The sequence below is a fragment of the Panthera onca genome, chromosome B3 (genome assembly GCF_046562875.1).
Source record: "Panthera onca isolate mPanOnc1 chromosome B3, mPanOnc1 haplotype 2, whole genome shotgun sequence".
NCBI lineage: Eukaryota > Metazoa > Chordata > Mammalia > Carnivora > Felidae > Panthera > Panthera onca.
Genome location: NC_138344.1, coordinates 35,686,742 through 35,828,925, shown reverse-complemented (window position 1 = coordinate 35,828,925; position 142,184 = coordinate 35,686,742). Strand labels below are relative to the sequence as shown.

The 142,184-nt window shown below is 51.4% G+C and overlaps 2 long non-coding RNA genes and 1 other non-coding gene across 5 annotated transcripts; 2 read left to right on the top strand and 1 right to left on the bottom strand.

The window, feature by feature from the left end:
* Positions 1-3,009: 3,009 nt before the first annotated feature.
* Positions 3,010-3,082, top strand: TRNAK-CUU (transfer RNA lysine (anticodon CUU)). The gene has a single exon. It is a non-coding gene; the product is annotated as a tRNA-Lys (tRNA).
* A 73,125-nt stretch (positions 3,083-76,207) lies between these two features.
* Positions 76,208-111,452, top strand: LOC132668937 (uncharacterized). Of its 3 annotated transcripts, XR_013556356.2 has the most exons (6): positions 76,210-76,442; positions 83,710-86,079; positions 87,088-87,233; positions 88,901-89,066; positions 108,344-108,591; positions 111,365-111,452. It is a non-coding gene; the product is annotated as an uncharacterized LOC132668937 (long non-coding RNA). The 3 variants fall into 3 exon arrangements; XR_013556355.2 differs by lacking the exons at positions 108,344-108,591; positions 111,365-111,452 and adding an exon at positions 89,680-95,036 and having other exon boundaries at positions 76,211-76,442; XR_013556354.2 differs by lacking the exons at positions 108,344-108,591; positions 111,365-111,452 and having other exon boundaries at positions 76,208-76,442; positions 88,901-95,036.
* Positions 111,105-116,763, bottom strand: LOC132668938 (uncharacterized). The gene is made up of 2 exons (XR_009605880.3): positions 116,532-116,763; positions 111,105-111,668 (listed from the first exon to the last, which is right to left on the bottom strand). It is a non-coding gene; the product is annotated as an uncharacterized LOC132668938 (long non-coding RNA).
* Positions 116,764-142,184: the final 25,421 nt, after the last annotated feature.

Below are 142,184 nucleotides of genomic sequence, written 5' to 3'. Positions count from 1 at the left end.
GGACCGGCCCCAAGACGGAGGCTGTTTTTCTAGGTCTTCATCCTGAAAACATGGTGGCCACATTAGCCGGTCCACAAAGGCCCTCCCAGTTCTCAGCTTCTGGTTCTAAGGGGCGCAACATCTGGCACCTGCATTGAGCCCTCGGTTATCGGGGGCTCGGTTGTTGGAACGATTCACTGCTTGGTCACCCAGAGCCAACGAACCCCAGTCCTTGGAGACCTTTCCCTGCGGATCCCAATGTAGGGTTTGGCCGATGGCCTGGGGCTGCCTCGCCATCATTATTCGCTGGTCCCGCCCCGGGGGGGACGGCCTCCCGCATGTAACCTTTTTCAATTGCTCAGGCTTCCCCGGAGTGTTGACTTAGCCAGAGAGCAGGCTCCCTCTCTAACCTCGGTGTGTTTGCTCAGTGGAGGGGTGGGCATTAGGTCCGCTGGACTCCAGGAGCACATTCGTTCCTCTGTCTCTGCAGGAGCGTCCCACGGAGGGGGTGCGGCTGGGGGAAGGGGAGGGGTGCCTAGGAGGGAGGCGCAGCTTCCTGTTCTGCTGCCGGTTATCACAGGCTGTTCTAATGCTGCTCAAACAATATTGAGAATAACCCCGGCTCAATAGCACCAGTGTTAGGCTGCAGAGTCAATATTGGCTGAGCAAACACGGCAAATAAGGAGTTGCTATTTGCGTAGCTATGAGTACTTGTGTGCTCTGGGTGCCTCAACAGGGCCCTTGGAAATGAAGGGGAAAAGAGGTGGGGTCTGGAGGTGGAGGGGACGCGGGAGAGGGCCAGGCCCGGGTTGCTCACCTCAGCCCTAGTCACAACTGGGGCCCGGCAATCTTCTGTCGTGGGCGGCTGTCCTCTGCGTTGGGGAGCGTTAAGCGGCATCCCTGGCCTCCAACCACGAGATGCCAGGAGCTCCCCGCCCCCCCCCCCCCCACCCCGGCCGGGTGTGCCAAATGTCTCTAGACCTGGCCAAATACTCCCTGGGGGGCATCTCCCTCCCCTGCCGTGCGCTGGCACAGCCCCGGGCCAGGCCGGGGAGCCGGAGGGGGCGAAGGGACGGGGGTCGGAAGGGCCTCCTCGCCCCTCCTGACCCTCTCGCTCTCCAGATTGCTTGGCCAGTCTGGTGAGCGCCAAGAGAAGCCAGCCTCCTTAAGAAATCAGTGCAATATGAAAGTGTCCCTTTCATCGAAAAGCCTTTTCGGGACCTGGCCAGGGGTCCGCGGCCACCTTCTCTCCCTTCTCGCCCCATCTTAGAACCCGCTCTTGTTCTCTGCCCTGAGACAGAGAGGTTGTGAGATGCTCAGATGAGCTTCATCTGTCTCTCTCTTGTAGAATTTCTGGCATGTTTCACTCTGGCTGGTGACCTTCTCAGTCACACATGCCTATTTATAACAATCTGTCCCTGGCTGTCCGTCCTCCTCTTTGTCACCCAGGGTTGTCCTGTGCTCGCTCAAGTCCTGTAGTCAGCCAAGGCTGGGCCCCGTGGGAGGGCATGTGCCGGGGAGGACAGCAGGGCGTGCCGGCCACAGAGGCCTCCCTGGGGACAGGCTTAGAGCCACTTAGAGCTCTGCAGGGTCCCATCCAAGCTCACTTTGGGTCCCTCCTCAGGAGGGCAGGAGACAGCCTGGGGCAGGGACAGGTTGTGGGGGGCGTTGTCTGGGTCACAACTACATCTGGGCTGTTGGGCCTGATGCTGGGGCCAGAGGCGATGGTCAGAGAGCCCACACTGAACAGCTCTGGCCGCGTGCTATCGCCTGGAACCTTCCTCTCCAGTCTGGGCTCTCAAGATGCCCCGGCTGGGGTGGATTAGCGACAAAGATAACGACATCCAGAGCAAAGGGGCGCGGAGTGCAATTCCTTTCCTACATGTTGATCTCTTTTGCTGTGATGGGACCGGGAGCGGGGTCGTCTGAGCAGCTGTGTCGGCATGGGGTCCTGACCACCACAGCCATCGGCTTGGGCCCCAGGAGGTAGCATCTTAGGAGGCAGGGAGGCTCCTGGGTGCCTAGACGCGGAGAAAGAAGGAAGTGTGTTTATCGTCGGGGAGCAGGGACACGGGCAGGCAGTGGTGGGCAGCTGCTGTGTATTTAAGCAGCTGCAGAAAGGCAGCAAGCTTTTGTTTTGTTTTTTTTCTTTTCGGAAGCAGACACGCACTTCTCCATGCCCACACCACTTGGCCTCCCTGCCACCTGCTTCCCTCCTTCCTCACGCCTCTGTTCTTTAGATAGAGTTGAAAGAAGGTATTCGAGAAACCTGCCACACATATTCCTTCCCAAAGGCCTTCCTTACAAAGCCACCCTGTTTGTGGGGTCTCATGGGGAAATGGGGTCTGTATTTGGAGCACCTGGGGAGAGAGTCCTGGGGCATGGCTCACCCCAGTCAGAGCCTCCCTGTTGCCTGATCCTGGCTGTCCCCTTCGCGGCTCCCCGCAGGTGTATTTCTCTTCCTGCTGGGGAGGCCACGCGTGTGCCATGAGCGGCTGTGACTGGTGACAAGAAGCCTCAGGGGCAGCCCTGGGGTTGGAAAGGGCGGCTCTGGGTCCTGCAGTGGGCCCCAGCCCGAGGCTCTCCCTCTCACTCTTGCATCTTGAGAGCCTGTGTCAGGTTTCATTTGAAGAGAGGCTTTTGCTGTTGCAAGACAAGGTTGCAAGGTTCCCCAACCCCTCCCCCCGCCTCCCCCCCCCCCCCCCCCCCCCCGCCGGCCTGCACCCCCCAGGTAGTCTCGACGGCCCCGCCTCTTGAGCTGCCAATCACATCCTCCCTCCTAGACAGAGGAGAGTAACTGAAAGAACATCAGTGGCAGTGGAATCGAAGGACTTGGCTTTGAACCCCGACTCAGCAGCTTAGCGGCTGCAAGACCTCGGGCCAGGGACTTAGCCTCGCTGAGCTCTGGTTTCCTCGTCTGTATAATGGGCCTGATGATACTTTCTTCAGAGGTGACAGGAAGGTGTGGGAAATGTTGGAATAGTGATGAGGCCCCCTTTGGAACTTGTTTACAGTACAGATTTCAGAGGGGCCTGGCTGGCTCAGTGGGTAGAGCGCGTGACTCTTGATCTCAGGGTCGTGAGTTCGAGCCCCATGTCGGGCGTGGAGCCTACTTAAAAAACGCCGCTTTCTTGGCATCACTACCAGAGTTTCCGATACAGTTGGTCTGGGGTGGAGCCCAGGAAGCTGCATTTTTAGATCGGCGGGCAGGTGATCGTGATGTACAGTGTGTATGTGATCCCGGTGTCCTGGGGCCTCACCATGTACCTGGGAGGGCACCACTTTGCACACACGCACTCTTGCCTCCAGCTTCTCGGGCAGGGCTACCGGCTAAGTTTCCCTGAGTACTTCTGAGACTCCCCCCAAAGTGCCCCATCACATTGCCATCACCACGTCGTGCCTGCCCAGTTCTTTCTGTCCTGCCCCGTTCCCCACCCATCCGTGCCCTTCTTTCCCAAGGCTGCTCAAGTGGTCCTCCCAGTCTGTGACGAGGGCACTGTCCCCAGATGCGTCCAAAAGTGCCCATGACGCGGTGTCAGATGGGGGGCAGGTCCAGGGCAGAGAATCAGCCCCCGAGACTGCACGAAACTCTACAAAGTGCCTTATACTAAAAGCTCCTCGAGGCCTCCGGCCAGGACTGTTACTGGAGCGGAAAACAGTCCCAGGGCTGGGCAGGGGACGGATACCAGCCCTTCTGTGCCGGATGCTGAGGTCCAGACGCGGCAGACGTGGTTCTCCCCTCTTTCCCCCCTTTTGTACTCTTTTGTGCGGAGTACAAGCCCCAAAGTGCTGGCGGACTGGCGGGTAGCTCCGGGCAGGCTCCGGAGGCTGCTCCGTGGGCTGGTCTTTGCTCTTTCCTCCGCTCCATTCTTTGCCACCGGTGGTGCTGCCCGGGGATGCCTGAGGCTCCGACCTTTAGTACACCTCCCCGTGGCCACCACCCCTATGAGATCACACCCCCACAGTCATCCCGGGTTTGGCACCTGATCAGTCTTCCTCCTCCCAAAGGCCTGCCACCGTCCCAGGGGACATTGGGGGCCTCGTGAATGACACTGCTGTCACCCACGCGTTATATGCATCCCACACCTTTCAGATCCGATGGCCGTCACTGCCACTCCCTGCTAGTGCCATGCCCTCAGTTCCTCCCTGTTAGGGATTCCTGGTTCTGGATGATCGTCAGTGCCATTTGGGGAGCTTTAAAAACGAGATTCCCAGGTCCCAGAGATTCTAGAAATGAGACCCAGGAACCGGATTTGGCTTTCTGATGATCAGCCAGGGTGGGGACCCCTGGGACTTGACATCCTCTCTTGAGGTTCCCTTTGGAATTCAACCCGACAGCAGCACCCCCCCCTCCGGCAACTCCACCACAACTGGTCACCTCCAGGCCGCCCCTGCCTCCCCCCATACCTGAGTTTCCTCCTCAAGTCACGGAGGCTTCCAACCCTCTCTTTTCCTCCTGTCCACCGGTGTCCTCCTGTCCAGGCAGCAGGAGCCACACTTTGACACTTGTGCCCATACCCCTGTCTCTTGTCCCTGTTGCCTCCCAGTACTCCTGTCTGATAAAACCAGAGGTCTGCCTTCTTCACCCCGGACATGAGGTTGTCCCCGACACCGCCTGGCGTCACTGCCACGTGCCCATGCAGGAAATCCACACTCCTGGCAGGAAATCCACACTCCCGGCAGTCCACGGGGCACCTGGCCATCCTCTCGTGAGCTGGCGGCCCCGTCTCCCATCCCCTCCACAACCATTTCAAGCTTCCCCTGTTTCCTCCGCCCCCCTTCTCAGCACCCATCACCTTGTGCACCTGCTAAATGCTGAGCAAGACAGACAGGGCCCCTGCCTCCCCGAGGCACGCAGCCTAACCTGGGAAACAGACAAGCAACCATCGCCAGGGCTCCTGAAGAAGGCCAAGTGCAATGCCCGACCTCCTGCCCCACAGGGAAAATGGGGCCCTTAAGTGGCCCCTGCACCGTCTGCACACCTGCGGTCCCCACAACCATCTGGTCTCTGCCCCTGTGCTTGCGGGCTGGGCGTCCCCTGTGCTCCGCCCCCCCCGCCCCGGACATTGGGACCAGCTCCCACACATTCAACCTCTTTTCTCTGTTGCCTCATCCCTTCCGGCTCCATCGCTTCCCTTTTATCATCAGTAATAGCATTAACTGTTCGCTGGGCTTCATGCAAGTAGGTCTTATTGACAGGATTGCTCACAAAGAACCAGCCGTAAAATAAAATGGCCTTTTGAAGGTGGGCGATGGCATGTCAGAGGGCAGAGAAACCGGGGACTGGGCGGGGCGCTTGCCTGGAGTTCTCTGTTTAGTCCTCCCGAGGACTTCCTGGGACAGGTGTTAATCACCCCATTTTGCCTTTGAAGAGGGAAGGTGGTTTGCCTGAGGTTTGCTTGTCAGAACGGATTCTGTGTGTTCTAAGTACAAAGGGTGTTAATTCAGAGAATTAGCACCTTCACAGCTGCTGGAAGGGTAGAGAGTGAGTGAAGGTCACGAAGTCATTGCTGAAGGTGACCCTGCAGGCTCCAGAATGGGTGGTTCCCTGAAACTCCCCTGGAAGCTGTGCAGAACCTCCTAGAAGGCTCATGGCTGTGAGCAGCGGCTGCAAATCTCCCATCTGCTGGGAGGGTCTGCTTCCAACTGCCTCTGGAGGAGAATGGACTCTTTCCTTAGCCTTCCAGATATCTCGTGAGTGTCTCCCGGGCAGAATCTAGCCTGGGACCCTGTGCAGAAGAGGAGCCTGAGAACCCCAGTTCCTGGACGAGTCTGTAGGACAGCAAGGTGGCAGGATGCCAAGGTGGACCGACAGACCAGTCCAGCATGGCTGTTGCTGGGCAAAGCTGGGGTCTGAACTCAGGTCTGCAGACCTTCCAACCCTCCGCTCCATTTCCCAAACCACACTGACTCTCATCACACTTCCTTATAAGGGACTTTTGTCCTTCCTGCCCCTGGCACTCTCTAGAATTGTCCGAAACCCCTTCAAGCATCAGTGGCCGTGGAGGGGACGAACTACAGACTACACATTTTAGGCACCTCCCTTCTGAAATAATACTTCTTGCTTCAGAATTAAATGCTTGGGGTGTCAGTTTCCATCCTGTGGTCTTTTTTGAATGTTTTATTTATTTTTGGAAGAGAGTGCTTGAGTGGGGGAGGGGCAGAGAGAGAGAGAGGGAGACAGAGGACCTGAATTGGGCTCGGCACTGAGAGCAGTGAGCGCAGTGCGGGGCTCAGACTCACAAACCCGGAGATCATGACCTGAGCTGAAGTCAGACGCTTAACTGACTGAGCCACCCAGGCGCCCCGATGACTAGTCTTCTTTAGGCCGAGTGTGGCCTTAAGTAAGGTTCATTATGTAGGAATGGAGCTAAAGACTGTCCCTTCCATGACAGTTTTCCACGGTCCTCATCATGTTTTTTCTGAGTAGCTTTGGCTGGCGGGACTGGGGACACCTTGTTGACAAGGAGCAGTGCCCTGGTCTGGGTGGGGCTTCTGCAGAGAGTCTGAATCCACAGTTTTGTTCTATCTTCCTTCCCTAGTTCCTGCTAGTATTTGTGTGTGTGTGTATGTGTGTGTGTGTGTGTGTGTGTGTGTATTCATTTAAGTGAGAGAGACAACACTGGGTCCTAAATTTTTCTCAGCAAATTGCAAATATTATGAGATGTATTAACACTCTGGGCCAAGACAAATGTAATTTTGGATTATTAAATCCACATGACAAATGAGTGCCTATTAATTTTTATTTATCTTGACTGAATTAACAGGAACTAGCAATGGAAAAGAAAAATAATTGTCTTTCTGCTTCTTTGTAGAGAACAGCGGATTTAGAGAGAGCCCTAAGAAACAGCAGCATAAAATCATAAAATGCTGGAACTTAGAGAAACCTTTCTTTGCCCCCATTTAACAAACACGTATGGATTATCTCTGAGGTCTTGGGGATTCAAAAGCCCACAAGAAACTGTTCCTGTCTTCAAGGGCTCAGAGTCTGGTAGGGGCACCGACACATCCCCACTCCCCTGCAACAGTGGGAACTTGGTCAAGGAATAAAGGTTGTACGAGGTTAGAGTGGGGTCTCGTGAACTCTTTTGAGATGGAGAGACAGCCAGGGAAGGCTTTCTGGAGGAAGTTATACCTGAGTTGGGTTTTGTTGTATGAATAGGAGTTTGGTCAAAAAAAAAAAAAAGTTAGGGAAAGGCATTCCTGTCAGAAAGAAGGACAAGGGGGGAGCCTGGGTGGCTCCGTCGGTTAAGCGTCCGACTTCGGCTCAGGTCATGATCTCGCGGTTCGTGGGTTCGAGCCCCGCGTCGGGCTCTGTGCTGACAGCTCAGAGCCTGGAGCCTGCTTCGGATTCTGTGTCTCCCTCTCTCTCTCTCTCTCTCCGCCCCTCTCCTGCTCACACTCTGTCTCTGTCTCTCAAAAATAAATAAATGTTAAGAAAATTAAAAGAAAAAGACAGAAGAACAAGGGCTTCTGAAACCAGCAGCCAGCAGTCTGAAGGAATACAGTGAAGGGAGGGGAGGCGGGAGAGAGACCTCTTTGGTGGTGCCGTGGAGGAAGCAAGCCCGGAAGCAGAAGACCCACGTGAGGAGTCTGCAGCAGATGGGGGACAGAAGCCAGGCAGGGATGTGTGAAAGGAGAAGAGTTGATGGATTGTATTCGTTTCTTTTCGCTGCCGTAACCCCTGGCCACAGATTTAGTGGCTTCACGCGACACAAATTTATCTTACAGTTCTGGAGGCCAGAAGTCCAAAATCTGCTTCACTGGGCTTACATCAGGGTACTGGCAGGACTGCCTCCTTCCGGAGGCCCCAGGGACAATCTGTTTCCAGGCTGCCTTTTCTAGCTTCGAGAGGCTGCCTCGGTCCTTGGCTCGTGGCCCCTTCCTCCATCTTTAATACACATCGCACCAGTCTCTGCTTCTATCATTACTTCTCCTTCTGTCTGGCTCTGAGCCTCCTCCGTCCCTCTTATAAGGATGGTCGTGGAAGTCCAAGCCTCCCCCCTCCCGTCCCCCCCGGCCCTGGGTAATCCAGGATACTCTCCCAACTCAAGGCCATTAACTTAATCACATCTGCAAACTCCCTTTACCATAGAAGTTACCACTCCCCAGTTCCAGGGACTGGGATGTGAACCTATCTGGAAGGCTGGTATTCAGGCCACCACACGGATGCCGGGGGCCCTGGGCAACACAGCCAGCCCAATCCAGGGACTGACGAGGGGGTGATGGGGAGGAAGGAGTGTTGGGATAGCCCCCCTGGGCAACAAGGGGATGGTGGGGCTACCAGCTGAGAAAGGGAAAGGAAGAAGAGCCGGTTTGGAGAGCAGTGCGGGACGTGGCGGTGAACAGTGAGCTCTATTTTGAACACATCAAATGTGAGATGTCCGGTGGCCCACCATTTCTGGACCTTGGGGGAGAGGTCTGGGCGAGAAAGAAGTCTGAGCCACTAAGGTGTAGTTGCTAATTAAAATTAGGGGCATGGATAAAATAACTTGGGGAGAGTATATGAAAAGATCCTTGAATTTTACGGTACATCAGAATCACCTGGGGATAAACAAGGAATATTTTAGTATAAGTATGTCTCAAATATGGTGCACCTCTGTGCGTCTGACTTTTGTCTACCAGCCTTACCTTGGGCGCTGGTTAAAAGGCACATCTGTGGGCTCCATTTCCAGAGAGGCTGGTTCGTAGGTCTGGGGGCAAAGCCTGGGACTCGGGGTTTCGCGCAGTCAGACCCGTAGCATATGCTGCAAGGTGGGGGCGAGGTCAGTGCCCCAGCGTCCCAGCCTCAGGGAGCTCTGTAGGCTCAGTTCCTCAGAGGGGACCCCGACGGGTGGCTCTCAGTTGCCCACAGTGGGGACCTCTCAGTAAGTGCACAGGGACAGCTTTTCCCCGCCAGCCCTCGCCCCATCCTCACTTCCTGGGGTCACCTGCCAGTTATACTGTACGTACCCAGGTCCTTGTTCACACCCTGCTTCTTGGGGGGACCCAAACCGACACTTTGGAGATGGCTGTTCCCACGGAACACGGGGAATGAGCTGACAGCAATGCGGGAGCAGGGAATGTTGTCCCCAGTGAAGCCCAGAGGCTCCCTGGTGTGCCTTTCCACACTGGTTGCATCCGTTCGAGGTCTTCTGTCATGACCCTGGTTCCCTGAGTCCCTTCTGCGGAACCACCTTCTGGGGCCCTTGACCCCTGGTGAGCCAGTTCCCTGGGGTCCGCGCTCCCGCCTGGCCAACACGCTAATGGGTGCCTGTGGCTCCCCTCCTCCCCTCCCCCCACAGTTTGTGCCTTTGAGAGCAGGCCTTCGATGTCTCAGAGGAGGAAGGAGTAGGCTCTATTGAGCACTGCCCTCTGTCCAGCTCTGCCATCGCATTTAATTTTCATATCCGCACCCTTATTCCCATTTTTCGGATGAGAAAACCGAGGCCCGGGAGAATTCAGTAACCTGCAGTGTTCCCCAGCTCGGGACGTGGTGGGGCCGGCCCTCGGATGTGGGTCTGCTGACCGTCTAGGCTCACTCAGGCCCTCGACAGGTATTTGAAGATGGTGCCCACGCCCAGCCACGCCTTTCCTTGCCCTGGTCGGGACCGTGATCCAGTTATCCAATTTTCTTTAGATAATTCTTCAAGGGGTGTGGCTCTTCGACCTCCCACCCCTCGGGGGACATTCTCGGTCTACGTTCCTAGTGAATGTGGCCCCCAGGGCTGGAACCTTTCCAAATGAAGCCCGAGCCTTGTGCCTGTTCCCTCTGCTGGCCTGAACCTCACGCCTGTGTCTCCGGTCCCGGGATCGCGTTCGCTTCTGAAGCAGTCACAGCTCTGTGTGGGCTCACGTGAAGCTCTGGGGCCACCTAAAGCCCCTGGGCCCTGTTCCCACGGGCTGCGGCCAGATCAAGACGCTCCTGGCGCGGTTAATCATTCCGAACCCCAGGGCAGGCCTGGACATCTGTAACGACTGTGGTCTTCGCGATTTGGGCTGGTATTACAACAGTGGGGATTGATTTCTTTACATCGCTGTTGTGAATTGGCAATTGACAGATTCAGATGTGTGTCTCAGATATCGGAGCAGATTGCTAGTTCCTTGAGGGCAGAGGATATGCTTTATTGCCCACAGGGCCCGGCACGAAGGTTTGCAGGCAGTAAGTGCTCCACGAGGATTCCTCGGCCCGACTGAGAGTCTGAGTTTCCACCGCTGCTTCTCTTAGCCCCAGCTCTAGCTGTGGTCGACGCCCCCTGGCCACAGCGCCGCCAGCAGCTGGCTCTGGTGCCCAGAACGCCCCCTATTAGAACCACTCCCATAGACTGGCTTCCTAGTGGCGTCACAAGCGACCAAGCAAATAGGGGGGAGGGAAGAGATCTGGCCCCAGAGCCAAGAGATCCGGGCCTGAAGCCCAACCCCAGTGCGTGATCACGTGCCGCTTCCCCACCTGTACAACGGGACGCTACAAATAGATAGTATGTGCTGAGCCTGTGCCATAAACCGTGTGCTAAAAACCCCAGTGCATTAAGGATCATTAATATCACCATGTTTTAGATTAAAAAAAAAAAAAAAAACAACAACCAAACAAACAGATTCAGAATGGTGAAGAAATTTGCTCAGGATCACGGGGGTGGAGAGTGGCAACGGAGACCACAGTCTGTCCTGCCCCCAGCCGTTAGGTGTGATACATCTATCACTTCAGAGATTATCGCGAGAGTGGATGAAAACTCAGGGGCGCCTGGCTGGCTCCGTCGATTAAGCGCCCGACTCTTGGTGTCAGCTCAGGTCGTGATCTCCACGGTTCAATGAGTTCGAGCCCCTCGTCGGGCTCCGCGCTGACAGCGTGGAGCCTGCTGGGGATTCTCTTTCTCTCCCTCTCTCTCTGCCTCTCCCCTGCTCATGCCTCTCTGTCAAAATAAATAACCTAAAATAAAAAAGAGTGGCTGAACGTTCAGAGCTAAAGTACCGCTTACCATGCCTGGCACATGCGTTTGTTGGGAGGTGTTCAATCAGGGCCGGTTCTCTCCCCTTGCTGCTTCTCCCCGCTCACTTCCCCTGCGCTAGGACAGGAAGAACGTTCTGCCAGTTGGGACCCCTGGTAGCAATGTCTGCTCTTGGCAGAGGAAGACAGAGCCTAGCTGACAGGTGGCTGGGTTTGACCTCTTGTCTTGATTCGGGGAAGAAAGAGGGCACCACGGGAGACTTGGCTGGGAGCCCTTGGACCTTGGGGCAAAGGATTCACTCATGCACAGGGCTGTTGACCTCTCTCTCTCTCCCTTGGGTCCCACACACAATCCATCACCAAACTGTGTTGACTCTGCCCGAAATACCCCCGCATCCATCCGTTTCTGTCCATCTTCGTTGCCACCCCCTGTTCCTGCATTTCTTCCATGGACCTTGGCATTGGCCAAACAACCAGGAGTGTGGCATTTCCTGACCCTCTTGTCCATCCACATAGCACTCGGCGGCGTCTTTCTGATGCGGTGTAATCGTGTCCCAGTTCAGTTCAGGACTCCCCAGGGCCCGTCCATCCGCATAAGAAAAGATCCAGAGACACCTTCAGAAGTCCCTTAGCTACACTTGCCCACAACCTCTCAGGGGCCATCAAAGCCTCCCCCGGGCCTTTGCACATGCTTCCCCCCTGCCGCCCACTGCTTGGGAAAGCTTTTCCCACCTTCTCTGTCTAGCTAATTTTTTCTCCTCTTTGCAGTCTTAGCTTGTACATTTCCTCCTCTTGACAACTGTCCTTGACACCCTCATTCTTCCACCCTCACCCCCCCTTGATGGGATGAGTTCACTTATCCCACGTTGCCAGAGCCCCCGCCTCTTGTCTCAGCTCTTGGGCTTAGACTTGAGCCACCCACCGCAGCCTTTCTGGAGTCTTCCAAGTACTAGGCCCTTGGCTAGAAACCTGAGGGCAGAGGTAAGTGTGCCAGGTTCCTAGGCCTGGATGAGCTCACCACGAGAAGGAGGCAGGTCCAGGCCAGATGGGACAGTGTGGGGCCAAGGTAAGCCCAGGTGCTCTGGGAAGGAGCAGGGTGGGGTGGGTAGGCAGGTAACCCAGCCTGACGGGACAAGGGAGGGCTTCCTGGAGGAAGTGCTGAACTAGAGTTTTAAGGTCTCAGGAGGCTATCTGAGGCCAAAAAGGGAAGGAGGGAAGTGAATGCCCAGCTAGAGTCCGGGAGGCGCAAAGCAGGCTGGGACCTGCAGGAGGGCTGAGCCAAGACTGGTGTGACCTTGCAGACAGCAGCCATGCTGGGTGAGCAGAAAGGGGGACCCATGGGGCCCCCCCCCGGTTTCTACAAGAGCACTATTGGGATGGAGTTTTCACCGAAACACACAGGAAGACTAGGTTTGGGGGCACAGTGGGGTGCAGAGGATTGATCAGGAGCCTGTTCGATTTGGGAATTTGGTGCATGTTACTGTGTGGAGATCCCTTGGTGGGAAGGGCACCGGAGGTGGGGAGAACGGCGCGGATAAAGGCCAAGAGGCCAGAGCAAATGGGGCAGAGGCAGGTGGGACAAAGAGGACACTTGGCTGGGGCTTGGGAAAGGGGAGAGGGGAGCTAGAGATAAAGCCAGAAGATCAGAGGGAGGAGGTGCCCGAGGGGACATATCAGAGAATCTGGTCACCAGCCAGGCCCTTGTGTAGGGCTTCTCACATCACTTTTTACCTCCCCGGCAATCCGGCACCAGCCCATTTCACAGATGAGAACGTGGAGGCCCTCAGGCACATAGTACCAGCCAGAGCCTGCTTGTTCAGCACACATGTGTGAAAGGGCCGAATGAATGAGTGAATGAGTGAATGAGTTCGAGCCCAAGCATGGCTGGCCCATCCCTCTAAACCAGGAGGCCGCCCAAGTGCTTCCCACTTCTGGAATCTTCCCTACCTGCTCCTGGGGCAGCTCCATACCAACTTCGCCCGCTGCCCTTTTGAAGATGCTGTTTGCTTTTCCTGCCTCGGGTTTTATCATTTTCTCCGAGAAAACATTTGTCTTCCCATCACCTGAATTATGCCTCTCAGGTCCAGTGAGGAGGCCTTGGAGAAGAATTTGTCCTGTTTTTTTTTTTTTTGTTTGCTGTACTGGGAGAACAAATAGCCTTGTTTGACTTACCTGCGTCTTCCCAGTAGGTGGACCCCTCGGAGCAAACACAGTGAGGACCTGCCTTCTGCCCCTTGGGCGTGGAGTTGACTGAGGAGCTTTTAAACCGAAAGGGCCTCCAGCCAGGCCGGGATGGGCCAGACCAGCCTCTCTGCTTTACCTCAAAGCATGCTGGGCCCGGCACCTTCTAGAGTCCAGGGAATATTCTGTCTTCCTCCCATAGCAGCCCAGCCCTGTAATGCTTAAATGGCTTGATCCAAGAGGGAGACTTCAAAAGGAAAGGGTTCTGGAGAATGACGGGTGGGGTGAGGTGAGGGGCTGTGACCAGGAAGAAACTTGACTTTGTTGTCTGCGAGGGGCCCGGGTTTGGAGCCGCGCGGGGCCGGTTCACCGTCCGTTATGGGCCGGCTGTGTGTGTGTGTGTTACTGGGGGCCGAGCTGGTACCTGACGCTGCAAATAAATGTTTAGTGAATGCTTCCTAGCTCCCAGCCCCGTCTCAGGTGTTAGGGACGCCTCGGTGAACAAAAGAGGTATTAGACTCTGCCCTTTGGAATTTACATCTCCGTGAGAGACAGACAGACGTAATACACGGGAAGAACGTGTAGCAAGTTAGAAAGGGGAATGGGGAGAAATGAGCAGGATGAGGGTGACAGGGAAGGTGTTGCGGGTGAGGGCACAGGAGAGATGGCAGTCGCGGTGGGCCTCGTGGAGAGGCCGCTATCTGAGTAGACATCAAGGAAGGGAGGGGCTTCATTCCGGGCACGTCTGGTTCCAGCACCCCGATGCAAGCCTACACCCCCTCTTTCCCGGCTGCGTGAGAGCAGAGAGCTGAGCACATAACAGTGTTGTGTTGGCTTCTTTCCACCTTCTTCCTTTCAGGGTCTCTTTGGGCGTTCACGCGCCGGGAGGGCAGACACAAGGGTGGGGGTCCCGGCAGGGCAGCGTTGCTGGAGCAGGGCGTGGGCCTCGAGGGGTGACCCTGGGGAGCAGATGGTCCGCAAGATGGCCATGACTGACCTTGAGGATGGAGTTGACTCTGGTTGGGGAGGGCAGTTACCCTGGAAGGATGGGTCTAGGGAGACAAGCTCAGCTCATGGAGCGATGGCCACTGTGCTCCCTAAACTGGCCCTGAGGACAAATGAATGAGCCATTTCCTGAGGGTCGACGAGCAGCCCGGTGCTTCAGGTGCCTCCCTGTCCATGCCATTCCCACAATGCATTGTGTCCACTGCCTCTGAGGTAGGCAGGAGTATCTCCGTCTCACAGCCAGGGACGCAGGCTCAAAGGTTGAAAAGCTTATATGTCTCTGACTGGCTGGGATATAGCTCTGGATCTGCCTGATTCCACAGACCAATGTCTACATCACAGTCATGATCAAACTTCCCCATCTGCACGACCACTAACAGCATCACCGTCACCACCACCATCATCATCTCCATCACCACCAGCAGCAATATCAACATCGCCGTTGACATCCACCGGTGTCACCATCAACCACGTCTGCAACACCCTTTGGGACCCCATGATCACAGGCAGTAGGGTCACGGTCTAACAGGTGTCTAGGCTTTGGGTAAGTCAGGTTACCTCTCTCTGCTTCAGCGTCCTCTTCTACAAAGTGGAGATAAACGTATCTACCTCCGAAGGTTCTGGTTCCTCCATGCCACTGCCAGTACTCTTGTCCGGATCATTGATGATGACCTCCGTAACTGTCCCTTGGTACTTGCTTCCCCCAGGAGCATCAGAGGTATTTGGCCACTTCCTCTGCCTTGGTTCCTTCTGGCTTTTGTGACGCTCACTTTCTGGGTTTCACAGATTCCCCCCTCCTTTGCTGGCTCTGTCTCTTTTACTGGACATCTAAATGTTAGAGTGTTCCAGAGCTTGGAGATAACCCCCTCTTTTCTTCATCCATGCAACCACCGTGCCTCCCTTGGAACACGGCAATCACCCGGACATCACCAGGGGATGGTCAGGGAAGTGGACCTCGAGGAAGGACCTTTCTAGCCACGTTTGGTGCTAAAAACAATCTCGTCAAGGAGGAGATATAGGGCCCATCCTTAACAGAAGTTTTTGCAGGAGTTTGAGTGGTCTCTGTCCTTGAATCTGCCACCCTTTAACCTTTCTGTTGCTTACTGGGTCTGCACTGTCTCGGGTGATCAGAACCCCTGGACTCCTTCCACCCGCTGAGATGTCAGTGACAGAGAACCTTCTAGAGAGTGACCCTCACCACCTGGGGCGGGGGGTTCTATTTAGCAAAGAACTAAGCAGAGAGCTAAAGAGAGATCTCCAGTTGGTGGCTGGGGATATTCACAGGATGCTTTCCTGGAAACCAAAATAGCACCCCTTTGGGGGCTACTGTTTCTGCCCCCACATTGGGCCCATCCTGAAACAGATGGTCCCCCGTTGGGCTGTTCTTGCACACACGAGCAGAGGTATTCTTTTAGGTCCTCTTGGCCTCGGGAGCATTTTGAATCAGATGCCAGGAGAAGCAGATTGCCAACCCCTTATTCTGGGGGTTGTGGGCGGACGGCTTTGAGAGGAGATCTCTTCCAAGAATGTGTTTTCTCTTACATCTTCAGGATGCGGTGCATTTCACTCTCTGCTCTTTTGAGGCTGGCAGGAATGTGAGATTGCTTCGGGGGTATCGCCCGCACTGCCTGCCCCTCCCCCACTCCTGCTAGGAGAAGTAGGGGGTGGGTGAGTCACACTTGGCCTCACCCTCTGTGCCCCTCCCGCAGGGCTGCCCCACCGGTGACACTACAGTCTGCTCCCCACTGCTAGATTAGCGTTCCTAAAATGGCTTTGTGCGATTGGGCCATTCCCCTGCTCCAGAACCATCCGAAGTCTCTCATTGCCCCTAGAAATAAAGCCCCAGGCTTCAGTCTCACCTTCAAGATCCCTGCAACTGAGGCTTCATTGGCTTTTCCAACCGTGACCCTCGTTCCGGTTCCTTCTTTACCAAATTCTTCCCTCCAGACAGACAGACATCATGGCGGCCTGCTCACCACTCTCTTGGCTCAAAGGCCTTCTCCCACCCTCTCGTTGCCTATCTAAACTTCTTGTCCTTCCAGACAGGCTTCAGCCCAACCTTGCAAACCTTGCCTCTTCCCTGGGAGGTCTTCCCGATCCTTCTCCTCATTCACCCCAAGCCCTGTAGGACCACCTGTTCATTCTTCCATGACCGACCACCCACGATGTCCCCCACTGAGGAGGGTTTGTTGACAAAGGACCGCTTGCTGAGGTGTTGTCTGGGAGTAATAGAACCACGAGGGATAACATAGTCACCGTAGGGCTGTTCCCACCCTGGGGCCTGGAGAAACAAGGGGAAGAGACGGTAAGAAAATCTGCGAGGAGAGAGTCTGAAGAGAAGACCCAGGCACTGTGACCTTCCACGGGGAAGCAGAGTGAGGGAGCAGAGCAGAGAGGAGTCTGGAAGGGCAGAGGAAGGGGAAAGACGTGACACCGCATACCTTAGATTTCCAGTGTGTAAACGGTGAGAATTTCAAGTCACAAGTAGAAAGGGTCTTAGGATCAAGCCGTTCAACTTGATGTCACGGATAGGAAGACAAAAGCCCCAAGCAGCTTCGTGCTGGTCTGAGGCCACACAGCAAGGTAGTTTCAGAGGTGAGACCGGGGCACGTGCGAACCCATCGTTCATCAGCAAATGGGTTCTTTGGAACAGACCACCTGATACATTATTCCACAGCGAGAATGAGCTGAAGGCCTATTGACCATGCTTGTCCCCTAATGGGGGTCAGTTTGCAAGGGGTAGTTGACAGTCCTCCAGGGAAGGGATTCATCCTGAAGGGAAAGGCTGCTACCAGTGCGTTAACCCGAGTGTCAAGTGAATAGAGGTTCAGAACACAGCGTGGTGAGGGTTTTTCGAGCCTGTTCCTCACCTGGCTCCCTGGACAAGCGCTTGAGTCCCACAGAAAACAGTGTGTGTGTGTGTGTGTGTGTGTGTGTGTGTGTGTGTGTGTGCGCGCGCGCGCGTGCGGACGCACACACGCTATCGGAGGGGGTTCTGTAGCAGAATCTGAAAGAGCCCTTTTAATAAACTCGGAAACACACCGGATTCCAGGCGACACCACTGTGGGACCCCTATAACAGACTGTGACACAGAAAACCGGAGAAGGGTCCGCCCTCACCCCACCTCAGACCTCACCTTGTCTCTACGCTCTTTCACTCAATTTCCCTCTGCTCTTTGATGACAAATTAAGGCAATCGTACAGCGTGTTATAGTTTTGAGACCTTTCTGTTTCTTACTCTGAATCTCACAGCAAGCCCGTGACAGAGCCAGGCTCCAAATATCAGATGGGGGAATGAATTCAGGGAGGTCCCCAAATGGTCCAAGGTCCTACAGGTAGAAAGTCACGGCACCAGAGGGCTTGGGTCTGAAGACCACGCCCTTGCGACTGTACCATATTCGGCCCCCTCCCTGTCCAGACACCGCCTTCCTCTGAATCTTCAATTCTTTTTCTCTCTCCTTCTTTCAGCCCACCTCCTCCTCCTTTCTGCCTTCCCTTCTTCATCTCCTGACTTCCCGTCCTCTCCTCTCTATCTCCTTTTTCCTTCTCTCCCTCTACAAAGCTAAGGCTTCTCTCCAGCCTGATAGGTCCAAAGCGGGAGTTTCAGGAACTTTCTTGCCTGCTTCCTGATATCAAGCATGTCCGTATAGAGATGGCTTTGCTAGGAGAGCCTTTGTGCCCCTGGGAGCAAAGCCTTCTGCTCAGGATTGACCTTGAAAATCCTGCTTTTCTGCCTCCTCTACCAACCAAAGTGTTGTTTGAGGACAGTCCCTAAAAATCACAAGCACTGTAAGTCATTGGGCAGTCTTTCCTTGAACCAATTTGATTCTGACATCTGCTTACTGTTTAATTATCTTCCGACTGAGGAAATGGAAAAGTTGACAAGTAGCTTTGACCCGACAAGAATCGGGTTCCTTATCCCAACCTCCACCCCCCTTTGTGAGCATGTTTGTAGAGCACATCTGCTCCTACCTCCGAGTCTCTCTGGGGCCCTGGCAAAAAAATACAGACAAATATTTATATTCCATAAACTCAAGATGGTTTTCATACTGTTTTCATGTTTAACTGATTTCGAGTGAACGACAATGGCCCTTAATGTAGTTACAAGAATTTGCCATTAATTTTCACTTAAAATTGGGTCCAGCCTGTAGATATGCCTCCATGGTATCCCCGTTCTCAATGATTTGCCTTCCAGAAATGTGGGCTGCTTCCCGCTGGCTAATTGGCCCAGTGGCTTGGTGGGGGCATCGGTCTCCTATTACATACATGTGAACAAAAATTAAGTTCGGGATATCACTCCTAGTTTGGAACTGTTTGCACATAGCGTTTGAGGCAGGCCGCTGGGAAACGGGGTGAGGGCCACAGGAGGGAGGCTGGCTCAGCGTGCAGGAGACAGGGCCGGGTTGCCAGGGCACATAGGAGTGCGGTGCAAAGTCCTAGAACACCGTAAAAGCTTTCTAGTGTGTTTCTACCTTGGCTTTTGAGTGCATCCCGGGAACGTCCTGGGTTCTTAGTGGGGTTTTGAGTCTTCCTTTCCTTGGTCTAAGACGCCGATGGTGGAACGGAGTGGGGCCGTGACAAAAAGACAAGAGGAGTTGAGGCAGAGGAGTGGGATTCTCCACTTTGGGGGACATCGTTTTACCTTGATGGCATTCAGTTTCTGCTTAATCAGTGTAACCATGTAATTTATTCAACACTTCTGTAGGGGAGAATATGAAATGGGATGGAATGTTGGGGAAACAGGCGTAAACCGGAGATAGGGTCCACCTCTGAACAAAGAGGGCTTAGACCACATGGCAAGCGGTGGGCGCCGTAAGTAGATTTCACACCCGTATTAACTCTAAGAAAAACAGCACACTCCTGGAGTGTGATGCTACTTACTACTTCTTAGCTTGGTGAAACAGCTCCCTGATTGATTATGATTGATTATTAATGTCTGCCCCGGTCACCGGGAAGGGAAGGGCAGCACGCACCCATGTCATGCATTGATCATTCCGGGATCGGAGGACTTTCAAGGGCCCTTTGGATTCTACTTTTTGATAAGGAACAATGGAGGAGTGAACCATGCTAACTTCCTTGTCTGACGGTGGAGACCTAGAGAGCCAGACCAGGAGGTCTAAGGCAGTGCTTCTCAAACTGGAACCTTGTTGCAAATGCAGATTCTAAATCCGGAGGCCTGGGGTACCGCCCGTTTCCTGCATTTCTAACAATCTCCCGGTGAGGCCGATGCTGTTGGTCTATGACCCGCACTTTGAACAGCAGGGGGATCTAAGACAGTGCTCTGAACCTAGGGCAGGGCCCCTTTACTGCAGGCTTGATTTCAATGCAGCCCCCATTCGTTAAGCACCTTCTGTGTCTATGCTTTTTTCCCAAGGGTTTTTCACGGATCATGTAATTTATTCCTCTCGCCAGCTTTTTGATGTTGGATAGATTATTTGCAACCCCCACCACCCACTTTACAACATTTTTTTGCAGGTGCAGTGGGTTTTGGTGCTTAGCCCAAGGTCTACGTATGACAGAGCTGAGACTCACGCCCAAGTCTCTCCTTTGAGCGCCTACTTTGCTGCCCTAATGGGGTGAGCTAATGTTGTAAGCGCCCTCAACTCAAATGGGGCCGTGCTTGGAGCTATGCCAGGGGATTGGACTGATGCCAAATGTGCCCTCAGATCATGTCAGAAGGCCAAGTTCTGCCTCAGTGACCCCCGGCTCCACCATTTCAGACAGTCATTAGGCAGGCAGGAAACATCCCGTGATCTGGGTTCGTGGGAAAAGGCCCTCTTTGACCTTATGAAGGTTTTGGAGCCGGACAGACGCAGGTTGGCGTCTGGCCACGTTATGTGACCTTGAGCAGGTTACTTCACCTCCTTGAGTGAAGGCCCCCTCGCTTGTAAGAAGAAAGGTGGTAAACATTCTGGCCTTTCAAAGTTGTTGAGAAGAGAAAAATTAATAATGTAGTAAAATGCATGGTCCAGTGCACAGGACAGATAGAGCCCTCAATTTCCCCCTTCTGCCCTTCTGAACAACCATAATGGCCAAGTTTTTGCTCTTTGCCACACAGATATAACCATTGTAGATTCTCTTCCGGTGTGATGGCGTCATCGGACAAAACCGGTAAAATAAGAAACTGTATTAATTACTAAACACGATCTTTCCTGATACAACCAAAAAAAAAAAAAAAAAAACTATTGAAATAAACTTCAAAACTTATCCTCTAAAGTAAGACATGTCACCACCAAGACACTCAGTCAACACAGACAGATTTGGAAATTAGGAGCAAACTAATGCCTCCGTTGTGATTTGGCTTGAGCGAAAGCATCGGCAAGTTTCACAACTTTTGCTGCCTTGTTTCTACAGTGAGTGGTGTTAATTCTGTTAAACGTTGTTGTCACAGAGGGTTCCTTAGATAGTTTTTAATTGGTTTGAATTTGGAGGAAGACTGTTCTGCTTAAGATACCGGGGCAGCAATTGTCAAAAATAAAATGAACAGATAACAGTCTGCAGAAAAACATGTAGACATGTTGTACCATTCCATGCAAATATACGGATACTTTGGATTTTGTCAATGTCATTTGTTAATGATTCTCACAGAGCAGTGGTTTAATTGGTAATGCTTCTAATGGGTCACTGGAACCTTCTGGGTGTTCTTCACGGTGGACTTTCTAGCCACGTGGATTAACTGGGATGGCGGAAAAAAATGCAAACAAGTCAGCAATCGAGCTTAACCCTGAAGTTTTAGTTCTACTTAGGTAATTAATGTTATCAATGACCTGTGAAAAAAGGATAATATGACATCCTTAAAAAAAAAAAAAACAAAACTCCTGCAGATCAAAGTACGGTCATCCTGACACTCAGAAAATAAACAGGGGCAAGCAAATGATGCCACAATCTTTTTCTTCTTGTGGTATCTTGGCAAAATTTCAGCCCAACCACTTTTCCTTTCTCCCCCTCCCTCCCTCCCTCTCTTCCTTCCTTCCTTCCTCTGAGAAATATAGTCAGAATTTGTTCACCTATCTTTTTTTTTTTAAGCTTTGTTTAAATGTTTATTTTTGAGAGAGAGAGGCAGACAGAGCATGGGCTGACAGGTCCATCTTTGTAAAGCCAGGCAAGGGGCCCACGTTCTCTCAGCTATGAAGGTGGCAGAGGTCAATATACTTTCCTGGGAGTTGCCAAATAATGTCAAAGAATGGCCGCCATCTCACTGCGTATAGCATTCAAGGCATGCCATACTTTGTTCAAATGGCATCTGGCGTCAAATATGTATTAGAAACATTTCCCCCCCCCCCCCCCCCCCCCCGGGGCACCTGGGTGGCTCAGTCGGTTGAGCGTCTGACTTCGGCTCAGGTCGTGATCTCACGGCTCATGAGTTCGAGCCCCGCGTTGGGCTCTTGTGCTGACGGCTCCGAGCCTGGAGCCTGCTTCTGATTCTGGGTCTCCCTCTCTCTCTGCCCCTCCCCTGGTTGCTCTCTGTCTCTCTGTCTCTCTCTCAAAAAAAAAAAAAAAAAAAAAAAAAAAACATTAAAAAATAAATAAATACATAAATATGTATTAGTCCCCAAGCTCCCGTGCAACAACAATGATAGTAAGTAGCGTTTATTAAGAGCTTGTTCCGCTAAACAGTTTATTGTGATGGCCTCATGTAATCCTCACGGTGACTGTAAGAAGACAGCGTCACTGTCCCCATTTTGCAGATGAGGAAGTGAGGCCCCAGAAAGATTAAAACCCTTGCCTGATATCATGTAGCGGCGAGGCTATGTTTCTGTGTACTTGATTAAAAACTGTCACTGGGTGTTCTCTTCTGTTTCCTATCTTGTCCAACCCACCCAGGCTGGTTGCCCGGCGTGGGCCCCGGGCTGATGCTTGGTGGCTAACTGGCACCTCAATGCTGATAAACTTTAACAAATACATTGAACATTTCTTCCTCCCTGATGATTGACTTTAACCTTTGCTCCCCAATGGGGTCGTGAAAACAAATCCGGGAGCACTCAGCCTCTATGTTGAATTAAGTGCAGAGCTGGCTGAGGACTTTGGATCCAGGAAATTTTAGGAGCACCATGATCTTGGGCGGAGAGCCAGGAGATTGGTTCTATTTTGGTGGGGAAAATCCAGAACGAGAGTAATCCAGAACGAGGCCCGGCTTTCATCAGAAACAACCTTACGCGGGAATCTGGCGTGCCTTTGGGCAAGCCGTTTATACTCTTGGAGTTTCAGTTTTGTCACCCGCAAGAGACTAAGTCCTGCCTCTCCTGTGGGTGGTTTGAGGTCGAATGGACCTGAAGACCCAATGCCTGGGACATGGAGACCCTGCAGCAAACATACTGTCACCCCCCACCCCAGGAAGCTTCCAGATCACGCTGATCTCTTTGTTTAGTGAAGGGAAAAGAGTCCTGCTTGTCTTCTGGACCACACATTTAGAAGTAACTGAAGTTGTGTCTTGGGAATTATACAAGTTATGTTAATCTCTACCTCGGTTGGGAAACTTCTCATTCCCTCGTGCGTGTCTTCAGATAAGCTACCGCTGCAGAGGGACAGACCCCAAAGCCCGATGCTACCTCCCAGCCTAGCAGGTGACCGCAGGGTCCGCTTGCCAGCTGCTGGCTGACGGTAAGAGGGAGGCCTGGGGGCTCCTGTGCTGGCACTGAGGTTTCAAGGAGAGAGAAAACCATGTGGGACCTGGCATGTACCTGGGGTGGGGCAGGTGAGGACGGCTGGGCCGCTTCTGTGGCCTGCTGTTCTTAGGTAGCATCACCCTGAAGAGAAACCTGGGCCTCGCAGGGTCCTCCCCCCACCCCCCCCGACTCTTCCTCCCATCTTTCCCCAGGTCATTTCCTCTGGTGAGTCCCCTACAAGAGCTGGTTTTTCCCTGGGTTATTATTTGGGGTCTGTGGGGGATTCTGAGCACCCCGAGGTGGAAGTCACCGAGGCGTCTGGAAAGACCATGTGACTAAGTCCTAGGCTCGGTGACATTATCTCCAGGAAGGTTAGGGCGCAGCAGTTTGGTGTGCCAAGTGCTGACTTTGGACTCTGACTCCCCTGAGCTCCAATCTTGGCTCTGCCTGTTACGAGCGGTGGGTCCCCGTCAGTTCCCTCCTTTCTTTGATGTTCTGGAGTCTCAGAATACCAGCTTTGTATGGGGGTTTTCACAGAAGTTATGCTTTCCACTCTCACAGGCCTGACGTAGGGTGACAGTATTCTCACTTTGCAGGTGACGAAACTGAGCCTTCGGGCAACGAAAGGGCTCCCTCTCCCCCTCCCCCTGCCTCTCTCCCCCCACTCCCTCCTTCCACCCCTCCTCCTCCCTCTTCCTTTTCTCTCCTCTCCCCTCCTTCTTCTTCCCCCTTCCCTCTCTCCCCCTCTCCTCTTTCGTCCCCTCCCCCCTCTCTCCTTGACCTTCTCTCCTCACAGCCAGCTGAGTTCTGGACCACCTACCTCTGGACCCCTGGTCCCAAACTCTACATTTACCACACGGGAGAGACCTTGCTGTAAATCACTCGTGGAGGTGCGGCCCCACTGGCTTGACAGGTCGTCACCACCAGGCTTGGCCGTCACCCAGACCCCCTCTGAGCAGGAGATCAAGGCTTTGCGCTCTGGAAGGGACATAACACGAGGCAAAGGAGAGACGTTTCAAAAGCAAGCATTCCTGACCTTTGTCCAGACTCTGGGAACGTTCTGTTTTGAGAAAAGTCTAATTCACACAATGGCTTTGGGGCTGAGGACACGGGTCCACAGGCTCAGTAAATGTCAGTGAGCGCTGAATGCTGGGCAGAGGCAGTGAGCCCGTGGGGGGAAGGCTCTGCTCCACTAGCTGTAAATGACCCTGGGGAACCCCCCAAAGGAGTTTTACTTAAGGTGCCTACTGGCAAAGAGGCATAGAGGAAGTCCAGGACCCTCCCTCTTCCCCCGTCCCAAACTGAAGGCGACCTGGATATATGTTTATATGATATATGATATATACGCCTTTATGATATAAGCTGGATATAAGCATATATACGGATACAGGGTCCTGCCCTGATCTTCCCTCCTTCAGCGACTCCCAGGGCACTTGGGAGGCCCTCTCAGCTCACAGGCTGTGTTGGCAGGCGCGAGAAAGCCAGCTCTGCCCCCAGACTTAATGAAATGCACCCGCCACCCCACGCAGTTCGTTTCGAGAACCACCCTTGGACCTTCCTCCTGTCACAGGGCCATTTTCTAACAGCCTCTGGTTCCGTTGGCAAAATTTCAGGATCTGCTCCTGGAAACTCCTCTGCCTGCAGCCCCAGCATTCGTCTACCCCTTCCCCTGTTACTTCTTTCAAAAGTAACAATTCTTCTTTAAAAGTAAAAGTAATACTTTCTTACAGAGTTATGGGCGCTGGCCCGGTATGGGGAGGAAAGTGGCCAACTGAGGAGCAGGCCCAGAGAGGGGAAGGGACTTGCCCGAGGTCACACAGCCTGCTGGAACAGAGCGGGAGTCGGGGGGGGGCAGACTTCCTGACTCCCAGGTGAGGGCACTTTCCTCCGAAGCTCCGTGCCCCACCCACAAGTTGTTCTTCAGGTTCCTGGCTTCCTTCTTGCCTGCCTTCCAGGTATCACGCATCACCATCTAGAACCGCCCCCTTGACTTTTCAGACCTCACTGACAATAGCATCAAAAAGATGGGCGACAAGACCAGAAAGTAATAAAACCATCCAGGATTCCCCGGCCCTGACCTGAGAAGCCTTCACTGCATGAATCCGAGAGAGGGGTTTCCCCACGGCCCGCTCAGACCAGGGTCATTTTGCAGGGGAACGTAGTACCCTTTGGGATCACACCCTGCCTTGCCTCTGGAGGGGCTTTGCATTTGTACACGTGGGTCATCATGTCTTCAAGAGCACCGCCCTGCTGTTTGTCTTTCTTGGGCTGTTTGCCTTAAGGCTCTGCCTCCTTCAGGGGGAGCCAGGGACTTCATTGCAGCACAGGGAGGTCATCTCCCCTCAGCTAAGTTTCATCTCTTACCAGGCGGCGAGGGCCTCCCTGCCCTAGTTCTCCTGTCCGTTGGCTGGGAGGTGAGGCCGCCTGGGTCTGCTGGGTAACCCACGCTGACCGCCTGTAATGCTTTGTGAGGGGAGGCGGTTGTCATGTGGCTCCCTTGCCGCTTTCTAGAATGATAATATCAGTTCCGGCAATTGAGGGCAGAGATTGCTTTCTTCACCTTAAGTCCCCAGCACCTGGCCCGGGCCTGGCTCCGAGCATAGGAAAGATAGGTCGAATTAGAACATATTTCCATAAACTTCTATTCTACCCAGGTCGATCAACCCACTGGCTCTTGAGCAAATGGAACCTTCCATTTGCTTGCACGCTTTCGCTCGAGCTGTTCGCCCTGCCTGGAATGCCTTTCTATCAACTTTCGATACTCAGAATCTTATCAGCCTTCAAGGACCCCTTCCATCCCCTGCTAGATGGTATGGTCCTTAAGAAAAAGGCTGAGCTCATTGATGCTTCTATCTCTATACAGAAGGGCCTCAGCACATGCCTGTTGCATGAATGAATGAGTGAATGAATGAACAAATGGAACTCTGACTCCCTTTCCTTTTTTTTTTTTTCTCCATCATGATTCCATTTTATATCCTTCTCAGAAGCTTGCCCCCACCCCGGCCTACAGAACCCTCTTCCTTTCATTGGGCTGACTTCCTGGGTGGACGCTTCTGACACTTTGGTCCCCGTCTGGCTCCAGCGTCCCGGATGATGCTTGGCTATGTGAAAGAAATCCTTCTCGCTGCCTTCCGACATTCTTTGCCTTACGGCCCGCAACTAAACCGCGTTCGAAGGAAGTCCTGGAAGCAGGTCTGTAAGGCAAGCTAGCCGGGGTTATTCCAAAGGGGCCGGCTGAGGCAGAGAAAGACAGGTGGGATCACTGGTCCAGGCAGGGAAGGAGTCAAGTCTTGGAAACAGGCCTGGACACTGAGGACATGAGACCAGGTGTGTACCATGGGTCGTAGAGCTCAAGTCTATGGTTTTCCGTCTAGAAGGGACAGCATTCCTGAGGGCTAGCATTGGCAGAGAAGAGCAGCTATGCCAGAAGACACAAAGACCTGTGGCTCTCGGTTGAGACTGGCTGCTCTCTGATGGGTCTGGGGACTCAGGGGCCCATAGGAACTGTCAGTGGCCAGAGGAAGGCCAGAAGCCTGGAGGTGAATCCCGTTACTAAAGTCATCAGTGACATCGTAGACTCCTTGAGGGCTGGCTCGTGTCACCACCATGCCCCAGGGTCTGTCAAAGTCCTACCGAATCGAAGAAGTCTGTGGCATTAAGCCTGGGAACCTCCATCTTTAACAAGCTCCCAGGGTCCTGATCAGACACAGTAAAATGTAATCATCACTACCTCCCGCTTCTGGGAGTTCCCACAGCCCGGAGCTCATGGTCGGACACGTACTAGGTACAACATAAATATTTCATATGATCGAAATCAGCTTACATGTTATGGGGGGGCTTCTCTGCCTCTTGAGATCCAGGTTAAGATCGACTTAGACCCCCAAAGTTCCTTCTCCGTGGAGCCGCAGCCGTGAGTCCCCTGAGGTCTCTGAGACTCTCTAGGGGACACAGAGTCTCCTGGCTCCTGCTGCCTCAGGCTCCTCCCGTCTTCATCTCACAGCACATGGACCCAGACAGCGAGCTCAGCCACTTCTCATTTTCCATGGAACAGCTCGCTGGCACAAAGCATTCGTGGGTGAGGCAGATTTATTTGAAGATACAGGGTGGGACGGGGGTGGGAACGAAGGAAGGATTTACATCACGGCGGTGCAAACAACTTCAAGTTGAACATCAGGTGTTTCCATTCTTAAAATGCCCCTCTGGCCACCCCACTACTCCAGGTAGCTACAGCTTCTAACCCTACCTTCTGCTCCCCAAGCCCCTCCCCCCCCACCCCGCCCTTCTCTGATTCCCTCCGCTTTCCTTTCCTCTTTTTAAGCACTCCCCAGTTTCCTTCCTCATTTCCTGCAGGGTGGGTCAGCCTTTGCCTTAGAGACCTTGGAATGGGCACACCCCCATGCCTTCAGACCTCCCCATCCGCTCCTTAAGGTATCTCCCCAAACAGAGACCTTTTGCTCTGTAGAGGGGTTCCCGTATCAGCGGTAGGTAATAAAGCTTCATTCATTGCCTGTATGCGGAGTACAGAAGCTGGAAGGGATCCCGGAGATCATGAGTCAAACTCAAGTCAGACAGTCATTGGCCCAAGGTCCCTGGCAAGCGACAGGAAGGTCAGATGCTGGAACCCCGGGCCCTGGCTCTCCTTCTCCCATGGATTAATTGATTCCATGAGTCACTCAGGAACTCCCGCACAGTCTTGCAAGTGTTGTGATCAGGAACAGGTTTTGGGGCAAGCCCGCCTTGTCCAAGTAGACTTCCTGATGACCCCTACTGGTGCTTCTTCATCACTCCCTGAGTCGGAAGTTCAATTCCATGAGCATGACCCCGCTGTCTCTGCACCGGTCTTGGGCTGGCAGACAGAGCCGGGATTCTAGCCCTACATCTACCATTAAGATGCTGCTTGATCTTGACCCAGGGTTATCTTCCCTTTGGGCCTCAGTTTGCCCACCCTGAAAAAGAGAGTTGTGTCTGGTGTGGTCCTAGCAATTTGTAGAAATGTGTCAAGTGCCTTAAAAGGATGGCACACTTCAAGTGTGTGTGTGTGTGTGTGTGTGTGTGTGTGTGTGTGTGCGTGTAGGAGCATTCAAGGCGTTTTACCCCAATCCAACTGAAGACAGTTCCACTTGTATCTGTTCTGAAGACTGGGGTTTCATGAGGGTTTCTAATTAGAAAAAGATTTCCATTGCTTAAAAAGCGCTTGAAAACCTGTGGTGTAGCTGACATCTGGGATCCAAGTCTCTGTCGAAATATGAGCCTTTATGGCTGCAGTAAGAGGGGCTGTTCCACAGGGCTCCCCGTGGCCGTGCCTTCCATGTGACCACCATTAGCAAACTGGGACATCCATCACAAGGCAGCTGGGGAAGCTGGGTGGGGGGGGGGGTTGGGTAGATCCCCATCACGGGGGCTGTTTTGGGGACTTTCTGAGTATTGGTAAGTGTGAATCAGGCCCCAAGTTTTCCACTTCCTCTGCCCAATAGACTCTTTCATCAGAGTGTATAAATGTGCGCTTCAGCAAAATGCAGATGCAAAAGTTCCACGGTCCAAAGGGGGTGTGGGCGGGAGCGGAGGGCTGGGCCCAGGTAGGCACCCAACATTTCCACCACAGGTGGTGCACAAGGGAAGCCTTTCCTGCCTGCAGCCCTTCCCAGGAGCAAGTCTCTGGCCGGCGCACGCATTCCGTGATCCTTGTCTCTCCTTGTTCTCAGCGTGTGTGGTTTGAGGGTGGCCAGGGCGGGACACAGGCAGCCTCAGAGTGGATACGGGCTCTCCCGGCCAGCAGCGTGGCCTTGGTCCCTGCTCACACACAGACAGAGCCTGATCCACCAGCAGCTTCTTTTGGCCTCATGCCGAGGCTAAAAGGCACAATAAGGTGTGCGTACAGCACTTTAGAGTTTGCTGGAAGACCTGAGAGCCAGGCCTCCCTGTGCCTGTGGGTCGTCCCCACACCCACAGTGAGGGATGGACTGGGTCCCTGGAGATCACGGCCCTTCTTCTGCTCTTACCAATGTTCCTGTGAATAATCCCTGGGAACGTTGCTACTGAGTATATTCTCCTCCCTGATACACAGGATACATACACAAAACTCAATTCCTCACATACCCACCATGACCAGGTTGAAGATAGAAGCAAACAAAACCACAATCTACCTCTGAATGACTCTCACTGAGAATTATGTGAAACTTTCATGAAGAAAGCCACAAAACTTTATTAGTTCTGTGTAAGAAGACTTTTGAGTAAGTGGAGAATGCACCCGGGTTTTGATTGGGAAAAAGGAACAACGAAAAGACATTCTTCTTCCCTGAATTAGTATGTCGATCTGGCAAAACCCCAATAAGAATCTCAATGGAAACTTTTGGTAATTTGAAAAGACAACTCTGAAATGAGTCTGAAAGAATGGCAACCTCAAAATAGCTGAAGTCTTCTTAAGAACCTGAGAAGCGATTTGCTTTAGCAATATTCAATCATATTTTAAAGGTACACCGATTGCACAGCATGATGTTGGCTCCTGGACCAGCCGGCATCAATAGCACATAACTGATAACTGTAAAACCAACTTTACTATGGGTATAAAAGCAACACGAGATAGAAGGAAGCATTACAAATGAATAGGAAAGGGTCAGATCAACAACTGGTGTTGAGGAAATGGGCTACTTGGGAGATAATCATTGTAGATCTTAACCTTTTTCTAAAGGAAATTTCAGGTCATTATAGCATTAGACAAAAGAAGCCCCATAACGATAGAGGAAAACATAAGTGGACATTTAAATTAGTATGGGGGCGGGGCGCCTGGGTGGCTCAGTCGGTTGAGCATCCGACTTCCGCTCAGGTCATGATCTCGAGGTCCGCGAGCTCGATCGAGCCCTGCATTGGGCTCTGCGCTGACGGCTCAGAGCCTGGAGTTTGCTTCGGATTCTGTGTCTCCTTCTCTCTCTGCCCCTCTCCTGCTCACACACTCTCTCTCTCTCTCTTTCAAAAATAAATAAACATTAAAAAAAAAAACCTTAAATTAGTGTGGGGGTGACACCTATTTAAGCTTAGAAACAATTGGAGAAATGACTAAAGCAATTGCCTACCCCAAACTCCAACTATATATTAAAAAAGAAAGTACAAAAATAAAAAAAGGAAATGACAAACTGAGAAAAATATTTGGAAAAACAGATATGGCAAAAGGTTAATGGCCTTAGTATACAAAGAGCTTTCAGAAAGCCTAAAAAAAAAAAATAGGCCTAACATCCCGGTGGGAAAATTGGCAAAGAACATTCACAAAATAAGACATACAAAGGGCTAACGTATGAAAAAATGTTTAATTTTACTATTGGGCAAAGAAATGCATAATAAGACAAGATTCCATTTTTTTTACCTGTCCGATTGTTAAGATTGCTGCTGCTGCTGAGGGCAGTTGCAGAAATGTTAGTGACTATGTGACGAAATGGGAACATAAATTGGCAGCAATCTGTGTGGAAGAATTTCAACAGTTTTCGTAGTTTTGACTCACCGGTGTTATTTCTCGCAATCTATTGGAAGGAAACCGCGGAGACGGTATCAGCATATTCATCACGATATTATTTATCAGATCTGAATGTTAGAAATAATTACGACGTATGGCAACAAAGCCTTGATAAAATATTGTGTATTTCTGTTGGAGAATACATTAAAATTTTTTTTTTTACATTTATTTATTTTTGAGAGACAGAGAGAGACAGAGCACAAGTGGGGGACGGGAGGGGCAGAGAGAGGGAGAGACACAGAACTTGAAGCGGGCTCCAGGCTCTGTGCTGTCAGCACAGAGCCCGATGCGGGGCTCGAACCCACAAACTGCGAGATCATGACCTGAGCCGAAGTGGGATGCTCAGCCGACTGAGCCACCCGGGTGCCCCAGGAGAATACATTTTTAAAGGCATATATCATCAAAAAGTATTTAATAATACGGGAATATGCTTACCATGGAATGTTAAAGCTGTGTGTGTGTGCGTGCGTGTGTGTAGCGAATCTCAGGTTTCTACTCCTCTGTATGCGGTGTGGGGAAGAGGCAGGAGTGACATGGTCTGTTACTGGATTTCCTGCCCTCAGTCCTCCCACCTATAAAATGGGATCACAATGCTTGCCTCTCGGGGCCCTGTGAGGATGAAGGAAGTACCCCATGCAAACGTGATGTAAGTTCTAATTCTTCATGCACCTGTATCTTCTCTCTCCAGGGAGGCTGAATTTTCCTAAGAGTACGAATCAAGCGGCTCCTCTACCTGTAAAACGGGGAATTCGCCTGGTGTGCATTGGGATCTAAAGGTAAGCTTTAAAATTCTTTTTTTTTTTTAAGCTTATTTATTTATTTTGAGAGAGAGAGAGAGAGCATGCAAGTGTGAGCAGGGCGGGTGGGGACGGAGAGACGAGGGAGAGAGAATCGCAAGCAGGCCCCACACTGCCAGTGCGGAGGCCGACTCGGGTCTCGAACCCGCAAACCGTGAGATCAAGAGCTGAACCGAAATCAAGAGTCAGCTGCTTAACCGACCGAGCCGCCCAGGCGCCCCAAACTTGAAAGTTCTGAGATGGTTGAGTTCCAGCCTTGACTCACCCTCATGCTCCTTGTGTGACCTTAGGTAGCTCACCATCCACGTCTGGGCTTCAGCCACTTAGGACCCGATGAGGGAATAGCTGTGGTCCCCTCGAAAGCTGTCATGAGGGCACCATTCTCTTTGCACAGGTAAAAGTCACAGTCATCTCGTCCGTATGGGTCAAGGCCGGGCTCCCAGGGCCTTCCGGCAAGGCTACTGCCCCTACACAGACGGGTTACCTGATGGAAGGACTTGATGATATTGACACGTGATGGCAGGTGTTTTCATCTGTTTCATTCACTCTGTGTCCCCTGTGCCCAGAATAGGGTCTGGCGCCTAGTGGGTGCGCAACACCTATTGACTGAATGGAGAATGAATGGGGAGAGGATTGGTGGGAAATCCTGAAACACTGGCTGGGTGGCTGACTTGCACGGGGGTCCTCAGGACCTCCTCCACGGGCTGCGGAGCCATCAGGGAGGGAGGTGAAGGTAAAAGGTAAAAGGTGAAGGAAGAGAATATGTGGGAGGCTGCGGCTTGTGGTTCCTGCTGTGTGCCCACTGGACAGGTCCGGGTGGTGTTCCCAGGGCCCGGGACCTGACTCTGTGCTGCGTGTTTTACCTGTATTATTTAATTTGAGCTTCCCTTAAATCCTGGGAGGATAGTATTATGACCTCCATGTTATACACAAGGCAATGACCTGAGGGAGGGAGGAAAACGGGCCCGAAGGTCCCACAGCTTTTCGGTGGAGGAGCCAGGATTTGAACCCGGGTCTGTCTGATTCTCAAACCCTTGACCTTGGAGCTACACTCTACAAGTGTTTCTCTCCCTGAACTTCTCTCAGCACAAAGAAAAGAGTCCACTTTTGCTGTGTGTGCATCTTGGGAGGTATCCCAGCGCTGCCCCTAAATCACCTCTGGATATGAGTGTTGTTCTGGGAATGGCCGGCCGGCCGGTGATGGATCCCCGCCGTCTATCATGCCCCCGCGGCGCTCTGACATGCGGTGCTGGAGTGCAATCAGAGCGATGGTGTCCTGATCTATGGGGGACGTACATCATCCCAGGGCTGCTACCTTGACATAGCACCTTAGCTTGCTGTCAGCGGGACGGCCCCTTAATGTATTTCTGTAATATATCACCCGCCGAAGGTGGCCAAGGAGGCCCGCGGACGCCAGTCAGGTAGGGCCCTTTCCATGAGTCTCCCTGAGTTAGTTCTTGGTCTCTTAAGATTCACGTGTGCTGGTTTGTGTGAGCACAGAGAGAGCAGAAGGGGAGGACGGGCAGGAGCAGAGAGCCGCTGAAAGGCGAGAACAGAGATGGGGGTGAGGCAGGAGGGTGCAGGCAGCAGAGAGGAGAGAGGACAACGGAGGAGGGGGAGAACCCAGGGAGGGAAAGGAGTGGGGAAGGGTGGCGGCGGACGGCTGGGGTATCCAGGTGCAGGAGAGTCAGGAAGCTTGGCAGTCGGGCACAGACGTCATCGTGAGGAACATTTGTGTTCGGCCTCCTGGGTGCCTTGTTCCCCTGGGGAGAGGAGGCGCTGAAAGAGGGGGTATGGGTGTTAGAAGGACATGGGTCCAGGACTAGAAACTTCTGCTCCTTCACAGAGAGCAAAGGGGGCTGTGTGGTTTACCAGGCCCTTTCTCATTCTGCTTCCATTGCTCCAGAGGTCACCTTGGTGGGAAGGATCCCCCCCCCACCGTGCTGCATCTTGGACCCCAGCACGCTATGTCCACTACCCGCTGGACAGCTTTATTCGGACAGCTGAACAGCGCCACATGCTCAGAGGATCCCACCCTGTGGTCATCCGTCCACTCCTGGTCTCCCCCCTTCTTACTGCAGTCCAAAATCTCTCTGGTCTCCAGTGCCTGAGATCTCACGGTCACGTCCCCTCCAAGGGCCCCGCATTCGGTTCTGTCAATTCTTTTCCGTTTCTGTCGCCTTCACTCTAGCCCACGTTAGGTGACTCTTGGGCCAATCAAATATTTACTGAGAACATACTCTGTGCCAGGGTGACAGCTTGGACAGGCGCTTGATCTCTTCCCTCATCAACATATTCTGCACATCACTACCCAACTGGCCTTTGTAAAGCACTCTTTGGTCACTTTTTAATCCCTAACATTTTTTAAAGTTAAAAATTTTTTTTAAATGTTTATTTACGTTTGAGAGAGAGAGAGAAAGAGAGAGTGAGAGTGGAGGAGATGCAGAGAGAGAAGAAGACACAGAATTGGAAGCAGACTCCCGGCTCTGTGCTGACGACAGCTCAGAGCCCGACATGGGGCTCGAACTCACAGACCGCATGATCATGACCTGAGCTGAAGTCGGATGCTTAACTGACTGAGCCACCCAGGCGCCCCTAAAATTTTTAAATTTTGTTTATTTATTTTTGAGAGAGAGACAGAGAGAGTGAGAGGGGGAGGGACAGAGAGAGAGGGAGAGAGAGAATCCCAAGCAGGCTCTGAGCTGTCAGCACGGAGCCCCATGTGGGGTTTGAGCTCACAAACTGTGAGATCATGACCTGAGCTGAAACAGAGCCAGACGCTTAACTGACTGAGCCACCCAGGGGCCCTATTTACTTATTTTTGAGGGAGAGAGAAAGAGAGAAAGAGAGAGAGAGAGAGAGAACAAATGAGTAGGGGGAGGGGCAGAGAAAAAGGGAGAGAGTATCTCAAGCAGGCTCTGTCAGCACAGAGTCTGATACGGGGCTTGAATCCGTGAACTGTGAGATCATGACCTGAGCTCAAACCAAGAGTCGGATGCTTAACTGACTCAGCCACACCCAGGCACCCCTTTCCCTAATATTTCAAAGAAAGGGCTCCCCACTGCCAACCGGATGTCTATGTGCCGCCCTAATGGACCGTAAAGAGGTGAATGGGAGCGTGATTTGCAGGTGGGTGGGTGTGAGGGTCTAGGTCCAGCCTGGAGGGGTGTTGCCCATGTTGTCCATGGCTCCTCAACTGAAGGAGAAAGAAATGTGAAGAGCGTGTAACTCTAGTCTAAGGTCGAGCCCCACAGGGTCCTGTCTCACCGTGCCATCACATTACAAATACAGCCTAGAAAACAAAAATAAAACGGACTTCAATCTTTACCGGATCTCTTACAGGGCGTTAAAGGAGAGCCACTTTATGAGTCTCCTTAAAATCCTGTTGTGTCTCCTTCCATCCTCTTAGCCCTGTAGCGGCTCCATGGCCTCTCCTCATCTAAACACATTGCGCGGTTCTCCATCGACACTCTTCAATACCAGGCTTTTCTGTGTCTCTCTCCTTCATCCCGCTCCTTCCTTCTGCCCCTTAATGTTGTAGGGCAACTTGATCCTCTTGGACTTCTTACATTCTTTTTGCTTTGTGCACTATCTAGATTCTGTATATACACCGGAGAATCTAGAGGCTACTCCAGCAAGCCTATGGGCGACCAGCTGCTCCAACACCAGCTCTCGAAAAGGCTACCTTTACTGCATCGAACTGCTTTTGCTTTCTTATCAAAATCGGTTGCGCACATCCGTGTGGGTCTGTTTCTGGATGCTCTGATCTGTTCTATGGATCTGTGTGGCTCTCCCTCCACCATAACTATTCAGCGTTGATTACAGTGGCCATATACATCTGAAGTCTGATTCCTTCCACTTTATTCTTTTTAAAAAACTGTCTCAGCTACTCTTGTGGTTTTTTTTTTTTTTTTGGTCTTTCCCTATAAATTTTAGAATAATGTTGTCTACAAAAAATCTTGCTGTGATTTCGAATTAGGAATTATGTTAAATCTGTAGTCAGTTTGGAAGAACTGGCAATATTTCTATGGTGAGCCTTCCTATTCATGAATACCGTACGTTTCTCCATTTATTTAGATCTTTGATTGCTTTCACCCACAGTGTACAGCTTTTTCAGCACGTAACTCCTGTGTATGTTTTATTATGTTTACACTCCAAGTATCCCATTTTGGGAGAGCAACTGTAAGTGGTATTGTATTTCTAATTCTGGTGTCTATGTGTTCATTGCCAGTACATAGACGTATAATAGTTTTTGTATATTTATCTTGTATCCTGTGACACTAGGGCACTGATTAGCTCTGGAAGGTTTTCTTGTTGGTTGGTTTTATAGAGTCCTCAAGACTTTCTATGTAAACAATCATGTTGTTTGCACAGAGAGGCAGTTTTTATTTGTCTGCTTTTTATTTCCTTTTTCTTGTGTTATTGCACTGGCTAAAACTTTCAGAGCTGTGTTGAATAAGAGTGGTGAGCACAGATAACCTTGCCTGTTCTCAGTCTTACAGGGAAAGGATTCAATCTTTCACCATTAGGTATGTTAACCAAAGGTGTTTTGTAACTGCTTTCATCAAACTGAGGAAGTTACCGTTCTAGTCTTATTTTTTCACTGTTGTTGAATTTCATCAAATCCTTTTTCTGCATCAAATTATATGATCATGTAACTTTTCTTATTCATCTGTTAATAAGGTTGATTACATTGATTCACTTTCAAATACTGAACCAGTGTGCACTCTGGAATAAACCACATTTGATCATGGTGTATAATTCCTTTTACTTGTTGCTGAATTCTATTTGACTAATATTTTGTTTGCGATGTTTACATCTGTATTCATAAAGGGTAATTGTATGTTTGTCTATTTTGGTATTTTGGAAGTGTTTCATGAAAGAATCGGGAAGTTCCCTCCTCTTTCTTTTTTTTTTTTCTGGAAGAAATTGTGTAGAATTCGTGTCAATTCTTCTTTGAACATTTACTAAAATTCTCCTGTAAACCCATCTGGGTCTGGAGATTTCTTTTTTGGAATGTTTAAAATCATGAATTCAGTTTTCTCAAATAATTACAGATTGTAGGACTATTCAAATGATCTATTAAATATTGAGTGAATTATGGTAGTTTGTATTGTTAAAGGAATTAGCCCATTTCATCTAAGTTGTCAAATTTATGTGTGTAGACTTATAGTGTTCCTTACTATGCTTTTGATGTCTGCAGGGTCTGTAGTGCTATCCTTTTTTTCATTTCTGATATTGGTGATTCATGTTTTTTTCTCTCTTTTTCTTCTTTGTAAGCTTTTCTAGAAATTTGTCAATCCTATTGATCTTTTTAAAGAACCACCTCTGTGTTTCATCGATTTTCTCCATTTTTCTGTTTTCATTTTCATCAGGTTTACTCCTATCTTTGTTATTTCCTTTGTTCTGCTTTGGGTTTATTTTGCTCTTCTTTTTTGAGGTTCTAAGGCAGGAGCTTAGATGAGTGATTTGAAGTTTTTCCTCTTTTCTAATGTGTGCACTTAGTGCTATAAATTTCCCTTTCAGCATGGCATTAGCTGTGTTCCACAAATTGTGATACATTCTATTTTCATTTTCGTGCAGTTCACCGTGCTTTTAAATTTCCCTTGAGACTTCCTCTTTGACCCATGGGTTGGTTTAAAGTGTTTGGAGATCTTTCTGTTACCTTTCTGTTACTGATTTCTCATTTGATTCCATTGTGGTTGGAGAACACACTCTGTACGATTTCAATTGTTTTTAGACTTGAGGATTGTTCTATACCCTGGGAAATCGTCTGTTTTAGTATTGGTGTGTGTTCTGTGGGCACTTGAAAATAGTGTATAATTTACTATTGTTGGGTGGAATGTTCTATAAAAGTTGATGAGAACCTGATGGTTGATGTGGTGAGTTCTTTTATATCCTTGCTTATTTTCTGTCTAGTTGTGTAAAAATTGTTGAGAGGGATATTTAAGTCTCTAATTATCATTGTGGAGATGACTATTTCTCCTTTTAGTTCTAGCAGCTTCTGCTTCGCATATTTTGCATCATTGTTGCTTGATGAAGTCACATTTAGGATTTCCAGGTCTTCTTGGTGGATTGATTCTTTTATCATTATACAATGTCCGTCTCTGTCTCTGGTAATTTTCTTTACTCTGAAGCCTGCTTTAACTGACTGCTCATATAGCTACTCTTGCTTTCCTTTGATTAGTGTTTGCATGATTATCTTTTTCCTTTCTGTTGCTTTCAACCTGCCTACACCACATTTGAAGTGAATGTGCTGTAGCCACATTTGGTAGGGTGAGAATTCTTAGTTCGCTCTGCTAATCGTTGTCCTTTAACTGATGTACACAGACCATTTGCATTTAATTGAATTATCGCTCTGTCAAAGTTTAAGTTTGTAATTTAGCTTTTTGTCTTCTGTTTCTTGTCTCTGTTTTTTGTTTCTCTGTTCACCTTTTATTGCCTTTCTGCGGGTTACTTTAACATTTTTTGGAAAGAAAAGGGAGCAGGCACTGGGGCTGAGGGACCCCTACCCTACCTGGCCCTGTCCCTAATGTTTGTCAAACCAAACCCTGCCGAGCTCTATTCCCAATATGTGCTTATTGAGTAGTGATTTGCTTCTGTGTCCCCTGGGTGAGTGGCAGACAGAACCCTGAGTCTTCTGAGTTTCATTTCAGCTCTTAATCTTGTGACATCACTTCAGGCACTGGGCAAGCTGGCCTGCAGGAGGTGATCCAGAGGACCTTCAAATCCTGTCAATAAAGAGCAAGCGAAGACTTCAGTCAGGAGGGACTTGACCTGAAGACACAGGGGAGAAGAGAATGCTTTTCCCTGAGTCCAGCAGAAAGGCATTGAGGAAAGGTTGTGTTCTGGCTGAGGAGGCTTCAAATCCAGGGTGTGGGCAACCGAGAAGAACTTGAACTGTTTCGTCACTAAGCCCTGTGTTCCATTTGACCAGTCGGGACAAAACAGTACAGCTCATCACTTGGAAGACAAAGAATGGGAAGTCGGGGGATCTGTGTCTGCTCTGTGGCCAGCTAACAAGGGGCATAGTGAGTCTCGTCTAAGTCATATGGGGAAGGATGCTGGGGAACTGCATTGGCCTTTTCTGGAACAAAAAGGGGGCGAAGGTGGGGTTTCCTTAACCCTCGCTGCTTTCCGGGATCACAGATGTAGGAAACACTCGACGTTGTCCGTCCCATCCTAGAAATTGAGTTGGATCCTTGGGAAAGCTGGAACAAACCCCGTGTTTCTCCATGAGGACAATCGGGGCTCTCGGCAGAGCGGGGTCCCCACGTGAGCTGCTCTCAGCTGGGCGGAAGGTCCCCCCTGAGCTCTGGTGGGCAGGGCCAGGGCTGGGCCAGGGGTTTTCCCAGCAGGCGGCAGGGTTCCTGGGTGGGTGGCTGCTCCTAACTCTGGGCTTAGCTTCCCTCCTTCCCCCTCCCCTCCCCTCCCTACTCCTGGCCACCCCCTTCCCTGCCTGCCACACAGCTGTTTTGCCAACACTGCTGCCTGATTATCTTTCAAGTGGCTTCTTGGAGCAGATGTTCTGGCTCCTTCCTGCATCGAAAACAAACAGGCGCTGTGTTGTCATTTGCTCTCCTGGGGAAAATCCCTCTGCTGCTGTAGATTCTTCTTGAGAGGTTCAGGGACTTGTGTGAAGTCTCTCCCGGCTGCTCCTTGCCAAGAATTTGCCTCCAGATGGATGACGGGGGCTCCTCAGGTCTTCCGAGGTGTGTGTGGCCCCTCACGGGCGTGGGCTGGAGGAGTGCATTCATAACAGAATCAAATTCCGACCTGGGGGAAAGCGAGGGTGGGCCTCACTCGGTCACTGCCTTCCAATATCATTTAACCTTTTGAAAAACATAAACATCTCACCCACTTTGATTCTGAAAGACTCCCCCCCCCCATCCCCCCGCCAGGGGTTTCTTCCCAGTTGGAACATCTCTGTTTTGTTTCCAGAAGCCTCACCAACAAGGAAATGTCGTTGGCTTGCTTTTTGAGGTTTGCGTTATGAAAGCACTGGGTTTTCGGTTTCTGTTGTATGAATATGAAAGTTGAATGTGTCTTTCCAAAGGTGCCCATGTCATCACCTTACCCTATTGAGAATCGGGGCTCTGGGTCCACCGGGCAGCTGCTGGGAGAGTGGCCGGGATGCCCTGTGAGAGGCCAGGAAGGTCCTCTGGCCGCAAAGTGGCTGCCTTCCCAACCTGCTGTGTGCGGGGAAATTGTAGCTTTAGCAATTCGCTCCTGGAGGCGAGGCCTGGGGACACAGGTGGCTGTGGGTCCTTTAACACCTCTATCAGTGGCTACAGCCTGGGAACTGCTCTGGGAGAAGAGGAGAGAGGTACCGGGGGGACATGCCTGGGGAAGGAGATGGGGCATCAGGGTGGTTCCTTGGGGGTGGGAGAGGGGTAACAGACCTTGCTGTCATCCATTCCGCTCCCCCACTTTGCTGTCAAAGTGTCCTCCTCTGGCCCGCTCAGTTCCTGCCCTGTTCCACCCTGGCTGGGCCCGGCATGGCCTGGAGGGGTGCGTGTGGCCACATCTCACGTGCACGTCCTATGCTCCCCCTGCGTGACCGAGTCGGGCTCCATGGCCCCCCTGGGCCTGACACTGCCTCCTCTCTCGGCCTCCGAGACACCCATTCTCTCCCGATTTTCCTCCTGTTTCTCCTGCTGCTCCTTTTCTGTCGCCTTTGCTGGGCTTCCGCCTGACGTGCAAATGCCCGCGTTTCTCCGTGGTAGACGCCCCGCCCCCTGTTCTCTCCCTAGGCCAGTGTCTCGCACTCGCCAGCAGCATGCAAACACTCCGGGGTGGTTGCCAAACGTGAGGACTTCTGAGCCCCACCCCTAGAGATCCGTCTCCGTGGCCTGGGGGCCCAGAGATTTGTACGTTCAACAAGCGCCCTGAGGGATGCTGATGCTGGTAATCCATGGAGCGCATTTTGATGAAGTTCTGCGTCGCACTATTGCATGTATGATTTTATCTAATCCCAAGGCATTGCACGGCATTTATATGCTGACACCTCCTCAATTGATATCTCCAGCTCGGATCCTCCTCGGAGCTCCAGGCCTGTATTTCCACATCTACTTGTCAGCCTTATTTGGACGCGACCCAAGCCTCTGAACCTTAGGATTCCCGCAAGGAAACGTGATTTTCCTTCCCAGAACATCTCTCCTGCGCTTCATCTCAGGAAGTAGAAGGACCAAACCGGGAGCCCCAGGGCTTCCTTGTGATTCCCCTTTCTGCCAGACCCATGTCCCAGACGTCAGCAACTCCTGCATCCGTGTTTACCTTCAGAATACTTGGCCAGCCGGCCGCGTCTCTCCCGTTCTGGTGCCACTGTCCCTCTGTGCCAAGCCACCATCACCACTGCGTGGACGACCATGGTAGATGCCCTAATCCGTTCCTCTACACCAGCCAAGGAGGAAGTATGAAACGTACCACAGATCCTGTGGCTCCCTTGCGAGGCTTCTCGTTATACTTCGGATGAAATCCAAACTGCCCTTCCCACTCCGGCCCTGTGCCATCGACCCCTGCCTGTCTCTCCCCTGCCTCTCCCATCACCCTATGCCTGTCACCCTGATCTCTGTTCACACTGAACGCTCGGTTCCCGGAACAGGCCAAACACTTTCCTGTCTCAGGGCCTCCGTACATACTGTTCCCTCTGCCTAGAATGCTTTTCCTTGGTTCTTCAAATGTCTCCGTCTCCTCCTCATTTTGAGGTCTCAGTTTTCCTGACCTCCTCCTTATTAATATTATTGCTTTCATACTGTTATTCTTCATCGTGGCCACCTGCCCTTTCTTTTCATGGTGTTTCGTGGAAGCTCATGATTTGTAATTATGTATTTATTACTGCTTACTTATGTCTCTGTTTTTGGGTCCTTTTCTCCAGACAGTGTGTTCTGTGAGGGTAGGGACCACGTCTCCTTGTTACCTAGCATAGATCAGCCCTCGATAAATATGTGTTAAATGAACGGAACAATTTGCTCCATTCTGAGAGATTTATTCTCATCTTGCCCCAGTGCTTTCCTTAAGAGTTTGGAATATCTGCTCCGTGCCCTGTCTTTTGGTAAGGATCTGTGGGATTACAGGAGAGGGAAATGCCATCCTGGGCGTGAGGTATCCCCTCTGGAGGGTGAGTAAGCGGTGGTGAGGAAAGAGATTGCCACATGGATCTAAGATGACCTATGACAGAGAGAGTTGAGAATAGAGGATGACAGTATGACAGAAGGACAGTACGGGTCTCAGTGCTGATGACAAACTGAGGACACCAGCCTGAGAAATTTAAGAGGGAGCCTAGGGTTAGTTAGGGCAGGCAGAAGGTAGTGAGGAAGGTAGATTAGTCCCCTGCTGTCTGGCTTGTTGCTTTGAGGTCTTTAAACAAGGGCACTCCGGGATTTGCAGATGTCTGTTGGGACACCATCTGGCCTCGTGACATCAGGAGAGGCAATGTGGGCCAGTAGAATAAGAATCCGTGGGTGAGTTGCTTATCTCTTCTGAGCCTCAGTTTCCACATCTGTACAATGGGGATAATAACGCCTACCTTGAGTTTTGTGAGGAGACAGAGCTTAGGCCCCTGCCTAAGAGGGTTGGACGGGCATTGTTGGATCCCAGTAAATGTTCACTTCTGTCTCTCATCCTGCCCCGTCTGTTAACTAGTCTATTCTGATTTTACTGGGTTAGCTGTGAGCCTCAGTTTTCCTGACAATGAAATGGAGATAGTATGAAACAAGCATGAAGTATTGGAGAGGCATCGGAGAGTTAATGTTGTTGCTTTGAGCTTGAAGACACTCTATGCGCCACGAATGTTCGTTGATGGAATGGTTGATTGTAGCTTCCCTACAACCACCGCACAAACACCACAGGGCTGGAAACACACGAGGTGCCTAATAATATCCATTGACTTGAAGCAAATGTCAGAGAAGCTGAAAAAGTGGCAGGTGGGTTACAGCCTTTCCAGTGTGCACCAGACAGGTGGATGCTGGGGCTGAGCTGATGAAATTTACACCAGACTTCCAAATATATTCAGAATCAGGGAATTAGGAGACAACGGAGGAGGCTGCCAAAAAGAATTTATCTCGGAAGTGGAGCTTGGGGAATAGCACTAATATTTTCGGAAATTGAAACTCCAACCATGAAATTGCCTATCATTTATCATACATGGTCTCTCAAAGGGGAAACGGAAAAGCATTTAGTCTTATTGCTTTTTAAACACATGATTGCTGAGCACAGCCATCCAGGCTGTGGTTTTAAGAGATGATGTGTCTGAGAGGGCCCTGCCAGCGCGTCCCTCCAGCCCGATGCAAGGCTGCTCTCTGCAGACTGTCCACTGTCAAGCGCCCTGGGCCACACACAGTAAGGGTCCCACCCAGGCCTGGCCTGGGCAGCTGGGTGCAGTGCGAATTCTGGAACGTGTGGGAACCCCCAGATCTTCTCAGATCTTCCCTGGCCCCTTCTCAATGCCCAGCGGCCATCTCGCTGTGAAAGGCTCTAATCGTTTTAGTTTCAAATTTCCCTTTGAAAGGGTTCCACTGCGCCTTCCATTTCCACCTACCTGCTGCCTATCGTCAAGCTTCTCTGTCTCCTAACCTACTTTGCGAGGGGGGGAGCGGAGCCTGTTTACATGCAACTGACTTCTGGTCCTCTTGGCGTGAGATGTTCACAGCATGTAGCAGCTTCCCATGCTCCTGCCCAACCTCCCGGCCTCCCCTGCTTGGTGTAGGGTCTCCCTGTTGCCTCGATAGCTACAATCGGCTTCAAGGCCCAGAAACGCCATCACCCACGTGTATCAGTGGTTTACCAGTGCCGTTCTGCTATCGTGTGGCTCATCATAGCGGATATCCCAGCCAGGGGCAGGTCCTGACTATCCAGGTAGGCGAACCGTGGCAGCAGGAAGCCACGAAGGAGACCTCCTGGAGCACCTTTGCCTAGGGGCTCCTCTGTTTCTATGTGGACTGGTATCTATGTGGGATGGTGGAGGGGGGGAGAGAAAATGGGGTAGGCACAGGCAAAAGCCCTCTCCAGCCCCCCTTTTGCTCCCAATAACCTCGCGAGGGAGACAGGGCGGCCCTGAGAAATTTTTGTCACCATTTACAGCTGGGGGTCCTGAGGTTGCAAGAAGGTGTGTAAGTTGTCCACGACCGCAACGCCAGAAGTGCTGACGTTAGACTCTGACCCAAGGCTTCTGATGTCCAGCACTGTGTTCCTTCTGAGCAGAGAAGTGCCCTGGGGCAGTGGCGTAGGCTGACAGAAAGTCAGAGGGCATGAGTTCTTGCTCCCGCGCTGAGAACTCCAGACTTGGGTGGGCCCTGGGGAAACGGGGGTGATCACGAGGCAGCATTTCCTGCACTCCATGACCCCCCTGACCATTGCATTCCTGCCCGTGGCTTTGGACACCCTCTCTGTGCTGGTGATGCTCGGACCCCCACCTGCACCGAGCGGACCTCTCCACCGAGCAGGGCAGCAAATTACCAGCTACCTCCTGAGGCCCCTCCCCCTGGAGATCCTATAGCCTCTACTAAGTGCCCTCTTGGGAATCTTCACATCTAGACCTTATGAACTTCATTCCCACCAGAGAGGCTTTTCTCGAATGAAGTCTTATTGATGTTCTTCTCACGTTTCTTCAAGACTCACCGCCGGAAATGGTCAGGTAACGAATATGTCTCCGGACATCGTCAGTATTCGTCGTTGTCTTTTATGCTATTGATGCCGCTCGTAAGGCTCTCTGAGGCAGATGCCTGCTACGATCCAGTCCTGGCCAGGGACGGGGGCGGGCGGACTTGAAACCTCTTGCAGTAGTCATTTTTTCTGTGTACTAAACATCAAGACTCAAAAGTTTCCCTTTATGTCTTGGTTACCAGGAAGCTCAGAACATAATGAAATGCTCACTATCCTAGTCATTTTATGAGCCCACACTGTCATATACGTTTTTCTCCTCCTTGTGCGTTTTTTTTTATTGTGGTAAAATATACACAACATAAAACTTGCCATTTTAACCATTTTTTTTTAAACTTTTATTTACTTTTGAGACAGAGAGAGACAGAGCATGAACGGGGGGAGGGTCAGAGAGAGGGAGACACAGAATCTGAAACAGGCTCCAGGCTCCGAGCTCTCAGCACAGAGCCCGGCGCGGGGCTCGAACTCCCGGACCGCGAGATCACGACCTGAGCCGAAGTTGGCGGCTTAACCGACTGAGCCACCCAGGCGCCCCCATTGTAACCATTTTTAAGTGTGCAGTTTAGTGGCGGAGTTCAGTACACTCATTGTGTGCAACCATCCGTCTCTAGAACTCTTTTCATCTTCCCCAGCTGAAACTCTGTCGCCATTAAACACCAGCTCCCCGCTCCCCCCACCCCTGGCCCCGGCCACCCTACTTTCTGTCTCTATGAATTTGACTAGTCGCGGTACCTCGTGTGAGTGGAATCAGATACCATTTGCTCTCCTGTGACTGACTTTGTTTCACTTAGCGTGATGCCTTCCAGATTCTTCTGTGTTGCAGCACGTGTCAGAATAGCCTTCCTTTTAATGGCTGGATAAAATTCCACTGGATGTGCGTATCACGTGTCGTTTCTCCCTTCATCTGTCGGCGGCCGCTTGTGTTGTTTCTGGTTTTCGGGGGCCGTTGTGAACAGTGCTGCATGGACTTGGATGTACAGATATCTATTCAAGTCCCAGCTTTCAATTATTGTTTTTCTTTTTAGTTTTTTTTTTTTATGTTTACTTATTTTTGAGAGAGAGTGCGAGCAGGGGAGGAGCAGAGGGAGAGGGAGGCACAGAATCCGAAGCAGGCTCCGGCCTCCGAGCTGTCAGCACAGAGCCTGACGCGGGGCTCGAACCCATGCACTGTGCGATCATGACCTGAGCCAGAGTCGGACGCTTAACCGACTGAGCCCCCCAGGCACCCCAGCCAGCTTTCAATTCTTTTGTGTATGTATCTGCACAGGAATTTTAGTTTCCTATTTTAACAGCTTGCTGGCTATACGAGAGGCAAGTATACTTAACTTGTTTTGACCAGCACAGGACGTCTGCCCCAGTTCTAGGTCCTTTACGCTGTATCTTTTGATTTATTGTGTTCATTGTATTTTATAGTTGAGAAGTTTCTCCTTTCTGGAAGAAGGAGGTGTAACAATGATAACAAAACACGTAACTAACGAACTGAGCGGACTCCATATTCCTCAGGCCAGAGCATTGTGACTCCCTCCATGTCCCCAACTCGATGGGAATGCTTTGGGCGAAGGTCACCAGGCCCCCCCCCCCCCCACCCCAGACAGCCAAACCCATGAAGGCCAGACCTGTTGCTGCTACTGACCTCATGACTCCCCAGTCCTTCCTGAACCTTCTTCCTTGGCATCTGGGATACCACTCTCTCCTGGTTTTCCCTGATTCCTTTCCTCATCTGTCTCTTTGTAGGTCCTTTCCCTCTGCTGACCTTCAAAGGTCAGCAGTCTCCATGGCTCTGTCCTGGAGCCACTGTTCTTCTCGCTCAACATGACCTTTCCAGGTGACTCCCCGACCTTCACGCCACTGTGGTCACTGCCTCTCCTGGCAGATGGTTCCCCAATTTCTATCTCTGGTCCCAGGCCCCATCCTGAGCATCACACTTGAGTATCCAGCTACCCATCTAGTGCATTTCTCCCCAGAATGCTCCACAGTGACCTTAAACTCAACACGTCCAATGTGGAGTTCATTACAGCCCACCCCACCCACGGCCCCATCTACCCAGCTACCTAAGTCACCACTTAGCTGTTCCACCTTATCCACCTGCCTCGCCACTCTTCCCTCCTTGGTATTTCTAAGGCTGGCCTTTCTTCTCTCTTCTTTCCAAGATCAGGCCTCACCCCTCTTGCCTGGAGTATCAGAGCTGGCTCGGGACAGGTCCTCTCCTCTAGTCTCACCCTATTCAGATTCATCTCCCACAGCTGCCAGATGGGCTTATCTCACACACACAAGCTGGCTGTGCCACTTCCGTACCCAGAACCCTCTGGGGTCTCCCTGGTACCGAGGGCATAAGGTCTGAGCTTGGCACCTAAACCTCCACAGTCTGGCCCTTTGCTCCCCTCTAGCTGGCCTCACCTCTGTGTGGTCCACCCTTTCCTTGAACTTGCACTGAGCACCTACCTCATGCTGGCAGTGAGGCCCAGGTGATGGCGGGGCTGAGGGTAAGGTGCCCCCAGCAGGTGGAATAGAGAGATATGGTCACCAGTCCAGGGTCACCTGGTGCAGTCAGTTTCGTGATGGGAAAGCACTAGTGATAAGGAGCACGTAGCGGGTATTGGGGAGCATTCCAGACCGAGGGAAATCTGTACCTGACCCTGGACATGCTTAGCCTGTTAGCCCTGACAGTGATTCTCCACTCCTTCTCTGTCTCCCCAGTCTGGCTAACTCAGGCCTTCCTGATTTCTCACCCGGACCCTCCCGTGACCTCCTAACTGGTCTCCTCTCTTGGCCTCCAGCCCACCCCACCCAGTGCCACCAAAACATCCTTTCCAAGACACAGATCTGAAGACTGCTCCAGGAAATGGCCAACTTTGATTGAGGCCGAGGCCCATCACAGTTAGGGTTTTTTCTGTGCCCCCTGAGCTGTCCTTCCTCCTGCTCTAGGCCGCTAGCCACATTCCACTGCCCATCCCTTCCCAGCTGGGGGGGCACGCAGGCGGGGGTCTAGCTGTGGGCCCCGAATGCCCAGTGAGAAAAGGAGGCAGGAGCCGCAGACCATTCTTTAGCACGTTCTGCAGTGAAGGGGAGCGGGAAAACCAGAATGGGAGCCGGGGAGAGGTGTGGCGATGAATGGAGCTTGGTGTTCATTATAGGAGATTCTAGGGCATGCGCATCCTGCTGGGGGTGACCCGGTGGACAGGGACAAGATGGGGTGCGGAAAGAGGGGACACCCAGGTCTTGGAACAGGCGAGGGAGGTGGGATCCTGGCCCCAGGTGGAACAGGTGGCCTTGGGCAGAGCAGTGGCCTTCGTCCACTCATCGGGAGGGAGGAAGGAGAGAGCCGGTGTCAGTTTCCCGATGGGACGATGAGGGAGTTCTCTCTGACTGCTGCTATCTTCAGAGCAAAGCATGAGGCCACCGAGGGTGGGAGTGGCGAGGGGCATGTGGAGAGGAGAAAGGATAAGACATTTGTTTGGGAGAACGGGGTCGTACTTGCCAAGGCGGTTGTGCCACGGTAGTGACTGAGACTTGAGGCCATGAGGAAAGGGCATTTGCTTTCTCTCTGGCCGTGTTCTGCGTGGGCACAGGCATCATGCAGGTGCATGGATGGACGGAGCTGAGGCTGGGCATGGCTTCGAAGTGTAAAGAAGGAAGAGAGGAGAAGGATTTGTGAAGGGTGGACATGAGGGCAGCAGATGGGCATTGGTCCTGGGACGGCGGTGGTTGGTGGCCTGGGGGCCCCGTGAGGCTGGGGGGAGTGGGATCTGGAAGGTTAGCCAGTGGCAGGTGGTGACCAGGTGGGGTGCTTGAGGCGGAGATTGTGTAGATGGTAAGGTCAGGGTGTGATGCCCATGGCCGTGGGGTGAGTCAGATGGTTGGAGCCGGCCAGGTGGAGGAACAGAGAGGCCTCAGTGTTGGATGGATCCTCCAAGTGGACGGGAGGCCGCCCAGTGGGGCTGGAGAGGAAGCCAGCGGGCCAGGGTGGCGGGTAAGCCTGCAGCGAATGAGGGGAGCGACCCAGGGGGCAGCGGATGGCCCTGCCGCTAGGATAGTGGTGACAGGTAAAGTCACTTGGCATAGGATTCAGAGGAGCTGGGGCTTTTGGAGGGAGAGGGTGGATAAGAGGACACCCACCTCACTTCCGGGCCCCAGGCGGTGTGGCCCCAGGCGGGCCCCAGGCGGTGTGGGACACGGAAGAGAAAACAGTCTCCCCTGGGGAGGCGCCGGGGCAGGGGTGTGTGTGGGGACAACCAGGTATCTGTCAGGGCGAGACGTCGAGGAAACGGGGTGCCAGCGATGACAGGCCCCGCCTCCCTGGCGCTAAGGGAGGGGGGCTGGAAACCCCTGTTTCTATGTGATGCACAGAGCCCGCTCCATGAAGGATACACCAGCCCCACGCCTCTCTTGCTTCTGGTTCCTCAGCAGCAAAGCGGCATCACAGTCGCTTGCTAGTGGACGATAAGGATGCTTTGGGATGGGGTGTGGGCCCAGCCCCAGGCCTGGTCCGGTGGCCCTCGGGTCTGGCGGGGGGGCGGATGGGGGGGGGAGCGTCCAGCCAGGCGAACCCACCAGGTGGCGGTGGGAGGCTGATGGCCCTGCTTCCCCGGGCAGGCCCCGCCCTCCGCTCTGTCCAAGTTTTCCTGGTAAGAGATGCGACGCATTTCGAGGGCGATTGAACATTGGCAGCGCCCCGTCTTGGCAGGCGCTCGCGGCACAGGTGCGTGGGTAATAGTGAGGTGCGGGGAGAGGGATGGAGGTGCGGCCCGGTGCTGGCCTGCGGCGGGAGTAGAGGGCACCAGCCAGAGATGGGGGGGGGGGGCGTGGGCCCAGCAGCAGGTGATTCCTCTTGGCCCCGGGAAGGGACCTCAGTGCCCCAGCCTACGTGGGAGAGAATCTTGCATTTTTTTCCTCATCCTATCAAGAGATGGGGGCAGGGGGGGTGGAATTCAACCCAGCGGCGCTGGTTTCCAGGGAGATGCCCACTGCCCCCCTGGTCCTAGCCCTGTGGTGCCTGGGGACACCAAGGGCACCCGAAGCCACCTTTGCCTGTCCATTTTGCAGATGAGCAGTGGAGACCCACAGAGGATGCTTAGCCCGTACGTAATAGCTCACCTCCCCATGACATCTTTCTTATCTGGGGCCGGATCACCAAAGGACCTGCCGTCAGGAAGGGTGGGGCTGCGGGCAGGGGCAGCCATTCCTGACGCTCAGGAGGGACAAAGGGCTTTTTGGAGGAAGCAGGATGTGACTAGGACCTGGGAGGACGGGCTGGCCCTGCCAGTGTGAGAAGGAAGGGCCTTCCTGGGGGGAGGAAACAGCAAGGACAAAGATGTGGCTGTAGGGTGAGATGGCATGATTCCAAGTCACAGACCGTTTATCCTGCGGCTTGGGTGTCACTGGACTTATGTGATCCCCTTCTTTAGACCCTCTGCTTGTTGATCGGAGGGAAAAGGGTACTCATCTGGCCCTTGCAGGTGCACACTTGGGCTCACTTAATCTCCTCGTCCGCCCTGAGGGGCAGAGGCTATTGGGTCCGTTGTGCAAATAAGGAAACTGGGATCAGCCAGAGGCCTTTGAATTCAATCTTGTGCCTCCCACTGCTCACAGCCATGTGGGGAGCTCATGTTGTGCACCCCTAACTAAGCACCACACAGAGGGGAGAGGATCCCCGTCATCCCACAGGCAGCCCCTGGGAGACCGACGGTCATTTGTCCTCAGAGGCAGCGGGCAGAGCTACGAAAGCGGAAGGCTAGCTGGGACCCCAGCTCACTGCCTGGACCCCCTTGGACCTATCAGGTTCCATTCTGCTTTCCGTTCCCCATTGCTAGTAGGCGGGGTCTGGGTGGCCCATCTCACGTCCCGTCACCTCTATTTTCTGGGACTTCTTATGCTTCATTTGTTGCCTCCAGCCTGTGTTGCTCCACTCCTGCCCCCATGACCCTCCCCAGCCATGGATCGAATCTTCTTCAGCTTCAACATTTCAGGATCTGGGAAGTGTCACAACACAACCCCATGCAAGTGGGGTCTGTCTCCAAATGGGCTTACCCATTGGTGCCAGCCCCGTCCTTTAGGAAACTTTTGGGTCTGGATTCCCCTCTTGAAAGTGCACATACATCCAACGACACATGTGACGGACCCACTAGGGCTCTGATAATGGGAGCTGTCATTGGCCGAGCACCTGCTATGTGTGGACACACCAGGAACCATATCCATATTATACTCTCCCTGCCGGGATTGGAGTTACCTCTCCTTCCGGCCCAGAGAGAGGTCACGTGACTTGACGACGCTCTCACAGCTTGCAAGAGGCAGAGCTGGGAGATTCGAACCCAGAACTCTGTGACTTCAGTGCCTGGGCTCATGCTGCGTGACCCCTCCCTGGCTGGGCCCCAGGATACAGAGACATTCTGCGTTCGTGCCCCTGTCTGCGGAGCACCGCCCCCCCTCCTCCCCCCAGCTTCTCCTCCGCGAGGCGAGGGGATCTATGATCTGGAAGCATTGACTACCGGGGACCACTACCCAGAAAGGACAGTCAGACCCACCGTGTGGCCTCTCCATGGTGTTCGTGGGTGGGGGCCTCCCTCCCTGTTGCAGGCGGGCAGGCGCGCACAGCGGCCGTCTCCAGGCAGCCGTAGGATGAATAACTGATGGTGATTAGCTAAATCATAACATCGCTCATGCCATGCATAAGTGATGAACCAACTGGTGCCAGGCGGCGCTGAGCAGCAGCGGGCACCCCCGCCCCACCCCCCAGCCCAGAGAAGCCACCACAGCGCTGCCTCCCTGTGTTATCTGGCACATCAAGTTCTGCGACAATGAATATAGATTGACCTTATTATAGCAGCCGGCTGCTGATGCCAGGCGCAGCCAGGCATACTTTGCACAAATTAAAGGTGTCAGCATGTAATTTACGGTTCATGGCGAAAAGGGGTGGTGGTGGCGGGGGAGGCACCGAGGCAGGTACAAGGGAAGGTGGGCTGGCTCCGGGGTTTGCACCAGGAGCCCACACGCTAATGACAGGAGGTGCAGCCGAGGCGTCAGTTTCATCCCGGTTTGCACATTTGTAGCTCTTCCCTGCTCAAGAGGAGCAGCCCCCCTCCCCCCAGCTCCCCCCTCTCCCGCCCGCCCCCTGTGCGTGCGTGCGTGTGTGTGTTTCAGCTAAATTACTGGTTTTACCTGAAGAGCGTAAAGTAGGTGTGCTAATTTACGGCTGGGCAGATAAAGCTGCAGTGTGGGGCGCTGTCTGGGAAGCCTGTAATACAACATCATTTTACTAACACACCCGAGAGCAGCTTGACATCTCGAGTTGGGCCTGTGATTAAAGTTGTAGTCTTCCTCCCCCTCCCTCTCCCCGCTCCAACAGATTCAACTCCAAGCAATAGATCTCGGTTTTCTTGCCATCCCACTGATATTCACAGTACACAGTTTGACACAAAGAGTAAGTTATACATCACAAACAACAGCCTCTGCTCTTTACCGCCCAGAATTAATTTTCCATTTGCTAAGCTCCCTGCTTCTCCAAGCCCGTTTTCCTGTCGAGCGGGCCTGTATTCTAGAAAAGGGCAGGGGAGGAAAACGTCAGGTCAGGACTGGAAGGGGATGGCTCGTTTAGCCCCTCTGGGTTACAGATGAGGAGGCCGGGGCCTGACGTGGGGACCAACACATCCTCCTGTGTGTTGGTGGCAGAGAAGGGGCTGAAGCCCTGTCTTTGGATGGCTGTGTCAGCCACGTCCCCCCGGACCCTGCAGAGTGGAGAGGGTAGGTGGGGGTGTGGAGGAGCTGGGACATCACCAGGCTGCCCGAGTTGTCTCCCACCCCCCCCCCCAACCCCCGTGTAACCTGCAAAACTCTCTCTGCCCTTCTCTGAGCCCCAGGAGGGGGACCTCTAGGGGCTGCCTGTGCCTCTGGCTTGGCAATGGAAGGCACCAGAATGAGAAGGGAAAGTGGGAGGAGAAAGATTGATCTCTATGTCATTTGCTTCTCTCTGCTGTGATGCTGTGGCTCCGGGAATGACCACCTCCCTCTGTGACTATGCTCTAGCGGGGTGGCCCCTCTTCCACATCTCCAACTTTCCCTCTGGGTTCTGGCAATGCCGTCTGCCCCAGCCTCTTTAGGTCTGGGGCACGAGCACCGCCTGCTATCACAGACGCTCATGACCCTTTCCGATCCCCTTAACCCTGGCCGCCTCTGTCAGCAGCCCCTCCGCTCCTGTCTCTTCTATTGAACTGTTTGCAGGGAATTCTGTCTTCTGCAGGACAGCTCCGAAGCTCATTTGAAAGGTTCTTTGAGGACTCTGAACCTCACCTGTTCTTTGTGGAGGACCCACGCTTGCCCGAGTCCTCTGTCTACAGGCACACGCTGGGTGGCAGGTGTCCAAATCTCCCATATGGCAACCCATCAAGTCAGGGGCCCTCTGGGGCCCTTCAGGGGCCTCTGACTGCCCCCTCCCACCAAGCCCTGTGCTAAGGGCTTGCACGCTTCAGCTCAGGGGGGCTCATGGCGGCCCCCCGAGGTCACGTCTGTTTAGGCTCATCTAAGAGATGTGGAACTGGAGGCTTGGAGAGGTTGAGGCGCTTCCCCCGGGTCACCCAACCCAACCTCGGGCAGCCGAGCACAGCTTCGAACTGGGTCTGGTGCTGAGCGCCTTCCTCTACGCCGCATGGGAGGTTCACCTCACTGAATTCACAGAGGACACACACACACGCACACACGCACACACATGCACAAATGACTAAATGCCTTTTGCGAGCGGTAGATGAGCGTGGGCGAGGAGGCAGGGCCAAGAGTGATGAGCACTGGAGGTGGCAGATGGGGCGGGTAAATCTGGGAGGGCCTTCCGGAGGAGGTAAAGAAGTACTGAAGAAAATGATGTCTGACGGAAGCATGTCGCTGGGAGCTTTCCCAGCACCCCTCTGTGGACCTGTTGTGCCCGAACCACCCGGTTGGCCAGGGGTTGGGGAATAGGGATTATGGACTTACCTCTGACTTACTGAATTGGAATCTCTAGGGGTGCGACCCAAGAATCTGTTTGGTTTTGTTTTCTTTTGAGGCAAATCCGATATGTAGCCGGTCTGGGTCTGGGGCAGCCCAGCCCCTCCGGACGTTTTGCATAAGGAAGGTATACAAAGGAAGTGGGACAGGCTGACTGTCCCACAGCTGCTGATTCCAGGGCCTGGTCTTGAACCCGGGCTCCCTGTGCAGCGCCCTCCCCTCCGCTCACCCAGGGGGCACGGTCTCACAGCACCCCCGCCTCCCCTGGCCACTCTACAGCCCTTCTTCAAGATGGCAAGCGGGGGGTGGATGAAGGTGGTGGCAAAGTGAGAACGCTCCTAGAATAACATGACATTTAGAAATATGAATCAGCTGGCACTTTCTGTGTTCTCCTCTGCACCAATCCCCCTCCGTCCCCCACCCTCCCCTTCCCAGGCGCTGGCTCCAAGCTGCAGGAACACCAGGACTGGACATCCAGTCCGGGAGTGGAACCAGGAGGGGGCCACCCACTTGGAAGAGCCCGTGAGGTCTGAGATGACTGTGGGGACCTGGGCTCCCTGCCAGGGGCTGCCCTGTCTTGCTGTGTGACTTTGGGCAAGGTGGGGCACCTCTCTGGGCCTTAGCACCGGGACGCTCACCACCACTCCTGTCAATGCCCTTGGGCTGCCGTGTGAGGGATGACCCTCTAAGGCTCACTCTTTTTTTTTTTTTTTTAAGGGAGGCTGGGCTTCTGTCTCATACCCTCCCCAGTCCCCTGCAGCAGCCCGCTGTGAATCAGCTCAGTGTGTGTTTGCGCCCCCTACCCCCAGATCAGTCCTGACCCCCCGCAGTCCGCCACGGTGCTGCGTGCACAGCAGGTGCCCCAGCAGGTGCTTGGGGTCCGTGCACCCACACTGGGCCCTCTCAGGCCTGGAAGGCACAAGGCTTGGTCTCAAGAGGGGCGCCCTTGACCCCCTTCCCCGACCACATCTGTGAAATGGGGCCGGTGGTGAGGCTCACAGGCTGAGGACCCCTTTCTGCTCTTGGCCTCCAGGTCCCTCTGCTTCCGGAGAGCCGGCGGGAGCGTGGAGTTAGAACCCCCAGACAGCGGTGTTTCATGTGCCACATGTATGTAGTCAGACAGGGCTGCGTATATTAGGTGCTTAGTTAATGCACCTTAAGAAAGGGGGAGAGAGAGAGAGAAAGGTGGGGTCAGGCTGGGGTGTGCAGCCCTATCAGGGGCTCCCGCCCATCCCTCCTCTACACTCACCTCTTCCTGATGAAGGTCACCCCGGCAAGGCTGGTGGGGAAGGACACTGGAGGAAGCTTCCTGCAAAGCAGAGCTCCATTCTAGAGACTAGGGAAATTCCCCTGCAGTTCTCCAGCCCCCTGCTCGGAGGAGCCCTCTGGGTAGCAGCGGGGACTCAAAGCTGAAAGCCCCAGTGGCAAACCACCCCACCCCAAAGTTCCACTGAAGGAACGCGAGTTGTGGACCCCTGTCTAGGAAGGATGGGATTTCGGTCGCAACTGAGCGAGGGTGTGGGTATGGGTAAGTCGTTGAGAATAATATACCCTGGAAGCAGGAAACCTAAGAGCAGGGAGACTTTCTACGTCTAGGGGCCCGGGGCCCATTTGTGGTTCCTCACCTGGCTTTGTCACCTGCCACTAGCTCTTAACCATCGGTCAGAAGTAGACGTTTTGCTCCCCTGTGTGTGACCTGGCAGGTGGTCAGAGCGCCCTGCCTTACCTGGGGCTTGTCTCCACCAACGTCCTGGTCGGCCTTGCCCCTCGCCCAGGCAGGAAGTGCCCTTCGTCCCCTCTCTAGGTGACAGGGCTGCCCTGCCATCAGCCATCAGCCAGCTGGAAGAGTTTATGTCCTGTGATCTTTTTTCAAGGCGAATTTCTTCTTCTTTGCTCTTTGTCCCTTCTTTGTTTGTTTGTTTCTCTCAAACAGGATATGGCCCAGAAGCATCGCCTTTCCCACCCTGGACCTGAATGCCATTCCCCAGGGGTGCAGGGTCTTTGATGGCACCTTGGGTGGGGAGGCTGTTGGGACAGCGTGGGCCCTTGCTTAGTAATGAGGCCTCAGGGAGCTTTAAAGTCAAGAGGAAACCCTGAAGAGCTGCAACCAGGCCAGTTAACTCCTGAGGAAGCAGGAGCCCCAGAGAGGCTACGCGACTCACCCAGTGACTTAACATTCTTTTTTTTTTTAATTTTTTTTTTTTTACATTTATTTATTTTTGACAGACAGAGTGAGACAGTGCACGAGTGGGGGAGGGGCAGAGAGAGAAGGAGACACAGAATGGGAAGCAGGCTCCAGGCCCTGAGCTATCAGCACAGAGCCCGACACGGGGCTCGAACCCACGAACTGCGAGATCCTGACCTGAGCCGAAGTCGGACACTCACCCGACTGAGCCACCCAGGCGCCCCAACATTCTTATTCGGTAGAAGAATGAGGAAAGGAAGTCGGCCCCGGGTGGTGCCACAGCTCTGCCAGGAACACCAATCTCCGGGCTCCCGGTTCTCTCCCAGGAGGCTCTGCTGGCGCCTTTATGTGCACGATTATTTATAAAGTGGCTGTGCTTATCCCAGTTCTGCCGATGAGGAAGCCGAGGCCCAGAACTGTGACGTGCTGGGTGAATAATTACACCTTCATCTCTACTGAGATCAGATGCCGCAGGTCTGGGGGGGGGGGGTGTGTGTGGGGGGGGTCCACGTGTCACCAACTCCAGGAAGCCCACGGGGAGTGCTCCCTGCTGCAGGATCTTAATGAACTGCTTTCGAGGGACAGAAAAAGAGAAGAAGGAAGCAAGGAAGCATTCGTGAGGCACCCACTCATGGCGGGGGACAGTGCAGGTGCTCACGTGTCCTTCTGGGCCACCCTGCAGAGGGCTCGTTTTATAGATGAGGAGGCTGAGGTTCGGGAGGCTCAGGTTCAAACCCAGGGCTCCCAAGCTCAATGCGCCTTTCTCCCTTAGTCACCCCTTTAGTTTGTCATTCTAGAATTGATTCCGGGGTGCCGTCTTGTCTCTGCGACTCAGCCCGTTGACTTCAGAGATTCTGTCCTCGTGTGTACACCCTGCGGTGGCCCTGGGGCTCAGCTCAGGTTGACGGTCGGTGAAGATTCAAGACCCTGAGAAGGCAGAGGGGGCATGGGCCCCCCTGGAGCAGGACGGCAGGGCTCAAATTGCTCATCTGTCGCTTCTGAGCACAGGGACCTTGGGTGCTCAATTCTTCCCTGGGGGCCTCAACTTCCTCATCTGTAACGTGGTGGTGGTAATAACCCCGAGTCTCAGGCTCGCCGTGTGAAGTCGGGGGGGGGGGGGCGGTGATGAGCTGTGTGTCAAGCACCCCGCCTGACACAGAGTGGGGGCACCAGGCCGAGCACGTGGCATTCTCATCAGCTCAAGGGGTTCCCCGGGTGCCCCCACTCCCCCCTAGGACCCGGCCCTCCCATCCTGGGGGAGGCCTGCCTCTCCTGTGCCCTGTGTGTGTGGGGGCCTGCGTCTGGCTATGGGCATACAGGGACCTGTTGGCCCTTGTGTCACTGGCCGTGGGTGGCAGCCAGGTGTGCCCAGCCCTGCAGACTGTCAACCCTGGGAGCCAGGCTGGGTTCCTTGGTGCCTCCAGCCGCCCCGGGGGAAGGCAGGGAACTCAGTAAAGGGGCTGGCCTCCCCCTGGTCTGCCCACAGCTGGGGAGGAGCCCTGGAGACTCCTGGCCTCACAGCTAGGGAGGTGGTGGGTGGTTGCCAAGGGGACTAGAGCACCGTCATGCGGACTTGGTGTAGACGGAGGCCAGTCACGTCTCAATCACCAGCGTGGCAGTTGCCGAGGCCCCAGTCACGGTGGAGGAGGAGGCCGGGGGCGGGAGACGGAGCCACTCAGGAGGTGTGATGGGCAGGACCTGTCTACACCATCTAGGCTTCCGGCTGGGTCCCCCAGGCCTTGGTCGTAGGTGGCAGGGGCTCGTTTGGGTGCTTAAACCAAACCAACCCCTCAAAAGGGAGGTTGGGGCTGTCTGAGGCAGGGGTGCTGCTAACTGCGGGCTTTCTTCTTTGTATTGAACTGTTCCCTGGAGAGAGGTGAGGAGGGGGTCCGAGATTCTGCATGAAACCTCAGCTTGTATGCCTACATCTATATAATGCACCCCCTCCCCCACCCCGGCTCTGAGACTCCTCTTTATGGAGGAGATACTTTTCCATCACGACCACCCAGCTCCTGGGGGACTTCCGATCCCCCAGGCGGGTGGTCCTCGTTTATGATCTTTATGATCGGAGGTCACTCTGCTGTTTAGTTTAGGAGTGGTCTTTGGATTTCACATCCATCAGTTTCTTTGTTTGCTAGGCAGGCTGGGCAGGCTGGAGAAGTGAAGCTCGCAGGTGTCTTTGTGATGCGAATGGGATCTCAGAAAGGGTCCTGAGGTGCTGAGGGTCTCAGAATGGGTCTGGAGGAGAGAGGGTTGGCAGGGCTGCCTGGAGTTTGTTTTTGGAGCCTCTGGGCAGGGGTCAGTGCAGGAAGGAGCCTATGAAGGAAAAAAAAAAAAAACCAGTTACCAATATATGCATAGGTATTTGTTTATTCATTAGGCACATTCAAATGTCATACTATGTTATGCACACAACGAAAATGTACAAGTATCGATGTTTTAAAATGGATTTTCATATGCAAAAAACCATTCCTGTTATTTTCTTCCCATGGGCCAGTTGCTCTGATGAGCCCTGGGGTTTCTGTGCCCGCCGTGCAGAGCACAGACTAAGAACGTAGGCTTTAGAGTCCAACAGACCTGTGTTTGAATCCAGGCTTTTCTTGTCATTATCCGTGTGGCTTTAGGCCAGCCTCTGGACCTGAGATGTTTCTTCCTTTGTCAAATGGGACAGAAAGTCCTACTTTGCTGTGTGGCTCAAAGGAGATGATGGGTCCAGGGCCTGGCAGGCGGGAGGAGCTCGCATTCAGTAACTATGGCGACGATGATGTGCCTGGGCTTGCCCTTTCTTGTTGAAATTAACGAAATTCAACTCCAAATACCATGGGCCCCACAGGCGGGTTTTCTGGGCTGCCCGTTAATCATGAGGGACGGCAGGTCCTGAGCTGGCGTAAGTTGGGAGTAAGTCTCCCTTCGCCGAATCCCGTGGCCCCGGAGTCCGCGGGGACTTGAGACTTGGCTCACGTGAGGACTGCTCAGGATCCCTGCCGGCGGGGGCTGAGAGGTGGGTCAGGTGTCTGCTTTCTCTGTGTTCCTTTTCAAATAATGGACGTGTCAGCTTGAGTTCACGGGCTGGTCACGGTTTCGATCCCTCCCGAACTTCATAAGGCAAGTCCATGAATTATACAGTGCTGAAGCAGACGGCGCAAAGTACGGATGCATCACAAGCCGGGCTTAATAAGGACACTCCAGCTATTCTTGGAAGGCATTTGCAAGTCAAAAATATGGTGCACGGGGATCTGATGTCGACTTCAAATTCTGAAGATTTCAGCTGGGTCAGCAGTATTTTATGTTAAATCCCATCAACAAAAAATAAAGACATGACGAGGGGGCACTGTACTTTGTTTTGCTTTTAATTTTAATTCCGTGATGATTGCACACATGGTCCAACGGGCCTGCCTCCTCCCACCCCCCTCACCGGCCTACCCCCACCAAGCGATGTCAACCTACATCTGTGTACGTCCACGGACTCAGGGTGGGGATGGAACGTTCCCTTGTCGCGGAATTCGAAAGCATTCCAACCATTGTGGTTTTGCGCTAAGTAGGGAGGAGATCAAAGCGTCCCCATTTTCTTGCTTTTCTTTCACCAAGATTTTACAGGACCATACCTGCTATTCGCTATAATGTGTGCGTATGGGTCGTTCGAAGCTCAGTCGAGAAGAAAGAGAAGAGAAACCAGGATCTTCCCATTGACCAAGAAATGGGAACTGAGGCTTGTTTTTTTTTTTTTTTTTTTTTTTTTTTTTTTAAAGAAATTGCGGTGAAGGCAGGAGAACCACAGTGAATATCTCTGTCTCGGAGGGCGGACTTTCCTAAAAACATAGATGCTGGGGCCCTGGCTTCCCTTGATAGATTCACACGTGGGTTTGTTTACAAACACAGTACTTAAGGGCGAAGGCAAGCAGTCATCAAGTGTCAGGAGACGAGGGAGAAACAGAAGCAGGAACATCCAAGGTGCCTCTGTGACCCTCCTCTTCTGGTCCTTCGTGACAGCAAAGGACCATGACTTTTCTCACTCCCCTCCTTGGAAACTGGAGAGCCGGTAACATCTTTACGTGCACAAGGGCCCGGTGTATCTGCAAACCCTCAAACGTAAACGCATCGGAGGCAGTAACGAGGGTATTGATGGCAGCAGCAAAGTGCAGGAACAGTCTGTGGATTGGAAACCTTTGAGGCCGGGACACGTCCCGGTGCTCAGAGCGAGCACTTCCCAAATTTAGATATGCGGAAGAATCCCCTGGGGATCTGGTCAAAGTAAAGACCCTCATTCTGGGGAGGACCTGAGAAGGTCTCCGGTCATGTTACTGCTGCTGGTTCACAGAACACGCTTAGGATAACAAGGATGCAGACCGGGTTCGTTCTTCCAAAGCAGAAGTACGTTCAGACTGTTGTGGAATCCCTGGGATCTGGCACCGTGAGGGGGACGTAGAAAGGCCAACACCTGGCTTGTGGCTTCATGTCTCCTTCTAGACCTGTACCCTAGATGGTTGGCCCACTGAAGATGGAGGTCCAGGGATGCCGGACAAGCTGTGGGCAGAGGAGGAGCACCAGGCCATGCGGGAGAAGCACTGGGTTCTCCCGGGACCACCTGGCTCTATTACTCAGCCGTGTGGCACCGGGCGGCCCGCCATAGCTTCCTTTTCCTCACCTGCGTGGGGTGAGGGGGGGCTTCCCTACAGCATTCCATAAAATCGAGTAGGGTCGAGATTCAGGGGCTGGATGATGCCCCAGGCGATAGCAGCTGTGGGAAGAGAACCTCATAACTCTGGGTTTAAATCATGGTTCTAGTAACACTGATAAGCCCTTTGGCAATTTTGCTCATTTCCCTGAGCCTCAATGATTAGGACACTGGCTAGGCAACCCGTGAGCATGAGCCCAAGCAGTCTTGAGAGAGAGAGAGAGATGTGGGCTCTGCCCCACTGCCCTTTCTCTTTCCTTTTGGGGTCGCACAGCTGGATCCCCCAAGATCAGACCATGACAGCTTCAGCCCTGCCTGAAACAGGCCTCCAGTCCTGGTCTCCCAACCCAAGCCTTTCCGTGTGAAGTTCTGGAAGGTTGGTGTCAAAGCCCACCTTCCCCCACGATAAGTCTGTCCCGCTCCGGCTTGTCTTAAAAGGGAAGTCAGCCAGTGGAGGGATTCAACAGCTCATCTGGGCAAATCTGACAAATAGATAACTTTCCCCATGTTTATATGTCAGTGTTCCAGCGGAAAATGGAGTCGAGCACCTGCTTCCCTCAGGAATACTGCGAGCCCAGGGAGGACACTGAGAGCACAGGTTTGCTAAGCAACCGTAATGTTTGCATCCCCCTGAGACGTTTCCCCTTCTTTTGTGGAAACTCGTTCATCTCTCTAGGACCCGTTTCTCCGTCTAATAACAGCCCCCATTTTATGGAGGGTTCTGCCCTTCCTCACTCTGGTCCACAAGGTCTGGTCGAGATTAGAGTCCTTGGAGTGGACCTACAACGCAAGCCCTGTCTAATCAGAACATGCCCTCCTCTGGCTACGGTGATTGGTTCAGTGGGCTTGGGCATGTGACCCTGGCCGGTCCAATCAGAAGGAGTCGCTGGCCATGTTGTTCTCCATCCCCACTGTCATCTATCACTGCATCCTCGCACTGGTAAGGCACCCTTGTCACCATCTGTTTCCCCTGGCGTCTACTGAGATTTGCCATCTAGTCTGGTCTTTGGACAGTTGCTCCCTTCCTTGTCGACATGAGCCTTGCCTTCCTCTCCGCCTCCTATCCATCCCCACTCATCTTGCCTATCCATAGACAACCTCTGACCTTACGGCAGTCTAGCTTCGTCTATCCTTTTTCCAATCTACAATGTATGCCCGATTTCCTTCAGAGCTTTGCTTCTGATGCTAAAAATTAGGCATTTAGAACTTAAAAAGCAATTCCTGCAAATCAAAAGCATTAGCTTTCAAGAACTCGTCTCTGTTCTGAGTACCAAAAATGTACTTTGAAATGAAAAGAGTTGACTGTTTCTTTTCTCTTCACATCTCGCATTCCTGATAGAACAATCCTAATCTTTCTTGAGGCAAAGGCACCTTTAAAGAAGCGCACAGGGGCCTGGGAAGCACGATCATCCTGCTGTGGCAACAGGGATATTCTCAGCTCCCTGAGGCCCTTCCAAAGCTCTTGCAGGGGACCAGGAAGAAACAATTTTGGAGTCAGGGCACCCAAATTCTAATCCCAGTTCTGCCACTTAATAATTGCACAGTGTAGGGGCGCCTGTGGCTCAGTCGGTTAAGCGGCCGACTTCGGCTCAGGTCATGATCTCACGGTCCGTGAGTTCGAGCCCCGCGTCGGGCTCTGTGCTGACAGCTCAGAGCCTGGAGCCTGTTTCAGATTCTGTGTCTCCCTCTCTCTGACCCTCCCCCGTTCATGCTCTGTCTCTCTCTGTCTCAAAAATAAATAAACGTTAAAAAAAAATTAAAAAAAAAATAATTGCACAGTGTAGAGGGGCAGCTCGGTGGCTCGGTCAGCTAAGCGTCTGATTTCAGGTCAGGTCATGATCTTGCAGTTTGTGAGTTTGAGCCCCGCATCGGGCTCTGTGCTGGCAGCTGAGAGCCTGGAGTCTGCTTCGGATTCTATGTCTCCCTCTCTCTTGGCACCTCCCCCGCTTGCACTCTGTCTGCCTGTCTCTCTCAAAAATAAATTTAAAAAAACATTAAAAAAATAATTGCACGGTATAGAGAAGTCACTGAATTTTCCTAAGTCTCACTTGCCACATCTATTAAATGGGTATTTGTCACTGCACCATAGCCTTGCCTATCCTGACTAATATACTGGATTTGGGATGATTTTGAAAGTGACCTTGTGCAATGGGGGATTTACTAGACTTCAACCTGTCTTCTTCTCTCTTTGAACTCGTTTGCACAGGGATCTCTGGGATGTTGTGGCTGGAGAGAGACACATGTGGATGGTGTTGGACACTGCATTTGTCCATCAGAGCTCAAGGAGTCAGAAGTCACTGTGGAAGGACCATGGGGGATAATTTAAGGAGCTCCAAGACCCCATCTCACGGCCGGGTAAGGCCAATGCCAACTTTACAGAAAGATAGAAGATGCTTATATTTATTTAATCACCGCAAATGTCAGTATTATCACAGATGACATTAATTTTTAAGAGAAAAGGAAGAAAATATGTTACATTTCTGTTTTGTGCATATGCTGATTGAAGGAAAAGTTTATGCCAGATGCCAACTTAAAATAAGGACATATAAATATTTAATTGTTTGTATGTATATGTACATTTCTGTATACACAATACGTGTCACACGGAACACTGGCTCCCAACTAGGGGCCGATGTTGCTTCCCAGGGGACATCTGGCAATGTCTGGAGACATTTTTGGCCGTTCCAGCGGGGGGAAAGAGAATGCCACTAACATCAAGTGGGTAGAGGCCAGGAACGCTGCTAACACCTTGCGATACACGGGGCAGCCCGAATCTGGCTCAGACGTCAGTATTGCTGAGGCTGAGATCCCAGCGTGGGGAGACGCGTGGAGTACAGGGACCTTTCTTCAGTGTATCATCGACACATCTCCTTGACTTATTTAACATCCCCATCTCGACGGACTTATCTAGAAAAAAACCCCCACAAATCACAAGCCAGGGAGAGGGGGGGGTCCTCATGGCCCCTGTGAGACACAGCCTCTGTACTCTTAGGAATACACTTGGAGGCAGGCACCCCCGTCCTGCTGGTTTCTCCTGATGACAACTGTTGACCGGCACCTAACGTCGTGTGTGGCTCACCTGGCTGGAAGCCCCACCTGTGGAAAGGGAAAGGGAGAGGCAAGGCGGGGAACTGGAGAGCAGGGGGCAAGTCATTTTAGAGCTTTATGAAGCCCTGAGTATTAGCGCGTCCTTTCAATCACTGCCCCCCAAAGAACCGCGTGGGCATGGTTCGTCTCCATCCGAAGACATCAAGACATTTATAGCTACACGTAAAATGTTTATATACATATATAAATTTGTACACACATGTAAGGAGGCAAAACACTGACTGCCCTCACAGCGGGCACCGAACTCCCACAGGGCATGGGCAGTCCCTGAGAAATTTCCTTGATAAGCCACCGGACCGGAGAGAGACTCTGAAGGCAACGTTGTCATCTGGACCGTCGACTAACAAGCTGGCCTGCTACCGAAAATGGAAAAAAAAATTAACTTTTGCTTCTGGGGGGCGGGGGGGGGGGGTGGTTAAGAAAAAAGAAGAAAAAAAAAGAAAAAAAAAAGATGGGCGCGTGAGCACGGCCCTGGGATGTTTGTCCTGCAGTGTGTTCTCAGAACTGTTAGGACCATATTAGGACATCTCTCCCATCTGCTGCTTTGGTGAGCTGCTTTGTGCGGGCCCGGGGAGAGGCTGGGCTTCCCGGAGGCGGTGTCTACGGCAGCAGGCAGCAGAGGGGCAGTGGGAGGGAGGCCTGCGGGCAGAGGCAGACCGCGGCCCCGGGGAATGGGGGCAAATCTAGGGGAGAGCTTGCACACCCCTAAGGCACGGATTCATGGTTTCAGCCACACTGAGCGGGACTTGAAGGGGGCCGGGGAGCTGCAGCTGACAGCTGGGATGCCACACAGATTCCACCAAGTGATTAGTCCAGATGCTACTTTATTTCCAAATCTCGGTGCCGGAGATATTGGAAAAGCGCTTGGGTAAGACCAAGCGAAGGACCTGCGGCAGGCACAAATTCACTAAGAGATTCTAAACGCAGTCACGGGGACGGGACTAGCAGTTCAAGAAAGGCCTATTCCTGAGATTGATCACACGTTTGCACTTTCGGGCTCTTGACATTCCAGAGTGTGGGACGGGGGCAGAAGGAGGTGTGAGTCAGTCACACGCGGTGCTGGGCTGCCTAAGTCGGCTGCGGGTGCTGGAGGAACTGTAGGTGAGTCACCATAGCCTCGCTCGGCCGGGTGGGCAGCCTGTGGGGGCAGGGCTCCATCAGGCGGTCCCTGCCCGGGTCACCCGGCGCTGAGCACCGGATCCCTACCTCCCACAGTCAGGTGAAGTCCTCCTAGCTTCTCTGGACTCCGCGGGGCCTTTTAACTGGGACCTCAAGCCAGGCATTGTTTTCGGGCCCTCAGCGAGCACCCACCCTCCCCTTCTTCTAACGCGCCTTCCGTAGCTCCAAAGCTGGGCAGGATAAAAACACCCTTTCTCAGGCTCCCTTGCAGCTAGAGTTCTGATCGTGAGTCCGGTGCTGCTTGTCAGATGCCATCGGGCCGAGCTGTGAAAGCAGGAGTGAGGCCAGCTTCCCGTCAGTTAGCCGATGTCTGTGGGCAAACAAGGTGGGGACGTGTGGGGACCTCCTACAAGTGTCTCCGTGTCTGAGTGCCTGCCTTGTTGGAGCCAAGCCAAGCAGAGGTGACGGCCTTGCGACCCTGGCTGCTGATTCCAGGCATCTGAACACAGAGTCCCTGATTCTCCACCTTCCCGGCTGGGCCAGAGGCAGCCGCTCCCCTTGTGGACCGTTCTATGGTGTCCACAGACATTCTTGGAGGTCCCAGGCAGAAGCCTGCTGCCCTCCAGCCCTCCCTGGGTCTGGTACAGTTTGGTTTTTAACCTGCTACTAAATCCCTTTCTGTTTCAAATAGCTACACTGATTTCCGCTTCCCGCTGATTGACTCAGGACATTATGAAGACATCACAGGACTTGCTGAGAATGATGGGACCAATGTGTGGGTCTAGAAAGCCACAGAGGAGGAAGAGTGGCTCCCGTCAGCACTTCTTCCTCCGATTCTCACCGACCAGGGTACTGTCCCTTCTGCTCTGGGCCCCAGGCTGGCGAACAGAGGCCCCTGGCTGTGAACTTGAAGGAGGCGTTCTCTCCCGGAGTCGTGCAAAGGCAGGGCGGCCCCTGAGGGAGAGCCCCTCCTTAAAGTGGACACCCCAGGTGCCTCGCTTGCCTCATTCTCATCCTGGCCCTGCTCACAGGTCAGACCTGGGTGCCTGGTTGACATCAGTGCTGAGTTCGGAGAATTCTCAGCCTGTGCACATGCTGTGGCTCAAAGAACAGCCTGTGGGTGCCTCCTCTGAGGGTCTCAAGCCTGCCCTGCGCTGTGCACTGTGCCTGTGTGAGGCTACAGCTCCCAGAGGCTCCTCCCTCTGCTGTCTCATCCTTGTCCCGACCTGCTGTGTGATGGAGGACACTTGGCCCCGAACGTAAAATTGGTCTCATTAGCCAAGCCGCCATGCCGTCGCCCGGTAACATCATCCGACGCCTCGGGGGAATGGCAGCTTGCGGCATTACTCTGTAAGGCCTCGTGCCCAGTGCCCAGTCAGTAGGTTGGATGAACAGAAGCATGGTATGCAAAACAAGGGAGGGGACAGCTCTGCTCCAGCTGGTCAGATATGCCTGGAGAGCTGCCCTTCCACAGGGAAACCAAGGGGCCGGGGCCCCTGAACCCGGGGGAGCCTTTGGCAAATACACCGATGTCTGACAGATGCTCAACTTGAACAGAAGACCCGGAAGTGTAAATTAAAGCATCAGGGGCAAGGAAGTGCTTTTTCTCACCTGCTGGATCAGTAGCTGGGGACCAGAGCCGGGTGTCCTCACTCCTCTCAGCACCCGTGAAGCTGTTGGCTACACCAACAGCTAGTGGGAGGACAAGGCCAAGAGCCTAGCCCGGATTTTTTTTTTTTAAGTTTATTTATTTATTTTTGAGAGAGAAAGAGAAAGCGTGAGCAGGGGAGGGGCAGAAGAGAGAGGGAGAGAGAGAATCCCAAGCAGTCTCCACACTGTCAGTGCAGAGCCCGAAGCGGGTCTCGAACCCATGAGCTGTGAGATCATGACCTGAGCTGAAGTCGGATGCTTAACCGACTGAGCCACCCAAGCGCCCGCCCCCCCTCCCCGCAGTGGTATCTTTTGGAGGGAAACGCAAGCGGTTCTTCTCTCTCAGGTTCATAATGACTGCGGAGCTAGCGAGAGGCAGACAGTGGAGGAGTGATTGCCTGGCTAGCCCCTCTTCTGCCTCTAAGGCTTGCTGTGGGGCTCGAGGGACTGGTTGCTGAAGCCGACCTTCCAGGGCGGGGGAGCCGGACCAGCTTAGCTCAGAGATACCAGCCTTAGAACCTGTTCGGAGGGGTGCACTGCTCCCCCTGCCCAGGGGCAGAAGAGATCCCACACTGGGTGTCCAGGCAGCCCTGGGAACTCCTGGAAATACATCCGCAGTGGAGACAGAGGAAGTCATTCTGGAAGAGACTGCAGCCATTGACGATTGACGGTGTACTGGCCTTACCTTTGTTACTGGATGAAAAGGGGTGCTGGTGGGGGCTCTATCTCGTTCAGTGCTCTGACAGCCTGATGAAGTGTGTGCTCGTTCAGGTCCTCGATCCTTGACCCCCTAGTTCCCAGACTCCAAATCGCCCCGACAGCCAAAGACTTTTATAACTCACTTGGTGGCAGGTCCTGGGCCAAGGCGATATGAGGTTATTTATGGTCTCAATTATCCCATTTACTGTAAATATTTATATCCCTACAGAAATACTCATGTGTTTGTTTGATTACAGAGTTCCTCGGAACTCACTGGTGTTCCATCATCGGCTGTCAGGGGCCATATAACTTTTCTAACATCCCACATTTCTGAATGTTGAGGTGTCTGGCCCTGAGATAAACTAGAGTGAGCCTACATTGTTTCCGTTTTACATACAATGGAAACCCACGTTCGGGAAAGAACCAGCCATCCTGCCCAACACCACGAAACTCCTAAGCGACAGGCAGTCTTGAACCCAGGGTTCTCTGACTGTCCGTCCCACGCTCTCCGATTCCGGGAACAGGGACTGTGTTTCTTAAGTGCATGTGAATTCCGAGGTTAGGACAGCTGTGTTTCCTAACTGCACTGTCACAGCCTTTCAAACCGTCTTGTTCTGAGAATCAGGGAACAATACCAAGACTCAGTAGCGCCCCTCCACTCAACCCCAAGCCCCTGATGGGATCCGGCATGTGAAGATCTCTGTAGAGCCTTTTCAGTTATTTTTATAGCAAACTTCTAAAAGCTTTCTGTGCTTTGGGTATTTATTGTTTCTGGACATTGTGGCAAGCAGAGATTTAGCCACAGAAAGCCTAGCGTTTAATGGAAGCTTTTGTACCGCAAATGTGTTCACGTGACCAAAAACAGCGTCAACTCGTGGGTGGTTCTCCTCCTTGTCCCCCTCTGTGTCATCCCTCCCTCGCTCCAAACCCTTGCTGATCCGGGGCCCCTGCCAGCACTCCCCTCTGATCTAATTCACGTTCAGTAATGAAGTCATTCAACAAACACTTATTGAGTCCCCATTGCTGCCAACAGTGCGGTATAAGAGGTTTTTTGGTTTATTAGAATCACACTGGTCTGACGGACAAAAGATTGAGGTCCTGGTGCTACGAGAGTTTGAACAAGGCATTTCCCTGCTCTTCCCAGTTTAACCACGGATGAAACAAGGTCTGAGCAGGGACCTTAATTCAGCCCTCCTTTGGGTATCTTTTTTAATCTTCAGGGTAGCTAGCCTCATGATCACAAAAGAGCTGCCAGCAGCAACCATAGTCACATGTTTCACAACCAGGGAGGGGGAGGCAGGGCTATTTAAAGGCATTAAGCGCGGTGAGCAGACAGATTGCTCGGATCCAGTTTTGTTCTCATTGAGCCCCTGCTGGTTCCAGTGGGTCAGAAACTGACCTGGACGCTATTAAATATTTCGGGCATCACACCAGGAAAAAGTGCCATTTCTTACAGTTATTAAGCCAAAGTCTGGGATTTCCAGCTGATAGGTTTAAGTCTTAAGTTACCAGAACCAATCCCCATGGCAGGGGGCTTAGGAGTGCCTCAGCTGGTTTGGAGCCATCAGGCCCACCGCTAGAGCTGGGGGTCAGGTTAGTTCTGCTCATATGGGAGCATGGTCACTATGGGAGGGGCGGGAGTGAAGAGGTTTTCAGGTTGCACACGGGGCTGCTGTGTCTACCAGCCCTGGGGGCCCTTCCTACTCGAACCTTCCTTATGTCGTTTTCCACCCCACGCACGTGGCATTGCAAAGACACCTCCCACTTGCCTGTTTCCTTGCTGCACTCTTAGTTCAGTCGTGTGGTCGGGGGGCTGCTTCCCCTGCTGGGGATTCTGCCATCCACTTCCCATCTTCCCAGAATGTTCCTCTGGCTCTGTCGACGAGAAGGGAAAACCCAGATACGGGGCAGGGCTGGTTTGCGGTGTCAGCCTGGGCTGAGCAGGGAGAGTCGCGGAGGGTAAACACATCTGGCTATCTGCAGGGCCTCCCCCCATGCCTGGCACTCAGATGGCATTGCCTGTGTGGCTTCCTGGGTTATGTTCTACACATATCCCAAAGATATAAACGGTATTTACATTTGTGTGTGTACGAAATGAAATCCTGCATCATATATACACCAACAGGGGTTATGGTGTAAACCAGTGTTTGTTGACTGAATAAACGAGTACCTAAAACGAAATGTGAGACCTATGCCATCCAGGGTGACCAGCCAGGAAGCAGAGACCACACAAGTGACTGTATCGGGGAATCTTACCATAGACGATCCATGATACAAGGATCACGGGACTGGAGAGGCAGAGAGTGGTCTTTGAGGATGCACAAAAAGGCAGCTACTGCCCTGAGTGGGGGGAACAAAGAAGGAGATGGGGGTTGTTAGCTTGCCCTGGAGTGGGGCCTCGGATGCGGAGCAGGGGGCGCTGGCTGACTGGTACCTCTGTCCCTGAGGGGGACAGGCTGTGGCTGGTTCTGAGACTGTGACGGAAAAGCGGTGATTGATCTGAAATGATCTGTGGCTACTGGGGTGACGCTACCTGGAAGCGGAAGCCCATGAGATAGACCAAGTCCCTCCGCCTGCCTTGCTGCTTCTTACCCCCCACCCCCACCCCTGCAGCGACAGTAAGGCGGCAGAGAGCACAGCAGGAGGCAGCCAGCAAAGGGGAGGGGTTTGCACAGTTCCGGCCCCAGCAACACCCAGTGGGCTCAAAGCGTGGGTCTGCCGCAGAGACGAGGGTATCATAACCAGGGCACCCTGCTTCTGTTTCCTCGCAGCCGCGAGGCAGATTAGGGACAATCACCTGCTCTGGGCAGGCTGGCCCTGTGTCAGGGCGCGTGGTTTGGTGAGCAGAATTAGAAGAAGGTGCGTCCCGGAAGAAGCAAACCATCCCAGGGTGTGTGGCTGGGTAGAAAACCGCGGGCCGGATTTTAGCACCTGACCCCCTTCTCATCAAGGCGCGCTTCCCCCTCGTACAGGGTGCGACCTGTGCCGTCACGGCCGGTGGTCTCGCAGCACCGTCTCCGGCATGTGGCGCATTCCGTTACAGGTGGGCGTCGCACATGCACACGCGTGTGCAGATGAAAACGGGTTTTCTGCCAACGCAGTATATGTGTGACGGCAGATGTACATGTAGAGACGGTTTGCCCGAGCAGGAAAGGGGGCTATCCTGTTGCCCACCCTCCGTGGGGGCTGGGAGTGAGGATGGGCTATCGAGAGACCCCCAGGGTCCCCGGGGTGTCCTGTGGGTAGCTCACCACGCACCTGCCCCGTCTCGACGCAGGACTCAGGGTCTGAACTAAACCAGTGTGCTTCTGCAGACAAAGGCATAGAAAATAGAAACAGTTTCTCAGCGAATCTAGGACAGGAAGCCGCTTCTGAGGGACAGTGTGGTGTTGGTGGTGAACCAAGATGTGGGGGTGGGAGTCTTCAGATAGTAGGCATTAGAGAAGTTTGAGAGGCTATTTCAGAATTCCTCATAATAGAGTTTTCAAATTGGATGGGACCCTAGAAATGATCTAGTGATAATGATAATGACGGGAACACTAGTTGTCTTAGATTAGGTTTTCGGGAACTAGACTCTGAGACGGTTCTCGGAGAGGCCGGGGAGCACGTATCACAAATAAAGAGGGGAGGAGGCTGACCAGGCCAAGGGGGCAAGCAGACCCAAGGTGTGGCTGTGAACGAGGCCCCAGGACCCTACAGGGGGCTCTGGAGTGGGATGGGCCTTCAAAATAGCCTCCGACCGAGGTAAGAAGGCTGGCCCTTGCGTCCACACATCACCCGGTCATTGGCCACAGGCCCCTGTGAGAGAGCAGATCCCTGTGGTCTAAGGCAGGTTCTGATGAGGGATGAGCTTCCCATTAGCTGGAGATGTGTTGCTCCCAAGAAGGGATCTGGGCAGAGCCTCAAGGGAGCCACGACAGTAGCAATGAGGTGACAATAGCCTCCCACCTGTTGATCACCTACAGTGAGCTAGAAGCCTTGCCCACAGGCCTCCCCAAGTATTCCCCATCCCAGGAAGCAGCACTGGCATCCAACCGCGGCTCAACACTTTTTCATCCGCAGCCAGAATGACCCCCAACCGTTGCTCTGCTGTGTAGAGCCCTTGAATTGCAAAGTCTAAACTCCCTAGAGCAGGATGCAAGGACCCACCGCATGCGGTCTCTGCGCCCTCGTCGACGTCTGTTTTCCCCTAGCCCACCATATTCTAGTCTCACTGGTTTTCACTTGATTCCTTCTGCATACCCAGCTCATTCTGGCCTCAAAGCCTTTATAGTAGCTGTTCCCCATGCCTGGAATGACCTTCCCCAGAACTGCCATGGCGTGGCCTTGTCATTCAAGCCTCAGCTCCAGTGTCACCTCCCTGGTGAGGCCTCTCCTGACCTCCCTAGTTAAATTCTTACTGGAGACATCAGTCTAGCCCAGTTTCAAGGACCAGGCCCCACCTCTTGCAGCCTGGGGGCGACTTGCAACTGATCAAAGCTTCTTTTGTACAACCTGACCTGGCTGGTGGGGTGTCTCCTTGGGAAGAAAGTTCTCACGTGGTCTTTTTCAGGATCCCAGAGCTGTCTGGGACCTCCCTGGCCCTATCGTGGCAAAGCGAAACTCACTGCGGAGTAGGAGGAGCTCGGGAACTGAGAGCCCGGCCTCTCTCCTCCAAGTGAGTCAGTTAACAAGTGGAAAAGAGAAACCCCTTCACCACTGAATTTTTAACCGCACCAGAAACTGCCCAGCCGTTTGGTCCAACGCGGGAGGGGCAATTTGGTTACTCTGTCTACAGGCTTGGGGCAAGTAGGAACAGAGATGAGGTTGGAAGCATTGTTAACGTGTGTGTTTTCTTCAGTCATTAAAGGAGAGCGGCAAACTTGGGACGTTTGAAGGGAACCGCCATCCACTTCACAAGCAGTCGTTTGGTTCTGTGACTAAGACGTGGAAGGACTTGGACGAGGCATCGGGGCCACCGGAGTGTCACACGGTCGGTCCCTTTTGTCACGGAGCTTACTTTTAGGAGAAGAGACAGGGCAGAGGAAGTGGGGGCATGGGACAACGCTCGCTGAGACCGCGTGCTGCGTCAGGCTGTGTCTGGGTTTCTCATGCACGCAGAGCCCCTAACAGACAGCAGGCAGGGTGCGCCCGGAATCGAGGGGCCGGGCAGGCACTGAGTCCGAATTCCCAGGAAGGCGGGCGAGCGAGCGAGCTCTGTGGGGCAGAGGCAGTGAGAGAGGACATCTGCGGAAGTGGCCTTGGATGTGGCTCCCACAGAGCTGTGGCCTCCAGGCCAGCATCGCTGAAAGAATGACCCATCTGCCCCATGTCCCTCGCACACTTCTGCCTCTGCCTCCTCCCCTTCCCTCACCTCTTCCTCCCCTGGCTGGGGAGCACTCAGGAATCACTCTCTGAGCCCTGGCAGGCTCTGGTGGTGGTGGTGGGGGGCACCCTACCTGGCCGATGTCTTACAATCTCCAGCAACCACACACCAAACAAAGTCTCTTGGCTGGAAAGCACGGCGGTCCCTTGGAACCTCTTCTTGGAAAAAGCAAACGCTCACTCAGTGTTTGAGCCTCCTGGCTGGTTCCTTTGGAAGGGGGGCGGGAGCTGCTGCCCAGGGGGACGGAGGGGTGAAGAGGAAAAACATGGATTGGTTTCACAGCAGAGCACAGGGAGGCTGGGAACTGTTCTGCTCTGTGAACAAAGTCAGGCTAAAGGCGGGGGGAGGGGGTGGGGGGGACAGCGTGAGCCAGCGAGTGTGAGAGAGAAAGGCATGGAGGGAGTCGGCTCTCGGTAATTTGAAGTTAATTTGGAATTGCCTTGAAAATCACCGTGCAGCATCCAGTTCTGCCTTTGATGGTCGAAAGAGACCAGTGCTTTTATTCGTCTTCAGGATTTGTTCCCCCCCCCCCCCCCCACCCCAGCAGTGAAGCAAATTAGGCAAAGCAGCAGTGGAAGAGGAAAAGGTCAGGCTAATTGTTGGTTGGGAGCTCATAGAGAGGAAGCGTATTGCCCCTGCCTGCTTTAACCTGCCCCCCCACCCCCATCGTGTCCCATTGGCATCTGCAAAGATGGGCACCCACGCTGGCTTTCATTACTAGCCGGGACCCCTCGTTCCAGCCACGAACACGCCTGCACCACGCGCGGTGTCTGGGGGCAGACGAGGCGGGTGGAACATGGCCCCGTGTTGCCCAAGAAGGGCCTACAAGGGGCAGCAAACCTTAACGCCCACCCCAAGCCGCCTGATGACGCGGCTCTTAATTTGCAACGTCAGCAGTGCAGGGATTGGAGGGAAGGGTAGCTTCATTGTTTTTTTGTTTTTCCTCTTTTTCCCTGTTGCTTCATTCTTATCAACTCAGCTGTAAAAATTAATATCATCGAGCTGCGTGGAAGGATACGCAATGTAGACTCATCTCTGGAGAGTCTAGAATGTACCTTTGTATCCCATTTAAGCAGCCACCTGGGGAGCTCGCCCATGCTGTTTGGGGCCCCTGGTAGAGCTGTCGTTTAATGAGCAGCGTGCTGGCGGGATGCCCGCTGCCGGGGAGGAGGACCCGGGAGGGGCCTGACCTTGGGAGAGGCAGACGATGGGAGAACTGCCTTCTCCAACCTGCGAGTGGTTCCTCTCTTGGTAGAGGCAGAGGCTTTCATCTTTAGGGCAGATGTTTCCTCTGGGCCGCTGAAATGATCAGGACGGACCTTTGATTCCATAAAGTGAGCTCCTCCCGCAGCTGCGGGGAGACCGGAAAGTAACCCGAATGTCAATGTTGTAAATGGGGACACCAGAGATGCATTTGTTGCGTGTGGCTATGCCCCGGCTGGGTCTCTCCTTTCGTCTCTCTCCCTCCCTCCCCGCTCCTTTCCTTGCTGACTGTGCCTCCCCTGGTCACTTTAGTCGGGCGGTGTGGATGCGGCTGACCCAGAAAGGAAGCCTCTTCCCTTGGCTGCCTCCTGAGTAATGATCCGGGTGGGAGTTTATTCAGATCTAGTTTGGGAGCTCCAGGATTCCATCCGGACCATTCCTGGGTGGGATGTATCTTTCCTTCCCACCAGCAACCCCCAAAAGCAAAGGGGGGACCTGCGGGGGTTCAAATTTAACTTTGGTTCGGTCACCTGGATTCTCTTGTTGGATTGCCATGATCTTGGAGCATCAGGGTGGTGACCACGTGGATGAGTACATGGCTCACCAAGTCCTCCTACGGTGGCCCCCGTGGGCCAGAGTGGGGGATGTAATGGGTCTCTATATGTTTTATGAAAACGCTTCTCACCGCTCTTGTACCCGAACCTTCTGGACAGAGTATGAGCAGGAGATTATCGGGGGAAAGGGTGATGTTCTAGCCACTGGGATGACAGCGGAAGGAGACTAACAACCCAGCCCCTGCGGAGGAAATATCTTAGATTTGTGCTCAGCGGTCAGCTACTGGGAAGCTGGGGACATTCGTGGGATTGGTCTTTTGGAACCACTCCTGGGGACTTCCTCTCGAAAGAAGATGCTCTGCGCAGCTTCTCCCAAACTGTTGAAGGTCCTTAAATTTAACGAACTGCTGGGTCTGCCGTCCTCCGCCAGGCAGCTCTGACCATCATTTGGTCCCTACTCCCCTTAACCTCACTGAGAACTCTGTACGAAAGGCAGGAATGGCCCCAGCTCCTGCATCTCTCGCACAAAATACCGTCAGCACCTCTGGGTGTCTGGATTCTCACAGCTGTTACTCGGTCATTCCATGGGGCAGGTGAATGTCACCCGGCTGGGGGAGTGGGCACCCGGCTGGGGGAGTGGACAGACAGAACCGGTTGGACAGTCTGCCCTCAGGCGATCTCCCCCAAACCAAGGACTAGACAAGACTGATGGCAGCGGAATTGGGAACCCCATGGCTTATGACCCACTGAAGGGCCATGGGAGGTGCTGTCAACCCGTGTCCCCTGAGTGATGAAGTCCCCACTTGGGGGGATCCCAACAGTTGTAAAAAAAAAGTACTTTCTTTCTAGGGTCTCCATATGCACCCTTGGGACTGTACTTCTCGTGTGGAAGCCAGACATTAACCTGTGTCCCTTCTGAATACATGGTGACTTATAGCTTAGACGGCATCAAAGAGACCTTCAGGTATCTAAGTAGACATCGCTGGCACGTCGGGAACCCCCCCCGATGACCGAAGCCACTTGGCACCTGTGTGTGTTCCTGCGGTTAGTTATCCCTATCATGGGGGTCCCCCACTCAGAAAAGGCAGCATAAAATCTGTCCCTGCCTTTAGCTGACCTCACCTTGCCCTGGGATCTGGAAGGCACTCATGTCAATCTCAGTTCACTGAGAGCTGAGGGTCGAGCCAGGGTTGTTTTGAATGATGGAACTGCCCCACACTTTCTCCTGGGAGGTCAAGGTGGAGCCTGTGCCGTCCCTAATACATTCTGTCTACTTGGATCACTGCCTTGGGCCAAGCGGAAAGGTCAGTACAGAACCATAAGGCGGAATCCCCCTGGCTTTCTCAGGTAGACCCTGATTAATATGACCTTTGTTCAGACGGCCGGGTCCAGGACTCTGGGGAGGGCAAAGCTGAGGTCAGTACTGCAGGTTGGTTTCCTCTTGCTGCCTGGAGCCCTGTTGATATTTGCTTCACTTAAATGCTGCATGACTTAACAGAACAGATTTGGTCCTGCTCCCTGTTGGTCAGCTTAATCAGAGTGGCCAGTGGGGTGGGGTGCTCAAGAGAAAATCGGCCAGAAGCTGAGACTAAAAAGGGTGGATATGGTCGGGAGAAAATTCTCTGCAGCCCTTTGGAGTTCCTGCCTGTTTTGTGAACAGAGGCACCACCTGCCTTTGTTCCGGGCTATGCTTTCAAGTCCCTGGTACAGCCAATAGCCTTGGAGGAGGGCGTCCCTCTGGAGAGCAGGGCAGGCAACCCCACTGTTCCTTGTATGAGATTCACCTTCCCTGGGGCGCCTGGGTGGCTCAGTCGATCGAACATCCGACTTCAGCTCAGGTCATGATCTCGCAGTTCACTAGTTCAAGCCCCGCTTCAGTCTCTGTGCTGACAGCTCAGAGCCTGGAGCCTGCTTCTGATTCTGTGTCTCCCTCTCTCTCTGCCCCTCCCTTGCTCACACTCTGTCTCTCTCTCTCAAAAATAAGACATTTAAAAAAAAAAGAATTTATAAAAGATTCACCTTCCCTACGCTTGGGGTTTCTCTCCTATAATACGACCCATTGAATACGCAGGCATCATTTGGCCCTTTCCATGTTGCCTTATGGGATTTGGGGCTTGGGGAACCGAGGCAAGAAAGGCTGCTATTCTGCCTCTTACTATCTCTGCGAGGATTGAAGTCTTTTGTGTCTGGCCCAGGAACCTTGACTGTAAGGTGCGCTAGCTTCTTAGCGAGTAGGGTAGACCTTGGACACCTCCCAGTCCTCGACAGCCATGATTTGGCCCGGACCACCCTTAAGTGGGGTGGGCACGTGAGTGTTATCCGTCGTGGGCATCACGGGAGGACAGAAGTCCACATCACGTGGACTGTGCTGGACTGGGCTGGCTGGTGCATGCGGGGTCACCGTCCAACGCTGTCCTTTGTCCAGCCCACAGAGTCCTTTCTGCCTATGATCCGGGAGGCTGACGGGAGAGCACGAGCAGGGGCCTCCGGGGTCAAACCACAGGGGCTTCCACTGTGGCCCTCCACGCAGCACAGCCTCCGTTTGCCCATCTGTCAAGCTGGGCTGACGAAAGCATCTACCTCAGAGGGGGTTTGTGGGGACTAACTAGGCAGGTTTGGCACAGGATAGCTGTCGCCACCGTGGTCGTTATTCTCCTCGATAACGTTATCGCCTCGACCTTGACTCATTCTTTGTAAGCCTTGCCTCTCCCTCTTAACAGCCTGTCTGTAATCTGACTTTATCTCTTCTACACTGAAATTGGCCAATTTACGTGGCACCCCTCACCACAGCCACTGGATGTGCCTCTAATCTAATTAGACTAATTTCAATTTCCTGGATTTAATGACTTTTAATTTAATTAATTTAGAATGCAGTACACAGGGTGATTAATTAGGAAACGTTACTGCGGGATTTGGAAGGTGAGTCGCAGGATGTGTTTAAATATTGTGGCCGTGGCCGTCAGTCGTCGCTTTACACGGGAGGCCACCCAGGCCTCCCCCCCCCCACCCCACCACCCCCAGGAGGCACAGAATCCGGAAAACCCCGGGTGGAGCCGGGACCTGAATGGAGACCACCCGACGCCAAGCTTGGATCCTTCGTCTCTGTGCTTTCAGTGACAAGGAGCAACTCCCAGGGGAAGCGAGGGGGCGGTGGATTCCAGCGAACGTCGAGCGGGAACGAGGCAAGTGTCGCGAGCGGTGAGGACGGGCCTTGTCTTTCTGCGGAGCCATATCCTTCGCCGTGTTCTCCGTGTGCCAGGTAAATGGGCAAACCCGCTGCGATTTTGTTTTATATATATTGCGTGCTATGTTCCCTTCTTGAGTACTCGGGAGAAGGAGAAGAATGTTAACACATACGTAACGCTATGCACCGGGTGCTATTCTGAGTGCTTTTGTATTGACCCGCTCATCCTGTTGTCATAGGAGGGGGGCACACCGAGCGATTTCCATCGTCTGAAGGAGGAATCTGAGGCGCTGAGTCGGCTCTGCTGGGGAGATCTGTTCTTGCGTTGCACGAAAGGGACAGCCCCCGGTGGAGTCCCGTCTGTGGCAGGAGGGTAGGGAGACGGGTTAGGGCTGGGCATTGTCTTGAGCCCCGCTTGTCACATGCCCTCCATCTCTGAGGGGAAGAAGTAGCAATGACACCGCTCGGAGAGCCCTCTACGGGGCCGGGCTGGCCTCCTCGTGCTTGTCGTGTGTTGACTCCATACATGGCTGGCCCACCCGCTGCTCACTGAGGGGAGGATGCCTGGGGTCTGCTCACAGCCCAGCTGGGCGCTGAACCCTGGGGGTCAGGGCGAGCCACCCGCCCTCACTGCCCCTCTTCCTCTTGGCCATCGACTTCAAGAAGCCATAGGCTCTGTTTGCTGGTCGGGGTTCTGACTGCAGTTGGGTTGGGCCCGTGGGAGCAGAGCCGAGCCAGACCTTCTACCCGGAGCTGGGCCCTCTCCCCTAAAGTTCAGCTCCAATCCCAGGGTCACTTATTTTCCAGATGGGTTCGTTGAGCATCTTTGGGGCTCTGACCCCTGTTCTTCTGGAATGCTGGGCCGTGACCCAAGTAAGGAAAACAGGGTGCAGACTCTACTTCCTGACGCAAGCAATGCCTGATAGGGCTGGACCCTGTTACCCAAGGAGGGAAAGACACAAGAGCTGCCTTCCATAAATGCCCTGTAGGGAATAAGGCCAATCAGTGGAAGCCAGAGAGAGAGACTCTCTAAAAGAAAGGATTTCCTTAACTAGAATGGGTTCTTCGGTAGGCCGTGAGGTACTGAAAGGGTTCAAACAGAGGCTGGTTGTCAATAATTCGCTCACCCAGTCTTCTTTTTCTGGAATGTTCTTTCCTTTCCTTTTCCACTGGTTCCCTCTCATTCAACCTTTAAGACAGCTCAGGAGTTACTTTCTGACCGACCAGGTGTTCTCTATGCTCCTGTAATGCCCTAGGCAGAACTTAGTCATGGCACTCAAAGTACATAGCAATGATCTGCGTATGAGTTTGTCTCTTTCGCGTCGCGTCCATATTGCCCTTCAATAACCCTGCAAAGTGCGTGTGGTTTCCCCTAGTTGGAGGGTGGAGACCTCAGCATAACTGAAGGTCTTGCCCATGAAGCCAGAAGGAGCCAGAGATGGTTGAGGATCTGGTTCCCAGACCTAATGTCTGCAATCTTTCCACCATGAAATACTGCTCTCCCAGCAGGGGCCCCGATTCTGTGATTCGTGAGGTCGTGGTCTTGTGTGCAAGCTGTGTGTGAGGCACCAGGGGCAATCTATCAAGGGGTGGCTCCTGGGCCATCTCTGGAGGTATGTTGACCCTTGCGGACAGCCACGTAAGTACACAGACCCACCTCATCAGCTCACAGGCGCACTCTCTGAGCCCTTCGGAGGTCATGGAGAGGCCAGGAAAAAATGAGAACCAGGGCCGCCAAAGCCTGTGTTTCTCCTGGACCTGTGGGGCTTGTCTGAGCCTGAGCCAAAGCCCCTCTTAGCGCCCGCATTCCTTGACTTAACAAAGGTGAGGAGAGCCCTACCCTGTGGTTTTAAGGCTGGATTCCATTTCTATTAAGATCGCTGAAGGCCTCGTAAGATTAACTCACGGTCACCCCTGTGAAAGCCGATCCGAGTGGAAAATCGAGTTAGAAAATTCTGCCTTCCCTTTCCCTCACACCGCAGCAGATTAAGGGAAGGCCTGATGCTGAGTTTTGGGGATTTATGGGAATGTGCAGTTGCTGGCTGTTAAACGCGCACTCTTTGGGATGTTGGCAACCTTGCTTCCTATAAATCGTTGCTGGTATTTCTTAGCCTTTCCTTGCCAGCAACGCGGAGGCCTGCAACACCTTTTCCGTGCAGTAGCCTGTGAAAATATTGAAGCTGGGCCCAGAAAAACACCAGCATAGAAAGGGGAAACTTTGATGTTTGCTAGTTATTTTCAGACAACCCTTGCCAAATCTTAATTTTTCTAGTTTACAAGTGAGGGATTCTGACCATCTGCCTGCTGTCAACCGATGTTTGTTTGGGTGAAGATTTTATTTTTTTCTCCCAATCTAGCACTCCTGTTCTTACAAGTAGTTTATTGGACTTCATAAATGTCAGCGTTTTGCAGGCATTTTGTAAGCAGCTTATGATTTAGTATTTAATCAAAATTGAGCAGTCAGCGTCTGTAATCAATCTGAAGCGGGAGTAACAATGAGATCGCAGCTCAACATCCACCAGGACAACGATTGGTGCGTCCCAACTATCCCTGTGAGAATTATGTTTGCGTCTGAAGGGAGGGCGGTGAGTAGAACGGTGGAGGAAATACCCACCCTTCGGGCACCGATTACGTCCTCTCTTGTGTTTGTGTCAGCTATCGAGTGCCAATACTGTGTAACAAGCCATCCCAAACTCAGTGGCTTGAGTCAATAAACAGTTTCTTAGCTCCTTAATTTAAGGAGTCAGCTGGGAGCTCCTTCTGGCCTCAGCTGAGCTCCTGAAAGGTGTGGGAATGAGTCGGGCCGTTGGTTGATCTTGCCTGGCCTCATCTGGGACAACTGAGGCAGCTCAGCTCTACTCCACAGATTTCTCGTCCTCCACCAGGTTAGCTCAGGCATAGTCATGTGGTGCTGGGGGAGTGCAGAAGCAAAGAAACCAATCATTCAAGTGCTCTCCTAAGCTTCTGCTTGCCTGACATGTGCCAACATCCCATGAGCCAAAAGATGGCATGGCCTAACCCTGAATCAAAGAGGGGGACAGACTCCATGTCCTTGTTGTGAGAGGTTTTTTCCAAAGTCACAGGCAGAGGCAGCGGGCACAGGGAGGGGCGGAGAACCAGGGCCCCTTGATGTGGTCTAGCCCAGTGATTCTGGAAATCCCACAAAGGAGGTGATGTTTCAACCCCAACGTCCAGAGGAAGAAAGAACGCTAAGTGCCGAAGGCCTCTTCTGATGTCGTTACTAAATTCCTTCCTTGGTTGGTGCTACAGACTGAATTGTATCCCTCCAGATTTATATGTTAAAGCCCAACCCCCTGAAAGGGACACAGGGAGAAGGTAGGTTGTTCATTTTTGCCTTTGCTACCAGCTTCCCTGCCTCCGAGGATCAGCTCCGTGTTCTAGTCAAGTTGGTAAAAATGGTCAGGAGGAAAGAGAAGCTCAAGGGGGACATCGAGGTGCTCCTAAGAATTGGGTTCACCAGTCCCCCCGCCTCAGCCCTCTGGCTTCTCCCCTGCCCATCTCCTCCCTCCTTCTGGTTGACCCTGCTTTCGCTCCCGCTGCCTTCTCTCCAGCCCCTCCAGCCCGCCCTGCCTCCCCCATTCTCACTGCTCTGGGGGCAGCACGGCACCAATGAGAGTCAGCCTGACCTGAGCTGGACTCCACTCAATGGCTGTTTGTCCCTGGAAGTCAATAAACCCCTCTGAGCCTCTGTAAAATGAGAGGACTCGGCTTAGTGTGACGTCATTGTACAACCACACAGCCACACCCCCAGAGAACGTCTAGCTCGTGGGCACTCAATTCATATTCTTTTATCGCCCCCTTCCTCCCTACTCCTGTTGACCTGAATCTTCATGGCACTTTCCTATCCCTTCGATAATTTAACATGGATGGTTTATTAAACAGGGGCTTCCTGGTGGGCTGTTACTGACCTGGCAAAGAACAGATGTGCCCTGTGAGGGTGCCCAGGCCCTGAAGGAAGCAGTGGGCGAGCCTGAAGGGATGGTGTCCTCTTGCCAGAGGGGAGTGGCCGGCGGGGGTGGGGGGAAGACCCCGATGCTGTCACCTTCATGCCTTGGGCCACCTCTTGGCCTCCTGAAACGGTGGTTTGGAAGATGGGGTTTCCCCATCTTTCCCTGTGAGGTTTCTATGGAAACTGAAACAAAGCAGGTGAAATTCTCAGTGCTTCACCCCTCCTTGTTCTGCACATAGGGCTCAGGCCAGCTTCCAATCTGGGGAAGGAGGTTGGTTACCCACCTGGTCTAGCTTCGGTGCTGCGACAGCCAGGTATTTCTTCAGAACTGGTCATGTGGCTTTAAAGCATGACTATCCTAGATTCATTCCTTTGGGTGCTAAGGAGTCAATTTCTTCTTTCTTCTAAGAAAGAAGTTTCTATGATGAAAGACATGTCTTTGGGGTGGAGACGTTCGTGGACCCCTGATGGCTGACGTTTAGGAGGAGGGCACTTGAGGATCCTAGTGCTAGTTCTGGCTGTGACACTGCAGAGTGTCCCTATGTGACCGTGGATAAGTCACGTCCTATGTCTGGGCTTCAGTGTTCTCAAATATAAAACTAAGGGCTTAGGTTGTGTGGACTCTAGGATTTTAATGAGCTCAAAAGATTAACTTTGAGGTTACTCGTGGGGTTCCAAAAGGGGTAGGTTTGATGAAGGTGTGGTTAAAAGGGCGGAAGCAGGGCAGCCGGGGTGGGGGCGGGCAGAGGCAGCCTGCCTGGATGTGGCACCCGGGCTCACGCAAACCTGTTAAACTTGGAGGTTCAAATCAAGGCCTGCTCGTGGATTGATCGGCTCGTTGATTGATTCATTCTCTTCATAAGACTTCCTCTGACCCTTCCCAGCCCAAAGTGCTCTCTCCCTTCCCTGACCTTCCGTGGCCCCTCCATGCAGCCTCACTGTCGTCTCTTGCAACATCTCCCCGCTATCTCTTGCTGGCCTGGCTGTTTTCCAGATGGCCCCTTGCCTCCTGTTCCATGTCCCGGCTCCCTCGCTGCCTGATCGCGTGGGAGGCTTTCCTTTCTGTCTCCACCTCTCAAAGTTCTGGCTATTGCTTAAGGGGCTGCTCAAAAGCCACCTCTTCCAGGAAGTCTTCCCAGGCATGTAATTCAAAACTCTCTTTCCAGGTGCTCCTTATTAGCACCCTTCAGTGTCTGTCCATTGACATAAGACAAGGCCAGAACTTTTAGCTTAGGTCCCGAGCCTTGTCTCTCATCCCTGCCTTCCCCGTCCCCCAGAGAGGCCAGGGTGTCTCTTACCTCCACACAGAACTGAAGCTGTTTCTCTTGCCTGGAAAACCTTTTCTCCACCCTGTCCCCATGATGACGACACTTTAGGATTCTAAGACTCCGCTTATGTCTCCTGTACTGGTAAAGAGTTTCTTGGACTTCTCTTTTGGTCTGTATTCTGTGTTGTGCCATGCGCTAGTCTCATCCATAAGTCTGGTGACCCTGACTTATTTGCCTCTAAAGTCACAGTGCCTGGCACATGGCAAGTGCTCAATGAACATGGCATTGAAGAGTATTCTTCCAGGTGTCCATCACAGCACCCAGCAGAGGCCGGGGCCCAGGCAAGTATATGGATGGGACGATTGATTCAAAGGTCTGTTTGTAGCAGTCTTGGGTTCTGGGATGGAGCCTTGAAGCTGGTGGAGCTGAGAATATGGCTCCTGCAGTGTGTGTGTGTGTGTGTGTGTGTGTGTGTGTGTGTGTATTCTCCGTGGGCATGCTTGTTGGGGTCTTGGTAGCCTGCCATGGGTGGGGGGGAAAGCCTTAGTGCCACAGAGGCTGATGCCTCTCCCTCGACAACCTTTTCTCCTGGACACCAGGATAGCAGCCTACCAACTCCAGAGTCAACACCGGAGACGCTCCTGGAGGACGCTCCACAGTCACGGTCACGCACAGACTGTGTTCTGCAGTGGACCAGGGCACGGTCTTAGAGCTGCGTGGTCTTGCACCAGGTACCTTAGACAGGTTTCTGATACCTCAAATCCTCTGGGAAACTAGCCATGCTGGGCTTCCCGTGTGCCAGGCCTTGGGTGAGGCCTCTGGGTGCAGGATCCGATTTAATTTTCATGACCACCCTTGTTGGCAGAGGGGAAACTGAGGCACGGAGCGGTTGAGTTACTCGTCTTAGACCATGAAGCAGCCAAAGGGAGAGCAGGGGGATGGGGTGGAGCAGCCTTAGCCACAGCCCATGCTCATGGGTGCTATGCCTGCTCCTTCTCACATAATAATGCCTCCTTGAGCCACTGGATTAATGTAAACAGGTGACATTTATGGCATGACTGCCACACAGCAGGCATGCAACCAGCGGAAGCTGACATTATCAATCTCTCACTCAGGCCTCTCAATGTAAAGGTGAGGAAACCGAGGCACGGTTCACATAAGTGACTTGATGGTCACGTCGCGAGTCGGGTGAGGTCTCCTGATGGCCGGCTCTTTTCCTTATGTAAAAATGAGAAGGAAAGAGAATCTCACATTTGGGAAGAATCGAGGCAGAGAGGGAGGTGGTGGGGGACGGCGGTTGAAGACAGATGGGGAGCCAGTCCTTCGTTGTAACTTTCCCAACCACCAGTGAGGACGGTCCTGTTATCCCAATTTGCAGTCCTGCCAATCTGATCGCGGGGGGTGGGTGACTTTCCTGAGTCTGTCAGCTGGTGAAAGAGAGCCGAATTTGAACATGGGCTTGTCTTTCTCCAAGTCCCGTGCTTTCTTCTGCATCGCTAGCCTAGGAGTGAGGTTGAAGATCAAGGTCAGAGTAGCCACAATTTGGACCGTCGCTTGTGGCAGGGAGTGGACCAGCTGCTGAGGTTGTTCCTTCTGAGTATCCGGAGAGCTCCCGGAGCTGGGGAGAGAGCAGTGTGGGGAGGAGTGGGCCCCAGGGGAAGAGGCAGCTCTTGAAAGTAGAGAGCTGCGTTTCTTTTTTAAAAAATATTTACTTATTTTTGAGAGACAGAGAGAGCACTAGCAGGGAAAGGGCAGAGAGGGAGAGAGGGAGACACAAAATCTGAAGCAGGTTCCAGGCCCCAAGCTGCCAGCACAGAGCCCCACGCCGGGCTTGAACTCACGAACCATGAGATCATGACCTGAGCGGAAGTCAGATGCTTAACCGACTGAGCCACCCAGGTGCCCTAGAGAGCTAGATTTCTTCCTTGCAGTACTGAGGGAGCCAAGAGGCGCCATTTTGTCTCTGTGCATCCAAATAGCTTGGCTAGTGGGGTGACTTTCAAAGGGCAGAGAGTGACTTTGGACCCTCAGGTTGGAGGAAACATCTCATAAATCTTAAGTTTTATTTTGAAAATTCGTGCAGAATTTGCCTTGTTTCTCACAGTATACCCACATGTGCAAGAGGAATGGCTGAATCTAACTACATGAGCCCAGCTGAGCAGCCCAGATGAGGTATGCCAAGGGACACTGTCTTGGGCCACATCCTGTTCAACACTCACCAATGGCTAGAATGGACTTACTGCTCATGGCGTCCCTGTAAGACAGGTTGTGTTACCCCTTTTACAGGCCAAGTGATTCCCCCATGGGGCTGAACCGCCTTGTCCCCGAGGGGCGTGTGGGAAAGTGGGAAGGGTGGACGTTTCAGGGAAGGTGAGAGGCAGGGTTTGCAAAGGCCTTGGCCAGGCTGAAATGGGCTCAAATTCATGCATAGCAAGATGAAAGGCAAAAGAGACCTTTGCTTGGGGTTCAGAATACCCACCAGACACACACAGGATGTGGGATACCTAGGTCAACAGCATAAGTGAAAGAGGCTGGGTTTTTAGTTGGCAGGAAGTCTCGTATGAGTCAACAGGGGGGAGGTGGCAGCCAGCAAAGCTAATGTCACTGTAGCATCCACCAAGTGGAGGTACAACGAGTGGGGGAGGGAGGAGATACTCCCGAGTCAGTCTGCATCCAGGAAATGGAGCTCAGGTCTGGAAACCTGAGTCAGGAAAAGGGGCAGAGAGCTCACCGGGCTCTCTGACCCAGAGGCTGGGGGTGGAGAGGTGGCTCCTGGCTGCTGCTGGACACTCTCCTCGTCCTCTGGCATCCCCAAAGCATATTAGTCTATTTCTGAACAATTACAGCCCCTTCTTGCTCTTGTCCGATTGCCTTGCCTGCCTCCAGAATACGCTACTCATTCAACTTCGGGTTTTATTCACGTAACCTGAGTACCTGTGGGGATTCCTTGTGACCTCGTTTCTACATGAAGTCACATTCAAAGAAGCCCAATCCAGCAAGCGAAAGAGAGAGCTTTCCATCTTCAGGCACACCTCTCAAAGAGATGAAAAAGAATGAGGTCCCTGTTTCCTTTTCTCTCTTACTATCTTGGGCTTCAAGTCTTCTTTAGAAACTTTGACTCTTCCAAGGCACCCCAAACCCCCCAGGCATCCATAATCGACCTGACACGCCATGACTCTCAACTTTCTGCACCCCCATTATACACAAAGGACTCAACACCTATGTCTTTTTTTTTTTCTTCTGGTCCCTCCTTCCCTACCCCCTCTATGTTCTTCTTGAGTTTTCTTTCCACTTCACTGCTGACCCAAATTCCTCCCTCCAACAGGGTGGGGGGACTCAGAGACTGATCTGGCAAGCCAGGATGCTCCCCCGCAACCTGGGTCTCTCCAGCACTGTCTGTCCCTTCCTTTCCTCCCAGGAACTGCGCTGGCCAAGATGGAGCTCTGAGGGAGCTGAATGAGAAGAAACAGAGCAGGCCAAGACCGCATTTTTGGAGAGTGGGGTGTGTGGGGCAAATATGGCGACGGGAGGGATGACGGGGACGTCGGGAACACTCCGCATGCAAAGTTTGTCCTCGGTGTTTGTCAGCACACGGTCGCTGTGGGTGGAAGAGCCTGGCCACCCGTGCGTACAGATCCTACCTCAGATTGCCGTGTGATACCTGCTTATAGTGAACAGCAGCAGACAGAGGGCCTTCCCCAAAAGTTCCCCATCACCTTGCATGGTTCATTTCCATGGCCATGGGCTCCTCTTCTCCACAGGGCTGACTCTCGTTTCTTTAATGGCATACCCTGAGATGTCCTGGGGGAAGGCTGGCTGGAGAGACAACACTCACCACAGATTCCATGTGCCGGGCTACACTTCCCCGCCTCCTCTGCAGCTAGATTAGGGCCCCACGGCTTATTCTGCCCAATGGGCTGAGACGAAGGCAATCGCGGGTTGATGTGCCTCCTCGTTTTGCCAGAGGGACTTTGGACGCCCCGTGTTCCAGACGGCATGCCAAAAGGGGGAGGGTCTCGCAACTCACGGGGCACCTGATATGCGCAAGAAATAAACTTCCATCTCAAGATTGAGATTTCAGTCTTGTCACTGCCACATGGCCTGGCCTGGCCCCGTGAATAGTCAGAGCGTCAGAATTAACGGAGTAATTGCTATTCTTGAGCTCTTTAATGTGAGGAAGGAAGAAGCTGTCTCTGGAGCCACCCGGGGCAGCTGATTGACGCTTTCCCTGACTGTCATCATCCAGCACAGATGGCACTTCCTGTTTGGTAACACCTCACGTGGGCTTCTTCATCCCCCACTGACTCTGCCAGTCACCATCCTACACAGTCAAATGTGCACAGTATTAGAAGTTTGCCAAGAACACATCCTTGTGTCTGCCAAGGAGTGTCTGTTAGAGGAAGAGTATTCTAGCAGATGATGTTCAGAGGAGAAATGGACCACCCCAGGAGGCAGCAAACCCCTTGTCTCTGAGGTGAGCACGTGGAGGTTCGATGCCCGTCGGGGATTTGGGGGGAGGGGGCATGAAGATGAGACGCCATCCCAGAAAGGGGAGGGCTCGGTGTGGGAGGGCAGGCTGGACCAGATGATTTTTAAGTCCCGTGCAACCCTGAGAGTCTCCAGCCCAGAGTCTATTTCTTTTTTTGGAAAGTGGATGAATGGATAAGTTTTGGTCACTAAGAAAGTAAAGACCTTAGGAGATCAAATAGCCTGGCTTAACGAGCAAGTAAGTATCATAACACTAACATTATCCTTGCTTAAAGGTATATGCTCATGAGATCAACGTTCTCGGCTCCCCTGAGGTGGACAAATGGTGACGAGTAGTCACAAAGGCATGTGAAGCATATCTGTAATTTACATGTCAACCGCAAGGAGAGCTGAGCTGAGGGAGGAGTCACAGCCTTGAGACAGACCAAAGTCATCATGATAACAGCCCCGTAATAAGGGCATCGGTGCTTTATCATGTGCAAAGTGTTCTCCGTGACATCCTGAGTGCTTCGAGATTACTATCTCAGAGCTTATTGTCATACATCATACATTATCATATATCTCTGAATTTATTATCATAGCCTCTGGAGGAGACCGGCTGCCATTCTCACTGTATAGATGGGCAGGGAGATTTTCAGACATTGTTCCCACCCAGGAACACATAGCAAGTTCAGGGGGGAAATCCCAAGACTTGAACCCAGATCCTTTGGTTGGAAGTGATGGATTTTAAAATAAAAGAGCATGTCTACTCCTGGCACTAGAAGGGACCAAGCTCCATTCGCATGCTCCTTGGTTCCTGAGGGATTTCTGCTTTCTGTGTGCAAGATTGTGTGAGGCAAGGTAGAGTGAGGATAAGGATAGCCCTGAACTGCTTAGAGGAAGAAGGATTTTTTTTGGGGGGGTGGGGGTGGGGAAGCAATGAACTGAGGCACAGAGTGCAGGAGTTCAGACCCTAACTCTTTGTTTGACCCATTTCACATCCATGGCACCCCAGTTTCCTCATTTGAGAACGGGAAGAAAGATACTGACCCACCTTGAAGAATTTCCGTGAGGACCCCGTAAGAAGACGGGCTGAAAACATTTCGAAAACCCTACAAAGACCAAAGTTGTCATTTCAAGAAGGAATTCATTCAGCGGCAGGTAACAGGGGCACCGGCTACAGATGGTTTTAACAGATGCAGCGTTATTTTTCCCTGGACACAAGAGTAGCACAGGGCAGGGTGGCAGGTAATGGGATTATGCCGTGGAGGGCCTGGCCTTTCTGTTCTCCCTTTATCCTCTTGCTGCTACCTTATAAACACAAGATGGGTGTCCTATCTCCAGGGTTGCATGCCAGCTCCAGGCAGGACAAAGAAGGGAGACAGAGGAAGAACCGGAATGAAGAATGGGAAAGTCTTCTTAGGAATGCAATAGCTCATTGGCCAGAAGTGCAATCAAATGGCCGGGTTCTAGATACGCGGGAGGCTGGAGGCGTGAGCACTTTGTGGAGGTGTGACCCGGAACAAATCCAAGGTTTTGATGGAAACGAGGGAGAGGCTGGGACCCACAGCGGGTGGCGGCCCGCAGTGCCTGCCATGGCTCCACTACTGAGACGGGCGCTCAATTCACAGGGATCATTTGACCTCGGTCTCCGGACAGAGTGAAGGCAAATTGGGTTGCCTCATGCCTGGAAGAAAAAATGGATCTACAGGATCCCGCTGTCAGGATGGGAAAGGGAAGTGGGCCGCGGATAGAGTAAGGCTGAGTGCGGCTGCGGGTCTGGGCATCTCCACGGTGTCTCTCCCCCCACCTTCCCCTGCCCCAGGCTCTGTTTCCTTAGCCTCCTTCCATGGCGCTGGGCCCGGGCGGGCTGAATTCGAGGAGCTCATCTCTAGCCTCTGTGTTTGTGTACGTCTCCACCCGAAGATGTCTAACCACAGACTTCCTCTTGACTCCTGGCAACAGAGAGAAAACAAAACCACAGCAGCTTTCATTGCTGAAAACACAAAACTGCCTCCTTTGCCTAATAAGCCCAGACGGAGGAGCTTTATTTCTGCTCGCGACTCCAGGCCAAGGAGTCTCGGGTGGGCAGTCACATCGCCAGACTGTGCGGTGGGAACAAGCCACCTGCTGGGGGGCGGGACCCCGAGCTCCAGGAGCCTGCGTTACTGGCCGGCGGGGCTCCAGGGAGACCCTCACGGATCAGGGGGTCCTCACCTGCCCCAAGATACCAGTGGCCTCTCCCTCCCACCAACTCTGGTTTCAAAGCCCTTGTTTGGTGTATTTTTTTTTTTATCCCCTTCTCTTAGTTTCTGGGCTATTAATTTCAGCTATTGGTCAATTCCCATTTTGTGCTTTCCTTTTTTTGTTGGCTTATTTTTCTAATTCCTTATGATGCGTATTCAGCTCCTTTATTTTTAGTCTTTCTTCTTTAATAAGGAAGGCGTTTCAGGCCATAATTTCCCCCTGAGTTGAGCTTTTTTGGGGGTTCCGTAGGTTTTGAAATAAAATGTTCCTCTTTTCATCTGTTTCTAGATGGTTTTTGAGTTTCGTTTTAATATTTCTTGTGATCCATGGGTTATCTAGACCTCTGTTTGTTAATTCCCAAGCACTTAAGAATATTTTCAGCCACATTATTTTTTTATTTAAAAATTTTGGATTACAGTCAAAGAATGCGACCTATAGACTCTCCAGTTTTAAATTAAAAGATTTTTTTCTCTGTGTCCAAGTATGTGGTCGAACTTTATAAATGTTCTATGGGGAAGGACAAGCTGAGCTGGTGAGACCAGCAGAAAAGAATGATGTTCTAAAATGTTCTTGTTCTGCAGATAAGTCGCCCAGATTCGAATCTTGCTTCTACCTGTCTCCAGCTGTGTGTCCAAGGACGAAACGGAGTATTTTTTTTTTTTTTTGAGAATTTGTTTTCCATCTTTAAAATGGGAGCAAAAGGAATATCCACCTCTTAGCATTTCTGCGAAGATGGTGTGAAATTGTGTAAGTAAACAGTACATATGCCCTATTGCTATTTTTATTGTTGGTTTGTTATTTTTGCAGAAAGGGAGGAACCTTTACTGTTAGTGCCCTAAGCTTTCTCCCTGCCCCAGAACTGTGGCTTCTGGTTATCGAGAGGCCTGGCAGGAAAGAGGAAATGGACGGCTCAGGGAAGCCACCACTGTCCTTGTGAAGGGAGCCACCTGAGGTGGGGGCCACTTGCCCAAGCAAAAACAGCGATTTGGTGGCAAGGCCAGGTTTCAACCTCAGGTCTCAACTGACCAGTCCCTCTCTCTCTGCTGGCGGTCACTCTGTAGTTTCTCTCTTGAAAGAAGAGACTGTTGACCAAAGGTTGGCCTCTGGGATGAGGGAGGGGCTGGAAGCTTCTGATGGGTGGCCACCTCTGAGCGTTGCCTTATTACAGCTTTGCTGTCTGGGAAGGGCGACTCTGAGGTCAGCAGGCTCCAGGAGAAGCTAGAGAAAGAGGGTTGGTTGGGAGCGGTTGGCTGCTTCGGGCACTGCTGTTTCACGGCTCGGTGGGGGGCAGAGGGAATCGCAGAACAGAATTACGAGGCAGGGGGTGTCTGGGCTCTCTGATTTGGGCCATTGATCTTAGGAGCAAGACCATTCATTCGCTGAGGATTCCCTGTTTCTATCAGCAATCATGTAACCATGCTGTGTTTGGACCATGCGTGGACAAGGATGCCTGTAACATATATGGATTTGTCTAGGCAGCGGGACTCTGACTTCAGATAGGAGTGTGTGCCGTGGGCTAGGCTGCCGGCAGGTAAGGCCTGGGATTGGCTCCTCCATATAAAATCTAAAAAAAAAAAAAAAAAAAAAATTATAAGGCCTCTAATGATTATTATGAAAATTTAGTAAGTCAATGTTTGCAAAAGTGCCTTGTAAATCGCAGCACAAATACCGAAGAAAGTCATGGTGTGTAGAATTTGGTCTGAAAATGCTAGCTGACGCTTGACTGTGTCCCCAGCTCTTCGCTGGAAGCTGCAGAGAAACCAGATGGGGTTAAGCCTTGTTCGCCCATCGTGGGGCTGGTGGCCTTTCTCAGCGTGAAAGCCTTTCCCTGCCCCTTCCTTCGAACACGCTTTGATTAAGCACCTATTATAGGCCAGGTTCTGGGCTAGAAGCTGAATAGTATGGTGATCACTGTCTCCTAGGGGACAGACGCTGAGCAAACGGGTAGGTTGCAAAGCCCCGCTGGGTAGCCAGGGATTGTCACAGAGAAACGGATGGGTTCAAAGGGCACCAGGCAAGCCTCTGAGCCTCGTTGCATCATCTCTAAGATCCGGACGGGTGGCCTGAACATTCTCTTGGAAATCGGTAGCTTGGTTGGAGAGAGTAACCACGAGGTGGGGTGGGCGAGTGGACAGAGGCCAATTTACACCGGACCTAGCACTGGGGAAGAGGGAAGCAGTGGTGATCTTGGCCCTTGGAGAGTCCATAGTGCAGTGGAAAGACAAGAAAGCAGCCAGTGACAGCGTAGTCTGGTCTGAGTTTTGACAGGCTAAGTGAGGCCAAGAGGTACGGGAGCCCAGAGGAGGAACCCTTTTCCCCAGCCTGGGAAGTTGGAGTGGAAGTTAGCAAAGCAGAGACGCAAGCTAAGGGAATTCTAGGCAGAGGGAACCGAATGAGCAAAGGCATGGAGTTCTATCCAGCTAAGACACAGAATCTGAAATGGGGAGCGATAAGGCTGCAGGAGGTACACAGTGAACTTGAACGCCGTGGTGGGGAACTTGAACTTTACCTTGTATGTAGCGGGGAGCTACTTTAGATGCAGAAGCATGAGATAAAGGATTAATCAGGCTTTGCCACCAGGATGGCAACTGCGAGTGGGTCCAGGGGAGGCAGGCTGCAGAAGTCCTAGAGGCCAACGTGAAAGGCACTTGTCTGGGGTTGAGCCCATCGTACGGCAAGTCTAGAGTGCCATTGAACTTCCACGGACTCAGCGGCAACCTTCCCCACACAATGCCCCCTGCCTTGCTCCGGTCTGGGGAGGATGGGGCCCCGAGCTGAGAACGCTCCTGCAGGGCCCAGGCCTTCAGAACAGCCCTCCGGGGGGATGGCCCCCTCCAGCCTCGATGGGCTAGTTCAGGCTGCTTTAGCTGGGGCCCATTTGGCTGCCAGGGACATTTTGCTCCAGCCAAATGATGACCTTGTGGAAAGGAGATGGCGAAGTTTCACAAAACCCAGGGGTGAAAGCTTCAGCCCCACTTCTGAGGAACTAAGAGTCCAAAACTGCAGAGTCCTGCCTAAGGCTCTTTTCCCACACTCGCGGCTCTCCTTCCTCCTTCTTCCCTCCATCTGAGGGCCAGCTGTCTCTGGTAGAGGAGAGCCCCACTGCCCGGCTTCTCCCCCTCACCGCCAAATGCCCTGTAGTGGCGGAGAAGAGGACCTCCCTCTGGTCGCTGGGATCTGGGCAGTCTGAGGGGCTGTGCCTCGGGGCAGGGGGCCTGGGGCCAAGAAAGGGGGTGTGTCCTAGACAGCAGGGCTCCAGAGCCTACTCCTCTGGGTCTGTTGGGGGGTGGGCTTGTGGGTGGGAGGGGTGCCGGCGCTGGATTGGCCCCCAAGGGCTGTCCGTTCTATTAGACCCGGTGAGCCTGCCCTCCAGGTGCACGGTAGTCAGAATCCACAGAGACCTCCACTCACCTTTTCAGGAAGGGAGACAGACCAGAAAAATCCCCATGTTTGCTACTGTGGACAGTGAAAGCAGATAAGTAAAGGGTCTGAGAAGAGCCTACCTTGGGGGTGGTGGGCAGGGGTGCAGGAGGGCTGGGCCCTTTTGCTACGGGCTTGGGGAGCCGGTTCAGAGCCCGGCGACCTGGTAGGAGGTGGCCGATCTTGGAGGAAGAGGCTGAGGCCCCTAGGGCTGGAGGCTAACGGGGGCAGAGCCAGCATCTTGGGGCTGAGGAGGGGCCCAAGACTTCTGGGGTGGGCGTGCGAGGTTCCTTTGTTTCCGATGCCCCGTGGACTTCACACGGCACCAGCTGGAGGAACCAGAGGCCATTGGGTGGTTTTCCCCAAATGTGGAGGAATCTCTCCCCTCCCCCACCTCTGGTGTTGCTAGAAGCTGGGCTTCCTGGGGGTTCTCATAAACTCAGGAGGCTCTGTAATCGTTTCCATATAGAATGGTTTCCCTGAATAGCGAAGGAGGCCAGCTGTAGCTGATGGAACACAAAACAGCATGCGCTGCTGGGGGATAAACGTGAACGCCTATCCCTGTGCCTGGCACGCCACCCCCCCCCCCGTCCCCCCAACTCCAGGAGGAAGGAGGTTGCCCAGTGGGTAAGCACGTGGCCTCTGGTCTCTGCACCACACGCTTCAACTCCGGCACGATTGCTCACCGGTCGAAACCCCAGGCACATTACTCAAACTTGCCGGGTCTCAGTTTTCTCTCCTGTGAAATGGGCATGACGATAGCCCGAAGAAAGGTTGTGGTCCTCAGGATTTAATGAGACACCTGGAATAGCACGCAGCACGGGTGTCTGGATGGGCTCACTAACACTAGAGGTTTCGATGGTCACTGTCCCTGTTTTCGGCACGTGCCGCAGGGCTCAGCCCAGTCCCTTGTGGTTTCTCTATTGGTTTCCAGTGTGGTTACAACATACCTGATGTGCTAACCATCCCCACGTCCTCCATGCTTGCTAAACTCTCCCCACAACTTGCTTGGGCTCTTTCCTCCTCTGGGAACCCTCCTTGTGAGAGCTGCCCGGCCACGACCTCACCGCTCCTTGGGGTGCTGCCCGACCCGCCCTCCTTCCTGAAAGCGTGCCGCAGATCCGGGAAGGAATTCGCCACTTCGCCTCCAACTCCCCAGGCTCAGAATTTCCACGAATCTCTGTGAGAGGGAGGCAGCAGCACGCAGCACGTCACGTCACGGTGCAGCTCTAGGGTGGCACAGCTGTAGCCCTAGCTGTGTGACCTTGGCTTGCCTGGGCCTCAGTGTCCTTGCGTGTCACATGGAGACAAAGCTTTGTTCACAGGGCTGTTGTAAGACACGGAAAGCAGAGACAATGCCTCCTGGCACCTATGAAGGGCTCACAAAAGATTGGATATTTCTATAAAAATAATCTCCAAAAGCCTGGCTTTTAATGGCTGTGATATCTACTGTGTGGGTAGATCATAATTTCATTAACCAGCCCCTTGTTGTTGGGCATTTAGACTGTTTCCACTCTTTCGCTATTATAAATAATGCTGCGGTGAACATCTTGTATATAAATCTTTATGTTTATCTCTGCTTCTTTAAAAGAGCTCCCCAAAGATTGCTTGTCTTAGAACAAAGCCCCTGCCCCCCAGACTTTCCAGTGATGCCCTTTGAAATAAAAGCAAAGCCTATTTTCCACCAGGGAAAGGAACATATGGAACATGTTAACCAAGAGGTGGTTCAGGAGGAAGGTAGAAATAGGTTCAAGATGGGTTTGGATCCATTTCAGGATGTCTGACACAAAGCCAGTGATACAGCTCCCCTCGAGCCTCCTTTCCCGGAGCGAGGCAGAGGCTGATCCTCGGGGACCACTGACTTCTTTCTTTGAGAGAATTCCAAAGGGCTTTGATGTTCTTGGCGTGGGAGAAGCAACAATGACAGATCAATAAACGAAGCCAGAATGTGTGGACAATCCGGGACTCCTCCAGCCGGTAGGGGGCGATATCGCCTGCTTCTGTCTTCCAGTTGGGCCTAGGGTTTCTCCCTAACAAGGACTTCCTTTGTTGTTGTCTTAAAACTTTGGCTTAGGCTTTATATATTTCTCTCGCCTGTTTTCCTTCCTCTCCTCCCACCTACGCACTTTTCAGAATCACTTTGGGTTGCCATTCATTCATCCCCTTCCTTTGGGAGAAATGTACTGCGTGCTTCCCCTAGGCCAGACATCAAGATTGTGTTCAGACTTTCTAAGACCTAGACATGCTTGCTCTGGAAGCTCCGACTCACACGGATCAAATGTATTGCAATTCACCCATATTCCATATGAGGTATATTTTTTCTGTGAAGAAAAATAAGGATTATATTTTATAACGTCACTTTTGAAATTATTTGGCTACAAGTAATTCGTTCCATCTACAGCCGGCTTTGATTTCGCAGCAGTTATGGGGGTGCTCGAGAATTCTTGCAAAGTGAGAAACATCTAACCTGCACGTCGTTCTCAAAGACAGTGAAATTTTTATGAATTTTTAGGAATGCTAAATGAAACCATTAATGCGGTTGATGTAATATTCTGTTTTGTGGACGTTTCAGTAAAATTTTATTCATTTCCATTGCAAAGCTTTTCCTTCGTGTTTGGGATCCAATAATTTTGTTTTCAGGTCTACAGACAGTTTTTAGGGATCTCTGAAAAGTTCCCAGGCCCTGTAACCGTGCCCAGTGCCTAGCAGAGCCCTCTGTGAGGCTCGGGCACGGAGAAACGGAAGAGTTGGGACAGTTTTTACAGAGTTCCCAGGCCATCGAGTGGCACACTAATTTAGGTAAGCGTTGCTATAACGGAGTGTGAGCGGGACACAGTGAAAGTATCATTTACTCTAAGTTGAGACTCCAGGGGGAGTCAGTGAAGACTTTCAGAGAGCAGGTGCGTCCGAGCCAGAATATGCGACTGGCGAACGGTTTTCGAAGCAGATACCAGTGGGGAGGGTGTTGCGGGCAGGCGGCACAGCACATACAAGGGGGGTGGCCGGGAAAAGAACCTCTGCCTATGGACAAGCCAGCTGACCTCTCAGTGCTGCCCACACCGATCGCTAGGGCGTCGTTTTCCAGACCAGCGGCACTGGTGTTGGCAAGGCGGTCGTAGGCACCCCCCCCCCGGAACCTCCTCCGTGTTAATAGGATCCCTGGCGATTTGAATGAACCCCAAGATCTGAGAGGCAGGCTCTAGTTCCAGCTGGATCAGAGCTAGGCCTCCTCAGGGATTGGGGCTGTGGGAGATGGGGAAGGTGGTGGTCGGCCCGTGGAACTGCAGCCCCGACAGAGCGGCAGGCCAGCTGTTTCAAAAGTTGTTTTCAAGTTTGGCCTGCGAGCTTGTCTGGGGCGGGGGGCGGGGGGGGTGGCCAGACAGTTCGACGATTGTTGGAGGGCTGGGCTTTTCTGTTTGGAGACTCCTCCATGCACTGGGCCCACACTGTCCCTTCTGCTGGCCTACACTCCAGACAGCCTGTCTTGCCTGTTGGCTCCCCTAGCCGGTGCATCACCGATTACCTAATAGACTGTAGGCTGTGTGCGTAATTTATTCCTGTGAGTAATTGATCACATTAGGATGAGCAGGGGAAGTACCAGGGAGAGAAGGGAGAAGAAGCATCAATAACCAGGGGAAGGAAAACTGCTACAGTCAGCTAATTAGATATCTCTCTTGAGCAGCTCTTTCAACATGATGGCCCATCCCGCCGCTGCTGGCTAAGCACCCCCTCCCCCTGCCCCCACGCGTGGAGGGGCTTTCTGACGGGTGAGGACTAGAGCCAGGAAACTTGGCTCATAGGCCGGGTAATCTTAGGCAAATTACTTCTCTCTGGGCCTCAGTTTTATTGACTTACAACATGGGGAAGGCTGGATCAGTGGTTTCCAAACTTGGCTGATAGCGGAATCACCAGAGGTGTTTTAGAAAATATCAACCCCAAGGTCGCTGAGACAGGAGGTACGGAGAGAGGCCAGGAAGCCGCGCGATAATGAGCGCCTCCTCCGACTCTGACGCGGTTGGTCCGACAGAAATGCGGGAACCCCTGGGTGGGAAAGATAACCTCGGAGCTCCTGGCCTGCTCTGACGTTTCCAGGTCATTGGTAAGGATGGATGCCTCCACGACCCCTTCGGAGCGTGAGGACGGTGCTGTGGAAAAGAGACTAGAAGGGCCAGAGACCCTTTATCTACTCCTGGCTGTCAAGAACTCACTCTGTAATCACGGTTTCTCCCTGAGCCTCACCGAACCCACCACTAGGCTTTTATCCGAGCGCCATGTCGCCGTGTGCCCGGGAAGATTTCAAAATACAGCGGACTGGCTCCCCTCGTCCCTAGAGTCTGCCGTAATATGTATGCGGTGGCTCAGGATGTTGTGTATTTAAAGGCTGCTGGGCGATTGTGAAGATCAGCTGGCTTCATAAGGCAGCGACCTGTCCGAAGGCATCGCGGAACGGGACACTGGAAGACCACAGGACTGGGCAGCATCCGGTTGGAGGAGGCCACTGCCACGTTGGCAGGAAACACGGACCGTAAAGAGTCCCGGGCAGATCCTCACGCACCTGTCGGTCTCTGTGCGAGTGTAGGCAAAGCCCACCGGTCACGCACTCCGGCGCGAGCAGAAGACCTGTCTCCCAACCGGTGCTTTTACGAATAGGAGCAAGTCACAAGAGCAACATGAATGTGTTCCTTTGTCTGTAAAATGGAGCGTCCACGGTAGCGCCTTCCATCCTCCCAGCCCAGTTGTGAGGATTCAGTGGACCCACTCGAAGCCTGTGCCCTATGAGCGGTCTCTGCGAGAACTGCCCGCTTCATCCCAGTTCCCCCCCGGCCCTGGGACCGGCGGGAACTGGGCTGGTTGACTGTTAACCTCTCTCAACCCGCCGTGGAAGCAGGACTTGGAGGGTCTGCTGCCACGATGGGCCAGAGGGCCCGCGAGGAGACAGACTCCTGGCTTTCGGTCCAGGTGGAAACTTCTGGAATTCCTCCTCTCCACACGGCCAGCTGCATGGCCCAGTGCTTTCGTGTTTTCTCTCATCTCTTGGGGCCGCACATGACAGCCCCAGGTCGGCACGCGCCTGCGTGTCGGCTAGCCAGTGAGACTGGAGCCAGTTTCCAGGGACTGAAGTCTCTCAAATCTGTCCCATTCTCTTCATCCCCTTCCCCATCACCTAACCCAAGGTACCTTCCAGGGACCGTTATTGCCCTCTGCAGATGTGTTCTCCTCATAGCAGCCAGAGGGGTCCTCTTATGATATAACTTAGGTCATGTCATTAGTTTTGACTGGCTTCCCATTCTCACTGGATTAGATCTAAACTGGCGTGTAAGGAATACCCTGGAACGGCTTCTCATTCTCTTTGCCTGAACCCCACACTTCCCCTTGTTTACATGGCCCTGTACAAACTGACTTCCACGTCTCATCTCACTCCAGGCTACCTACCCTTACTCGCCTTGGGAGGCAGAAACATCGCTATGTGTCTTCCCAAGCTGTTTATTGCCTTCCTGTGCACATGGCCAGACACCGTCCCCCTCCTCCTTGTGGTAAGGCGGGCCGTATCTCGGAGTTCTTGTCAATGGAATATGAGTGCAAGTGAGATGCATCACCTCTGGTCTTGGCCCCCAAAGCTTTTTCTTTTTGCCGTTGACTGCATGCAGAGGCTGTAATGGACCACTCCAAGGAGACCTCGGAGGATGTCAGGGAGCTTGGGTTTTGAGCAACCGAGCAAAAGACCTCCAACCAAACACCCGATTGGTTCTGAGGAGAAAAAGGGATACACTAATATTGTCTGAAATCACTGAGATTTGGGGTTGGGTGCTCCAATGGCCCGACTCATCGCCTGTTCTCTGTTCCTGGAATATGTTAAGGTACTTTGTGCTTCTCTGAGGCTGTGTCCTCTGCTTGGAATGCTTTTCCTGACCATTCCTCACATGCTTGCGTCTTTAGCCGCTAGGTCTAAAACTCACCACCAGCTCTTAGCCTTCATCTGTGTTCTTGTCTTTTTTTTTTTTTTATAGAACTTTTTACAACTTGTGTGTTGTTTTTCTTAACTTTGGTTTCCATTGTGCTCCCCACTAGAATGTGAGCCTCCAAGGGCATGAATCAAGTCTGTCTCACCCCCCCAGCATATATCCCGTGCTGAACAAAGTGTCTGACAAAAAGTAGGCAGTTAACAACTATTAGCTGATGGATTGAATGAATGAACCAATTATGTGTGATTCAGCTCAGTTCATTTCGAATATTTCCTGGGCACCAACTTTGTGCAAGGCACTTTACACACATATAATGCGTTCTCTACTCAATTCTCATTAAAATCCTAGTGGGGAGGTAAGATCATTACCCCCACTTTACGTAAAGGCATCAAGAGGCATTGGTAGCACCCATAACCCAGGTCCTTCACAATGGCATTCTCCAGCCACCATCTTCTCTGAAAGGTAGGTCCTATGGTCTCCGTTTTACAAAAGGAAAAACTCATGCTCAGACAGACTGAGTCACTTTCCCAAGGTCATGCAGCTAATGAGGTCATGCAGCTGGGATTTAAACCCAGGTCCAGGGGGAGGGAATGGAAGAGAATGGGGACACGCCTCTCTTACAGTGCTATTCTTCCTGACAGCCTCATTAGAAAGCCCCAAAGAATATCTGGAACATGGGTGGAAATGAAGACTGGATTTCTCCAGAGTCCCATGAGCTCGGTTTGCAAAGGGATTTCATTTTAAATGCAGGACCCTCTCTCTCCCATGGCGCCTGGGATGAGGGGGCGCCATTTTGTATCCTGGGAATACAGCTCCCGTGACCTTGTGTGAGCCAGGCTGGCCTGGCCACCACCAATAAGCTGGAGGCATGAGTGCCCAGGTTCATCTGGGGAGAGCAGCCGGAGCTGTTGATAGGCAGAGAAAATCTGTGATTAATTATGGCAGATGAAAGTATGAAGTAATGAATCCTTCTTGAGGGCTGGGCAAGCTGAAGAGCCTCACTCTCTGGATGCATGTGGAGACTGCACAGCCCCTTCTGAAACCAGCAGTAAACTTTAATGGCTGCAAGTTCTGTGACTTGGCGGGCCGCGGATTGGATGGCGCATAGAACTCATGAATTCTCTGGGGTGGGAGCTAATTAGGGTGCAATTTTTCAATTATGGAACATTGAGCGAGCCTCTCCCCAGACCCCCCCCCCACCATCCCTCAATGGATACACTCCATTTGTCTGTTTTCCTTTATTTCTTAATCATTTGATGATATGACAGTAATTATTTGTCATTTGGAAGAGAAAATCGTCACGGAGCTATTGTTTCCCTCCCCAAGCCCCAGCTCTTCTGTGGAGATGGTTACATTTGATAAATGGTCTGCGTTCCCGCCGCTCCTCCCCCAACCCCCACCCGGGGTTGGTGTGGCAACAGGAAAACATTAGCCTGTGACGCGCCTGCTCTGATTGAAACGCCATTTGTAGAAAGGCATGGAAAAGCAGGATCCAGTTTAAAAGAGCCGCAGCCCGGAGCTCTAGGCCCACCCACGTCACCTAGGTTGAGGCTGTGGGACATTTGCTTTGGGAAATTTGGTCACTTCTCTGAGCTAATAAGCCCAGCGTCAGGATCAGGAATGCAAAACAGAAATGGAACAAAAAAGAAAAAAAAAAAAGGCAAAGAAAAGAGCAGCACTCCGCCAGAAATGGGAACACTTAAATGACTTTGTTTAAATGTCATGGTACTCTCAAAACCCTGTTCTCATATGTATGCAAGTTAATTAAATGGAAAAATGTCAAATTAGTTGCTTAAAATATTAATGGCAGGAATTATCCCAGATTCTAGAGCAGGCAGTGCAGAGGAAATGAACCTTTTAGGGCTTAACCCTTTTTTGGGTCACCCTTCTCGCACAAAATAGATCTTTCTTTTAACCATGGGAATCTCCGTGACTACCAAAGAGTTTTGTGGGTTTCAGGATCCAAGCTTTCGGTGGGGGGTGGCGGGTGGGGAGAGGGTTGCCCTGCAAATCCGCCTGGAATACAGAACTCACTAGTGGCATTTATTCCTGTAGCACTGGTTTTTTCATGGGGGATTTGAGGTTTCCGGGAAGGCCCAATGATCCTGAACATGTCCCAGTGGTCTGTTCTGGGGTCTGGGTAACTTGCCATTTTTTCTTTTGGTTTTTGAAGGGTATTTTGGTTTACAGAACCCAGTAAAATGCAAAATAGGAAAGGCTTGCACAAAGAGGGGCACCCATGTTCTACTCACCAAATGTTTATTCAGTACCAACGGGGTCTAATGGCTGTGCTGACCAAAATGGTGGGAAGAGGGAGAGCCACAGACTCAAGGGCTTTGAATCCAGCAGGGAGAGGCCGCAGGGCCCCGGGTCTGGTCTCATGGTAGCCTGTGGGGAAACTTAAGCCTCAAGAAAACAAGAAACGTTCCAAATGCCACACAGCTATTGAGTGCTGATAAGGCTCATCTATTCATGCACACAGTTTCTGCCCACCTCCCCCAGGGACTTCCATATATTAGGGGACAGCAGGGCAAATAGATACAGGCCCGTGCAGGCCACATGCCTAACACCATAGGAGGAAGGGCAGAGGATGGACGACAGAGACACGGTTATCAGGGAGACCTTGCCTCTATCAGCCAAAGAGCATTTACCACTGACGATGGCAGCCAGCTCTCCATTCTGGCAAAGGCAGGCAGAGAAGGAAGGCAAGGCCTGTCTGTTGAGAAATTACGGCCGGTCACCGCCTCGACATGCTCAGAAGCATCTTGCGGAATTTGATCGGTTCAAGCCTGACAGATGTTATCCCTCTTTTACAGTTTAGGAAAGCAGGAGACCCTCTTGGCAAGGGAAAGTGGCCGAAATGAGTCCACAGGAATTTGTAATCCTACAGTGGCCAGTGGGGTTTCGGTTTAATTGCAAATTAGCAGTAGAAATACCCAATAATAGAGGTAGGGCCCAGTTTCCAAAAGGGGTATCCTCAGAAGGAAGGAGGAGATATTCTGAGTTGCCCTGTGAGAAAAAATTCCGAAAAACGTAGGGAACCCCTATCTATCTGTATTTTTAAATTTTTTTAATGTTTATTTACTGTTGAGAGAGAGAGAGAGAGAACGCACGCACATGAGTGGAGGAGGGACAGAGAGAGAGGGAGACACAGAATCCGAAGCAGGTTCCAGGCTCTGAGCTGTCAGCACAGAGCCCGATGCGGGGCTCAAGCTCACGAGCCATGAGATCATGACCTGAGTTGAAGTCGGACGCTTTACCGACTGAGTCACCCAGGTGCCCCCAAGAACCCCTACATATGTTTATCCTTTTTTGTATCAGCCAGTGTAGCAAGTTGTATCATGGACCCCAAATACATTTCCATCTTAATCTCCAGAACCTATGAATGCTGCCTTATATGGCAACAAGGACTTTGCAGATGTGATTGAATTAAGCATATTGAAGTGGGAAGATTATTCTGGATAATTCACATGGGCCCAATGTCATCGCTAGGGTCCCTATGAGAAGGAGGCAGGAAGGTCAAAGTGAGGAGCAAGAGAGATCATGATTGGAGTGAGGCACTTTGAAGACAGAGAGAGGAGCCCTGAACCAATGAATACAGGTGGCCACTGGAAGCTGCAGAAGACAAGGCAACAGGTTCTCCCCTGGAGTCTCCAGAAGGAACCGGCCCTGTCAATACCTTTTCACCCCAGTGAGACCAGATTTTGGAACTGGAAGGGAATGAATGCACGCTGCTCTAAGCCACTCAGTTTGCGGTATTTTGTTACAGCCTCAATGAGAAACTAATACAGTCACTTACCGCTAAGTAACAAACCAGCTCGATGCTACTTTGTCATTCTTTGGCGGGAAGGGTTTGGGGGGAGCCGCTCGGTCTCAGATGATAGGTTGGTGTTCAGGCTCCTCACCAGCTGTGTTCTGGGAGAAGGGCTATGCTCTTTTCGGGGCAATGACAAAAATGGGAGAGAAAATGAGCAGACACTTGCCATGTCTGTTACCGGTTCAGCTCTGAGACACCCCACTTCTGCTCATTTTCCTTTGGTCAAAGAAGTCACATGGCCAAGCTGAACACCAGTGAGGACCCTAGAACCGTACACAGCCTGGTTTAGTGGGAAGAACTGCAAAATGACACAGCAGAGGGCAGGGATATACAATTCTAACACTGGGGAGGGGTAGGAAACAGTTGGGTCCTGTCACACTTTCCTTGAAGATTCGTAATGCACGTTGACATGTGGAGAGCTCCGAGAGGTCCTGCATAAATAAGTCTGTGTAACTCTGTTCACATGATGTTCTCCAAGCTTCTCGGCATGCAGAGCCCTCCTATTAGCCTACAGGGTTAGTATTTTGAGACATGCTCCTGAAGGCGGTTCGTCTTTAGAAGTTCAAGGGAGGAGAAGACTGCGGGCTTGCCTGGGCCTTGAAGAGTGGATTCAAGCAGTTGATGAGGCTTTTCCCACGGGGGGAGCAAAACTGAAAATTGCTCGTGTGAGCTAATGTCCCTATCCTCAAGGGACTCTTTCTCATGAGAATCTGATCAAATACTCCGTTCCCTCATGGACAAGAAGAGCCCAGGATGAGATCCTTATCTAAAAGAGCAAACACCACTGTCTGGGAGTCCGGTCTTCATTAACCCAAGGACCTGTTGGGAATTCCTCAAAAGGCAGACCCTCACCTCTCACCCAAGACCTGGGGTGCCTCCTGCTGACCTGGCTTCCTGCGAACAAGCATGGATTTGGGAAGTGTTGCTGGATGGGAAACAGAGGTGGGTAAAACAGGTTTCCCACCAAAGTTGATCATCAGGCCTGCTACTAGAAGTTTCCCTGGACTGGAGACCTGAACTCTTCCCCCTTCCTGTGTGGACCCAGACTAGGAACAGGCAGAGGAACAGGAAGCAAGTTTCCCAACGTGGGAGCTGTCAACTCCAACTCATGCAGGTGGGCATGACTCCATGAGGCCCCCGGAGCAGAGCCATGAGCCTCTGACATGTGGGCCTCCACTGCTCTGAAGAACAGGGTTGAGGACAAGCTGTCCCTGTGCCCTGCCTGCTTCCCTCCACTGTGAGTCACCACAGCACTGCCCGGGGAGGGCTGGCCACTCTGTGGGATGGTGACTTATTTGACACACTTAATTAGCCTATTTCCATGTAACATGTTTTAACGGAGGCCATTACAGCCTAATAAAAGGAAACAATAGCGCCATAAATCCCAGGATCAATAGAAGGGAAAGCAGTGAGGCTGAGAGTGGCTTCCTCTGAAAGATCCAGAGGGGTTTCAAGAATGCAATTCCCCTTGAAATTGAAGGATGGGGGGAAAGAATGTTTGCCGGCTCGCTCGCTCGCTCCCTCTCTTATGCATTCAGCAAATATTTAGAGGGTACAGACTATGGGCCAATCTCTCCCATAAACTCCTAGAACGTAGACAAAAGGCAAGGTCTAGTGGAGGAGAAAGATGCACAATTCAATGTGGCCAATCCAATGAACAAGAGCTGGAGGGAGAGACTTCCTGGTGGAAGAATATTTGAATGGGTTTTGAAGGATAAGCAGTTTTCTGGGCGGAGAAGGGAGTGGGGGAGGACGATGGTAGGGGCAGGAGGAGCACATGGAGAGCACAGAGGCAGGAAAGGAGCACGGTAAGTTTGGGGAACAGAGTATGAGACAAGCAGAGAGCAGAGACACAGAGACATGGGAGAGGCTGTGGCTGGAGAGGTATGTTGAGGCACAGTGGGAGAGAACCCTCTCTGCCAAGCTAGAGTTTGGATTCTTTTGAGATCCAGCGGAGTTGAAAGAGATCGGAGGGCGCAGTTACCAGAGACAAGTGCTGCAGAGAAAACTCCTTGTCTCGGTTCATTCCGTATTCCGGGCCTGGCACCCTGTAGCTTTGCAGTCTCCCAGGCAAACTTGGTAGGGACACCACAGCCACTTCTGCTTTGTGCCCAAGCTCACAGCTTTGGGGGCAGGACTGGAGAGATCGAGGAAGATAGCAGAGGAGCAACCTACCTCTTTAGTTGGAAGGAAGGGGCTGGATCAAGAGAAGCCTGCAAAGGTGTTTGGAGGGACACATGAAACATTCACACTCCAGGAGTCTCCAGGAGACACTGTCAGCTCTTGTTGAGACAACGTGCCAGCGCAGGATACACATTTTTGGCTGATTAGCCATATGGCGAAAGCATCGTATAGCGAGGTCACGGCCACCAGCTTAGTCTGCTTTCCCGAAATCTCACGAGTCCATGGGTTGTACTCAAGAGGAGAACTGGATTCTTAGCTTAGCTTTGCCATCAGCCATGATTTCACTGTGGACTGCCCGCTCTATCTGTCTGAAGTTCAGCTTCTCTTATGGTAAATGAATTTTCCTCAATAGTTCTCTCCTTCACCAAAGCATCCAACCAAGTCCGGTTGATTTTACCACTCAATATGGCATCCTTCCCTCTAGTTGAAGCCACCATCAGATGTCACTTGAGGACTGTTGGAATCCCTGACCTGGAATTCTGACTTCCAGGCTTGCTATGCAGGGTGTTCATCAAGTCTGTGAAAAGATGGAGGAATTTAGGCTGTGTGAGCCACATATGTCTATGCTCTTCTTTGGTGGAAACAACCCAATGTCCACCAACTAATGAATGGAGAAACAAAATGTGGTATGTCCATTCAATGGAATATTACTTAGCCACGAAAACATTATATGAAGCGAAAGATGCCAGACACAAAGGGCCATACGTTATAGGTTCCATTTATAGGAAATATCCAGAATAGGCAAATCTATAGAGACAAAAAGTAGGGCTGAGGTGAGATGGGGAAATGGGGCGGGTGATAGCTAAAGGATATAGGGTTTCTTTTTGAAGAGATGAAAGTATTCTGACATTGACCAAGCAAAGGTTGCAATTGCATTGCATTGACTGAGTAAAGGACTCTGAGTATGCTAAAAGCCATTAAGTTGTATATTATAAATAAGTGAATTATATGGTATGCACATCATTTCTCAGTAAAGTTGTAGTAAAAAAAAATATCTGTAGCTCACAGGCCATATAAAAATAAGCTGCAGACCATATTTGGCTCATGGACTATTGTTTGCTGATCCAGAGGCTCTATGTTCCTGCCAAAATGAATGGCCTAAAATGCAGATCTGGTTTTGTCTCTCCCCTGCCAGGAAATCTTCGATGGCTCCCTATTACCCATAGGATAAAGAACTAATTCTTTGGTTCTCATACATGCCCTTCCACACTCTGTCTCCCGCTAGTCTTTCTAGTTTCATGCCTTTCCATCCCTCTCCATGCTACAGCTGCACGGATGAATATTCGTATCCATTGACACTCCCCCTTGGATTTGGTTTCTGTCGTACCCTCTGCCTTTGGTATTTTGGAAAGTTCTTACTTATCTCTCAAACTTTCACTCAGGTATCCCTTTCCTTTATGGAGCCTTCTGTAGCCTCCCCAGGAAAGGGGATCGCTGCTACCTTATGTGTTGTCTTGAATTATATTTACTTGATTAAAGATAGGCTTGCCTTCATAAGACTGTGAGCTCCTTGGCAGCAGCAAAACAGGAACCCTGTCTTTTCTTCTTGGCCCAACCAGCGCTCAGCACAAGCCCCTGGCATGCAATCAACATTTAGTAACTGCTTTCTTGAAATGAATTGAAGCCCAGTGAGAAGTGAATGGCATCAGAGGAATTCAGCAAAATCTCGCTGCAGAAAAGGCTCTGGGAGGATATCTAGTAACCTAAGGCCCTCGTTTTCTGTGATAAAACTTGCCTGGATATGGTAAAACTTGCCCGCAATCATCCAGCAATTAGAGGCTGAGGCATATCTAGAGTCTGAGTCTCCACCCCCCACCCCGGGGCTCCTGTGTGCACACCTCCATGTCTTTCTGCAGTCCCTTCCAACGTTAACACTCTGGCAATCAGGGAAGTTTGCCACAGCCAGGCTTTATAGCCATCTCCTTGGCTCAGCTAAGCCAAACATCCCCATGGCCACCAGCCCACTTCTCTCTCCCTCCCACTCTGGGCACTCTTGAGCTCCCTAGAAGGGGTCAACTACCTCAGGAGTGGCCAGAAGAGTGGGCCAGAAGCTCCGGGCAGTGCTGGCTGTAGGAACAGAGAGTACGGCCCACCCTCTGATGCAACTGGAGCTGGAGGTTGGACCCCGGCTCAGATTTGGATCCCACAGTTTGATTTATTGCATTGGGTACTTGTTCCATACATGTTTTTCCTATGCCTGGGAACACCCCAGGCTGACTGTGGTTTTCTCTTTCTTTTATCGTGTGTGTGTGTGTGTGTGTGTGTGTGTGTGTGTGTCTGAGAGTGAGAGACAGAGACAGAGAGAGACACACAGAAACAGAGACAGAGAAAGAGAGGTATTTCTGAGTCAGATATAGGATCAAGGTCCTTGGAGACTGCTAAAGAATTAAAAAAGATTCTGGATTTTACTAAGGCTTATTCCTCTCCTGCAGGCACGTGTATAGCCAGCTACAACCTCTGTAGCCTGCACAGCGCCTACTATGTGCCAGGCACCTGGTCCTGTTGAGCCTCATGCCAACTCCATGCCGTAGGAGGGATTGCCCTTGTGTTCAGGACAAGGGAACCATGGCTGAGAGAGCCAAGCCATGCTTACGGACCTGGTTAGCAATGGTGGAGCCTAGACCCAGAGTCGAGCCTTTGTTTCTGCCACCTGAGCCCTTGAACCTTCTCCTCTATAGGAAGGGCCTCCTCTGGCCAGACACCAAGCTTTTACCATGACAGACATGTACCCCCCCCCCCCACCCTTCTTAGAGCTTCATTGGTATTTGTATGGTGCCATTGCCAGCAGCCTTGTGGATAGCTTTACTAAAACTGATCAAACTCCAAGCTATTTTGGGGGTCCACCTCTATGTTTCGTACCGATTCTCTGACTTATTAAGGCGCAGATCAGCCATTCCAATGTCTCCCATTAGCAGAGGAAGAAATCAAGGACTGGGTCAAGCGACATGCCCAGGGCCAGCTAGCTAGTTGATGACTGAGCCGCGATGCAGGGGTCCTTGTCTCTTGTGTCTCAGCTCAAGGTCTTTGTGTCCTGCTGTGTTGCCTTCATGCTACAAGCTCTCTCTTTCCACGGAAGTGATGACCCCATCTCGTCATTTCTACTTTAGCTGTGCGTAGTACCCCTCCTCATATCCTTGCGATGCTCTCTTGTCTCCAAGGGTGGAAATAGCACAACAGCTGAGGAGCCAGGAAACGCAGGCTCTGTCCATGGTTTCCGTGGTGCTGGCTTCTTTGAGTTCTTGAGTCTAAGGCGGCCCCCGCCCGGACAAAAGCCCATATACTGAAAAGGCCTTCCCCGTTTTAGAGATGAGACATGGAGGCCAGAAAGGATGGAAACGACTAACCCAAGCACACACAGAGATGACAGTCAGTCTAAGACTGGAAATTGTTGCCCCCTGCTGCCAGGTGTAGCTGCGGCTTTGAGGAGCCATTTGTCTTTTCCGGTGGGTCCTCATGAGCAGGGAAGCAGATGCCAGCTTTTTTGAGGAAGTACGTCCTGATGCTCAGTGTTGCTTGAGTTGTAAGAAGATTCTCTGAGAGGTAGTGAGCTCCCTGTGGCCGGAGATGGCCAAGTAGAGGCTGCATAAGCCCCCGCCCAAGGGAGTGTGGAGCAGACCGAAGAGGGCTCCGTGACTTTGGGCTCAGTGCCTAACCCAAAGGGCCCATGACCCCAGGATCCAAGACTCCTGCCTTTCCTTCTGGGAGAGTAGGGGAGCAGGAAGGGGTGGGGTAGTAGCTTCAAAGACAGAAAAAGCCTTCTACCTAAAGAGGTCCCACTGTTGGTCGTCAACCAAAGATTTTGTGGGACGTTCGCTGAAAAGTAGGTCTGAGCCTTGTAATTTAACCTTCGCTCCCGAGGGGATGTCTAACTAGATGAAAGGGTACAGCACTTAGAGGAGGTTACAGAACCTCCGGCGGGGGGGGGGGGGGGGAGGGTGGTGGAGGGGGGGAGGGGGGCGGAAAGGAGCCCAGGAAATGGGCGGGGATTGTCCCAGACACTCAGCTGGATTTGATGGGGCAGATGAAAGTGCAGGAAATGGCCCAGCATTCAATTCTGGGCAGCAGCCTGGACATCTTCACGGACCAGGGGCCAAGGGCCTCGGCATCCAGGGATCCTTGAAAGCTGGCGTCCAGGGACGCCTCTTCCAGTAGGTGAAGCAGATCTGGAAGTTACTTCTTCAAAGTATCTTCCTCAGCTTGGGGCCAGCCCAGACCGAATGTGGTTTCCTGTCTTTGGGGGTGAGGCTGTGTGCGTGCGTGTTCGCTACCTGCCTTTTGCTGGCCGCAGGGTTTGTGTCCATCCCAGGAGCCCAGGACTCTCAGACCTCAGCCCGACGTGCTGAGATGTTCTGGGACCCAGCCAGATACCCGTGTACCTGGGTAGACCGCAGTGAGTGCTAATGGGGTGCAGCCCGCAGACGGGTGAAAGTGGGGTGGGGTATTGCCCCTGGAAAATCAAATAATAGAAACCATAAAAAATAAAACCATGCAAGCGATAGAACTCTCCTCATGTTAATTTTGCCTCCCCTAGATTTGCTGAAATCTTTGCTGCCTCATGTTACCTCCATGTTCGAATCTGGCGTAAGTCTGGGTCTGATTCGACACCAAATCAGCTAGTTAAAAATCTCCTTTGTCTCTAGGTCTTTCGGACAGCACCCTCGCTTCCAGACCGTGTGCCCCCATAAAGGTTCGAGAGTCACCGAGAGTCCCTGCTCAGAGAGACTTGGGATCTAGATGTGGGTCTCCCCCAGCCCAGCTCTGCCAAGCTCACCTCACCTCGCCAAGCCTCCATTTGCCGGTTCTGTTTGGAGAACAGCAACGCCTGGCCCCATCCTACCTCACAGGGCAATCAAGCCTCGGGGGGGTTGGAAAAGTTGTGAAATGCCAGGTCAGTCGCTTCCAGCGGATTCTCACCTGCGAGAATTTCGCAGTGACTGCTCCAGACTCCACACACGAGTTGTGCTAGGCCCTGGGACCTAGCCATAGCAGGACCTACCCGCTGCCCCCACGAGCTCAGAGCCCAGCCTTGTTTCTAGAAGCAGACTCCCAGTCTGTGTGGTTTTGTGCCTAGGTAGCACAGAGTCTGTGTGCCTGTGATGTTTTGGCGATGGGAATTCTTACCATGCTTGCCTCCCTCCTCGAAATGTTCTCACCCTTTCCCCGCCCCACATGCTCTCTCTGCAGGAATGTAGAGCGGGGGTGGGGGTGGGGTTGTATGCCCTCTTGTCCCTATGGCAGTTGAGGCCAGTGAGGCTCAGAGTGAATGACTCAGCAAGACCCCATAGCAAGATGGCGGCTGATGGGAGACCAGGACTCCTACCTAATTTTTTTTTTTAAATAGCTTATCAAGATTTACTATACCTTTGCTTTCAACGCACGGGACATGGAGTGTAGAGATTTCATACTGAACAAATGATATTCATTAGGCCAAAAGAGGAACCGACATGGAGGAATTTGCATTGTTTCGCCTACATTGTTCGAAATACAAATATGCAGATTTTGACGCCGGAAAAAAAAAATCTGAGTTGTGTTTATCAGGGACTTAAACTGAACCTAGGACTTTTTCACACCTCCATTAGAAAGAACACACAACAACAACAACAAGAACAAATCCCAGAAAAAGAAATAGGCTAAAAGTTCTTTGGCTGCCGAGGCAGTCAGGACTCTTGCCTTATGCCAAGAGAGGTGACATCTGGCCGGAGATGAAATGGCCGTATTTCACTTTGTGCAGTTTCCCGGCTTGCTGACTTGTGATACTATAAAAAGGTGGCTGGGAAGGGACCAGACTGTGGGGACCTGGGAATGTATGTCACAGGAGCATCAGATGTACGCATCGCTTTCCCGGCAACGAGTTGCAAAGCAAAAAGACCGGGGAAGCTCAGGGTTGGAGGGGCCGGGCAGAGTCTGTGTCACTAAGGGCCAGGAAGGATGGGTGACCCAGCACCGGAATTTCACCACCACCCCTGGGGCTCAGGATTAGTAAAGGGAAGACCTCTTAGGGAGGACCCTTCCCAGCTCCTGTGGACCGAGCCTGGAGGAGTCAGTGCCTGGAGATACCTCCATGTCGTCCGAGGCCCGTGTAGACAAAGGAAGGATCAATGTGCTTGGACTAGCCTTTCTGCCCTTCATCAAGGGAAGATGTGGTCTTTGTCCCAGGCTTTTCCAAGACTGTCCCCTTGAGTTTTTCCCATGGAGGTCACCCACTGGACGCCTGTGGGCTTTATGTGGGCTGGAGACGGCTTTTATTTGCTGGGATTTTCTTTCAGGAACTGTAATTACTGCCGGCATTGAAACACTGGGCGTTTTCACGTTAAAAAAAAAAAAATCTGGCCTTTCTTGAGAACCTGGGAAATCTGGCCACACGGGGCCGAGTGTCCGCGTGACCACCATCGCTGGAGCTGGTTCAGTCCCCGCCACCCTTTGGCCCCAATCCTGTTTGCCTTGGTCCCCACCCAGCCACTCGCTCAGTTTCATTACCTTCCTGGCCCCGGGGCACGTGCATTTGTGACCCATGCCCAAGTCCGTCTTCGTTTTCTAGACAAGGGTGCCAAAGACCTGGTGTAAGAGGCGTGGAAATTGATGCTCTGAGGGTACCTCCCCTAGCTTAATATTTGTTGTCCCCGTCCCCCCCCAGCCCCTCCCCTGGGGATATCCCCACTCTTTTCAAGCAGCTCCAGGCTCTGCTGGCTAAAAACAGCTGGGCCAACAGGAGGCTCAGAGACGTCGGCCCTCGCCCCACGCCCACCGTGGAATGTGCCCCAACCCCCCAAGAGCCATCGCAATTTCCAGATTAAAGATTCCAGGCAGGCTGGGGCATATTTCCCACCCAGTGTCTGGGGCTTATTTTCTCCTTCAAGTCATTACAAGTTCGAAGTCTCTAGCAACCCAGGGTCTTGAAGGCGTAGCTGCCTTTCCTGACAGCCCGGGCTGTTCAGACACCAGGTTTTCTCTGTTCCTTTTCCATATGCCCCGCTCTAGCCTTTGGTCTGGGTGCAGCTTGTCAACATTAAATAAGCACTTCTTGTGGTTCACTCATAACAATTCTTTAGATCTTGGAAGCCAGGCTGTGGAGCTCTGCATATGTATAGATCTCATTTTCACACAACAGTCTGCTTAGCAGATGGGGACCCAGACCAGCCTCCAACATTGAGCTGAGAGTTAAGATGTGGGAAACTAGGTGGCTTTTAACCAGCCCGGACTGCTGTCAGTGTTCAACCTTAGAGAATTTTCACAGGGAAAAGAAAAAAAAAAAAAACAACAAAACCCAACAACAACAACAACAACACGCACACACGCACACACATGCGCGCACACACACAAAACCAACAAAACCACAGTTTTCCTTGCTCCCCCAAACCAGATGGCAGATGGTATGGAACCAATAAAACACAGACTCGAACGTTTGTTTATTTAACTTTGAATGTAATATGGCTTTGTGGTCTCGCAAGGAAACACCAACCTTCCAACCAAAGAGACGACGGGTTAGTCGAACTTCAGAGCGGCACTTGGAGGTGCTTCCGAGGAGGCCATAGAGAGGGGCCAGGGGCAATTAATGGCCAGACCCCAAGCCCCGTGGCCCGTTTGCCTCTCTGGGTAAAGACGCAGGAGGTCCTCACGCACGCTGACTGACGCTTGGTTTCTGTTGCTGGTCTTTTGTCAAGGTTCAGTCCAAGAGGCAGCCTGCCACATGAGGAATGTTTCTGCGTCATTTCCAAAACAGCTGTGGAAGATGTCGCTCCGGGCCACCAGTGCGAAAGACCATGAGAAAACGGCCCGAGCCCTTGAGGAAAGGCGCTCTTTCGTGGTGCATTGGGGTTTGTGATGTCAGAGCACGAGAGTTGTGTGGTTCACTTTTTGCTTTGGCTTTCCAGAGACCTCGGGCGAAATTGTACGCTCAGTTGAAATAACTATCGCCATTAGTTAAGATTCTTTGGGTTACAAGTGGCAGAAACCCAGCCCAGACACCTTCAAATAAAAGGATAATTTATCAGGTTAAGTAAGTGCAGATGGCTTCAGAGATGGCTGGGTTCAAGGGCTTCATGGTACCAGGGCTCCCTTGGAGATAGGCTTTTCTACAAGCAGTCCCATACCTTAAACTGCCCGCAAAATCACATCCTACGAGGTTAGCAACGCCAGCAGAAAGAATCTTTTCCACCAGCCCTGTCGGCAAATCCTGCTTGGCAGATATGCTCGTTTTTTGAACTAATACAGGGGCCAGAGACTTGGGGGTACTCTGACTGGTTAAATCTGGGCCATGGTGACCCTCCCTGTAGGTGGGAAGGGGGCCCAACTTAGCACCACCCTAAGCACATGGAATATATTCCCTATTGGAAATATGGGGTGAGGGAAACTAGGCCAATAGATGTCTACTTTAGCCTAGGATTCTGGCATAGCTTTCTGTTCTCTCCACGAATTCATTCTCTCTTTCTCCCTTTTGAAATGAAGTTAGTAAATATGCATCTTTCATGGTAAGCAATCCTAAAATTATGGAAAGTGGAAGTAACTTATTCTGCACGAGTGAACAGTGAAAGATTGAACATACTCTAAAATATAGGGTTCTTTGGTAAAACGGAGCCATCGTTGGTTCAGAATGCCAAAGCGAAGGGAGGTGGAGAGTTCATAGCGTGGGTTGTGGATGAGCTCACAGAGGCCCCGGGGTCGGGGGTGGGGGCGCGGGGCTGCCTTGTTCGAAGTCTGGTTGCAAATCAACCGCAGAGCCTGGAACTCGGAACCTGATTTCAGATCCAGGGCTCTCCCCGTTCCCTGTCCAACTATGGTTTCTCATCTTCCTATGTTGCTCTCCCAAAGCCTGACCCATGTTCCTTTTTCAGACCCCTGTTCTGGAATCTTCTATGAAGTGGGTGGCAAAAGTTTCTTGCCAACGTAAGAACTTACAACTGGTAGGAGTAAAACTTAACAGGACTCTCCCCTGCACTATTTGGGTCTTCAATACCCGAAAGAATGCATACTTTAGGAATGATTTCTGCATCAGTTTGTTAACTGCCAAGTAACAGGTTAGCACAAATGGAGCAACTTAAAACAACACACCCATTTATCACCTCACAGCCTCCATTGATCCGGAGACCAGGTGTGGCTCAGCTGGGTCCTCTGCACAAGAGCTCACAAAACTGCAACCAAGGTCTAGGCTGGGTTGCAGTCTCATCAGGAGGCTCAACTGGGGAAAGATGCACTTCCAGGCTCGCTCGGCTTGTGGCCAAAGTCATTTCCTTGTGTCCGTATGACCAAGGTCCCTGGCTTTTTGCTGCCTGTGAGCTGGAGGCCTAGGACCCTTAGATCCTAGAAGCCAGCCCCCCAGTTTCTGGCCACATGGACTTTCTCGACACGGCTGATACCTTCATCAGGCCAGTGAGGAGAAGTGCTCACTCAGGTCTGGAGTTTTATATAAAGCTCCATAATCATGTGGTTGAAAGCCCATCATCCTGGCCTTATAACATAACCTAATCATGGAAGTGCTGTCCTTTGCCATAGACGGTTGGGTAGAAGCAAGTCACAGATTCTGCCAGGGTGGGAATTATTCGGGTGACCTTGGGGTCTTCCTCCACGAGCCCTCACACCTTGGTGAATCACCCTGCATGTACCCACGTCTATGTAACGGGGAGCACCTGCCCCATGCCAGGCAGTACCCTGGTCTCTGCAGACGGCCAAGTGGATATGTCGGACCCAGGAGCAGATAGTGGCCCTGTGGCAAGGCAACATGCCAAAGGCTGCATATTTGAAGGGTCTGGGGTCACAGGGGATAGGGTCTCTCCTTGGGCTGGGAGAGCAGGGCAGAGGGCCAGAGAGGGCTTCCCAAAGGGGCTGACGCTGGCACAGCCTTGATGGATTGGTAGGACATCAAGGAAGAACAGAAAGCATGGCAGAGGAGGCCAAGATGTGGAGGCAAAAAGGCAAGGGGGATCTGGGGAACCACAAGTGATCCGGTGTGACCGATACAAGTGCACTGGGGAGATGGGGGTGGGGCCAAGTCACCAGGGACTTAGACACCAAGATTAGAAGTGTCTTCCTTCTGTGGTCCGTCGAGGGCTGCCATGCGGCTATAGTTGGGGTATTGGGGGCAATGGCATGATCAGGTTAGGGCTGCAGAGAAAGAGGTCTCCTAGCAGGAGGCTGAGCAGGGAAAGTCACTGTGGGTACTAAGGAGGGGCCTCCTCCCCCCCACTCCCCGACATAAACCCCAGGGAAGGCAAACCTTCTTAGAGCCGTTTCAGGCAGCCAAGTTGTCAGAATGATGAGTACTGCAGCCCCGCAGCTGAACCAAAGAAGAAAAAAGTCCCAACAAGCCCCATTTCACTGCCCTTGACCTTGCAGTAGAGCTCTAAGTGCAAAATCTGTCATCTATTAATCTGTTAGAAGTTGACAAAAGGGACTTTGATCAGAGGTTGTTTTTTCCCCCCTTCTTAAGTTTCCTGATGACACATAATAGCCCATTTCAGCCGGAGGGCCGGAAGCGCGGCCCTCATTCTGTTCACTTCAACCCCAGTGGCCTCCCGCCCCGTGGCTCTCTCCCCGCCCCGATATTAATTGGCCTGTAAGTGGTTACATGTGTTCCTTTTTATGTGTCAGTTGGAGTCTGTTATTTGAACTTCACAGCTATTTGGGAACACAGAAGTGATGCTCTGGGCCCAAGTGGGGGAATGGAACAGTCCAGAATATGTTGCACTGGCTCCCACCTCCTGATTCTTTCCTTCCTCTATCCCCAGAGGTCTTAATGCCTCCCACTGCCACCCCCACCCCCACTCCCTCCCCATCACCCCTCTGAGTTAGGCACCCCCCCAACACTGCAGCCCAGCTCTTGGAACCATGAAGTTCACAGCCAAGAAAAGCCTCGGGGAGTCCCAAACTGTAGCTTCTGGTTTTAAAGAAATGAAAAGCCCTAGAGAGGGGGAAGGGTTTTTAATGAAAATAACATTTGCTGAGGGGCTATCATGTACGTATTTCTTACATGTGTTCTCTTGTTTCATCCTTAAAATAACTCCATGCGTTCAGAACCACATTGCCACTTTCAGATGGGGGAATTGGAGACTCAGACTCTAAGCAAGAAGGCTCTAGGGCCAGATTGCCAAGATTAGGTCCTGCTTCTAACTCTTACCAGCTGTGTGATCTTGGGTGACTTGTCTAGCTTCTCTGTGTCTCAGATTGCTCGTCAATAATGGATCTACTAATAGCACCTACTTCAAAGGGCTGTTGGGAGAATTAAATTGATTGAGGGTTTTCAGGGGCTTAGGGCAGGGCCTGGGGTACAGAAAGCACTTAATATGGGTCAGCTGATGCTGCTCTGCAAGGCAGTGTGGCCCCGTGGTGCAGAACACTGCTTCCGGAGGGAGAAGCCCTGGGTTTGAATTTCAGCTACCCCAGCTTGCAGCGTGAGCGTGGGTGACTCACTTATTCACTCAATTTTTCCATCTACATAATGGGGATATTCCCGATGGTTGGGGGGGGGGGTGGGGAGTCCCTCAATGAAATGCTTATTTCCCCACATAATTACCTTGGAATGAATTTCACTGACTGATAAACCCCATTCAACCTCACAGAGATTTTCACCTGATATTTGGTGACTCATTTTATCTTCGAGAATTTTATGTTTTTAAAAGTAATCTCAGTGCCCAACATGAGGCTTGAACCCATGACCCTGAGATCAAGACTGGCGTGCTCTACGGACCGAGCCAGCCAGGCACCCCTAGTGATCCATGAATGTGAATGGACTTCAAAAAATTATGTGTCATATCATCAGCGAATAGAGAAGATTTTTGCATTTAAAAAAACAATGGAAAAAGCAAAGGGGGGAATCAAACCAAGAATAAAATAGGGTTCTTGAAAAGTAACATTAACAGACCAAAAAACATGTTAAATAACACAACATTTGGAACATGAGGAGAACTCTCAGAAAGTAAAACCAAGAGATAACCAGATTGAAGAGAGGAAAGATAAGAAAATTGGAGGGTATATCTAGGATATCCAGCATCCAAATAGAGTTCCAAAGAGAGGAAAACGGAGAAAACACAGGGGAGGCAATATTTAAGGAAATAACACAAAAATAAAAATTCTCGGAACTGAAATCATGAGTTTCCTTGACTGAATTCACCACATGCTCAACACAGCCAATGATGAAAAGACCCACATCAAGGCAAATTATTGTGAAATTTCATAATACCATGGATAAAGGGAAGATATTGAAAGCTTCCAGAAGGGAAAAAATGAAAAACAAAAACAAAAACAAGACATGTGTAAGGGATCAGGTTATAGGATGGCACTGGATTTCTCAACACTCAGTTCTGGAAGCTGATTTACACCCTAGAATTCTATACCCAGCCAAACTATTAACCAAGTGTGGGCTTTCCAGCAGCAACACTGAAAACTAGAAGCCAAAGAAGCAATGTTTTCAACATTCTGACCAAAATACTGATTTGCAATGTAGAGTTTATGTCCAGCCAAATCACAATCTATCAGAGGCTCTAAGGGCGTTTTTAAAACACAGATTTCTTCCACATTTGCTTTCCATCTTTCCCGTCTCAGGATGCTACAACAGGGAGTGTTCTGCTAAAAGGAGGGAGTCAACCAGGGAAGAGGCAGACCCGGATCCACAAAGAAGATAATCCTGTGGTGGAAAAAGAGAAGGGATCCCTAAGAGCATGGATGGCAGTCGTGGCCTGGATACCTCGCTCCCTCTCATCCTGCCGTCAAGGCCCCACCTTACGGTGGCTGGCACTGTGGCTCCCCTGACAGCTGACTGACTCTCCATCAAGCCCCATCTGCTTCCTGAGCCTCCCCATTGCAGCTCCTGAGCCCGCTTCCTCCCAGACCCCTCACCGGGCAATGGAAATTTCTGGAGCCGTCTGGTGCTGCCTTCTGCCATCCAGGCGTGAACGCCCCACCCCGGTCGCCTCTTCTTTCAAACAGGATAATAATCACGGCGCTGAAGTCGCAAGGTCACGGTGAGGACAGAGCGAGCGGATGTTTCCGAAGCAAGAAGCACGTAGAACGGCACCTGACGCGTGGTGACGCAATACTGGCATCTGTTAAGTGAAATACGTTACGGAACGACGTGAAGGTCAACCTGTAGTAGATTGGAAACACATCAGTTTAAACTTCAGCCGCGGCTGAGGTGAATTCGTCCTCCCCTCGTGGTCACCTACACCAGAACGCTCCCAAACTGGAGGCTTTTGCACTCATGATGCCATTACAAGTCTGACCACATCGCTTCCTGCTGATCGCGACTGAGCGACGCCTACCCGAAGGGAGGAAGAAGCTGGAGTCTTCTCCTCAGCCCAGGAGCCTGGCTCAGCTGTCCTCTGTAGAGTCACCTTGACTCAGCCTTCCCTTGCCAACCATCCTCCCGCTGCCTCAGCCAGCAACTCGTGAGCTGGAGGTCTCCCGCCTCCAGACCTTCAACCATGCTGTTCCCTCTGCCTGGACTGCTCTTCCCCATACCACCCCTTTCTCCTTTAGCTGCTTCCTACTTAACCCCTTGGATCTTAACCGGGTCATCCTTTCTGCTGAGAAGCCTTCCCGGGACCCAAAGGCGATTAGATATCCCAGGGTACGTTCTCCTGGTGCCTGGGATATGTTTAATTCTTCTTCTTCTTCTTTTTTTTAAATTTATTGTTTTGAGAGAGAGAGAGAGAGAGAGAGAGAGAGAGAGCAAGTGGGGGAGGGGCAGAGAGAGAGAGGGAGAGAAAGAGAATCCCAAGCAGGCTCTGCACTGTCAGCGCGGAGCCAGAGGCGGGGCTCGATCCCACCAACCATGAGATCGTGACCTGAGCCCAGATCAAGAGTCAGATGCTTAACCGTCAGAACCACCCAGGCCCAGACGTCCTTCATTCATTCAATGTATACTTCCCGAGCGCCTCTACTGACTAACATGCCATCCTCGAAGATACAGCAACGACCCACATAAACAGAAGCCCCCACCCTCAGTGAGGTGAGTGTGCTATTTGACGTCTTTGCCTTAATGACCCTCAGCTCCATGGTTATCACGTATGTGGTGGGAAACAGGCTTTGGTAACTATTTGCGGAGAAATGAGCCACGGGAACACTGCTGCCTTCTCTGGGAGTAGAGCTGGGGCTGGGGGACCTTCCCCGTCCTATTAAACTTGAAAAGAGCTCCTAGTAGCACCGGCAGGAAGCAGGGGTGCTGACAGGCAGTTTAGAGCAGTTTAGTGGCAAGTTAAGAGAACAGAAGCCCCACCCAGACAGAAGGGCGCTGTGGTTTCTTTGGCGAATGTGCCTCCCCCTGCTCCCCCTCTTCACCTCCTGTTCATCTGGCCATGCTTGTAACCAGGCCAGCCTTCCAGATTAACTGGGACTGGAAGGGGGGCCGGGGGAGGGGCCTTCATGAGTGGGTAACCCTGTGACTAATCCAGAGAAACAGCTCTGGCCCAGCGGTTCACCCCGGGCTTGTTTGTGTCTAATTTCCCTGGGGCAAATCAGCCCCTTATAATTTCACTCTGAGGTTTAGGGTTTCCCCTAGAGCTCGCGGGGAGTCAGGCCAGGATGTTTTGCGTAAGTGTGGGAAGTCTTGGAGTCGGAAGTGAGAGATGGGGGTCGAGGTGAAGGTGACACAGGGTGGGGGGGGGAGCACCCTCCCCCTCCCTCCGAAGGACCTTGGCCTCGACCCTCACGCGCTGCGTTGTTCCTTTCCAGGCCTTGTTGCAGAAGAGTCCAACAGTGACACCTAAGGAGAGAGAGGATTCAGCCTTTTTCCCCTGGCCCAGGGGGAAGGTGGGGAGAGGAGTAAGAATTAGGAAGCAGGAAGCTCTGAACGGGTGAGAAGCAATGGGGCTGCGTCTTTGGTACCCGAGCCAGGCATGGAGCACGCTTCCCACTGGCTTTGTTGGTGAGCGGGAGGAACTCACAATCTCAGAGTGGATCCTCTGGGTTTGGAGCCCAGCTGTATCACTTCTGTCCCATAAACCATGCATTTCTCTTCCACGGGTCCCCTCTGTCCTGGGCTCCGGCAGCACAGACACCAAGGAGATGGTTACTTGGTGTTTATTCTTGAGAAAGTCCCTTTCTGTCCCCGATCCTCACTAGGTACGAAAGCCTCCTCTGCCTGCCTCAGAGGGTCATGAGGCTTCCGCAGGGCAGCGCTCTGCACGTGACAACGGGCTGCAACATATGTGCTTAAATAGCAGAACCCTCTTAACCAACCTTCAATTAACCAACTCTCTGGATGGCTGGAGGCTGTCCATGCCCCTCAGCGAGCGCTGTACCCGCGCCCAGGACACAACCAACCCTTGAAGCTAGCAGGGAACCCTCTGATCTTCCCGGGCTCATTCTGAGCTGGGGTGTGCTTCTCAAGTGCTACGTGTGTTCATTCTCAATCTGTACCCGTCACTCGAGTTCAATAATGCAATAATCATTCCATAACGCAATGAAGTACGAGTGCAAAAAATTAGAGTTGTTTCTTTGCAAGCGAAGTGGAGTGCTTTGGAGAGAATCAATGCATGCGGTAACCCAACAGCGCTCTGGTGAATTAAATTGAAGTGAGATAACAGTAAAGGTGAAAGGGAAAAAACAAAACAAAACAAAACCCAAAACCTGTGAAAGTGGAGTCTTTGGTGCTCAGCTTTATGTCTTCGCTCCGCTGTAAAGAAACAGACTGGACATCGTCGATGGCACTTCGTGGGTGTGGCTTCTTGGGGGGAAGATAACAGAGGCATCTAATAAGCTAACACAAATGACTCCCCACTCTCTGTGACTATTTGGGCCAAGTGACCCCGAGAAAGCTGGATCTTCTCAGGTTCAAGAGGGCTTGTCCTGTAGAGAACCTCTGAATTGGGAGAGGCTTTGTGGTCATTAGGGGTGGGCACGTCACCACAGACCCGTGGCTAGGTGGCTATGCAGGCTTTCTGTGAATGCCCCCGTGACTCAGTATGCCTGAGTCTGTAGCCTGGCTCATTTTGAATTGTATCCTGGTAAGCATGCTTGACTCATTTCATCTCCCCTTACTGTGCTCCTTGATGGGCCCTCCTTCACCTACAGGTGAAAAATCTCTGTTCAGTTAAGAAGAAAGCGGGTCCAGAGAGAGGCTCACGCTGTAGGATAAATTCACTTACTATAATCTCAAGATATCAATTTTCCCAGCAGGACAGGGTCATCTTATCCCTTCAGATGAGCCTCTATTCTTTCCTTACCATCTCTCCCAACCCCACGACCCAGCCCTTCTTGTAAAAGATCTACCATTGACTCCGTTCATACAGATTTCTCTCAAGATTCTGCCTGATCCCTTCTTCAAGTTGGTAGGAAAATGCTGTACCGTGGATCGAGACGACTTCTAATTCTAGCACTTTCTAACTCAGAGACCTTTGACTGTATACTTAACCTCTCCTAAAAGCTGTGGTTTTTTTCATTTGTATAATGGGAATTAAAATAACCTATTGTGATGGTTCATTCATTCAACAATTTTTTTTTTTAGTACCCACGATGTGCCAAATACAGTGCTGCCAGGTGCTCTGGGTACAGAAGTGGGAGAACCAGAGACCTTCTGGAATACCCTCAGGAATGAAGCTGCACTGCTTGATTGATGGGCTAACTCAGGGGTTGGCAAACCTTTTCAGTAAATGACCAGAGAGCAAATGTTTTAGGCTCTACCTGCCACGGTGGCACAAAAGCAGCCATAGACAACACATCCACAAGTGGGATGTGGCTACCTTCCAATAAAACTTTACAAAAACAGGCAGGGGGCCAGATCTGACCTGCAGGCAGTCGTTTGCCCACTTCCGGGATGAAGTGTTCATACCCTTGGACTGAAGGCCAGTTCCAGATCACTCCAAGAAGGCGACTTCCGATTGTCTGCCTGTGGTGCATTTAGCCCTGAATGCAGGGAGTGCTTCTGGAGGGTCTCCAGATGTCTTTCTCACTCTCCACAAGCATCATTCCCTTTGCTTATGTGGAGCTGGGTGTCATGGATCCCTAATGGCTTCCCTAATGGCAAAGTTGAACCCAATAGCATTCGGTGGTCTCTTTCAGCAGATTCAACAAGCATGCCAAAGAGGTAAGAGATCTGTACGGGTAGGGAGGGAGGTGACATCACTTCTCCCCTCTGGGAACCAGTTTGCCTCTTTTAAATGGTGAGACCAGTGGTTTCCCAAACTTGAATGCTCATCAAATGACTAAGTGTGCCTGTTAAAAAATGCAGATTCCTAGATCTCTCCTTTGGAGCCATTGTGTTGGATTCTAGGGACGGCTCAGGGATTTTGGACTATTAACAAGTCCCCCGGGGGACTCTGAAGGAGGGCGCTCCAAGGAGCATAGAATTAGACCTCAGCTAGCTCTGACATTCAGTGGTTACCGACAGAATAAAGGAAGTCTGTCTGCTTTTGCCAGGCTGGGCTGGGCTGTGGTGGAACAGAGAATGGTAGTGGTGGGGATCGTTGTCTTGTCTGCAAGGACGTGGCAGGATGTGGTTGACCCAAGCTTCCTGTGAATGGGGGAACCAGAGAGCAGGGGGAGAGATTCACACCCCAGCACCAGGCTCAGCCCACGTGCTCAGAATGTGCTCAGCAGGTACTGGGAAATGGGAGCCTGGTTCCACCTCCTCTCTGTGACCTTAGGCAGGCCATTTCACCTCTTAGAGCTTCAGTTTCCTCATGTATAAAAGGGGAATGATGACAGGTCGTTTCAAGGACAGCATGAGGAGTAAATTGAGTAATGCTTATAAAATCTCCCTCTTAATTGGTGGTAGGAAATTCTCTTTCAGTGGGATGAGTGTCCTCCTAAAAAGACCCAGGGCCGAGAGTCAGAAGCCTGCTTCACAGGCTGGGATTTTTTCAATGACTCACTGTTCCACCTCGGAGTGAGTGAGACCCTTGGCCTTGCTGGGCCTCATTTTGCTCGGCTGTAGAATGGGATGCTAATGCACCTGTGTTTCCCACCTCCTTTCCCAGGACTCTCTTGAAGGCTGGCTGAGACCGTGGGGTGGAAAGTGCCCTGGTGCTATCAGGGACCATGGCAAAAAATGTCTGAGACCATCCTTGTCAAGTAGGGAGGTTGCTGACTTTTACAATGTCCTTGCTTTCCTTTTTCTTTTTTTCTGTTTTAGACAGAGGAAGTAAGAAAACAGGATCTCTGAAGACATCCTTGTTGAATACAACCTTCGCCCTTTGACTTATTATTATTTTTCCCTGAACTTACCAGTTGATTAAGAAACAGTCATGGACTGAAGAAGACACACAAAAAATGGAGAGACAGTCCATGCTCATGGATTTGAAGAACAAATATCATTAAAATGTCTACGCTACCCAAAGCAATCTACACATTTAATGCAATTCCTATCAAAATACCAAGAGCATTCTTCACAGAGCTAGAACAAACGATTCTAAAATTTGTATGGAACCCCAAAAGACTCTGAGTAGCTGAAACAATCTTGAAAAAGCAAAGCGAAGCTGGAGGCATCACAATTCTAGACTTCAAGTTCTGTTACGCAACAGTGGCAATCAAAAGAGTATGACACTGGCACAAAAAGAGACACATAGATCAACAGAACAGAATAGAAAATCCAGAAATAAAACCCCACAACTATATGGTTAATTAATCCTGGGAAAAGCGAGAAAGAATATTCAATGGGAAAAAGACGGTCTCTTCAACAAATGATGTTGGGAAAACTGGACAGCAATATGCAGAAGAGTGAAATTGGACCACTTTCTTTCACCATACACAAAAATAAATTCAAAATGGATGAGAGACCTAAATATTGGACCTGAAATGATAAAAATCCTCAAGGAGAACACAGGCAGTAATCTCTTTGACATCGTCCATCGCAACTTTTTTTTTTTTTTTTTTTTTTGCTATGTCTCCTAAAGCAAGGGAAACAAAAGCAAAAATGAAGTCTTGGGACTTCATCCAAGTAAAACCTTCTGCACAGTGAAGGAAACCACCAACAAGACTAAAAGATCTTTGCAAATGATCGATCTGATAAAGGGTTAGTACCCAAAATATATAAAGAACTTATAAACTCAACATCCAAAACCACAAATAATCCAATTAAAAAAAAATGAGAAGACATAAACAGACATTTCTCCAAAGAAGACATCCAGATGGCCAACAGACACATGAAATAATGCTCAGCATCACTCATCATCAGGGAAATACAAATCAAAACTACACTGAGATATCACCTCGCACCTGTCAGAATGGCTAACACCAACAAGACAAGAAACAACAGGTGTTGGTGAGGATGTCAAGAAAGGGGGAACTCCCTTGCACTGTTGGTGGGAATGCAAACTGGTGCAGCCACTGTGGAAAGCAGTATGGAGGTTCGTCAAAATGTTAAAAATAGAACTACCTTATGATCCAGCAATCACACTCCTGGGTATTTACCCAAAGAACACAAAAACGCGAATTCAAAGGGATACCTGCACCCCTATGTTTATAGCAGCATTATTTACAATAGCCAAGATATGGAAGCAGCCCAAGTGTCCATGGACAGACGAGTGGATAAAGAAGATGTGGTGGGTATATACAACAGGGCATCATTCAGCCATACAGAAGAGTGAAGTCTTGCCAATTGCAACAACATGGATGGAGCTGGCGAGTATAATGGTAAGTGAAATAAGTCAGTCATAATATACACTATATGATTTCACTCATATGTGGAATTTAAGAAACAAAACAAATGACCACAGGGAAGAGAGAGAGAGAGAGAGAATCCATGAAACAGACTCTTGAACGATAGAGAACGAACAAATGGTTACCAGAGGGGAGGCGGTGGGGGGATGGGTGAAATAGGTGATGGGGATCAAGGCGTGCACTTGTGATGAGCACTGGGTGATGTAGGGAAGTGCTGAATTGCTCTATTGTATGCCTGGAATGAATACAACACTGTAGGTCAACTAATTGAAATTGAAATACGAACTTAAAAAAAAAGTACAGCTAAAGCAAAAACAAAACAAAGGAAAAAAGAAACACTCATGGGATACCAGCTGTGGACGTAGCCCTGTGCTAGGTGCAGAAGGAGGGGGTGGGGTCCCACACTACGGAGGCTCACAGTCGGGCTGGGAAGATAACGCCGGCATGCGTGGGAGGTGAAGCAGCAATGTAACGCTCCTGCTGGAAATAATGGCGAGAACGAAGAAGTTGAAGGTACTGATCAGTCTTCATACAGGCGCACCATCCTGCGGTTCACAGAGCATATCAATGGTGTTATCTTATTTGATACTCAAAACTATCAAAACCAGCCCACCAGTTCTACTAATGAGCAAACTGAGAGTCATAACTTCTCTGAGATCAGATAGGGAGAAAAGTAGCTGAGTTGGACGACTTTCGTTTGGCCCCAAGAATGCCACTGTCACCAAGACACCACGACCGTCTTCCTTTACGTTGCCACGGAACATTGCAAAATGCACATTAGCATTACGTAGTAACATAGGTAACTGCCGTGTGGGGAGTGGATGTAACGGGAGATCAGAGAGCAGGCAGGTCAGGAGGCTGGTGGCTGTGGAGAAACAGGTAACTGGGCGGAGCTCAGAGGCTGTGCAGTACTTGGACATGTGAGCCGTGGAGACGAGAGGAGGGCTGCCTCTCTGGCAAGAAGACGTGTGTAGGTAAGAAGAGAAGTGAGAGGGGCGCCTGGGTGGCTCAGTCGGTTAGGCGTCCGACTTGACTTGAGTTCAGGTCACAATCTCACGGTTCATGAGTTTGAGCCCCACATTGGGCTCTGCACTGACAGCATGGAGCCCGCTTGGGATTGATTCTGTCTCCCTCTCTCTCTGCCCCTTCCCCTCCCCCACATTCTCTCTCTCTCTCTCTCTCTCTCTCTCTCTCTCTCTTTCTCTCTCAAAGTAAATAATTTTTTTTTTTAAAGAAGGGAAATGAGAGTTCAGCCAGATGCCAGAATGATCAGAATGGGGCTCCATAGTGGATCATCCTGGAGGAAAGGAGGAGCCGGGGAGGTTTCTTCCCAAGGCCTGGAGCGTTTTTTCTTGTGCCGTAAATAGGAGGGTCCTGCCATTTTCACCTGGACATCCTGGCCTCCTTCAACCCCAGTTCCGTTTATAATCAAATCAAAGGGCTGTCTGCAGTCTTAGCCCAAAGACAGAGTCTGCCTCTTCCGATTTTTTTCTTTTAAAAATGTCAGCGTGCTGCTGAAACAGCAACAGTAGTGAGGCAATAGCAGCTCTCTGACTCACAAAGAGCACATCAAAGAAACAGCCATGATAAGGGGCCGGTAGGAATTGTGCAAGTCGAGTTTTCCTGACAGTCTTTGAGGCTTAGAGGCCCCTCTGGGCAGCCTCGGGGTGGAAAGAGGCATGTGGTTTTCAGAAATTAGGTGACTCACCACACAGGCGAGGTTTGGGAGCAGAGATAGGGTCCTGGTCTTCTGTAACTCCCAGCCCAGAGCCCAGGCCCGGGGCCCTGCGTCACTGCACATCTCAGGTCTCCATTAAGCTGAGACTCAGCTGTCCGTCCTCCCAGGCTTCTAGGCATCCATCCAGACATCCTCACATCCACATATCCATCTGTCCACCGTTTCATCTAGTTGTTCAACAAATACCGCGAGCACAGACTTTGTGCAGGTCCTGGGCTAGGTCTAGGAGGATACGGGGGTGGTTGAAACAGCAGAGTCCTGCCCCATGAGGTTGCTTGTGTATTGAGGGAGAGACTTTATTGAACAAAATAATACTATGTGGAACCAAATCGCTGCCATGGTACATACCGTGAAGGAAAATACAGGGTTTTGGGGGAGCAGGTGCGCGATAGCAGAGCCTGACCTGGTCTGGGAGGATGGTCAGTGAAAGCAGGGCTAACTAAAAGATGTGGCTGAGAAGTGGACAATCAGCTCTTTAGTACCATCCCTGTCACCATCTCAATCTCTCTACTCCCCACTCCCCAAACACGCGGGCGCGCGCGCGCACACACACACAGCCCATGATGAATTAATGGAACAATCGTGGTCTTCTGAGTCTCACAGACGTGGTTTCAAATCCCATAATCTCAACTTCCTATCTCTGTGACTGAATGAATTCTTTACCCTCTCTGGCCCTCCGTTAGAATTCCAGAAGTCTTTCATGAAAACAGCAAAACCCTACACTGGGAGTGATACATCTTGTTCTAATCCCAGTCCTGCCACTGATAGCCACGGCATCTCTTTTGACACCGTGAGCCTCGTTTTCCCCATCCACCCAGTGGTGGAGTTGAATGCAAGAGTCCTTCCAAGCTGTGAGTCTAGGATTCTGTAATTCCCCAGGAGGTGTGGCCCTGAGCAGAGCTGGTGCACCCTGTTCTTCATTAGCCATACTCTTTCTGCTGGCTGGTTCCACGTGCCATGACTCCCACCTGCCCAGGTTCCTCCAGACAGAGCAGGGAGCAGAAACAAGAGCTCAGGCTATTCCCACTGTGATCCGTGGGCATTAACACGGGGAATGTGCCTTTGGAAAGATGCACCTGGAGAAGGTAATGCTTGCCTCCACTGGGTCCTTCAATAGCAGGGATCTCCAGGGCTTGGGAGGGATAAATGTATGACTTCACCTCATTCTACACCCAAGAGGGAGCTGCTGATTCTGTGCATAGGCAGGGCACCAACACTTGGGCTGGGGGAGGAGGGATGGGATATGGGGTTGGAGAGGGAAGGGGTTGAGGGTGCCTTCTGCCTGGTGGAGACTTCCACTGAGAGTGAGTAGACGGGCGGAAGTCCAAGCCTCTGTTTCCTGGTCCAGTGTCTGGGGATCAGCCAGTGTGGCCCAGATGTAGGGTCATCTTGTCCTAAATTCCCTCTGAGCTTTATTCAATTCCTTAATAGTTAAAAGTATATTCAGATTTTCTATTTCTTTGTGATTCAGACTTGATACGTCATGTGTTTCTGGGAATTTGCTTATTTCATCTAGGTTATGTGTTTGTGTGTAATTGCTCTGAGCCCTTTTTATTTCTATAGAATTGGGTGTAATGTTGCCACTTCCATTTATGGTTTTGGTCATTTGAATCTCCTGTCTTTTTTTTTCTTTGTCTATCGAAATGTTTGTTAATCTTGATCTTTCCGAAGAATCAACTTTTGGTTTTGTTGATTTTCTCTGTTGTTTCTTTATTCTGTATTTTGTTGATCTCTGTTCTCATCTTTATTATTTCTTTCCTTCTGCTGGCTTTGGGTTTAGTTCTTTTTCTAGTTCCTTTCATTGTAGATTAGGTTGTTGATGGGATAGCTTTATTGTTTTTTAGTGTAAGCATTTATAGCTATAAATTTCCCTCTTAGCACTGCTTCTGCCGTCTCCAATGTTTGGGTATGTTGTGTTTTCCATTTCATTTGTCTCTAAATATTTTCTAATTTTCCTTGTGATGTCTTCTTTGATCCATCAGTTGTGTAAAAGTGTGTTGTTGAGTTTCCATAAGTTTGTGAATTTTCCAGTTTTTCTTCTGTTCTTCAGCCCATTATGAAGATATGTGGTATTGATGTCTGTCTTTATAAATCTATTGAGAATAATTTGTGGCCTAACATATGGTCTATCCTGGAACATGTTTCATGTGCACTCGAGGAGAACATGTGTTCTTGTTCAGTAGAGTGTTCTTTATGTCTGTTAGAACTAATTGGTTTATTGTGTTGTTCACGTCCTGTTTCCTTATTTCTGTCTGGCTGTTCTATTATTGAGAGTGGAGTATTGATGTGTCCAATTATTGTTGTAGAACTGTCTATTTCTTAAAGTCTGTCCATTTTTTGGCTTCATATATTTTGATGGCTTATTATCAGGTCAATAAATATTTCTAATTGTTATATCTTCTTGATATATTGAAGATTTTATTAATATAGTCACTTTGTTCTCTTTTGGTTTGTTTGCATGGAATATATTTTTTCCATCCTTTCACTTTCAACCTATTTGTGTCTTTGGACATAAAGTGAAACTCTGTAGACAGCATACTTTTGGCCCATGTTTTTTAAATTCCTTCTTCCAATCCCTGTATTTTCATTGGCAAATTTAATCCATTTACATTTAATGGTATTACTAATAAGGAGACTTCTGTCATTTTGCTATTTGCTTTCTATACAGTTTATATCTTTTTGTCCCCCCATTTCCTTCATTACTGTCTCGTGTTTATTTACTTTTTCTGTAGTGAAATGTTTTAATTGCTTTCTTATTTCCTTTTGTATATATGCTATACCTTTTTTCCTTGTGATTACCCAAGAGATTAATTAACATTCTAATGTTATAATATCCTAATTTTAATTGATGCAAGATTAACTTCAATAACATAAAAAACTTTACTTCTTTATAGCTCCATTCCTACTCCTTTCAGTTATTGATATCACAAAATTACATATTTATACTTTGTGTATCCCAAACAATAAACTAAAAGTTGTTTCTTCAGTGCATTAGTCTCTAAGCATAATATGGAGTTTTTAACCAAAATTATGAAACATTTGCCTTTATTTATTTTATTTTTATTTATTTTAATTTTTTATTTGAGAGAGTGAGCACAAGTAGGGGAGAGGAGCACAAGGAGAGAGAGAGAGAATCCCAAGCAGGCTCCGAGAGTCCAACACAGGGCTCTATCCCACAACCCTGGGATCATGACCTGAGCTGAAATCAAGAGTCAGATGCTCAACCGACTGAGCCACCCAGGTGCCCCTAATATTTGCTTTTAGACTATAATGTTTACAAAATGTTTTATTCTCTTAAATCATGTAGAAAACAAAAAGTTGTGTCACAAACTGTTGTTACAATAATAATTTTAAATTGTCAATGTAGTTATCTTTATTGAGATCTTTATTTCTTCACCCAGTTTAGGATTATTATCTAGAGCCCTTTCATTTCAATCTGTAGGACTCCCTTGAGCATTTCTTGCAGGGCAGGTCTGATAATAACAAACTCTATCAACTTTTGTTTATCTGAGAATGAAGGTGTCTTAATTTCTCCCTCACTTTAAATTTTTTCCTTTATTTTTTAGAGGCAGAAAGAGACAGGGCACAAGTTGGGGAGGGGCAGAGAGAGAGCGAGACATAGAATCCAAAGCAGGATCTAGGCTCTGAGCTGTCAGCACAGTGCCTGATGCGGGGCCCGAACCCACAATCCATGAGATCATGACCTGAGCTGAAGTTGGACGCTCGCTCAACTGACTGAGCCACCCAGGCGCCCCTCTCCCTCACTTTTTTGTTTTTAATTTTTTTTAACGTTTATTTATTTTTGAGAGAGAGAGAGACAGAGCATGAACGGGGGAGGGTCAGAGAGAGGGAGACACAGAATGCGAAACAGGCTCCAGGCTCCGAGCTGTCAACACAGAGCCCGACGCGGGGCTTGAACTCACGGACCATGAGATCATGACCTGAGCCGAAGTCGGCCGCTCAACCGACTGAGCCACCCAGGCGCCCCATCTCCCTCACTTTTAAAGAACAGTTTTCCTGGGTATAAGATTTTTGGTTGATAGGTTTTTTCTTTTAGCACTTTGAATATATCATCCCACTGCCTCTGGCCTCCAAAGTCTCTGATAAAACTTATGCTGACAATCTTATTGAGGATCCTTTGTATGTGAGGAGTAGCTTCTCTTGCTGCTTTCTCTCCTTGTATTTGTATTTTTGAGGATCCTTTGTATTTGTATTTGTATTTTCTCTCTTTGTATTTGTCTTTCAATATTTTTATTACAATATGTATTTGTGTGGGTCTCTTTGGGTTCATCTTACTTTGAGTGTGTTAAGCTTCTTAGATGTTTATATTCATGTCTTTCATCAGACTCAGCAGTTTCAAGCTTTTTTCTTCAAATATTTCTGCCCCCTTTTTTCTCTCTTCTCCTTCTGGCATCTCCACACTGCATATGTTGGTGTGTTTAAAAGTGCGTAAAGTGCTTAAAAGCTTAAGGTACCTATAGGTACTTAACCTCTGTTAAGTTTACTTAAATATTTTTTCTCTCTGTTACATAGACTCAATAATTTCAATCATTCTATCTTTAAGTTTATTGATCCTTTCTTCTACCTGCTCAAATATGCCTTTGGATCCTTCTAGTGAATTTTGCATTTCAGTTAATGTACTTTTTAGCTCTACAATTTCTTTTTGGTTTCTTTTTAGGTTTTCTCTTTATTGATATTTCCATTTTGTTCATACAGTTTTCTTGGCTTTCTCCGTGTCTTCCTTTGGTTCTTTGAGCATCGTTAAGACATTTGTTTTAAAGTCTTTGTTTAGTAGGCCAGCCATCTGGCCTTTCTCAGTGACCGTTCCGTTGGCTTATTCTTTTTCCTTTTACCAAGCCATACTTTCCTACTTCTTTGCATGTTGTGTGATTTTGTTGTTGTTGCTGTTGTTGTTGAAAACTGGACATTTAAATATAATAATGTTGTGGGGTGCCTGGGTGGCTCAGTCAGTTAAGCATCTGACTTTGGCTCAGGTCATGATCTTGCAGTTTGTGAGTTCAAGCCCTGCATTGGGGTCTGTCCTGACAGCTTGGAGCCTGGAGCCTGCTTTGGATTCTGTGTCTCCCTCTCTTTCTGCCCCTCCCCCTCTCACACTCTGTCTGTCTCTCTCAAAAAATAAACAAACATTGGGGTGACTGGGTGGCTCAGTTGGTTAAGCGACCGACTCTTGATTTCGGCTCATGTCATGATCTCACTGTTCGTGAGTTCAAGCCCCGCATTGGGCTCCGTGCTGACAGCACAGAGCCTGCTTGGGATTCTCTCTCTCCTTCTTTGCCCCTCTGCTCGTGCTCTCTCTCTCTCTCTCTCTCTCTCTCAAAATAAATAAATAAACTTAAAAAATAAATACATAAACATTAAAAAATTTTTAAATATAGTAATGTTGTAACTCTGGAAGTCAGATCCCAGCCCTCTCCCCACCCCAGATTTACCATTTTTTTTTTGTTTTTGTTTTGATTGTTAGGTTATTGTGTGTATTGAGGATCAGTCCGAGGTACAAACTTAAGGTTTTCTCAGGTCTTTTCTGAGCCTTTTCCTGGGTATGCTCAGTGAGTTTCTACCCTCCCCCATAAATGCAGTTGCTTTTGAATGTCCTAGTCTTTAAAGTCTTGGAGTCTACTGTCCTTAGTTTTTACTAAAAGGGGGAGAAAGAAAAATAAAGGGAGGAGAAAAAAAGAGCTGGGCCCTTTAAATCCCCTAGAAGCTGCTTCAGCTGGAAGGGAAGGGCAAAAAGGCCAGTTTTGTAGGATATGGGATTCTTGGTTGAGGACGGGGTACTTATGGCCCATCCTGACTCCCACAAGCTGTGTGCAGGCTGCTTCTGGAACATGTGCACAGCTGCCTGCCATGGGGCTGGGCATGGGCAAAGGGTAGCTGCTACTAAGTTAAGAGCTGAAATTGACCCAAATTACCATCCAAGCCTTCTCCTGGAACTTGAAAGCCTTCAATGGGCCTCCCTCCAAGTTCTAAAATAGTTACATTATACAGATTCTGCAATTGTTGTCTAAGGGGGGAGACGGATTCCTGGGGCTCACTACTGCATCGTCTTCCCAGAATCCTCCTTGTATAACATATTTTTAAAAAATAAAATCATCTATGCTGTTTTTAACTTCCTTTCAACTAATGGAGTCAATAGCCATTTGTATCCTCAATATTTTATGGCAGGGTGATCTTGCATTATATGACTATATCCTAATTTATTTAACTATTATTTATTTAGCTATTATTGGACATTTTAGCTGATTTCCCCTTTTTCATCACTACAAACCACATTGCAATGAAATATATACATTTTATTTTCACCATGCCTGCGTACATAAATTTATACATGCCTTTGCTCACTTGTCTGATTATTTCATGAGCAAAGAAGAAAGGGAGACTTTGAGTTACTCCTGGAAGAGTAAGGACAGTAAGTACACAAAGGAGATAGGGCTTTCTAGGCAGAAGGGAGAGCTTCAGCAAAGAGCCAAGGGGCTGAAAGTGCATCTCATATTCAGAAGATGTTGAGAACTGTAAAGATATCCAGGCTTTGCTGTTTTCCAAGGTTCTCCCTGACCGCTCGAGCCCACAGTACAATATCCATACTCTTGGATGTCCTGGGCCATGCTACTCAGGCTTCCTCCTCATGGTCCAGTGGACTGCCCCAGAATCCTAGGCTACGTCCCACACGGTTGGCAACACACGGGCCAACTCCCCTAAAATACGAGGCAGCCACAAAAGGGTGGGAAATATTTTAAGGACAACCTCCTTATGTCTAATTCAGTGTGTAACAAAATACAAGGGTCAGAGGTCTCTTGGTAGTTCTGGGTGAAAAACCCAAGAACCAGAAAGAATCTAGTTATATGGACGTTGAAAATCTCAGGATTTTGCAAATGGTTCAGGCTGGGGTTCCAGGTTAATGTTCTCGGGGGACATGTGGAAAAGTAGAGATTGTCTCTGTGCTGTGATTTACAGGGGGCACCAAGCCAACAGCTGCCTGCCTTCCCCACAAGACCAAAAATTCCCCGTTATGATGTTGGGTAAAGACCGATAATAGAGAGGCACCGATGCCTTCCCCCACTCGAGCACACAGTCCTGTACTGGGGAAATTACAGCAGTGGCTCTCGCTAAGGCCATATTGCCACCCAGGAGACACTTGGCAAGGTCGGGGGGGGCATTTTTGTCTGTCTGGAGGGGCTGGGGCTACTGGAGTCTAGTGGATAGAGGCCACGGGTGCTGCGAAACATCCTACAATGCACACGGCAGACCCCACAACAAAGAATCATCGAGCCCCAAATGTCAATAGTGCCGAGGTTGAGAAACCCAAAGGGATCCGTTTGGGGCATCTCCAGGAGCATCTGTTTTACTCCACGGCAAATAGAGTAAAACCTTGGATTGCGAGTAACTTGTTCTGAGGGTGTTCTGCGAGACGAGCAAACATTTCTACTACATTTCAACTTGATAAACGAGCGCTGGCTTGCAGTCTGAGTAGGACGTGATGCCGAACCTCACGTGATCACAACCGAACCAATGGGTCTTGAAATTCGCTTTGATTGCGCAGGTGCTTTGGATTGTAAGCATGTTTCCCGAACGAAATATGCCCGTGGCCCGAGGTTTTACTGTAATTTAAAACGATTTCATATTAAAATAAGTACGCCTATGAAGGTGTAATAAGGCAGGACAGGTTTATTTCCTTCCCCTCCAACCCCACTCTCCCTCCACTCTCCCACCCCCCTCCCCTCTTCCTGGGGCATAAGACCCATCATAAACCTCATTGGGAGCCTGGCTGAGCCCGGATGAGGAGAAAGGCCATCTGTAATCTGTCTCACAGGGCTCCCTCTGGGGTGGTACCAGGAAGAGGGGAGCAGGTGTGCATGTGAGGGGAAGGGGGCAGTGCGGGCTGAGACAGGACAGCCAGGTAATGGAGCATAGAGGCTGTGTGTGGGGCGAGAGCAGGCTCCATCTGGGTGGGAGCACAGGGAATGAATGAGAGGAAGGACAAGGGACTCTAACCCAGCAGACGGAAGTAGAGTGGTACTTGAGAGACCATGGTTAAGAAAGAAACTATCTGCCCTGACAAAAGATGGAGTTATTCCATAGCTCGCCTGGGAAACTTGTGAGGTGTAACGGGTCGGGAACAGGGAGAATCATCCAGAGAGAGGAGGATAAAAAGAGGCTCCCCATGGAGTAACCCTTCTCTGCCTGCCCACCCTCACCCCTGGGGGCAGCCCGCCTGCCCGGTGATTTTCATGCCTCAGACTGGCCCAGCTTCCCAGCTCCTCTCCCTGCCAAATACCACTTAGAAGCTGCGCTGCCCTACTCAAGAACCATCGACGGCTCCCTATGGCTCGTCTCCTCACCCCCAAATGCCTCTCTCTCTGGCTTCCTAGCCCGACGGTTAATTCAAAGAGTATTTATTTTCAAATTCTGTGTTGAAATTGAAAAGGTAACACATGAACGTAATCGAATCACACACAGTACCGAAGTATAAGCGACGAATTCCAGCTTGAGCTCACACCCTCATTCCCCCGGTCTCTCTCCCCAGGGACACCAGAAATAGGCTATCGTATCCAATGATATCTGCGCATGTGTTTTTTCTTCTTACAAGGATAGGATATTATGTAGTTTGCCCTTGACCTTGACTTCGGTGCTTAAAAATACATGTTTGAGATGATTCCTTTTCAGCAAGTAATCCGTCCTATGGATATCCCACCGTCTAGGCAGACCCTTACTGAAGACCCGGCTTCTGATCTTTGGTAAGATAAACACCAATGCCGTAAACACCCCTGTGCGCTCCCTCTTTTGCAGATGAGCAACGCACAACTCTACCTGGGTATAAACTCCCAGGAGCAGAGCAGCTGGATCAAAGGGCGCACACATTTCCCTCTCTGAGAGATGTTACAAATTCCCCTCAGGGCCGGGCACAGCCCACAACCAGGAGTCTAGTCGTGCACCTCCCCCGGTTCTCAGCAAACGTTGTGATCTCTGCCAATCTGGTAAGTGAAAATCGCTCGGGTTTTAGTTTGCATTTCTTTGATTCTGATTAAGGCTGCGTACCTTTTCATCCATTTCAAAGTCGTCTGTATTCCTTTTGCTGTGAACTGGCTTCTTTCAAGCCCTTTGACGATTTCTTCGTGTGGGTACAGAACAAATGTTTATAGACATCCCCTTACATGCCAGATAAGTGCGAGATGGCCTCTGCCCACCCTGTACACTTGGTCCTTGTCCTCTCTTATCGACTCTTATCACTTAGTCCTGCTCCCCCCCCTCCACCCTGACTCCAGTCCTGTCCTTGTCGCAGGCCGCGCCTGCACAAGGCAAGGCCGCGTGCTCGGCTCGTGTCATGACTACCTCGTTTTGTTTATGTCATCGTTCAATCTCGAAAACAATTCGTTATAAGAAGCGATACATGTTCTTGGTAGAGCGCGTAGATGATCTAGCAAAGTGTAAACAAGAAAATAAAAAAATCCCATGTGATTTCCAGACAAACACCTTCAGGTACTTCCTTCGATAACGTGCGTGCATGTGCCCTGCTTGTAAAACTACGATCACACTCTACATAGTTTGGTTGCTGCCTTTTCTCCTTAATACTATGTCATTGCAAAATTATTCACAATTTTTGAATAATTTATATTTATTGGTCAAAAATTTTTCTCCTATGACAATTCCAAAATTTATCTAACCAACCCCCTGTTTATGGATTTTTCCCCTCCCTCCCTCCTTCCCTTCCTTCCTTCCTTCCTTCCTCCTTTCCTTCCTTCTCATTCCTTCTCTCATTCCTTCTCTCCTTCCTTCCTTCCTCCCTTGTTTCCTTCTTTCCTTCCTTTCTCCCTTCCTTCCTTCCTTCTCATTCCTTCTCTCCTTCCTTCCTTCTCATTCCTTCTCTCTTTCCTTCCTTCTCCTTCCTTCCTTCCTCTCTTCCTTCCTCCCTTCCTTCCTTCCTTCCTTCCTTCCTTCTCCTTCCTTCTCTCCTTCCTTCCTTCTCGTTCATTCTCTCTTTCCTTCCTTCTCCTTCCTTCCTTCCTTCCTTCCTTCCTTCCTTCCTTCCTTCCTTTTCCTTCATTTCTCCCTCCCTCTCATCCTTCCTTCCTTCCTCTTTAATAAAAAATACTGTTTATGTCAATTTCCTTCTGATGAATTCCTAGAAAATTCGGAATTCTGATGAATTCCTAGAAAAGCAATGACAATTACTAGAGGTGACCATTTTCATGGTTCTTGATTTGGTGGATCGGCTCGTTCAAAACATATTTCACCTCCTAGTATGTCTAGATAATGGACGGCTAAAAACCAAGACTCCATTACAGCGTGCATTCTAGATGCGATTTGGGCTCTGCTAATGAGATGCACTTCTAGGAGTGTGATTCAAGGCTGAGTCACGAGGCGGGACGGCCAGTGGTATGGAGCATCTTTGCCACCACAGATCAGGACGCAGGTGACCCAGTTCTGGAATCGTGAGTTATGGTGACCGTTCCCTTCTGATCAAGGCAGATGCAGCCGCTCCGGTGACAGCCCATTCTGGTCTGTGCTTCTGGGACATGTCCCTGGATGCCCAGCCTGGGGTGTGTTACTTCGACTTCCAGATGATTCTGGGAGCTATCTATTCTCCTTACTAAATCCATTTCTGCTTAAGCTAGCTGAATGGCTTCTAAGAACAACTAAGAACACTGACCAACAAAATCCCCGTTTGGCAAAATGTCCTCCAGGAAGGTTGTACCAATTTCTGGTCCTGCTAGGTGTGCGATGACACAACCCCAAGAGCGTTTAGGGAAAGTTTGATTCTCTCCTCAGGGGGTGTGGTCAGGGAAGGCATTTTTTTTTTAATGTTTGCTTATTTTGAGAGAGACAGAGACAGAGAAAGCACGAGCTGGGGAGAGGAGCAGAGGGAGCGAGAGAATCCCAAGCAGGCTCTCCACTGTCAACACAGAGCTCGATGTGGGGCTCGATCTCATGAACCGTGAGATGATCGTGACCTGAGCAGAAATCAGGAGCCGGATGCCCAAGCGACCGAACCCCCCGGGCACTCCAGGGAAGTCGTTTCTAAAGAAGGAAGCTGAGAACTGGGATCCTGGCCCGGAAGATCAGTGTCTGTACTTTGTATGACGGGAACCGGGCCATGCTGTTGGCATCCATTAATCTCACCATCCTTACAACTTCACGAGAGATGTGGAATCACCCCCGTTTCACAGAGGGAGACACTGAAACTCGGAGAGGTTGTTTGACTTGCCCAAGGACAGCTAATTCACACAGATCTTGGGCTACAACCGCAGATGGGCTGGACCCCAGAGTCCACACTTGGCTCGTGGCCATGGGTCTACCTTGCTAGTCCATTCCTATGCCCAGGGTTATCTGCCATGAGTAGACACTTGCTCCCGTCCCTGGCACCTCTCTGAGCCCGGGGCATCATGACAGCACCAGTGACACCGGGTTCCTCTGCTGCTGTTTCCTGGGACCCCCCTCTTCCATCAGTCCCCTCCAGAGCCTCGGGCAGATGCCCAGTCGACTGATGTCCACCAGGCACCCCCGATGTGCCAGGCACCGGTGCCCACTGCCCAGCGCTTCACCTGGTCCCATCTGCTCCTGGAAACATCCCTGAGAGGTAGCAGCACAATCGTTGTTTCACACGTTCAGAGAGCTTAGGTAATTCAACCAAGGCCACGTAGCTGGTAAATGTTGAAGTCCAGACACAAGCCAGCTCCATTGGATTTGAGAGCCTGGGCTTAACACGGGACCACATTCCCCAAAGAACGGGAAAAATGTCACCTGCGTCACCCTAACCCCAAATCAATCAGCGGGAACATCCCCGTCGACGGGCGAATCAATGTCACTTTTTCCTGACGAGTTGCCCTGGGAAGGACTCGGCATCTCTTCCATGATGTTTCTGCTCAAAGCGCAGGGCCTGGGTCTGATCACAAGGAAGCATCATAAGGCAAGGCCAAGGTGAGGGGCATTCTACAAAATACATGGCCTGCGCTCCTCCCAAATGTCAGGGTCACAAAAGATGTATAAATGCACGGGAGCCGTTCCAGACTAAGGAGACCTGACCATAGCGTGTGAGACCTGATTGGATCTCGGGCCAGAAAAACATTGCTCTAAAGGCCATGATAGGTCAACTGGCATGAGAGTTTGTTGATGTGGTTGTATGAGAAAATGTCCTTGTTGCTCAAAAATGCATGCTGAGGTAGCTAAGGGGGAGGGGAATGGTCATGACATAGGAAGAGCGGTGTGTATAAATAGGTAAGTCAGTGTCTGCCGTGTCACAGGTCCTCAATGAGTGAGGATCAGTTACCTTTCTTCCCCCAGTGAGGACCTGCCATGTGCCAGGCACGGACCTACCTACTTACCCAATGATGCCCATTTTACAGATGAAGAAACTGAGGCTTAGAGAACCAAAGTAACCGGCCCGGGGCACACAGCAGTTAGTGGTTGGGCAGGCAGAGGGGCAGCAGAGGAAGGGCATGATTAGTATGGCACCCTCCGTGGCTGGTCCCAGACCGGTTCCCCTGAGCGCTGAGCAGGGGGCAGAGATCCCAAGCCGTGGAGACCACTTTGGGAGGATGCCCAGTGAGGGGACGGGATGTTGGGAGAGGAGCCCCAGGTCTCCCACACCCTCAGCTCTAGGACACAGCCCTGATTGTGACAGGGCTGACAGAAAGGAGAAAAGAGGGCCAGTATCCAGGCCAGCAGGAGCTCAGAGCTACAGCTCTCCCGGGGGAATCACAAAGTCCCGTAACTGAATCTGAATCCCAGTTCCACCTGCCTTTAGTCAGAGCCCTCTGCTATGGTGACCAGTGTCCCAGTTAACCCTGACCCCCCAGCCATCCGGGAGAAGGGTCTGCTAAATGAATTGGCAAAGAGGAGTCAATACCTATACATTAGGTAGCATCCCCTGATTTTATTTTATTTTTAATTTTTTTTTTGATGTTTAGTTCTTTGAGAGGGAGAAAGAGAGAAGAGAGCAGGGGAGGGGCAGAAAGAGAGGGAGACACAGAATCCCAAGCAGGCTCCAGGCTCCGAGCTGTCAGCCCAGAGCCCGACGCAGGGCTCGAACTCACGAACTGTGAGCTCGTGACCTGAGCCGAAGTCGGACGCTTAACCGACGGAGCCACCCAGGCGCCCCAATAGCATCCCTTTATTTAACTGGCAACCCCAGGAGATCATGACGCCTGACTTCCAATGAATAAAGCTCTCATGGTAGAACTTGAGGCACAATAGTAGGCTCTGAGGGAGAAATGTTGACTTGGAACCAATGGAGAAGACACACACACCCGTAGTCTGAAAAATCACAGCTTCATAAGACCTCACGCCACCCAGAGCAGTCTCCTTCCCCAATCTGAAACTGGAATCCACGTAAAGTATCCCCACCAGTGGTCATCTGGTTTGATTGCCTCGAGCGTCAGGGAGCTCATTACCTCATGAGGCAGTTTATTCCATCTTGGACAGCTGCTGGGTAGCTTCATTGCATAATAGCTAGCATGATCCATTTTTTTCCAGGACTCCAGCTGGTCTCTCTGACGGTGGCTGGCTGGGGCTGACTGTGTTCCAGCTGGAACAGGTGTGCACTTCTCCCTGTGACAGCACAGAATCAGTCAGCGTTCCTCACACCCGAGGTCAAACATTTGTCGCCTCTCCATGGCAGCAGCAGTCGGCCTGCCTTATTTTTCCACATCGGAAGAATCCGATTATAGCAGTCCTCTTCTGGGGTTACATGTCATAGACTTCTCTGACATCAGGTTGTATTTAAAGTCTCGGCGCCGGGACTGTCCCCTGCCACACCCCACCAGCCTCGGCTGCTTCGTTTTCCTATCAGTTCCTTTTGGTAACACGTAGGTCAAGCCCCCGAGTCTCAGTTGAGTGTTACACGCCGGGAATGGTGGCGACAGAGGTCCGTGACCTGGCCCTGCCCTGCAGAGGCTTACGGCGCTGTCTGGAAGGCACTGTGCCCACGAAAGAGACACCAAGCTAAGCACTCCTGATCTGCCTCACTCTACATGGGAGTGAATAACATGAAATACAATAGGGTCTGGTGCATCAACATTTGGCTCTGACAATGCCTTCTGGGATGGGGGAGGCGAGGCCGGCTATCACTGGCATGATCGGGGCATACTTCCTGGGGTTGGTGGCCTCTGGGTTCGTTTTGAAGAGTGGTTGGAAGGGGCTTTGCAAAGCGAAGGGGTCCAGCCGCCATAACTACAGAACGAGGGCTTAACCACAATGGAAGTGCATTTCTCCTTCACGGAACCGTGGTGATAGCTGAAGCAGTCCAGGGCCAGGACGGCAGTTTCAAGGGTTTGGAGACCCGAGATTCATCCGTTGTACTGCTCTGCTCTTGCCCATTGGCAACTTTTATCATATGGTCCAAGATGACCCAGCCCCTGCCATCATATGGGTTCAGCCGATGGAAAGAAAAGAAGAAAAGTGGAGGTTGAGGAAACACCAGTCCCATTAAGGCCAGACATGACCCAGACCTTGCACACACTATTTCCCTCATGTGTCACTGGTAGAGCATGGGCTCCGGGCCACACGGCCTCCGGCAAGGGGGCCTGGGGACTAGGGCCTTTAGTTCTATTACTAAAGGCCATGGGAAGAGCGGGTCCTTGAAGGGAACCAACAGTCTCTGCCAGAGGAGGGTCCCGGGCAGCAGGAGATGGGCGTGAACTTGGCCTGGGAGTGTGGGGAGGAAGAGTTGAGTCCTCGAGGCCCTCACACGGGGCAGCCCTGGGAGGAGAACTCTGGCGGATAGGTGGGAGGCGCGGGGCCTTACTTAGCAGGTAGGGTTCATCTGGCACCTCATCCTGAGGCCGCAGAGAATGTAAAGGGGCCTTGGTGAGCACGGGGATGAATTCACAGAATTCCACACCTGAGCTTTGTTCTATAAACAGACACGTTCCTGATAAATCAGAGCATTTACAATCGTCCCGTTTTATCTATTTATTTATTATTTTTTTTTAATGTTTAGTTTTTGAAGGAGGGAGAGAGACGGGGTGTGAGCAGGGGAGGGGCAGAGAGAGAGGGAGACACAGAATCTGAAACAGGCTCCAGCCTCTGAGCTTGTCAGCACAGAGCCCGACGTGGGGTTCAGACCCACGAACCGCGAGATCATGACCTGAGTTGAAGTCAGACGCTTAACCGACTGAGCCACCCAGGTGCCCCTTTACTTATTTATTTTTAAATGTTTACTTATTGGTTTTGAGAGAGCACTCGTGTATGTGTGAGCGTGCACGAGACCAGGGGAGGGGCAGAGAGGGAGTGGGAGAATTCCAAGCAGGCTCCTCACCGCCAACGCAGAGACTGACGGGGGCTCGAACTCACAGACTGTGAGATCATGACCTGAGCCGAAACCAAGAGTCTGATGCTTAACTGACTGAGCCCCCCAGGTGCCCCTGTCCCCTATTTTAAAGTAGCCTAGAGGAGAGGGGCCAGCAGGGGGTTGCAACTTAAAGAAACCCAGTGGGTCATTTTGCAACTCGGAGAATCCTTGGGTCAAATGAAAGGTTACTTCTCCATTAACCTTTTCGCGGTAATTCCCTCATCGCATACACCTTTTTGGGTACAGGTTTGTATACCTGTGTAGTGACTTTGCCCGACTGGAAGGATCTGCTCACATCAACATCACGTGATCAGCAGACTATCCCCGTTTGAAAGATGTGGAGACTCAGGCTTTTGTCTCCCCCCCACCCCCCACCGTGTCCCCTTCCAGAAAACAGGTGGGTGTCTCCAGCAAGACTTGCCCACACCTGACCCACCAGGGTTCCTCTCCCACGCCCCCTGCTCCTCTCTGGCAGTGTTCATCGGGCCAGAAAGGGTAGGAGGCTGAATGTCAGGGGACCCCCCCCCCCCAGGTAAAGTCTGGGATTCTCTGAACGAGTAGCTTCACGCCCCCTGTTGGGGTTTTGCAGAGACAACACTCCTCTCCCCCTCCTGGGGTTCAGAACATATCGAGGGATCCCTGCAGGGCCACTCAGATAGAAAGCAAAATGGCGGCTTTATTCTGGTAAGTGCTGCACCTGCAGATGGGGCTCGGGTCTGCGGGCAGACTTTCCCACCCAGGTGCAGGCCCAATGGTTGACCGAAGACCCCCTCGCAGCAGCAGGCCCGAAGGCACTCTCCCCGCAGGCAGGCAGGTCCCCAGGAGGCAGCACCAGGAAGGGCGGGGCCATGGTTTCCGTTTCTGTCCGAGGTCACCATTCAGGTAAGCCTCGGATCCCTCCTAACACGCTTCATGCCTCAGTTTCCCTACTTGTCGGACAGGATTGATGAAACCCACTGTCTGCCTCCAGTGGGGGCAGTGCCTTGAAAGGCAGATGGTGAAGTGCCTCGAAACACCGAACATGTGAAACGGGCTTATTTGGGGGTCCGTTCTCCTAGTTTTCTCACCAGCTTCGTGTCTGTGTTACACAACTCGCTCACCCGTTCCTTCAAGAAGTGCATATGTTGGGTGTAAGCTGGGTGCTGAGAGAAGCAAGAGCAGATCTCCTGCTCAAGGAGGCAGAAGACTTGGGGCTCATCTGGCCCAAGTCCCCGCCTGCGGGTGAGGAAGCAGAGCTCAGATCAGTGAGGGGCCTCGCCCAAGAGCTGGGACAGCAGGGCTGCCGCCGAGCCTCCACTCTGCCCCAACATGCCCCGCCCCTGGCGATGTCCCCGCCTGCCTGACGCTTGAATGCTCTCTCCCCTCCTCGCTAGCTCTCCACACCGATTCCGTCTTGTCTTCGAGAAAACTCCAGACCCGTTTTCTCGGCGGAGCCGTTGTTTATTCTGGCCACCCCTTCCTTGCAGCTCACCAAACCCTTATTATCCTCTGTGCTCATCTCTGCACTTGACTTTCTCCTGTGGTTTTATGAGGCTGTGTGTCACCTCCTCACTTAACTGCCCCAGGCCCCTTGTCTTGGGCACAGGGCTGGACACGCAGGAGGGGTCAGGGAGGGCACGAGGACTGATGGCCCGCCGGTGGATCTAGCCGGCCAGGGAAGGTGGCAGGCTGGCCATGATCTCATTTTCCCTTTTTGCTGACATGCTCCTAATTTGGCTTTATGAGATTTTTCTGGAGTGTCAGCTGTGCTGTTTTGAGCTGGACCGCGAAGGGCAGAATGTCCAGAGGCAAGGGGAATGGTATGTGGGAAGGGCTTGGCACAGGGAAGGGAGTCTGCAGTCCTTCCCAGCCT